Source organism: Crinia signifera, chromosome 1, assembly GCF_055691185.1.
Source record: "Crinia signifera chromosome 1, ASM5569118v1, whole genome shotgun sequence".
In the NCBI taxonomy this organism is placed as follows: Eukaryota; Metazoa; Chordata; class Amphibia; order Anura; family Myobatrachidae; genus Crinia; species Crinia signifera.
The window spans coordinates 240,005,910-240,150,088 of NC_139217.1; the positions used below are offsets into that span (position 1 = coordinate 240,005,910).

The 144,179-nt window shown below is 41.6% G+C and overlaps 1 protein-coding gene across 4 annotated transcripts; it reads right to left on the bottom strand.

Moving 5' to 3' along the window:
• Nucleotides 1-13,695: 13,695 nt before the first annotated feature.
• Nucleotides 13,696-120,674, bottom strand: CRLF1 (cytokine receptor like factor 1). Of its 4 annotated transcripts, none has more exons than XM_083158264.1 (8): nucleotides 120,302-120,672; nucleotides 68,540-68,818; nucleotides 55,916-56,045; nucleotides 54,085-54,254; nucleotides 39,792-39,949; nucleotides 39,369-39,537; nucleotides 35,507-35,689; nucleotides 13,696-14,145 (listed from the first exon to the last, which is right to left on the bottom strand). In XM_083158264.1, the coding sequence occupies exons 1-8, from the start codon at nucleotides 120,354-120,356 to the stop codon at nucleotides 14,132-14,134; spliced, it is 1,158 nt and encodes a 385-aa protein (XP_083014390.1). In that variant the 5' UTR covers nucleotides 120,357-120,672; the 3' UTR covers nucleotides 13,696-14,131. The 4 variants fall into 4 exon arrangements, with proteins under 4 accessions (XP_083014390.1, XP_083014387.1, XP_083014388.1 ...); XM_083158261.1 differs by having other exon boundaries at nucleotides 13,698-14,108; nucleotides 120,302-120,674; XM_083158262.1 differs by having other exon boundaries at nucleotides 13,698-14,108; nucleotides 35,511-35,689; nucleotides 120,302-120,673.
• Between the last annotated feature and the right edge of the window lie 23,505 nt (nucleotides 120,675-144,179).

Here is a 144,179-nt window from a genome sequence, read left to right on the forward strand (position 1 = left end):
AGGAGGGGAGAAAGGTGAGCACCCTGTAGTTGGGAGGGAGATGAGTACCCAGCAGCTGACATGCAGGAAGGAAGGAGGGGGGAAATGAGCATCCCGTGGTAGGTGAGCTCAGGGAAATGTGGGTGGTAGGTGGCACTCAACAGATGAAAAATAAAAGCCAACCCCATGTACATCAGCACATGTCTCCCCCCCCCCTTCCCTATTATCTGCTGCTCCCATCTCCAATATGTTCACACTGTGCCCTGAGCTGTCTCTTACCTTCTCCTCCAAGAGAGAACATGGGCTGGACGTGCTACACAGCTAGCTTGAGTCTGGACTCGGAGCCGCAGGGTGCAGCTACTGCAGGTGGTCGGTGTGCAGCTCCCACTTGGCTATTATATTATGGCTGATTACACTGATTCTGCGCATGTGCAGAAGCTACTGTTTGAGCCCTAGAGAGGAACAGATTGCTGCAATGGTGGCTTCTGTGATCAGACCTTGGTACGTGGAAGCCACCACCGCCGCCACAGCAATGTTATTAAGGGCAATAAAGGAGGACACTTTTCGAGGGAAGGTTGGGCAACTTATTGACATCCCAGTGTCATCCTCTGCTCCATCCATCTGCTCCTTCCCTCACACATTCTGGTTCTCCTTTACACCACCTTCTCTGCTCCTTTCCTGACATTAGATCCACATTCACTCCTTCACAACCCTGCTGATTTCCTCCCTCAATTTCCTCCTTCCCTCACACTCTGGCCCCTCCTCTTCTCCATCACTCTTCATCCATACTTTGTATACTTCTCTCCTTCATCACCCTGTGAGAGATTCACATCCCAGGCTCATTCTCCCCTTCCCTCAGGCTCCAGTCCTTCCGCTCCTCCCACACCTTGCACTTTAACTCACATGCCAGCCAATCCTCTGCCCCATCATTCTGCCCCTTTACTCACAAACATGAGCAAATGCAAGATTTTTGAAGTGGAGCTTCTAAATGTTTGATTTTAGAGCAATTGTCTCCTCCCCATGAAGTATGCATAGCTAGCATGTAACAAGCTATAGTCTGCTAAAAACAAAGTGCAGTTTATGGAATACAGTACTTCAAACATACTGTACGCAGGCCTGCATGTAAGTCACTTACCAGATTCTTACACACACACACACACACACACATACCATACTTGGAAGGAAAATCTGCTGCCACTGAGCATTTGCAGCAGCTCCATTCCTACTCTGCATGTAGTGGCTGATGGACAGGCTGTGTGGGAAGGGTTTCTTAAAGCAATAAGTAAACTCCCCCCTACATTTGCCTATGCACACCTTGGCCTTATCCTCTCCTCCAGCAACCTGCTCCTTTCCTCACACACCAGCTCCTACTCTCCTCATTACCATCACTGCTCTGTAAATGTCATGAAGAGCAGGCCTGTAATATTACAGCCACTCCTCACATCACATAAATGCTGCCTGACACTGATGCATTGATTGGCCACAGGGACAACTGATCCAATCAGTGGCTGGAGACAAGCTAACATGTCCCTGGTGTCTCCTCTTTAATCTGCCACTAGACTAGGGAGAGAGGGGTTTGGCCCAGCAGAAAGAACCCTGTTCTCCCAGTGGCCCAATATGTCGCTGATTGTCCCTTTCAATAACTGAAATACCTTACCTTGACCTATTAGTCTCTCCTATTTTTAAAAGTTTTCCAAAAAATAAAAACATTTTATTATTAAAGCTTACTCTGCTCCCTCATATACTACCAATGTTCCCTCCCAAAATTGATCAGTTTGTGAAATCAGAACTACTAGAAAGAGAACACAGCCCCAAAGACTCCAAATATGGTGTTTTTATGTCTGCATGGATCCTGCATGCCAAATACAGTTTTCACGCTACAGTGACAGTGTTGCTCCCTGGCCCTCCCTAGGATGTTGCACTGCTCGCTCATCCCTAGCTAGGTCCTAGGCCCACCCTAGAATTCTATGAACAATTATTAAAGACATTTAAGCTGTGGGTAATGGCTAGACAATGTAACTATCTACCCACAGCTACAGACTGGAATTGAATGATAATATGGGTGTGTTGTAACTCCAATGGTTCTTTCATCTTTCATGTAGCCCAATGTGATGTCACTGGAGATTGTCCATATGAAGAATTTCCACTAGAAAGTCGATAGGAAAATTTAATAACAGTGATTGGATGGCTGCCAGGTCCTAATTAACATAAACAATACATTTACACTGAGCTCTGTGATCATTCAAATTTCTTTTAGAGTATCAAGCCTTGGGGAACTGGCCACTACCCAAGGAGTCAAAGTTGAGTGTTTGTAGTTTGCAGGGGCCCAAAATAGAGAACCTTTTGTTAAGTCATTTGGAAGTGCCATTAGACTCTATAAAATGCATTAGAGAATCTCTTCTTTACCTTTTATACAACTGTACATACTGTAATTAGATCACCTATATAGAATATAATTTTCCCAGTATGCCAATCCACTGATTATACTGGTTTAGTTCAAATATGATTCTCAAAATTAGTCAATTTATTTTTAATGAAAATATTACACATAATATAGAGTACAATGTAATCATATTATCATGTCACAAGGGAAAATCAGGGTTTGTATTTACCCTCTATTACTTATATGTTACATATGACTAAACAGTGTTTTAAATATAAGCTAAGAACAGTAGTAGTAGTGGTGAGTGGATCTGCACAAACTGGAGTTGTGTGTTAATTTAGTCAAAAGGATGTGAAATAGCCAATATATTTGACTACTTGTGAGTAAATTCTGGTAGTCATTGATTGGCAGTGCCCCCAAATATTCAGTAAATTGAGCTGAATATATAAGGGCTGGTTTGTAAAGACGCAAACAGAGAAGCAAATGTGCTTTCTGGGCACGCTCTTGGAAAATAAACAATTTTAGATGTATTGTATTGGTGAATCAGTTTAAAACGTAACTTTTATTAGACTTATCATGCTAAAAGGAAAATTACACTCTTAATCTTATTCAATTAGTGTTCAATGTAATAGACAATAATGAATTCATAAGATTATATATTATTTGTTTGCCGGGTGCAGCCTTGCACCCGGCAAACAAATTTGCAGCCTTGCATGTCCCCCAGACCCACCCGCCAATTGCGGGTCCGCCTGCCCCCTCGCACGCCAGGTCCGTTCGCACTGGCAGCAAATGGATGTTTAACATAGACATCCATTTGCAGGCTATGAGAAAACACCCACATCATTCGATGGTCGCTGACCATCGAATGATGTGGTGAGTGCACACATATCTAAACTGACTCTCAGGTTACCTTAGATATGCATGCAAATTTGCCAGGAAATGGGCAGGCAGCTGACATCCAGTGATGTCAGCTGCCCACCCCCGGCACCCAAGTCATGGGCCAATTACCATGGAATGCCCATCGTTTTCATGGAAACGCCCATGAAACATTGGGCGTACCCATGGGTGCGACTATCTGCCGCTGCCTCACGCCTCCCGCCCACCACCCTCAGTCTTGGGTACGTGCACCCGGCAAACAGTCTCTTTGCCATGGCCACATGCATCCTGCGTATGCTCATGCGCAGAAATGCGCAAATGCACAACATTGGTCCCGATTTAAAATGTGTGTAACTGCTGCTGTATCCACAGATAAAATGCTACATCACAGTGTTTTTCAGGAAAATACTGTTATGTAACATTTTGTATGCATATAGTTTAGATATGAGAATAGAATGACTCTATGAAGGAACACAGTGGTCTCCGAACACTTTTTATTAATCACACTTTTCTTACTGCATATTTCACACCTTCTTTTTGTTCTTGTTTTTAGTATTAGAATTGACAATTGTTTTTAAATTATATCAATAAACGTTATATCTTATGCATTACAATACTCACCTCTGTTCATTTTTTAATTGCAGTCATAAAGTGCATCAGGAAAGTATTCACAGCTATTCACTTTATCCATATTTTGTTATGTTACAGCCTTATTCCCAAATTTAATACATTTTTGCGAATTTATAGAAAAAAAAATTAACAAATGGGTATGGTTCATTTGGTTAAAACTATTAAGTTCAACATACATTGGGTCGACCACTGAAGGTCGACTGGCCTTAGGTCGACACCTGAAAAAGGTCAACATGCCTAAGGCCCACATAGTCAAAAAGTCGACAGTGGGAAGGTTGACAGTCAAAATGTCAAGATGAGCTAACGACCATATACCCGAGAAATCACATGTACTTAAGTATTCACAGCCTTTGCTCAATACTTTGTTGATGCATCTTGGCAACATTTACAGCCTCAAGTCATTTAAATATGATGCCACAAGCTTGGCACACCTATCTTTGGGCAGTTTTGCCGATTCCTCTTTGCAGCACCTCTCAAGCTCCATCTGTTTGGATGGGAAGTGTCAGTGCACAGCCATTTTCAAATCTTTCCAGAGATGTTCAAGTTTGGGCTCTGGCCGGGCTACTCATTTACAGAGTTGTCCTGAAGCCACTCCTTTGATATAATGGCTGTGTACTGTACTTAGGGTCATTGTCCTGCTAAAAGATGACCCATCACCCCAGTCTGAGGTCAAGGAGCAGGTTTTCTCAGTACATTGCTGCATTCATCTTTCCCTCTATGCTGACTAGTCTCCCAGTTCTTGCTGCTAAAAAATATCTCCACAGCATGATGCTGCCACCACCATGCTTCACTGTAGGGTTGGTATTGGCCTGATGATGAGCGATGCCTGATGATGAGCCTACTTTCCTCCAAATATGACACCTGGAATTCACGCCAAAGAGCTCAATCTTTGTCTCATCAGACCACAGAATTTGTTATCTCATTGTCCTAGAGTGCATTTTAGCAAGCTTCAGGCAGGCTGCCATGTGCTTTTTACTAAGGAGCAGCTTCCATCTGGCCACTCTACCATACAGGCCTGAGTGGTGGATTGCTGCAAAGGAATGATGTCACTCTGAAACAGTGACCCTCAGGTTCTTGGTCACCTCCCTAACAAGGGCCCATTTCTCCTGTTGCTCAGTTTAGTTGGCCCACCAGCTCTAGGAAGAGTCCTGGTGTTCCAAAATTCTTACATTTGTGGATGAGGGAGGCCACTGTGCTTATTGGGACCTTCAAAGCAGCAGATATTTTTCTGTACCCTTCTCCAGATTTGTGCCTCGAGACAATCCTGTCTCTGAGGTCTACAGACAATTCCTTTTACTTCATGCTTGGTTTGTGTTCTGACATGCACTATGAAGGGTGGGACCTTATAAAGACAGGTGTGCAAAATCATGCCCAATCAACTGAATTTACTACAGGTGGACGTCAATTAGGCTGTAGGAACAACTCAAGCATGATCAGTGGAAACAGGATGTACCTGAGCTTAATTTTGAGCATCATGGCAAAGGATGTAATTACTTCTGTACATGTGATTTCTTAGCTTATTTATTTTTAAGAAATAAAATCTCCCAAAACTTTTTTTTTACTTAGACATAATGGGGTATTGTGTGTAGAATTTTGGAATAGAGCTGTAACATAACAAAATGTGGACAAAGTTAAGCGCTGTTATTTCTTTCCACATGCATTGTAGGTAGTAGGTGGCACATCTAATAGGCACTAAAGTGCGTAAAAAGTAACAGATTGACAGTAGAGTCTCTCTTACACTAGGGTGACCTCTCAGAGGGGAGAAGTCACCCGCAATACCCCTTTAAGCAACCCAGGACCTTCCCTGCTGAGAAGGATTGCATGTGATATATCATATGTGGTTCTTTAGCATATGATATAACACATGCTATCCCAGCCAAGCCTGCCTGGTGATTGCATCTGCAGCTGGTGCAACTCACAGGCTCCAGTGCGATGTGCACAGGACTGCACATTGCATCGGACCTGCTTTCAATCACATGCAATTTGACCGCTTTTCATATTATTGATCGCCACAATCACCTGAAAGTGCCCAAATCACATGTAAAGTGCCTAATGTATGGCCACCTTAAGTTATATGGCATAATTAACCTTAGTGCACTTTCCCTGTATACACAGTGAGAAACTAAAAGAAAATATTACCAATATAAAACTACACATAACAACTGCCTGTCTTCCTCAGCTACATTCATTAGTACTGTATAGACAATATGCTCTGGTATGTAGTGACCACTGCTTTCTAGTATATTATTTTGTTGATCTTTTAACAGTCATCAGGGGGTCACACTTTCTAGACATTTGGTTATGTTTTGCATATATTATAAGTATTTTAGTTTTAAAGGAATCTGGTTGCTCTATAATGTGGCTCCTTGCTGGTTAATCGTAGACCCAATTTAGGGTAACGGTGGTGTGGGGTGCGGTGCTCCTGGACTGGATGGGCTGGGTGGCTTTAGTGCGGCATGCCCTTACATTCTATTAACACTTTTCCCTCACTAACACTATCTCTATCCTATTTTAATTACATTCATTTATCTCTCTCTTTTTATATAGCTTCGGCTTCCTATCACTTATTATTAACACTTAGTATATCACTGGCATGCCGCACTGGGCTTCCCAGCTTATGATGGTTTTTTGGGGTGCCGCACCCTGCACCTAGATATAGCGCTAGGGACCCCCAATATACAGAGAAGACTTGACGCGGCTTGGGGGCATAGCATACACCTGCGCAGGTATATGTAACCAATATCTCTGAATTCTATTTATCATGTAGTGTTCTAGATTGGTTACTAGCATTGCTCAGTGTGCTGAGGGAAAAAATGTCTTGTTTTACTTACCCAGTATTTAACCCCTCCCTCATGCACCTGGGAAATGCTACTGAACTAATTGAGCATCTACCACTATCTGTATGTATGTTGTTAGAGGCAGAAGGGAGCCCATATTAGGAGGAGATGTGGGTCCTGATATGCCACATGGAGTAGTCTGGGGTTTCTCCAAGGTAGGTAGCTCTTAGTTTGGATATATCAAGTAAGGAGCCATTATCATGTGGCTCCTTGCTGGTTAATCGTAGACCCAATTTAGGGTAACGGTGGTGTGGGGTGCGGTGCTCCTGGACTGGTTGAGCTGGGTGGCTTTAGTGCGGCATGCCCTTACATTCTATTAACACTTTTCCCTCACTAACACTATCTCTATCCTATTTTAATTACATTCATTTATCTCTCTCTTTTTATATAGCTTCGGCTTCCTATCACTAATTATTAACACTTAGTATATCACTGGCATGCCGCACTGGGCTTCCCAGTTTATGATGGTTTTTTAAGGTGCCGCACCCTGCACCTAGATATAGCGCTAGGGACCCCCAATATACAGAGAAGCCTTGACGCGGCTTGGGGGCATAGCATACACCTGTGCAGGTATATGTAACCAATATCTCTGAATTCTGTTATCATGTAGTGTTCTAGATTGGTTACTAGCATTGCTCAGTGTGCTGAGGAAAAAAATTTCTTGTTTTACTTACCCAGTATTTAACCCCTCCCTCATGCACCTGGGAAATGCTACTGAACTAATTGAGCATCTACCACTATCTGTATGTATGTTGTTAGAGGCAGAAGGGAGCCCATATTAGGAAGAGATGTGGGTCCTAATATGCCACATGGAGTAGTCTGGGGTTGCTCCAAGGTAGGTAGCTCTTAGTTTGGATATATCAAGTTAGGAGCCATTATCATGTGGCTCCTTGCTGGTTAATCGTAGACCCAATTTAGGGTAACGGTGGTGTGGGGTGCGGTGCTCCTGGACTGGATGGGCTGGGTGGCTTTAGTGCGGCATGCCCTTACATTCTATTAACACTTTTCCCTCACTAACACTATCTCTATCCTATTTTAATTACATTCATTTATCTCTCTCTTTTTATATAGCTTCGGCTTCCTATCACTAATTATTAACACTTAGTATATCACTGGCATGCCGCACTGGGCTTCCCAGCTTATGATGGTTTTTTGGGGTGCCGCACCCTGCACCTAGATATAGCGCTAGGGACCCCCAATATACAGAGAAGCCTTGACGCGGCTTGGGGGCATAGCATACACCTGCGCAGGTATATGTAACCAATATCTCTGAATTCTGTTATCATGTAGTGTTCTAGATTGGTTACTAGCATTGCTCAGTGTGCTGAGGGAAAAAATTTCTTGTTTTACTTACCCAGTATTTAACCCCTCCCTCATGCACCTGGGAAATGCTACTGAACTAATTGAGCATCTACCACTATCTGTATGTATGCTGTTAGAGGCAGAAGGGAGCCCATATTAGGAAGAGATGTGGGTCCTGATATGCCACATGGAGTAGTCTGGGGTTGCTCCAAGGTAGGTAGCTCTTAGTTTGGATATATCAAGTAAGGAGCCATTATCATGTGGCTCCTTGCTGGTTAATCGTAGACCCAATTTAGGGTAACGGTGGTGTGGGGTGCGGTGCTCCTGGACTGGATGGGCTGGGTGGCTTTAGTGCGGCATGCCCTTACATTCTATTAACACTTTTCCCTCACTAACACTATCTCTATCCTATTTTAATTACATTCATTTATCTCTCTCTTTTTATATAGCTTCGGCTTCCTATCACTAATTATTAACACTTAGTATATCACTGGCATGCAGCACTGGGCTTCCCAGCTTATGATGGTTTTTTGGGGTGCCGCACCCTGCACCTAGATATAGCGCTAGGGACCCCCAATATACAGAGAAGCCTTGACGCGGCTTGGGGGCATAGCATACACCTGCGCAGGTATATGTAACCAATATCTCTGAATTCTGTTATCATGTAGTGTTCTAGATTGGTTACTAGCATTGCTCAGTGTGCTGAGGGAAAAAAATTCTGTTTTACTTACCCAGTATTTAACCCCTCCCTCATGCACCTGGGAAATGCTACTGAACTAATTGAGCATCTACCACTATCTGTATGTATGTTGTTAGAGGCAGAAGGGAGCCCATATTAGGAGGAGATGTGGGTCCTGATATGCCACATGGAGTAGTCTGGGGTTGCTCCAAGGTAGGTAGCTCTTAGTTTGGATATATCAAGTTAGGAGCCATTATCATGTGGCTCCTTGCTGGTTAATCGTAGACCCAATTTAGGGTAACGGTGGTGTGGGGTGCGGTGCTCCTGGACTGGATGGGCTGGGTGGCTTTAGTGTGGCATGCCCTTACATTCTATTAACACTTTTCCCTCACTAACACTATCTCTATCCTATTTTAATTACATTCATTTATCTCTCTCTTTTTATATAGCTTCGGCTTCCTATCACTTATTATTAACACTTAGTATATCACTGGCATGCCGCACTGGGCTTCCCAGCTTATGATGGTTTTTTGGGGTGCCGCACCCTGCACCTAGATATAGCGCTAGGGACCCCCAATATACAGAGAAGCCTTGACGCGGCTTGGGGGCATAGCATACACCTGCGCAGGTATATGTAGCCAATATCTCTGAATTCTGTTATCATGTAGTGTTCTAGATTGGTTACTAGCATTGCTCAGTGTGCTGAGGGAAAAAAATGTCTTGTTTTACTTAACCAGTATTTAACCCCTCCCTCATGCACCTGGGAAATGCTACTGAACTAATTGAGCATCTACCACTATCTGTATGTATGTTGTTAGAGGCAGAAGGGAGCCCATATTAGGAGGAGATGTGGGTCTTGATATGCCACATGGAGTAGTCTGGGGTTTCTCCAAGGTAGGTAGCTCTTAGTTTGGATATATCAAGTAAGGAGCCATTATCATGTGGCTCCTTGCTGGTTAATCAAAGACCCAATTTAGGGTAACGGTGGTGTGGGGTGCGGTGCTCCTGGACTGGATGGGCTGGGTGGCTTTAGTGCGGCATGCCCTTACATTCTATTAACACTTTTCCCTCACTAACACTATCTCTATCCTATTTTAATTACATTCATTTATCTCTCTCTTTTTATATAGCTTCGGCTTCCTATCACTAATTATTAACACTTAGTATATCACTGGCATGCCGCACTGGGCTTCCCAGCTTATGATGGTTTTTTGGGGTGCCGCACCCTGCACCTAGATATAGCGCTAGGGACCCCCAATATACAGAGAAGTCTTGACGCGGCTTGGGGGCATAGCATACACCTGCGCAGGTATATGTAACCAATATCTCTGAATTCTGTTATCATGTAGTGTTCTAGATTGGTTACTAGCATTGCTCAGTGTGCTGAGGGAAAAAATTTATTGTTTTACTTACCCAGTATTTAACCCCTCCCTCATGCACCTGGGAAATGCTACTGAACTAATTGAGCATCTACCACTATCTGTATGTATGTTGTTAGAGGCAGAAGGGAGCCCATATTAGGAGGAGATGTGGGTCCTGATATGCCACATGGAGTAGTCTGGGGTTGCTCCAAGGTAGGTAGCTCTTAGTTTGGATATATCAAGTAAGGAGCCATTATCATGTGGCTCCTTGCTGGTTAATCGTAGACCCAATTTAGGGTAACGGTGGTGTGGGGTGCGGTGCTCCTGGACTGGATGGGCTGGGTGGCTTTAGTGCGGCATGCCCTTACATTCTATTAACACTTTTCCCTCACTAACACTATCTCTATCCTATTATAATTACATTCATTTATCTCTCTCTTTTTATATAGCTTCGGCTTCCTATCACTAATTATTAACACTTAGTATATCACTGGCATGCCGCACTGGGCTTCCCAGCTTATGATGGTTTTTTGGGGTGCCGCACCCTGCACCTAGATATAGCGCTAGGGACCCCCAATATACAGAGAAGCCTTGACGCGGCTTGGGGGCATAGCATACACCTGCGCAGGTATATGTAACCAATATCTCTGAATTCTGTTATCATGTAGTGTTCTAGATTGGTTACTAGCATTGCTCAGTGTGCTGAGGGAAAAAATTTCTTGTTTTACTTACCCAGTATTTAACCCCTCCCTCATGCACCTGGGAAATGCTACTGAACTAATTGAGCATCTACCACTATCTGTATGTATGTTGTTAGAGGCAGAAGGGAGCCCATATTAGGAAGAGATGTGGGTCCTGATATGCCACATGGAGTAGTCTGGGGTTGCTCCAAGGTAGGTAGCTCTTAGTTTGGATATATCAAGTTAGGAGCCATTATCATGTGGCTCCTTGCTGGTTAATCGTAGACCCAATTTAGGGTAACGGTGGTGTGGGGTGCGGTGCTCCTGGACTGGATGGGCTGGGTGGCTTTAGTGCGGCATGCCCTTACATTCTATTAACACTTTTCCCTCACTAACACTATCTCTATCCTATTTTAATTACATTCATTTATCTCTCTCTTTTTATATAGCTTCGGCTTCCTATCACTAATTATTAACAATTAGTATATCACTGGCATGCCGCACTGGGCTTCCCAGCTTATGATGGTTTTTTGGGGTGCCGCACCCTGCACCTAGGTATAGCGCTAGGGACCCCCAATATACAGAGAAGCCTTGACGCGGCTTGGGGGCATAGCATACACCTGCGCAGGTATATGTAACCAATATCTCTGAATTCTATTATCATGTAGTGTTCTAGATTGGTTACTAGCATTGCTCAGTGTGCTGAGGGAAAAAATGTCTTGTTTTACTTACCCAGTATTTAACCCCTCCCTCATGCACCTGGGAAATGCTACTGAACTAATTGAGCATCTACCACTATCTGTATGTATGTTGTTAGAGGCAGAAGGGAGCCCATATTAGGAGGAGATGTGGGTCCTGATATGCCACATGGAGTAGTCTGGGGTTGCTCCAAGGTAGGTAGCTCTTAGTTTGGATATATCAAGTAAGGAGCCATTATCATGTGGCTCCTTGCTGGTTAATCGTAGACCCAATTTAGGGTAACGGTGGTGTGGGGTGCGGTGCTCCTGGACTGGATGGGCTGGGTGGCTTTAGTGCGGCATGCCCTTACATTCTATTAACACTTTTCCCTCACTAACACTATCTCTATCCTATTTTAATTACATTCATTTATCTCTCTCTTTTTATATAGCTTCGGCTTCCTATAACTAATTATTAACACTTAGTATATCACTGGCATGCCGCACTGGGCTTCCCAGCTTATGATGGTTTTTTGGGGTGCCGCACCCTGCACCTAGATATAGCGCTAGGGACCCCCAATATACAGAGAAACCTTGACGCGGCTTGGGGGCATAGCATACACCTGCGCAGGTATATGTAGCCAATATCTCTGAATTCTGTTATCATGTAGTGTTCTAGATTGGTTACTAGCATTGCTCAGTGTGCTGAGGGAAAAAATGTCTTGTTTTACTTACCCAGTATTTAACCCCTCCCTCATGCACCTGGGAAATGCTACTGAACTAATTGAGCATCTACCACTATCTGTATGTATGTTGTTAGAGGCAGAAGGGAGCCCATATTAGGAGGAGATGTGGGTCTTGATATGCCACATGGAGTAGTCTGGGGTTTCTCCAAGGTAGGTAGCTCTTAGTTTGGATATATCAAGTAAGGAGCCATTATCATGTGGCTCCTTGCTGGTTAATCAAAGACCCAATTTAGGGTAACGGTGGTGTGGGGTGCGGTGCTCCTGGACTGGATGGGCTGGGTGGCTTTAGTGCGGCATGCCCTTACATTCTATTAACACTTTTCCCTCACTAACACTATCTCTATCCTATTTTAATTACATTCATTTATCTCTCTCTTTTTATATAGCTTCGGCTTCCTATCACTAATTATTAACACTTAGTATATCACTGGCATGCCGCACTGGGCTTCCCAGCTTATGATGTTTTTTTGGGGTGCCGCACCCTGCACCTAGATATAGCGCTAGGGACCCCCAATATACAGAGAAACCTTGACGCGGCTTGGGGGCATAGCATACACCTGCGCAGGTATATGTAACCAATATCTCTGAATTCTATTATCATGTAGTGTTCTAGATTGGTTACTAGCATTGCTCAGTGTGCTGAGGGAAAAAATGTCTTGTTTTACTTACCCAGTATTTAACCCCTCCCTCATGCACCTGGGAAATGCTACTGAACTAATTGAGCATCTACCACTATCTGTATGTATGCTCTATAATTATACCCTGATGTCATTTATGCGTTGTACATGGCAAATATAAATAATTATAAATAGTTATTTACGCTTATCCCCTTATATTCGAGTTAATGAAAAAGGGAATGTATTTACCTTTAAATAGATGCCCAATGCAAGCATAGCTGCAAGGGACCTGGTGACTCCCTCTTGCCATGCATTTCACGCTGCATGGCATACTGGGTCTAGATGCGTGAAGACACATTTGTAAAAATACAAGCATACCTCCAAACTGTCCCTATTTTTTGCAGAACTGCCTGTTTTTGGAGGGTACCATGTCCCACCCGGGGCTGGCAGTGTCCGGCACTGGGGGGGGGGGGGGGCAGCGGGGAATAGATACTGTGTCTATTCACTGCAGAGAGGGGATGGGGGCATGGCCAGAAGCTCTCACAGCGCTGGTGTTTTGTCTCCATTTTCTGGTTAATCATGGCTAATCATATAGGAATCTGTCATCCAGGCTTAGCTAACAGCATAGCTAGCAGTTTAGTGGGCGCTGCTTGAGCTGTATCAGTTGTGTTGCTGCTGCTACTAGCTAATCAATTCAAAAAGTAGTATCCCATGGCTAGCAGGAAGAGGTGGCTGGTGTAATAGGACATGTTATTACACAGCAGCTGGCAACCAATCCAAGCATAACCGTGCAGCACGGCACTCCAATAGCAGCTGATGTATTTTAATGTTCGAATGCAATTTCAGTGCTTATTGATCAAACTGTCAAATGCAAAACATATAACTTAGTCATATTTCTACACAATAATCATTTTTAGAGAAAATATTATTTTAATTCATAAAAAAATCATAATAATCTAGCTGATATCAAGAACAACAAAACATGACATTAACACATCCAAAAAGATTACTTCTGTGAGCATTACAAACATAGTCAATATACACACTTAAATAAGAGAAAAAAATAGACTTCCAAATGAAAGCATTGAAAACATATAGTTCTGAAAAACAAAAGTCTTTTTGGTCACCTTCAAACCATGGTTTCTGGAGTGGAATGTGACGTACATTGAAATGAAAACATGTAACTTCATCTCTGGTGGAGTCTCTTTCTTTGGAACAACAAATCTCGCCTTCCGCATCTCACAGGTTGAGCTTAAAAGTCTTCATCAGGGCGATGCTCAAGTTTCCCTGCAGCTTTGCGTAAAGTCCTCAGCTCCGCTTCCTTTGCGTCCTCCTGCCCGGCTAAAATAAGATGCTATAACTTATCACCTGGTAGAACCTGAAAGCATAGAAAACATCTTCAAGGTACTTTTTCAATTTAAACACAGCACCTCATACTGGTGTTATGGTGGAGGTCATTTATTGACAGCAGTCATCTGCTGAATCTAAATGGTCAGTTCTGTTATGTTGTAAGATATCAGGGTAAGCTGTAACTTGCTAAAGAGATGCTTCCTGTTTCTAAAATATTGTTTTAGCATTCACCACAGTTTTAGCATTCCCTTATAGCAAAACTGCGGCAAGGCATGCTGGGACTTATAGTTTCTCAACAGCTGGAGAGCCACCGGTTGGCCAGTCCTTTTTTAAGGTGTACTAACCCATAGATTATGTGCAAAAGAACAGAACACTACTGTCACTTTCAGCAAATGGAGAGTCTTCCTACTGACATGGACTTTTCATTGCAGCTCCTAAGTTTTTGAGGAAAAATCCATCCTCTGGGGCATAGGGTATGGGCTTTAGATTCAACTGCGAATTTAATCAGTCAGCTCCTTCTATTGGTGCAAATGTGGTATGTTAACCCTGTACCTAATTTAATTTCCCCCCATACAGTGTTAATTATTGAAGTGTAATGGAGAACTAAAGGTGGATCCAATGTGCATGTACTGTTCCCAATGTAACAGTGGAGGGTTTCTTCTTCTTTCTTCAAGCTTTTACTTGAGATAGGTGAAACAAAATCCCTGTTAAACTGGCACAAGCTTTGTGCTAAGGGGGCTAGCTGTAAAGCCGCCGATGAGCCAATTACCCCTGATAAGTGATCTTGGGTAATTAGATATCCCCCATAGACTTTAAATGCACTCATAATGCATCGGTAACAATGTAGGCAGGTAGTAAATACTTGGATACTGTTGGCTGGATTTAAATGAGTTTTACACCATACTTTATATTGAAACTGCAAGCATTAACAGAACTAGAAAAAAGTTGGTCATGTCCTATAGTTGCAAAACCATTACTCTAGCAGATAATAGATAGGATCGGACTGGTTGCTATGGGCAACATCCCATCTTCAATAGAACTTCCATCTTATTCTATTTACCCCTAAAAACCGAAGTAGCAGAGCTATACAACATATTGACAACAGAGAACATCCTCACAAAATTAAAGTAATTTTTTCTTCCCTATCAATCCAAGTAGTAGCATTTCATTATATGACAATTTAGCAGGTCTGATTTGATTCATTAAAAAAACAATGCTACACAAAACATAAAAGACTGTTACTATTATCCCAGAGATCTATTTCCTGCCAAATCTTGATTTCTGTATGTGATTCTCATAGAGATGCCTAAATAAGCCAATGTGGGCCAGCTGTGACTTCCATTCCTGGCACTTGTTTTTTATACTCCTCCAATAGTTTCTCCCTATTGCCCTATAAATACAACTGTGACTTTGTATCTCCACCTGATTCCTGCTCTAAAAGCTTCATGGTATCTAAATTACAGCGAAAATGGAGTAACATTACTTTTAATTGTGGGACAAGCCAAAAGGCGTCACTTGTCCTATGAGTCTTTTGAAACAGATGGAATATTCCAATGTGTGACCACATCTCCCTCCTTGGGATTTGTCCGTGAATGCATTCCACTGTTTTTAAAGAGAAATTAGAGCTAAATGCATATTGATCTCATATAGGACACAGTTGTAACATTTACACGCTAAATACATTTGTAAAATCTTTCATACTGTATGTCTCAGGATTGAATTGGGATTGAATCGCTCGGCGCCATGTACACATTCAATTTAGACTATAAAGTACAGATCTGTACTATATAGTCTTGCTTGCACAGTCTATTTTTCTATTCGATGTCAATGCCACGGGGGGGCGTGCATCGGGATTGAATCGGGACTGAATGCGTTCAATTTAGATTTCGCTTATACTGTATAAGCAAAATAGAATAGAAAAATAGAGATGAAGATTCGGTACTTATGTAATATCTGGGCTCCCGTTTTTCTTATGAGACCGTGTCCGCTCGCTACGCTTCAGGCACGGTGGCTCGCTGCGCTCGCCACACTATATAAAATCAACTCCATACGTAGTTGGATAGTAGGGGTATGAAAAAATGGGGTGCATTTAACATGGGAGCCCAGATGATACATAAGTACCAAAGATTCTAAACTTGTAGCAAAGAATAACAGGAGCTGATGATTGCACATTGGTAGCAATTAGAGATGTGCAGGCTCTGATTTACTCTGATTTCAAAGCAGGATCTTATTGGCTATCAACTGTCAACAACTGTCGAGTGATTTGGGATAGCCAATAAGCTCCTGCTTTGAAATCAGAGTAAATCAGTAAATCAGAGCCTGCACATCTCTAGTAGCAATCAGTCATAGGCAGGTATTCAATGCTCTGGCGAGCGCAAGGTAGCGAATCCTGTTTTGGATTCGCTGTGCGCTCGCCAGCAAATATCGCTGATCTTGAATTCGTGTGGCTTCCCCAGCCCACACTATTCAATGCGTCAGGGGCTCGCTGCCCCTGACTTCGAATACAGGCGAATGGTAGTGGGGAATGGTAGTGGCGATTCCCCCCCCCCCACCCCCCCCACCCCCAGCGCGCACAGCCCGCAGCAGCAGTCCTCCAGCTCCGGCAGCCCCAGCGCTGACATCACCGTGCTGTGGCTGCCGGAGCTAAAGGCCTGCTGCTGCTGCGTCCCTGTGGGGGCTCCCGGTATGAGTGAGGGGGGCAGGCGGCAGGCGGACGAATCCCTGAGGCGAATCCCCCTTTCCTCCCCCCCCCCGCACAGCCTGCAGCAGCAGTCCTCCGGCAGCCCCAGCGCTGACATCAAGAGGTCTGCTACTGCTGGAGCCGCATATCTCTCCCCCCTCCCGTCCCCTCTCCTCCCTCCCCTCACCTCACCCCCAGCAGAAGGGCAGGGTGCTGCTGGGTGCTGCTGGGTGCTGCTGGGGTCGGAGCCGCTGCACTCACTGGTCCCGATCGTGCCTATGTAATGATCGGGACCAGTGTGCAGTGAATATATGAATATTAATGAGCGGCTCCGGCTCCCGGCCCCCTGCTGGCGAATGTGTAAAAAAATATATATATATTGTTTAAAAAAATAAAAATAAATTGAAAATATATTCATGTGCTGCAAGTATATGAATAAAAATAGCATGCCCTTTCATAGAAAAAATATTCTGATTTTTTAACACCAAAAAAATAAATAAAAACGCTTTAATTTAAAAGAACACATTACAGTTCACCTAAAAAAGATGACGAATGCTAAACGGAGACTCATGGCGAATTTCAATGGAGAATGCAGCACTCGAATTGAGCATTGAATACACTGTCGGCGAATTCCACTGAAAACCCCATTGAAAATCACAGGCGAATTGTGGAGAATCATTTTCGGCGAATCGGCAGACATTCGTGGTTCATTTATGGCGAATTGCCTCCATAGAATATGGCGAATTGTTTTTTCTAACAGAAAATTCGCCATTCAACCAGGGAATTGCCAGATTCACTGAAAAAAACGGCGAATCTGAGGCATTGAATACTGGCCTTAGAGCTGAGGATTGTACTGTTCATTGGTTGGAGCAGCTGGGAGGATTACACAAGTTTGTGAATTCATATGTTATTAATCATAGGTTGATAAGATTAAGAACCTATTAGAACGAGCTATACTTTAGTTTGTTAACTTATGTTGAAAAATCAAAAGATGCGCATCTACAGATTTTTTTACAGTGTCACGTATGGGACATTTCATGGAATGGACCATGAATATTATTTTTTATATAAGTTTTATTATAAATATAGTATTGCTTATATGTGATTGCTTTACTCAGTTGCAGGACTACTGCTGAGAGGTGCGGCCTACAAAAACTATACATCCTGCAACAACATGTTATGCAATTTCCTGTGATCTACTAAAAACAGGACATCACAGTGAATTTACAGGAGCACACACGTGTGTGGAAGAGCTGAGTTTTGAGTGGCAGGAGGATGATCTTCAGCACTGAGGCCCTTATTCTGATCGGTGCGGCCGGATCCGATTATGCGGCCAGGACCGTGCGTGCGAAACCCCGCCTTCCATACGGTTCGCCAACTCTGTCCGTACGCGGTAAGAAGCTGGCCGAACGGACCGCACGTGTATTTTTCACGGAATACGCCTCCTCCATCTAAGGGAACCTCCCCCATCATTCGATGGTCGCAGACCATCGAATGCAGGACCGAGTGCTCCACCAGCTCCCGCAACCTCAGACCACACGGACATTTTTCCGTGCAAAAGCAGGGATCTGGGCGGGCAGCTGACATCCGGCGATGTCATATGTCCGCCCCCTACACGTGCCTCACGGCTGCATTACCATACGTACACCCAGCGTTTGCATGGGAACGCCCATGAAACGCGGGGCGTATGCATATGGTAATGAGCCCAAATAGCCCTTCACGCCCCTTTCCACCCCCTGTTCGGAGTGTTTACATATCATGCGGGATTTGGCCGTACGCCCCGCTCGCACATGTGCAGAGACGCCTCTGCACATGCCCAGACACAAAACATTGGCGGGCCGAACGCACGCGGATATATCCGCACCGACCAGAATAAGGGCCTGAGCTACAATTCTCGATAAAAAATGTTTATATGGGGCCAGTGCTGTATTGTTCCACCCTAAAAAAAAACTCAGGCAGAGAATAATTATAATATAGATGTTATATAGTTTGCTATTATTATTTAATTAAACCTATTTAATTGATTCACTTTTTTTTCCCTTTGGTACCTGTATATTATATGGATGCCACCTTAAAAATACTTCTGTTTTTTTTCTAACTGAGACTATTCCCGCCCTTTCTCGGCTGCAATCTCGCTTACTACAAGTAAGGCAAGGCAGGAACCCACATATGCGCAATACAGATCCAAACATCAAAACATACAACCATGTGAACTGCAGGTGGGGCAGATGTAACATGTGCAGAGAGAGTTACATTTGGGTGGGGTGTGTTGAAACTGAAATCTAAATAGCAGTGTAAAAATAATGCAGCCAGTATTTACCCTGCACAGAAACAAAATAACCCACACAAATCTAACTCTCTCTGCACATGTTACATCTGCCCCACCTGCAGTTCACATGGTTTTGCCCATTTGGAGAACAAGTTTGTACTGTGATCAGATCTGAATAAGGACCTAAGCATCGTAGCCACCTCCTAGTCAACATCTAGGCACTCCCAATACATTCCAGTGTAGAGTCAGTGCTGCTAAAACAGTGTGCAAATATTGGGCAAAGTCACTGTATGACTTTTTAATCATTTAGGGGCTAATTCATGTTTGTAAGGAATTGCACAGCCACAAGGAAACGGCTGTGCAATTCCATGCCATTGAAATTCTAATGCAGCATCAGGCATCTATATGCAATAGATGCCTGCTGTTTGCACTAGCCAAGTGCTATGTCTGAGGATGCAGCCTAAAATCACCATCACAACCATTGATCCCAATTTCCAATGGCTTTAGATACTGGCAAGTGTTTACTCATGCTGGATGTGGGTTATAGACACCTGATTCCCATCACGCCTTCAAAACTGCGACAACACATTCTCGCTTTGATGAACGGTTCAGAACGGGGATGGATACTGTGCCATATCAGACATGCTGCGCCATGTCAGACATACTGTAGGAGCGGCATTGAAATAGCCGTTCTGTACATGTCTTGCATCTGACACAATTGGCACAGTACGCATCAATCAAAATTTAACTTTAGCCTAGATATGACACTGGACTGGACACAAACTATGTCATCCACAATAACACTTACAGACAACAACTTGATTTGTCCGTTCTTATGAAACCTAATGATAATAAACAGGAAATATTATTTACTTATATGTAGAGACAGGATTATATGCATTTGCATATTTGCATATGCATTTGCATATTTTGCCCATTCTCACTGGTTATTGCATATTTTACCTAAAATCTAGTGATGTGCATATTTTAGGCCCTTTCCCCTTTCCACCCACGAGTCACAGCACTGCTTTGCCCTGCTGCTGCTGGCCAGGTAGTGGTAGAGTGTGCAGGCTGGGGCAATATGTGCGCGGTGTGGGGAACCTTGGATGTACGCTATGTCTGACACTGCTTTAGGCTGCAAATCCATGTTGATAAAAGTCAGTCGGGTGGATGCCATTATGAAGCTCCTGAACCTTTGCCTGCCCCTGGCCTGGGACTTTACATCAAGAGACAGACTTCTGCAGCAGAGGAGGCAGGCAGAAGGGTTGTGACATCACGCGGCGTGGAGGAATTGCCATGTCACAGTGAGTATGCGGCGCAAGGAGGAAGCCTTCCACTGTGCCGCCCTTACACGCTATGCTGACATTTGATCCATCGGCGCTGGAGATGAGGGTCCGTGTAGTTGATGCCAGAAGAGCCTAGGAGGCTGCAGTCTGCTGTAGACGCCAGGAAGAAAAAAAATCCTGTGTACAGCACTAAACATCTGCAGGTGCTGTGGGCCTATTTTTGAAGTTTATTTGCAACTAATTGTATGCTGATTTTTAAATAAATAAGTTAAAAATTACTTTTTTATTATTTAATGTAGCATATTTTAACACTTTTCATGCATATTTTAAGTATTTTTCATGCATATTTGCATGCATATTTCAAGCTTTTTATGTTGCATATAATCCTGTCTCTACTTATATGTTTTACACTTTTTCTGCAATTATTCTCATTAAGACAGTATATATTTTGCATCCAGTGTTTGAATGACTACTGTGCTGAAACAGAGGTTGATATTATCCAGCACACAATAAGTCCTGCTTCATTATTTTCCTTTGTTCCCAGACTCGTACTTTCTTCTCAGCCATCTGTGTCTTACAGTACTTCCCACTGGTGTCATCTTTTCCCCATGTCCCTCTCTCTCCTACCACTCAATACATTTAGCAGTAAGTTTCCGGGTGGTGTTAAATAAGTGTGACATTGTAGGTAAATTAGCCAAGTGAAATGAAACATGCCATTAATCACAGGAAATAATTGTCCTTGGAGTCCTCTGAAAAGTATCAAGTATTCTTAAATAATGTACTAATGTTCTGAGAGTTTAACGCTGGAAAAAGCAGAATACAGAAAACACTTGATGCTGTTATACAGGTTTTACTTACTTAATTACAACTTAGTTCTGGGACTACTTTATTTCAATTGTAACTGTCATCTGCAACTATACTTTTCAGAAATGCTTATTTGAAAAATATAGGTTCACTGAACTCTGTTACAACATTTAATATGACATCACGAGAGACATATAAACACGTTAGAGATTGAGCAGGGAAAGGCTTGTAAAATAGTGTATACATTTTTTAGTTCAGCAAAGTACATAAAAAGGTGCATTAAACAGTGAAGGAAGTGGAACAGGAGAAAATATTTATTCCATGGAGGGGAATGTTATAACTTCTGCTTAAAAGTAATAGATGGGTAAAACATCTAACTGGTTCTCATTGCACATCTTGGGCCGAATTCAGCATGGATCGTTGGTCGAGAAAAAGCAGTTGCTGTGATCAAATAATTGCTGGGTTGGAGAAGAGAGAAAAAGTACTCTCTGTTTGTTGGGGGCACTCTTTTAAGTTGCCAGAAAGAAAAATATTATTTACAATAAAATGTAACTTTTATTAAATTATGTTTAAAATATCAACGTGGACATTCAGACAAACAACACATAAAATGGATTAATCAAAAATCGTTTGCGATTATTATAGAATAAATATGCAAATATATTGGTCAATCCCTCTCTGTCGACCCTAGGGATATATGTATTTAGTATAGCTATGCATACATGGGTCTCAGAAGGGATGAAGAACTGGTGTTCAAGACTACAGATAGGGAACCAATGTAATCATGTTTTATTGCCTGGATAGGGGTTCCTGATTCCATCTGTTAAGGTAAAAAATGTGAGCTAACGAAATATCTTCTTATTTTACCTATACCAGGAAAGAGTTGTCCTTACCTGGTGCAGTCCGGACACATTTAAATCGCTGTGTGCAATAAATGCTGTATGCATCGGTTAATATACCAAAATAAGCCCTGATTGGGATGGATTTTAGTCTGAGTCCATCCTCATTGGTCTGAAACTGCCAATCATCAATTGCGCATATGGTATGGAAAATAAACGGGAGGGTAATGGAAAAAGTAGGGAGTGGATATGCCATGGCTAGGAAATGAGATGCAGCGGTAACCGCAGGGAGTGTATGATATTAAATTGTAGACACTTATAGCGGTAAAGAACACAGCTGCTGCTGACTATCTCGACTGTCCTGGTCCCCTGAGAGTCAGTGAGCATTCTGCGTTGTCCTATCTGTATGGAAAGAGTGTCAGAAAATAAATAGCTGGAGCATCTGCTGTCTCCTATGGTGGGTCAGATACCCAAACAGACGTCAATTTGATGTCTATTTGGGGGGTGCAGGGTTAATACTGTCTATACACCAGGAGATACCCAAATAGACGTCAATTTGATGTCTATTTGGGGGGTGCAGGGTTAATACTGTCTAAACACCAGGGTAGGGATACGGTGCTGGAAATAGTATAGAGACATCTTACTATTTGCTGGTTGGTGTGCTCAGGCACCTGGAGGGCGGCAGTTCGACCCTCACCCCTAGCATGTGCATATAGCTGGCGGCATCGGCGTCCCTGAAGTGCTGGAGCGGGCAGGTGCTGGAGCGGGCAGGGGTGTCTGTGCCGCGGGGGTACCTGCTGCGCTGTCTCTGTGTATAAAGCTGCTGCTGGCGGCGGCGGGGTCCCTGCAGTGAATAGAGAATAACTAGCGCTATGCGGCGGCGCTTCTGGGTTTGAAAACACTTGCCTCACGCTGATTGGCTGAGATTCAGCCTATCAGCGTGCGGCAAGTGTTTTCAAAATCAGAAGCGCTTCCCGCGCCGTCGCATAGCGCTAGTTATTCTCTATTCACTGCAGGGACCCCGCCGCCGCCACCAGCAGCAGCTTTATACACAGTGACAGCGCCGTAGGTACCCCCGCGGCATGGACACCCCTGCCCGCTCCAGCACTGCAGGGACGCCGACACCGCCAGTTTTATAATACAGGTACCACCCCCCGGGCACCGGGGCACCCCCACCCTGACTCGCCTGGGGCGCTCCGGTGCTTTGCACCGGCCCTGGGTGTGCTGCCCAAATAGTTGCTGCCCAGAAACAAAGAATAAAAGCCTATTACAGAAATTATGAATGCATCCCAAAGTGTGATGCATACGAGATCCATTCACAAAGACCAGTCAAAGGCTTCCATAAACCTGCTAAAGCAACAGGCTGGAAGTGGTCGTCACTGATGTCAAAGACTCACTGGCAAAAATACCTTGGCACCTGCGCTTTGACAAACACACCAACAAAATGCCAGGTTTCCTATGCCTTAAACTCTGGCATCCTGTCAAACGAAATGCAATTGCATTGAAGTAGAATAATTTGCTAATTGCACATGCGCAATATGGGGCTGATTCTATTTGACTCAGTAAGCTGCGAGGATCACAGCTTACTGAGTACCAGAGAACCCGCCTCGTCTCGCTGCCCTGATGAAAATAGCCCCTCCCCCCAGCATGTACCGGATACACAAGAAGTATGGACCAGATACCATACCACCTCCTTCCTGCATTTGTGATTGCCAAAAACAGCGATCTCGGCACAGCCCTTTTCGTCACCAATCCCTAACCCCCGGGCCTCCCCATGAACACCTCTGTCTGTCAATCAGACAGACCGTGGAGTACCTACATATGTGGCAATCCCCACGGAGGCTTGGGGGAGTGGAGCCAGTGGGGTCTGTGGTGGGTGCCGCTGGCTGAACTGACAGATGAACTAGCCAGCAGTGAGCGCTGAGCTGGTCCTGCCCTGTACATATCTAATGAGTTGGAACCCAGTGCAGTGCATATTAAATGAGCGGGTCCCCGCCCAGTGCATATGTAATGAGTGGGCCCCGTTCTTAAATTCCTCGGAATTTAAGAACAACCTCACAAAGGACGTAATATACATATTTGTTTAGGATTTGAATTTGTCAATGTATAAGTGTGTATTCCCAATTAGGCGCGCTGGTGCCACTGTTTATTGATCTTGTATTCCATTGTTATGATAGTGGGTGATTATCACAGGCTTTCAGTTGCACCTGTTTTGAAGCGCAGAAACACGCTACTATTTTTCTGAGCAATCTCTAATAGCCTCACAAGAAACTCCAGAGGCACCAGAATTGTGGGGCCCTAGGGCAGCTCCCCAGTAAGCCCATGCATTAAGATGGTACTGGCGTCAGTGTGATAGAGTGCAGGCTGCAGGTTGAGGGTGTGCGCCAGTGTGATAGAGTGCAGGGTGAGGGAACGGATCTGTGTGATAGAACGCAGACCACAGGGTGAGGGAGCACATCTGTGTGATAGAGCACAGGCCGTACATTGAGGGAGTGCGTCAGTGTAATATAGCGCAGGCCGTAGTGTGAGGGAGTGCATCAATGTGAAAGAGTACAGGCTGCAGGTTGAAGGATCGCTTTAGTGTGATAGAGGCCTCAGACAGGGGAAACTATGAGGAGGGAATATCCCGCCCCTCTTGACAAACCACACCCTGAACAGACTCCGCCTCCATTAAGGCTGCTCGCAGAAATTTCCAGGGGTGGTTTGTATCCCAATCCTCACCTGATGGCAGAGCATTCTTATGGAGAAAACACAAACAAAATGTGCTCTGTTTGGAAGCAGTAAAGAAGAAGCAGACAGAATAACTATATTTTACCTTATTAGGTGATGCTTTGACAGCTATAAAACTAGAACTTGCTATATCGTCACAATATAAATGGAGGTACACAATTACATGCATTCCTCTGTTTCCAAATGTGTCTACTAAAGAGAAATTTAAAACTGGGGGAGGGCAGTTATTCCTTCACATTCCTCACCAAACCATGTTTTCTTACCGACTTCGTGGGATGGCACCTTTAACCACTGAATAGGACATTATATAAATAAGAATTATTGTGTAACTGCTTAACATCCCAGTAACTCAACTCTTTACAGTCTTATAAAAGCACGTATATTATGGGGTATTCATCTCTGAGAAAGCCTCATGGGTTTATAGGCAGCAATTAGGGCATGGTATGTATCAGAAATCTGAAAGCAAAATATACAAGACATTTTTAAAAGGTGAAATAGCTCTCCCACAACCATAAACGGCACTTCTCACCAGCAATAACCGAGTGAATTTGGCATAACATCAGGTTCCCACAGCAACAAACATAGGTACATGCGTTGGCTTTGTAAATATGACATTTTATTTCACATAATAAAAATATATGGAGTTTTAGGTTTTATTCAGAGTGAGCATGTCCCAAAACAGTCACCAAAGCATTGCATTCCAAAACTCTATCCCATTAAGCTAAGCTGGTTTAAAAATAAGCAATAAAGAATTACAATTACGATGACTATGTGAAACCCTGACTGGTTGTCTACTAGCAACACAAAATTACTTCTGACTGAATGCGGGTATTGTACTCTCAGATCTGAGTATGTCATTTTTGTATTTACTATTGTAGAACATATTTAAGTGAGGCAAGGATGAATAGACTGGATAAAGTGATATAAAATGGGCAGATTTCATTACCCTTGGTGTTTATAGTGCGGATAAAGAATCTATTCAAGCCTACTTCTATTCTATTATTATTCATTTTCCCCACAAGGTAAATCTGCAGTTAATCATCAATAACCTATGGGTTACCCCGGGATTCATGAAGTTCTAGAAGGTGCAGATAATGCAGATATTTCCTCACTGTTCCAAGGCTATAGGGAACAATACTCGTTAAGTGCACCCATTGTGGTTTGATGTGTGGTATCAGCACTCGGTTGGATAGCTCAGGGCTGCGCAATTAGCTGCAGGAAAATCTAATTAATTTGGTCCCTATACAGGGCCTGATTAAAGCAGGGGCAAAAGGGGTCAGTACCCCTGGACCCCCTCTAGCTAGGGACCACCTGTGGTTGGCATGATTTAAAAAAATAAAGGTTTTGTGCATGGAGGGGGGTAGTGCTGCAGCTTCACCTACTATCTACCAATGTGACAATGATTAATTGTGCTGAGCATCGGGAGCCAAGGCACACTGACTGCACAAGTGTGCAGTGCATTACTGGGAGTTGAATTAGTCCCATGACACTTTGCACAAGAGGGCAGAGGCTGAGAGGTTTGTACTGAGCTCTGATTGGTGGAGTTCATTACATGCTTCTCAGGCCCATGGAGGACAGCAGCAGCCTAGTCATGGGAGGGTTTTTAATCAGAGGCAGACTGTAAGGTCTCGTACAGTACATTATTGTTTTGTCCTGACGACGGGGGAAACCCCGAAACGTAGACTACCAGGCAATAAAATTGTCCTACGTTCACCTGCTTCTTCAGTCCCTGAGTGCCCTTCTTCTACTAACTCTGTCTACACGGGCTGTGAGGCCCCTTGAATGGCACCAGGGCAAGTTACCTCCCTGGACTCATCCTAATTCCTGGGTGCCGGATCCTTCTTTGGATATATATATATATATATATATATATATCACCACCCAATAGTGTTATAAGGCGCCCTCAATTATGGGGTTATTCCTGTCTTCCCTTTAACCAATTTGTACACAATAGAAGTTTTCATTTATACATAAAACATTTATTGATACAAGCAGAAAAAATAAATAAAACAAACTTTTCGCAGTTATTCTTGTATTTTTTAAAAAGTTATCCTTTATTTGTGGATGTTATCTAGTGCCGGACGCGTTTCATCTCCTCAAGAAACTTCATCAGGGGTATGCCAATAATTTTGTAATAATCTAAAAAGTGCAATACCATAACAAGGAAAGATGTTATTACATATTTACATTTCACAATTCACCATAATAATTTATATAATAAAAGTAGATAAGAAAATAGTATAATTAAATGGATGATTACGGATCAGATGGACAGAAACATTTTGTTTATGGGAATGGTTGATTCTGAAAACTATTATTTTATTTTCTTACTTGTATAGACAAGAATATTCATAAACAAAAAGAAAAAAGAAATTCCTAAAAAATTATCTTTCCTGATCCCCTTTCCGTCTGTCCATCTGATCCGTAATCATCCATTCAATTATACTATTTTCTTATCTACTTTTATTATATTATTTATTATGGTGAATTGTGAAATGTAAATATGTAATAATGTCTTTCCTTGTTATGGTATTGTACTTTTTAGATTATTACTAAATTATTGGCATACCCCTGATGAAGTCTCTTGAGGAGACGAAACGCGTTGGGCACTAGATCCATCCACAAATAAAGGATAACTTTTTAACAAAGACAAGAATAAATGCTAAAAGGTGTTTTATTTATTGTTTATGCTTGTATCAATAAATGTTAATTTATTTATATAACAAATGGTTAAATGGAAGACAGGAATAACCCTTTTGTAAAGCAATTGAGGGCGCCTTATAACACTATTGGGTGGTGATTGTGTTTGGAGTGGTCTTAGTAGTAGAAGACCTAGTGTTACTGGCGACCAAAAAAAGTTTATACTTAGCGCAATTCTAGAGATTTTGTTTGGTATATATATATATATATATATATATATATATATATATATATATATATATATATATATATACAGTGTATATATCCCCCCTGCAGTTACCCATTGACCAATTTTATATTGCCTTTACTCTGTGTCTTGACAGTGTAATATTCTCTATGCAGTTTGTGGCCAGTTATGACAAGTGCAAGGGGCTCCCTGTCTAAAGTGCCCCGGGCCCCCCGAAGGCTTAATATGGCACTGTCCCTAGATGTCACATTTTGTGTCACGTTATGAACTGTAACCAACTATATTTATATATTTATACTTGGTTTCTTATGCAGCACAGCAAATTATCTTGCACTTTACAATAGGGGACAGTGATACAACACACTGGGTATTTAAAGACTGTCAAAAGATATGAGGACTCGCAAGCTTACAAGCTATAGGTAAATACATTAGTACACAAGGTTAGATATTCTTTATTGCATAAAGTCTATCAGAATGCAAATATTCCTTGTGTGCTGTATGATATGGTGACCCAGTAGTTTGCCAGGGGTCATGGAAATGTAAAAAAGAATATGTGTGGCTTGTACAGGGTATTGCAGAGCCCCATACCCTGAAAAAGTAGCAGCTGATTGAACAGGCATGGTTGGACAGATTTGATAAGACAGTTGGATGAACTGTATAAAGCCTTCTAGGCTTGGGCAGTACGGATGGTGTTATGGTTAGCATTATTGCCTCACAGCACTGAGGTCATGGGTTCGATTCGCACCATGGCCCTAACTGTTCAGAGTTTGTATATTCTCCACATGTTTCCTCCCACAATCCAAAAATTTACTGGTAGGTTCATTGACCTCCAACCAAATTAACCATAGAATATCTGTGTGTGTGTGTACAGGTGGTAGGGAATATAGATTGGGGTCACAGACTGATGTGAATGTTCAAATATTCTCTGTAAAGCACTACGGAATATGTGTGCACTATATATAACTGGTAATGGTCATAATAATAATAATAACAATTAAGAAGTACAAAATTGTATAAAAATGATATAAAATAAAAAAAAGATAAAAGCTGTACGTTTGTGATGGGCAACTTTTTCATTTGTAAATTTATACTATTATGCAATAATTACAGTATTTATCTAAGAAATGTAAATGTCTTGGGTGGTGATAGATAAATGGTGCATAAATTGGGTGATGGTTATGTATGGGTATTGAGCCAAGATTCTCAAAGAATAGGGATAAGGGTAAATGCTTACGGGATGAGGGACACAAATGTGTTAGCTTACCCAAGGCTGTGACAGCAGTTATTGTTAATGAACTGTGAGATGAGTTGCACAGTATATATTTATTGAAGAGAAAATGTGAAAAAAATGGCAAGTAAAATAAATACTAGATGTGAGATTTAATAGGATGAGAGATTAAGAAAGTGAGAGATTTGGTGAGAAATCTCCAGTTTTTTTAAAGCGGCAATCCCTTACACTGCAAAACCAGTTTGATTTTGATGTGCAAATGATTGCGCTTTAAAAAAAACTGGAGATTTCTTACCAAATCTCTCACTTTCTGAATCTCTCATCCTATGAAATCTCATCCTAGATGTCTGAGCGAGATGTGGTTAATATTTCTGATATATAAGATATATTGTGATTTTGCTTTTATTATTAGTGTCATTAGTGACTTTACTGTATGTGTCATGGCTATTATACTGTACTTTGGGCCTTATTTTGCGTTCACTTGAGGGAGCGATGTTTTCGTACTGCACATGTGCATAAGCTGGGTGCGAGCGAGCCTACCAGTGGTTCGTACAGTACCTACCTGTGTGTGCTGGGGGCGTGGGGCAGCGGCGACTGACTCTCATGGGAACACCCAGCATTTCTTGGGTGTTCCCATGAAACCGCTGGGCGTTCCCATGGAGATTTGGCAGTGATGCGGCTGCCGTGGTCGACACCAGATGTCAGTTGCCCGCCCTCCTCCCGTACAGGGAACACACAAAGCTAAGACACTAGAGAATGTCTTAGTTTTGCATGCACCATTGAATGATTTGGCCCCCACACCCAAGGCTGCAAATGGATGTTTATGCCAAACATCCATTCACAGCCGTGCAGGGAACTTGGCGAGCGAGGGGGGTGGACGGCTGTGTGAGTGGCGGGTGGCAGTTAATCCACATGCAATGCTGCAAAATTCCCAGCGTTGCGTGTGGACCAAAATAAGGTCTTTTATGTATATGTATTACTGTTTTTTGCCATTGTCAGGTTTTTCTAAACATGCGCACAGTCTGCAGTGTGCATGTGTGAGCCATCCATACAAGTACGGCCAGCGTAGTCTCGCAGGGTGATTGACACCCTGTGGCCATTTGGGAGTAGTAATGCAGCATTTTCTGGGAGTGTTGGGAGGGAGGGCCGCTTCTCCCCACGACCTTTGCAGCGCTGAGTGAGTTTAGACTTACTAGATGCTGCGAACAGAGGGGAAAACCATTAGATGGTGAGTGATTTCAAATGGATTTCCCCTCATGTGCACAGCTGCGAGCGCATTAGCAGCCGTGCACATGGGTTGGATTTCTCTCATGCAGGGTGGCAGAGAACTTGCAACCCAGTCAGCAGGTCTGACTTGGGCCCTTAGTTCTCTTCTGTCAGTAGTGACAGAGGTCTGTACCATATTATTAGCACCCAAATTTGGCACTTCTGTGCCCCCTATACAGGGAGGCATTCAAGAGCTTGGCTCCGATAGGGCGATGGCAATACCCTACAGTAGCCTGTGGGCTTCTTATTTTCATTTATTTTGTCTCGATCTCTGGCAGCTCCCAGTGAATCATACATTAGCTGATGGACGCATATAGGTATTGGCTGCGGGGGAACCAAACATGGAGGAAGAGCGACAGTGTTACAATTCCTGCTCTTTGCCAGGATGGGCTTTTATTGGAATAACTGGATACATTTCCATGAACATTTTCACTTTGCAATTCAGTGCCAATTATACTTATCACATCTGTATTAAAAATTCAGATTGTAATAAATATGTGCCTTGAACCCATTCTTCAGTAATTTCCTAGCATAATGCCAAATAACAAAACTTGCCACAAACTACTGCAACCACTTATACTGTACATATGCTTTCATTTTTTAATTGCTTAAGGGGTTATTCATAATTGCGCATTGATTTGCCTAAAAAAACTTTGTATATGAATTAAACAATACATATTGTAGGTACAGTTGACTGACACATATAACATTTATGCTTTTGTTTTAATGAACCAGAAATGTATTTACAAAAAATACCTGTGTGAGACTATAAAAAGAATTACTTTAATGCCTAAAAGTGCTAATTTTCTGCAGCTGTCTACACTATTATATTATATTTTAATGCAAATTGACTTTATTTTGAAGTACATTTGAAATCTATGACATCACAAATGGTGCACACAGATTACCAGCTGGGACACATACAGTAGGGTGATAGAGAACCTTGACCTCTCTGACATATTTCCAAGTACTGGCCAATAAAAAAAAAACCTCTTTCTTCTATTTTTGGAATTGAAACACAAATTGTCCTGACACCATGGATGTTTAAGATCACATTCACCCAAGCTCCAAATTCAACCGGATGCAGCTAGAGGACAACCACTCCACACGCACTCATCTGTACTACATACCATAGCAGTGTATAGGGCCGTCTGACAGCTTCTGCACACCGCGTGCTTTCTGTATTTATGTAGTTGCTGGCTAAGCAATGCAATCAGAAACACTGGTGTAATATAGTGTTGGGCCAAAGGCTGAGTATTTCTTCTGTTGTGCAGACATACAGTATATATCCTAATAAGCTTCTAACTCATTAACACACCTTGCTGGGTTTTTTTAACTAGCATCATCAGTATTATATAAGTAAATCTTTACACATAGTCATCAACATTTGCCGTCTTGTCAAAACCATGTTTATGACTGAAAGGGGAGAAATTTGAACTTTTGGAAAGATTTAGAGTTGTGAGGTGGGTGTATGCCAGCTCAACTTTAAATAGTCCTCTCTAATAAAGAATCTCAGCATGTGAAAAGTAAGAACTCGGTTTCATGATACAGTATATTGGGATCCCTGCAGCACTGCAGACATCCATATAGGTAAATGTAGTTCGTAAAGCTATGATGTTACATTGTACCCCATAAATAACCCTCAATCTAATCATTTGAAGCCAATTAGCTACTCCAAGTATCAAATTTCTCAGCTTTGGATAAAACGTTTTGCCGCTTGTGGGCTATAGAAATTATTTCCCATGAAGCATCACTGAAAAATTTCTGTCATCAAATGCCCACATAAAATATGAACAAATAATGAAATTCAAGTGTAAACAGAGCAGCACAAACAGAAACAAAAGGAAAAAGACAGAACTTTACTTCATTTACCACCAATACTCCCACTAGTTATTTAAAGTGTGAATTGCCACTGGGAAGAAACTCTCCCTAAAGTGTCTAGTTCTACAAAAAATTAAATGGTATCTCCTTTTTGATGGTAATAGGGAGAACAACTCGGGTGCATGGGATCCATTAAAATACTTTTCACATTTGACAGGAGATGATTTCCGTATACATGCTGGATGCTTGGTAAAGCAACCCCAATTATTTTACTTGCCATTGAAACAACTCTCTGAAGAGATTTATACCCGGCAGCAGAGCAGGAACCAAACCCTACTAGAACACCATAGGTGAGAACACTTTCAATAATACAAGAGTAAAACCTCACCAGAGTTCCCTTGCACATACCAGATGAATGTCATTTCCTCAAGAAAAACATACGCTGGTGAGCCTTCTTTATAGTAATGTTTGTGTGCATACTCCATATTTTGACATGTTTATGCCCAACAAGCCATTGCGGTGTCAGTGGTGGTTATTGCTACATCACTGCCTTGTATGGATACAGTATAAGGTTATTTTACTGTACTGTACCAATATTTGTAGTTATACTGTATAAACAGCCCTTCACATCTTCATGTTATGAGCACTTCCATCTATTCACAATTGAAATTGTAGATTGTGGGATGAGGGATGTGTAAGCATGGCAAAAGGGTACTTGCTAAAAACTAATGGCTAAAGGAACTTTCATGCCCAGGGGAAGGAGCAAGGCCAGTTGCCTCACAGTGCTACTATCCACGCCACCACCTGTTGCTTCTAATAACGAGGTGGTGAGGGAAGCTGAGCAAACCACTCTGTCCCAAGAAGGCCTGCAAAGGTTTATTTGGGCTCCCTTCCTTGACCTTGCTCATCCCCCTGTGCCTGTCAAGTGACAGGTCATTCTCCCATTAGGAAATAAACTTAACCATGGCAAAAGCACAATATGGCTGTGTTAACGATAAGACTGTGTTACCGATTATATGAAGAGTAATAAAGATGCATATGTGCCTATCAAGAGATAACAAAACCTGTGGATGCGAAAACCCGAACCAAGTTATGAAAAACTGATGATGATGATGATGATGATGATGATGATGATGATAATGATGGTGGCAACAAAAGTCTCTGTGGTTGGCTGATTGAGTCTGTAACTCTACTACTGCCTAAAGCTGCCCAAATAAACATAAAAACATCCTATACTTTTAGACTTTTTTGACAATCTCATAACTTGATTACAAGCTGGCCCACATTTGTTTGTTAGAGGGAAAGGCATCAGATGTCTGTATATTAAATTGCATTTAATGTATTCTTTCATTTTGGTGCTATGTCTATATGCAGTTATCTTTTAAATGTGTAAAGTAATGTACCCTTTACTGATTACATTCTCCATAAACTAATAATGTGTCATGCCATAGCACAGGCATATATACTATTGAGGTTCCCTTCTGTAACACAAGCAGATATTGATGAATCTTTGAAATTCTGAAGGGCCAAAGGAGTGCATGCAAGAAGTCACCAAGTCTACCCCTTTCCCATTCACCATAACAACCACCCCGGCTCAGGAGAAGGGGCTGCAGTACCGTTCAAATTCAAATAGGGGAACCACACTAACTACCATTCCAAAGTGACTTACTTGCAGTTGGTGCTTCTCCCCTATTGAAATTTTGAACATACAGAAGTGCTGGATTGGGCAGCAGGGAGGCGAGAGCAGGGGTGGAGGGCCAGGAGGAGACTCTAGGCTACACTAGGCTGAATGCACACAGTCTTACCCAGCTGGACAAGCTCCTCCAGGCTTGGATCCTCAGGCTGCTGTAAGCCACTATGAGTAATATGGGGGCAGAGGCAACGCCATGATTAGGGGGTTGCAGCCCGCATTCAGTTGTGTCACCCCTCAGTGCCACTACACCTACCGACATAGCATCCATACACACCCACAGACAGCATCCACTCACCTCCACTGGCCGCATATGTGCATTCACACAACCCGGCTACTGTGTCCACACCCTAACACCCCCTTCCACCCACTGATGTCTGCACTTGCACACTACAAACCCCCAACCCCACTGCTGACTGCACCCGCACACCCCCGTACCACCACCATTATGCTTGTCTATTTTCAGGAGTTAAGTATTCCACTCTCCTACCTACTGACACTGCCAGCTGAAGTGGAAGTGGCCCAAGCAGTAAGTCCTACTCGGGACATTCGACCTTATTCCGATCCTTTTAGTCCTCCGTGCATTTGCAATTTAAAAGTAATTAGAAGCCTTACTGTGGGGCACACTTTTTTTATGTCTATGGGGGTGGAGGTGCATTTTTAACTAATCACATTGGGAGAAAAATTGCCAAGAAGTTAACCTGCTCGTTATACCAAAATGCCAAACTTGGGATGACTTAATTAGGCTGTGGGACCTGTGCATATGATTTTGTAATTTTAAAGTATAATTTGAATTTTGTTATATTTATATCACTACTATTGTCATTACATTCAGTGATATACAGAAATTATTATTTACATAATAAGATGAGGACAAAAACATTACTAAGGTTTCCAAGTGATGTGATATGGGAAGAGGTCCATGGAGGGGGTGGTGGTGGGGGTGACACCATGAGATACTACACCTGGTGACACCAACCCTAGTGATGCCTCTGCTTCAGGTACTCTTCTGTGTTACCATGAATAGTAAAACAACCCATGCAAATGTTTCCAAATTGTAATAGATATTATAGTTTATCATATTGAATCCTTCTAAAATAAGTAGTTGTTAACCTCTATAAACAGTTGGTGAAAATTGTAATTTGATAACACAGTATATAGGGCCTGATTACTATACGGCTGTGCATGCGCAGAGTTCACATTGCGCAAAGTGAACTCTGCACATGCCCAGCAATTTTCAAATAAATATCTGTACGCATACGAGTTGCCGTTGGACTTTATAGGAAAGTGTTTAGTGCAAAAGCATGGTGTTTTCTAAGTGTGTTTGTCAAAACGCAAGCTTAAGCAAGCCATGGTGTTTTTGTGTGGGTCACTGATGTCAGCGATGACCACTTCCAGCTTGTGGGCCAGATGCACTAAGCTTCAAAAGTGATAAAATGGAGAGTGATAAACAACCAACTAATCATGCTCTACCTGAAACATTTCAAACACTGTCTGTGACACGACAGGTAGGAGCTGATTGGCTGGTTGTTTATTACTCTCCATTTTATCACTTTTGAAGCTTAGTGCATCTGGCCCTGTGTCTTTAGCTGATTAGTGGAAGCCTTAGACTTACTCAGATGGAAAATACTCCTTGATGTTGGCGACTTTTTGATCACAGGCAGCTGCTTTTTCTCAACTTAGCGATAAATGCTAAATTAGGCCAGTGGTTCTTTACCATATTATGTACTCATACATCAAATATAAATGTTTCTTTAATTATATTTAAATATAAGTGCATTTGGCCTTGCTATCACTATGTGATATTATAAATGACTTCCACCATGACTCCTAACCAGTATAACGTTGGGAGTAGTATGAAAGGTACAGAACAATAAAGTGTACCTTACCTACCTGGTTCCGCGTTTTGTGTGATTTCTGCAGCCACACCCGCCACTGGTCATAGAGCTTGATGCTAAGGTTAGAGCAGCCATACGCATGTTTCTTCACCCAGCCGAAGAACTGCTTCAACTCCCGTCGCAGTGTGGAATTCTGCTCCCCACTCTTTGGATCACATACACCTGTGACCCTCTCTAAACAGCAAACAAACATAACATTACTATTGAAACATATTCTATCGCTGCAATTCTTTACCAAACTGTTCACATAAGAGATCACCTACAGTACTTAAAGGTATCTTCACATTTACATGGCTTTAATTTACGTATTCTCATGCAACCTTTTTTGCCATGTTTTTCTGGCTTTGTTCTGTGCAATTAAGTGATGTATCTATAAAATGAGAGGATGTTTTATTGTTGCCAAGGGAAACAACCAGGTTGGACTGGCTATCTGCTGATGGCCTGATGGTCTATTCTGCCCTAAATGTGTGACCATGCAGTTCTGTTAGTCCATGTGGCTTACGGAAACACACTGCTCAGCCACCCCTACAGAGAAACAGGGCTGTGCTGCAGGGTCAAGTGGCAAGCGCCATGTGAGCCATGAGCATGCCCCCTTGTTTAGAGGCACAGTCCATTCCTACATATGATACAACACAGCTTTGTTGTGCTCTTTGCGGTGGATGCCGTGGTAGCTAGCAGACGGTTCTGTGCTGTGTAGAAGAACAATGAAATCCTTAACCTGATGCTAATGGAGCAGCAGAAATTACACAAAAGAAAATTAGTTATGATCATCTGAAAAAAAAATCTATGCTATAATTCATGTAGCTGAGGTACAGTCTAAGGTCAAGTATCTAAAGTAGGTTCAAAAGCAGAAGTTACAGAAGGAATCACCAGAGATACTGGAGGAACTATAAAAATACATATAACTCTTTCCAGAGATTTGAAAACTCCAATATTTGCTTCAGTTAGGACCAAAATGGACATTTTTATCTTCATCTGTTAAATCCCCAAGCTCACAGGTGATATTAACCTCTATTTTCTTAAGTGCTCCCATTGAAATATATGTCATTTGTATACGGATTCGAATAAAAATTTCTAAATATGTTTCACCATGTCTATTTGTTTTATTTGTGTTCAAAAACATTGTTTTTATAATTATGTCATCAACTAAATGTGAAGCATACCTAATAAAGATAGATAGATATCCACATTTTTATTTTTTTAAATAACTTGTCGCAGGACTTAGCAGAGCTGTTTTCTTCAAATCCTGTTTATATCCAGGATTATAAAAACCGGAAAATAATAACATGGAGATCAGTTAATAAATAAGAAACAGAGGACTGTTGAAATCTGCTGGCACCAGATAAGGTATAAAAACAAGAGGTATTTCCCCACTGGGAAATAATTTTGAAAACTGGCTTTTTCGCAAGAACACCAGGTGTCGGAGCATAGTTAAGACATTCCTGACAAGGATAAAGAGCAGTCTGTAGACTATTAAGTGTACAGCCAACTCTGAAACACCCTGTGTGCTCCAAATATCATCAGTGCTTGACAGTAAGGAAGATAAAATTATGCCATAAGACTAAAGTCAATGTTATTGTCAATGTGAAGACAGCTAGGCGGTAATCTAGCCACTAAAAAATGAGGAAAAACATAGGTCAAGACAATTGTGAAATTAAACATTACGCTGTTGGTTCAGTGTGACTGAGCTATGTTTAAAAATCACGTCCAAATCAGTCTTTCCACTAGATCAATGGGAAAATAATAAATGTGTGTGTGCCATTGACAAAATCTGTTTTCAATAGATCTTCCCAGAATGCTGAGAAAGAACCTGTTTGCCAATAATATTACCCTTTAATACTCAATGATAATGGTGGGATTTTGTTCAAATATTTTTAGTTTGATCTACAAAACAATAACTGGTAAAGCTTCCCAAGTGGCTTAGCAAGGGAAGCTAATGCACTTCTAGTTGCCACTGGCTGTGCATAAAATCTGATCTCATGTTCTGTAAGTGGAACGGAGACTGACATTCCTTTTATGGGAAGTAAAACCCGGCAACAAACAGTCTGGAATAATGGTCTGTGACAACTATTCCTGTAAAATATTGAAATCATTTCCACGAAAGGCATGTTAACATGCAGTTAAATTGTCTTTTTTTGCTTTTTTTATATATGGAAAGACATGCAATAAAATGTAAATAGTAGCAGCAGCCAGTAATTGACAAAAATAAGATAACAATTAAAATGTATTGTAGACGGAGCATTAAAAAATGATTTCCCTGTCTACAGTATGTGTAACTTCCAATAACATTTTAGTTGCACTTTAGATATGATTTTTTTTAAATATAAATTTTTTGAAGGTAAAAATATCTATAAGGAAAAAATATATATACATATTTTTTTAACTTCTATTTTATATGCTGAAAGTACATTGTTGCTAGAGACAGCTTCTATGAGGGATGCCCAATAAATAGGAGGCATTAATGTTATACCATTTGAAAAGATTATATTGTGATTTGCACTCTATAATGTTATAAAGCTATTTTATTCTTACACTTCTGTCTTGCTTTGCTAATGAGAAAAGAGTAAGAGTGGTATTCAAACCGGATCCCGACTGTTGGAACATCCCGACAGTAGGATATCCGGGCCGTTTTCGCTCAGGTCAATAGTTATTTGACAGGCAGAATTTAATGTTTTACCTATCGAAAAGTGGGTGTGTTGGCCAAAACGGCTGTGGATTGTCGAAAAACATCCGTGAATTTGTCAATCCACATCCGTTTCCAACAAAACAGGTCAGACTGGTTTAAAAGTCAGATCTGTTTTGTCCAATTCTGCCTTCAATGCTTTTGGAAACGGCAGTATTGAATAGGCGCCGGGTGCTATTTCCCCTGTTGGAAATAGGGCCCAGGTTTGAAAGGCGCTCCTATGTGTGGTTTGTTAATGTCAAGAAATTACCCTATATGAAAACAATATAGAACGCTTCTAAAAATGTGGTAAATTTTCTTAGAAAAGAATGGAAAAATGCAAGTACTAAAAAAAAGAGTAATACATGGTATAACAATGCATACTTGATCCATACAAGATAATGCTAAGAGCAATTTCAGGTTCCAGACTTTTATAAATTAATTCCGTATTTGTGTGTCATGAAACAATACACACATTAAGCAATACTCGTATATTTGTCACATGATGGTTGCATAAGCCTGTCGGGATTTTTTACACAAATATTGTAACATATTGGGTATTTAATAAAGGTTGATTTAATTGATTTTGATCAATTTCAGATTGATTAAAATTTTGCTTAATTGATGCTGAGCTTCCAGGGCAATTTACTAGCATTTAAAAGGAGTATTAGAATAAATGACCTGTTAATGTGTGTTTTAACCCTGAAAACCCCAAAAATTATTAAGATAGATTGTGTTTAATTTGAAACTGATAGAAATCTATTAACTTCAACCTTTGTTCATCTCTATTGAAGTTTTCCATTGCATTACCATGCCATGTATGAAATGTTCTAGCTTTGAGATGCATTTTCGGGAAAGGTTTTTGTAACTTCTTTTTCACAAATTATTTGACTATGTAACTATAAGATAAGTCTTATTGCTATAAATGTAAGACCCATGAATGTGGAATCATAACTTCACTTCAGGAATGTAATGTGTACTGTATATAAAGGGTTACCAGAATTATCAGAGATTATTAATAGGCTTATAAAATTATTGCCATATTCTCATAAAACAGATACTAACAATAGAGCAGCCTAGATGGTCCTGTAGGCTATTTATAGTTATAGTATGTTCTGATTTCTTTGTAAAAGGTAAAGAGTTGCCAATTACAATGCTACAACAATTAAATCCTTATAGAATTGGACTAACCACTCCTTGGAGTAGATGCCGCAGTTGGGTTGCTCCAGTCACTCCAGATGCCTGCTTTTTTAGATCCATAGATCCCAAATGGGTTACATCGAACCTGAACAAAGTAGACAGTTCCTGGTTTCAATCCAGCAAGTCGACAGGAAGTCTGGTTACCCACGTCATCAACTACCTGTGAAGTACAAATGCAATGTTCTGGGTAGTTTGTAACACACCTAACTATAAAGTATACATTATCTTTTATTTGATTATTTTTATGTTTATAACTGAAAAAAAGGGCAAATGGCACCCTAATCATTGGAATAATAGCTTCAGAATTGTGCTACTTTTGTTATGTAGCAAAAATATATGGTTGTGAAATAATACATTCCTAACCAATCAAAGCACTGTACAGTATATGCATTATTGTATGTATGGCATATGCACCTTCCATTCTGTACTGTCTTCTACTCTATATCGGATCTGGTATTTGGCTTGAAACAGAAAGTCTTTCAAAGCAGGAGGGGAGCTCCAGCGGACACTCAGTTGATCCTCCAAGTCCCCAACTCGACTCACATGGACATCGGAAGGAGGGTCTGTTGTAACTGCAAAAATGAGCAAGACAATATTAGAGGTTTACTTTAACAGCATACTTTACAAACAACACACTCACAGCAATCACATTTCTTTGTACCTAAAGAGCTTCTATAATGAAAGATATGAAAATTACAATGATTTGACCGTCTACATATTGTTATATCCTCCCCTATTCCCAGAATGGATACACAAGGGAAAAGGTAGAGCTAATGAATGAAATAGTAATAATAAAAAGGTGAATGGGAGCTATCTTGGTCTGGTCTTCGCCCACTGTTGTGATAATTCTGATTTCTCCAAATCACCATTTCCCTCCTATGACCACTACCTGCTCTCTTTATACTTATCACTCTATGTTTCTTCATCTCTACCTCCCTAGGATAACATCACTAAGCTTAAAATTGAGGCTACCTCCTAACGCTACCACTTCACTATTATACGTGTTCAACAAGTTTCTCTTCCCAATTCTCTCGCTCTCATGCACTGAAATAGCCACATTCCTATAAAATGACTCCCTTACTTCTGCTCTTTACTCAATGACTTCACTGACCACTAATTCACCAGATATCTACAAAACTGCTCACGTACTGCTAAACGACAGTGGAGGAGATCATACTCTAAGGCAGACTTCCTCCATTACAAACTTACTGTATGCTCTCATCCTGCCCTTTCCCTGGCTAAACAGTGATACTTCAAGAATCTCATCTTTGAGCCCCCAACACTTCTTTGCCACTGTCAGCTCCCTTATTAGCCCACCCCACCTCATCTTACCTCCTCATTTTCTGCTATTGGCGTTGACATTTACTTTACATCCAAAATTGACTCCATACGTCCACCACATCCCTTCAGATCATCAGCAACCAGCCTTACCACCCATCCCCATACCTCTTACCAACTCTGGCATCTTTCTGCCATGTATCTGTTGAGAAAGTTTTGGCCCTCATCTGTTCCTCCCGACCCCTCTACCTCCCCACTGCTACAGTACCACTCTGCTTCTACCTGATTCCAACTTTCCAACCGCCTTCCTCTCTTTCATCAGGCACTGTCCCTTCTGTCATAAAGCATGTAATCATCTAGCCTATTCTTAAAAAAACTTACTCTTAATCCAAACAGTCTCTCCAACTACTGGTCCATATTTCTGCTCCCTTTTGCATCTAAACTCTTTAAGCATATTGTCTACAAACGCCTTTCTGTATTTTTTTTCATCCCACTTACTGCTGACCCCATTTCAGTCTGGCTTCCTCTCCATTGAAACTGCCCCAACGAAACTGACAAAATGACCTCCAAAATGCTGCTAAGTCCAAGAGCCACTATCTTGTTTTCTTGTTTGTTTGCTTGTTTTCCATAATCTTTCTGTTACATTTGAAACTCCTTAACTGCTTCGAGCACAGTGCCTCGCTGCTCTCGACACACTATTTTATTTTCCCACCACGCCCTAGTGTATGATAGGACATGAAATACCGCCTGTCGGCACATGTCAGCTCAAAAAAACAGTAAATAAAATGTTGACCTTTCGACCTGTCGACCTAACCCATGTTGACCTAACGATGTGTCGACCTAAAACCATGTCGACATTGACACCTGTCAACCTTCACTCATCTTGACATAGACACCTGTCGCCCTTGCCACCTGTCGACCCAATGGTGTCGACCTAATGACTGTCGACCTAAGTGGTGTCGACAATACGACCATATCCCCTCAAATCTACCTTTACCCCACTCTCCACACTCGTATCTTCAACTGTTTTACTGCTACCTCTTCTTGGATGTCCAAGCATTTTCTTAAATTGAAAATGTCCAAGATTGAGCTCATCATCTTCTTACCTTTCTACAAAACCACAATTGAATTATGTATTGATGGTGCTACTATCCTTCCAAATGCGCTGTCTTAGAATAATCTGTAACTCTTCTCTTATCTACTCTCTAGTGATATCCAGACTCGACTACCATAAAATCCTCCTATCTGGCATTCCAGAAAAACACCTCTACAATCCAGTACTGCCACCGACTCGCAAAACATACTGTTTCCACCTTCTCTTTTTTAAAAGCCCTTAACTGGCTTCACTTCCCTTTCAGCATCCAATTCAAGCTTCTCACAATCACTCACAAAGCCCTCACCACTCTTCTTCCATTTACATTTATAACCATATCTCCCTTTTCACTAATGCATGCTGCCTACCCTGTCTGAATTAATTACTTCCTCCCACTCCTCCCTTAAGATTTTGCATACGCTGCTCTCTTTCACTCTTTCTTTAAGTTCCTACAAAACTTCAAATTAATTTTGAAGATCCGCTTCTTCACCAAACCCAGCCTAACCCATTGGTCCACGCTGTCTACCCCATATATGTCACCTCTGTCTGTATGCCTCTCCCCTTCAGACTGTAAGCTCTCAAAAGTAGGGCCCTCCTCCCTTATGTGATGTCCCTTCACTTATTTTAACTATCTTCTCCTTACTTAGATGGCACCAATTCCTTAAGATTTCCCTGATACTAATTTCAGTGTTGTTTTCGGATGCAGATATGTTTATATTATACCATGTACTTGTCCTATGTTGTCTGTAAGTCATTTGTTTCATATTTTGCCTATTTGTTTATGTACAGTACTCTGTAATTGGGTGCTGTGTATCTGTCACAAACCGCAGCAGATCTTACCATCTGAGACATCGGTCGTTACCTTCCCGATGGTCTGTGTTGCGTGGGAGGTCCGTTGCATGCCTGGCATCAGGTGTATGGGCGCCGCCATGACACCTGTGGTCAGCTGACTGCACTGACCAATTCCTCTAACCAGCAGCCTGACTCCTGAACCACACACCTGTGTCAGAATCAAGGTGTGTGCACTCATTCCCAGTCTTGATTAGTGCTGCGGCTTGCAGCCAATCATCAGCAGGCAAGGGGGATATAGTTCAGGCCTGAGGCCTGACTTCCTTGCCTTGAACAATTGCTTACCTGTTCCTCGTGTCAGAGAAGTTCCAAGGCTCCGAGATCTCCAGGCTCCCCTGTGTCTCTTTTCTCCAGTGTGCATCTGCAATACTTACCTGGTTCTCACCATCTCCAGAAGACTCCTGTGATTCCATCCCTGCAGTTGAGTAGCCGGTGTTCATTACAAACATCGTTTGGCTTTTCAGCATTCAGTGACTTTTCCACCTGGTCCTGTAAACTGCCGACAGGCTCTGTCGACTCCGGGGTTGACTACTCCCTGCTGCGCATATAGTGACTACACCATCTACGTCCTATACTTCCAGCAAGTACCCTGGGGCTCTCCCTCACCCGTCAACACCACGGTTGACACTACAAGTCGACACCTCCTGCAGTTCTCAGATTGCACAGCTACCTGTATCTCTTCAGTGCGATATCCCTAGCGGGCCTGTGTCCAGAGGACCAGGGCAGGGGGCCGCGACCTGCCTGTCAGACGCAGCGAAGTCCAAAGTTCCTTGCGGGACTCCCTGGTGAATACCGCTGGCAGGTTAGACTCCGCGCCCCTGTTCCTGGTCTCCGTCAACACTCTGGTTCACTGTGCTCTGCACCCCAGTGCATGTCCATACTTAAAGCACCAGCGTTCTGCTATCCAGCGCCCTCCACTGGCCCACCACGGTCACAACCGGGAACACAGAAAGCCCCAGTGCTGACAGTTTGTTCAAGGCCGATGGACTCGGTTCAAGACCCCAGTGTGGGACCAGCGGTCATCCAGAATGTTACCGCTCGGATAGAGACTCAAGAGGTCACTCAGCAGCGTGTGATAAAGTTCCTCCAAGAAGTATCCAATCGATTGGACACATTGCAGCAATCATTGCCGACTCCTGTGTCAACTGTTCAGGGGAACATTTCACAGCCTGCTTTTTCTTCTCGTCTTCAGCTACCAGTCCCTAACAAATATGATGGCGATCCAAAAAATTGCAGAGGGTTTATTAACCAGTGCCAGATCCAGTTCGAACTCTTGCCGCACAATTTCCCCACCGCCAGAATTAAGATCGCATACATTGTTTCATTGCTCACTGGCGCCGCCCTCAACTGGGTATCACCTCTGTGGGAGAGATCTGACCCTCTATTGTCAGATTACGACAAGTTCATTCAGACTTTTCGCCGTATATTCGATACACCAGGGCGTTCTATTTCAGCATCCACAGATATACTACGGGTCAAACAAGGATCCCGGTCCATGGGACAATATGTGATCCAGTTCCAGACTCTGGCATCTGAATTGAAGTGGAATAATGAAGCCCTGACAGCTGCGTTTTGGTTGGGAGTGTCTGATTGCATTAAAGACGAATTGGCAACCCGCGATCTTCCTGAATCCTTGGAAGACTTAGTTTCATTGTGTGTTAAGATTGATCTCCGCCTCAGAGAAAGAGGTCAGGAGAGAAAAAAGAAGTTAATTCCCAAGTTTACTCCCCGAGTACGTTCGGAGTCCCCAGTGCGTGAAGAACCAATGCAAATAGGTAGATCACGCTTAACTCCTGAGGAACGTTCCCGTCGGCAGCGCAATAAACTGTGTCTCTACTGTGCTGCTCCCAGTCACTTCATCAATGAGTGCCCCGAGCGGTCGGGAAACTCCAAAGCCTAACCTGTAACGGAGGAGTCAGGTTAGGTCGTGTCTCAAAGTCTCCTCCCTGTACCGACTTCGTCCTTCCAGTCTCCCTGGAGACCCCTGCTGGACCCAGATCAAGCTCCGCCCTGGTCGACTCCGGGTCAGCTGGTAATTTCATATCTCAACACCTTGTCACCAAGTTGCAAGTCCCAGTGGTGTCGTTACACCCTCATCTCTCTGTCACCGCAGTGGATGGCAGCAAGATTCCTGGCGGTGATGTTCATTTCCGTACCAAGCCTGTCCACCTGAAAGTGGGTACCCTGCATCAGGAACTGATTGAATTCCTTGTCATTCCCAAGGCGTCCTATGACATAGTGCTGGGCCTTCCGTGGTTGAAGCTTCACAACCCCAGCATCAATTGGTCGCTCCTGCAATTGGAACAATGGAGTCCCCATTGTCACCAGTACTGTATCAGTCCTGTCTTACCCATGCGCTCTGCCAATGCTACGTCCCTTCCCGGCCTGCCGGAGGTCTACAAAGATTTTAAGGATGTCTTCTGTGAACAGTCTGCCGACACACTGCCGCCCCACCGCAAGTGGGACTGTGCCATTGATCTTCTCCCAGGGAAGACCCCTCCTAAGGGGCGAACTTATCCGTTGTCGTTTCCTGAGACTCAAGCTATGTCTGCTTACATTCAGGAGAATTTACAAAAAGGGTTCATCCGTCCTTCAAAGTCTCCTGCTGGCGCAGGCTTCTTCTTCGTGAAGAAAAAAGATGGTGGTCTCCGGCCATGTATTGACTACAGGGGCTTGAATACCATCACAGTAAAAAACAGCTATCCCCTCCCGCTCATCACTGAGTTATTCGATCGGGTAAAGGGCGCCACGGTCTTTACCAAATTAGACCTCCGTGGAGCGTACAATCTGATACGAATCCGAGAAGGGGATGAGTGGAAGACGGCGTTTAATACAAGAGATGGCCACTACGAGTATTTAGTGATGCCCTTCGGTCTCTGCAATGCCCCAGCGGTCTTTCAACAATTCGTGAATGAGATCTTCCGAGACATGTTGTATGTGTGTCTAGTGGTCTACCTAGACGACATCTTAATCTTCTCCAAGGACCTACATTCCCATCGTTCCCAAGTTAAAGAGGTACTCACCCGTCTCCGACGAAATCAGCTCTATGGCAAAATCTCCAAGTGCACGTTCGAGGTACCCTCAGTCCCTTTCTTGGGGTACATAATTTCTGGCTCCAAGTTGAGCATGGATCCAGAGAAGTTGGAAGCCATAACTGGGTGGTCGCAACCCACTACGCTAAAAGCTGTACAGCGTTTTATTGGTTTCGCCAACTATTATCGAAAATTCATTCGAGGTTTCTCCACTCTGATCGCTCCAATCACTGCGCTCACCCGAAAGGGAGCCAATCCGTCCATCTGGCCTACTGAGGCTACATCTGCATTCCAGCTCTTGAAACAGTCCTTCATTTCCGCACCCATCTTGTCACAACCTGATATGGACCGACCATTCATCCTAGAGGTGGATGCCTCCAACATCGGTGTAGGTGCGGTACTGTCCCAGATGTTGGAGGATGGAAAACAGCACCCCTGTGGTTTCTTTTCCCGCAAGTTTCTGCCTGCCGAAAGAAATTATTCCATAGGTGATCAAGAGTTACTCGCTATAAAATTAGCTCTTGAGGAATGGAGATATCTTTTGGAAGGAGCTAAATTCCCAGTGACAATATTCACCGATCACAAGAACTTGTTGTATCTTCAATCTGCACAGTGCATAAATCCTCGTCAGGCCCGGTGGTCCTTATTCTTTTCCAGATTTTCCTTCAAGATTCTGTACCGTCCCGGTACCCAAAACGTTAAGGCGGATGCCTTATCTCGCTCCATGGAGCAAGATCCACCAGAGCCAGAGCATCATCCCATCATCGATCCCATCGCTTTTGCTCCTACGCAAGTTACTCCGGTACCTCCTCCTGGCAAAACCTTTGTACCCCCCGAGCTCCGCGAAAGACTGCTGTCCTGGGCTCATAAGTCATTATTCTCTGGACATCCTGGGGTACAGAGTACCCTTGAAATTCTTCAACGATCCTACTGGTGGCCACAAATCAGGAAAGAGGTCAAAGAATTTGTGGCATCATGTCCTGTCTGTGCACAACATAAGACACCTCGTCAGAGTCCTGCCGGCAAGCTCCATCCTTTGTCCATCCCGACGCGTCCGTGGACGCACATCTCCATGGACTTCATTTCCGAGTTACCCAAGTCCCAAGATTACAACACCATTTGGGTAGTGGTTGACCGATTCTCGAAAATGGCCCGGTTCATACCACTCTACGGGTTACCCTCTGCTCCCAGTCTGGCACAACTCTTTGTACAACATATTCTCAAGAGTCATGGCCTGCCAACGGAGATTGTCTCTGACCGGGGGGTGCAGTTTGTGGCACGCTTCTGGAGAGCATTATCATCTGCACTTCAAATAAAATTGAAGTTTTCATCAGCCTACCATCCGCAGTCTAACGGCCAGACTGAGAGAGTCAACCAAGACTTAGAAACTTTTCTGCGCCTGTACGTCTCATCTTCCCAGGATGATTGGGCCAAACTGCTTCCATGGGCAGAGTTCGCTCACAATTTCAGGTACCATTCTTCTACAGGTCATTCTCCTTTCTATGTCGTCTACGGCCAACATCCCAGGCCACCCAGTTTTGAGAACCTGCCAGTAACCGAAGTTCCAGCAGCCAATGCAGCCCTGAAACATTTTTCACAGATTTGGAGAGAAGTACATTCCAACCTGAAAAAAGCCTCTGTTCGTTATAAATTCTTCGCGGATCGTAAGAGACGTTCAATTCCTGAGATACGTCCTGGCGACAGAGTGTGGCTCTCCACAAAAAATCTTCGATTAAAGGTACCATCCATGAAATTTGCGCCCAGATTCATCGGCCCATACGTTATCCAGCAAAGACTCAATTCTGTGGCCTACAAATTAAAGTTGCCCAAGTCCCTACGTATTCCCAATTCCTTTCACGTCTCCCTGCTGCGTCCCCTGGTTGTAAACCGGTTCCAAACATCTTCTCCAGTGTTACCCAAGGTCCGGACTAGACGAGGAGTGGAGTTTGAAGTGGATAAAATCGTAGACTCCCGTCATAGATACGGACGCCTCCAGTATCTCATTGACTGGAAGGGATATGGTCCTGAGGAGAGGAGTTGGACCAATGCGGAAGATGTTCACGCCCCTCGATTGAGGGAGAAATTCCACAGGGAGAATCCTTCCAAGCCCAAAGGGTGTTCGGTGCCCACCCTAAAAGGAGGGGGTACTGTCACAAACCGCAGCAGATCTTACCATCTGAGACATCGGTCGTTACCTTCCCGATGGTCTGTGTTGCGTGGGAGGTCCGTTGCATGCCTGGCATCAGGTGTATGGGCGCCGCCATGACACCTGTGGTCAGCTGACTGCACTGACCAATTCCTCTAACCAGCAGCCTGACTCCTGAACCACACACCTGTGTCAGAATCAAGGTGTGTGCACTCATTCCCAGTCTTGATTAGTGCTGCGGCTTGCAGCCAATCATCAGCAGGCAAGGGGGATATAGTTCAGGCCTGAGGCCTGACTTCCTTGCCTTGAACAATTGCTTACCTGTTCCTCGTGTCAGAGAAGTTCCAAGGCTCCGAGATCTCCAGGCTCCCCTGTGTCTCTTTTCTCCAGTGTGCATCTGCAATACTTACCTGGTTCTCACCATCTCCAGAAGACTCCTGTGATTCCATCCCTGCAGTTGAGTAGCCGGTGTTCATTACAAACATCGTTTGGCTTTTCAGCATTCAGTGACTTTTCCACCTGGTCCTGTAAACTGCCGACAGGCTCTGTCGACTCCGGGGTTGACTACTCCCTGCTGCGCATATAGTGACTACACCATCTACGTCCTATACTTCCAGCAAGTACCCTGGGGCTCTCCCTCACCCGTCAACACCACGGTTGACACTACAAGTCGACACCTCCTGCAGTTCTCAGATTGCACAGCTACCTGTATCTCTTCAGTGCGATATCCCTAGCGGGCCTGTGTCCAGAGGACCAGGGCAGGGGGCCGCGACCTGCCTGTCAGACGCAGCGAAGTCCAAAGTTCCTTGCGGGACTCCCTGGTGAATACCGCTGGCAGGTTAGACTCCGCGCCCCTGTTCCTGGTCTCCGTCAACACTCTGGTTCACTGTGCTCTGCACCCCAGTGCATGTCCATACTTAAAGCACCAGCGTTCTGCTATCCAGCGCCCTCCACTGGCCCACCACGGTCACAACCGGGAACACAGAAAGCCCCAGTGCTGACAGTATCTCTTGTGGCACATATAAAAGAGGAGAGCAATATTAATTATATGAAGGAGCTCTTATCCTAAGTAAATACAAAAATAGCTAAAATTTAGCAATACCTGTAATGTATTTCTATTTGACTGAACTATGCAGATATTTGCAAAAGCAACAAGCCCCATCAGTAAGTAATGGAGAGAAAAGACAATACAGTAACTATACCAATTGTCATCCCATTCACTACCAAACTAAGGGCCTAATTCAGACCTGTCTGCTAGGCTGTGGGTACTCTTTTCTATACTTCTCTTTACTTAAATTAAATGAAAGCATTATTTTGCAAACATAATTTTTCTACAAAAACACATTTGAAAATCCATTGACATTAAAGCTTAAACTAATGCATTAGACATTCTACACTTCTTGTTCCTCCTAGTCTAATGGGAGGTTGATTGTAGTGCATATTTCTGTTTCTATGGAAGTTCTGCCAGTGCCACAGGATGATATATTTTACTACTCCTGCATGCTGGGACTTGGAGAACTACAAGTCCAAGCATGCGGGGCATTATTGGGTCTGCTTAGATTTGTAGCTCTTGTGAATACTGGTGAGAATAAATTAGAAAAAAAAGATACAAAGACATAGAGAAGTAAAACTTTTTTTATACACACACTCACCTACCCCCATACTCACCCATGATCCTCCAAAGGAACGGCTCCTCTCCCCGTTCCATCATGGGATCATGGTACAATGAGTATGTGTGCATGTGTGTTTGTGTGTTCATTAAAGTTTTACTTTTCTTTGTGTTTGTGTCTTTTTTGTACATTGTTTTCACAGTAGAACTACAAGAACTAACTGACCATTTAATGCCCCACATGTTGGGACTTGTAGTTCGACTGTGAAAAACAATGTATTTAAAAAAAAAAATTACACTACAAGAAAAAGCCCAACACCCAAAGCCCAGGGGTCTCGGAGACAGCCCCGGGCTTGAGCCCTTGAAGAGTGAAGCCTGGGAGGCCCCTTTGTTGGGGAAGTCCCTACTCCCCCAGGAACCCCATCCGGGTCTGACCAGCCACGGTATTCATAGTTCAGCAGGGGTACCTTGTATAAAATGTGTCCCCCGGCTGTGGCATGACACCGCTGGCTGTTGGAACCTGGTACTGGTTCCAAAATACGGGGGACCCCCAGTCTTTTTGACCCAATATTTTTGGAACCAGGAGCAGTTCAAGATCCCAGTGCTGGTTTCCTAAATACGGGGATCCCCACGATTTCCTCCCCCCCGTATTCTGGAAACCAGGATGGGCTCAATGAGCCCAGGGCTGGCTATGCTCTGGGAGGACCCGATGCCGTTCTTTTTTTACAGAATAATGCACAGATCTCACTGATCTGTGCATGGTTCTGTCAAACTCTCCAGGCTGGACATGGTTCTATTTGATTTGCGATTTTCAGTAATTTTAAGGGTGCAGTTTGACAATTTGCACCCTATTACATTTGCAATTTTGGTGCTTTATAAGAGAAAACATCTGGATGTGATTTTGAAAGTGCATTTTTTTTAGACAGGTCAAAACATGCAAATTGTACTGCATTACTACATGTGCGATTTTCTGTAAACGTGCGATTTTGTCTTTTCTATACCTAAAAAAATCACACCCTATTACATTTCGCGCCCAGCCTCTAAAGTTTGCTGGTTTCGTAACCTCTGTTTAAATATATAGAACATCATTATAAGATACACATCTATAACATAATACAATTAACTTCCTCATGTCAAAATCTTAGCAGCAAGCTTTTGTACACAGTTCTCCTCCCTCTTATGTTAACCAGTCTAAAAGCCAGATGCACTAACCTTCAAAGTGATAAAATGGAGAGTGATAAACAACCAACCAATCAGCTCCTGCCTGACATTTTCCAAACACAGTCTGTAACATGCAGATAGGAGCTACAAACAGTGCCGAATTTCCCATTAGGCACGTGAGGCACGTGCCTAGGGGCGGCTCATGTTTGGGGGCGGCACTTGGATGCATGTGATAGTACTGTCAGCCTGAAATGTACCAGTAACTGCAAAATATCCACTGCACTGTACCATATTCCATCTTGAATAGAGTGTAAATGAATAGGACATGCAGATATTGCCCCTGTAAGTTGTCCTACTTAGTAAATATGTATACATAATAAGAGAATATGTTACAGTTGTTGGCTTTTTTATTATTATATTAAATTGGCAATCGTTAAATGAGGGCTTATAACTAATCAATAAAAATAATACAATTAGGCAGGGGGGCGGCCATTAATGTTGTGCCTACGGGCGCCCTCACCCCTAAATCCGCCCCTGGCTTCAAAGTAATAACAGTTGTACACATTTGAGAAAAAATCTGCTTTGGGAGCAAATCTGAATTAGAAATTTACTAAAATGGTGGTTCTATTTCAGATTAGATGTTGCTATGGGCAACCAATCAGATACTATCTATTATCTTCTAAAAGGTGATAAAGATAAAAGAGGTACTTGTGTAGTTTCATGGCAGCAGTTACATAGTTAGCGTAGCGTCCCTGTCAGAATCAGCGTAGTGTTCCTGCGGCCAGCGTAGTCAGCGTCCCTGTCAGATTCAGCATAGTGTTCCCACCCATTTGCAGCTAGCCGGAGCTTATGTAGTTGGCATAGACAGTCAGTCGTCCCAGTCAGTATCAGCGTCGTGTTCCCGCCTGTTCGTGGCCAGCTGGAGCTTAAGTAGTTAGCGTGGTCAGTCAGCGTTATGCAGTTAGCAGAGTCAGTCAGCGCTTTGTGTGGGAACCATTGACCATTTTAACCTGCCTTACATGACAGGTGTGAAAGTGTTCCTGAAACACCCCCACTATCCACGCCAGCCCGAAGCGTGGCGAGGGGACGCAGTGCGCATCCTCCTAACCTGTTCATACCCCCACTATCCACATCTGACAATGTAGTGTAGCCTGTGAAACTACACAAGTACCAAATAAGATTCTGATTGGTTGCACATAGCAATATTCCATGTGAAATAGAACTCCCATCTTAGTAAATTTCCCCCTGAGTCTAATTAAGACTTAATCGCAAAGCAGATTTTTTTCTCAAATGGATACAACAATGTGCACTGCAGGTGGGGTAAATGTAACTTGTGAAGAAAGAGAGATATTTGTGGGGGTTATTTTGTTTCTGTGCAGGGTAAATACTGTCAACTTTATTTTTACACTGCAATTTAGATTTCAGTTTGAACACACCCCACATAAATCTAATTCTGTCCGAATAAGGTTATTTGCGGCGACAGTATCTACATGAAGTATTTCAGTCTAGGACTCTCACAAACACGACTGCGTACACTTATTTTTTTAGTCACATGAGTCCTGTCAGTATTATCTCACATCCCTCTTTAATTTAACCATGGAGCCCATGGCCAACATCATACATAATTATATTCCTGTCTTGTTTTAAGATGTAAAATACACTGATTTATTTTGCTGAGCAAAAAGCCACACGTTTGGCTACCCTTGAGATTATCTTTTTTGGCTCCATTTCAGGTCTAAAGATAAATTGCTATTAATATCTACTTTCCTTGGAGATCCTGGCGTGAACCTCTGTCACCACAACTTTCCTTCAGGATTTCAGTGCTTTAAAGCAACAATTTTGCTCATTCTTAACCAGCTATTTTTACATATTTAATTCTCCACTCTTCTTCTGCCATGAGCTCTATTAATCTCTATGCAACACTGGAGTTATTCTCCTTAGAGGATTGGTTACATCTTATTTCCTTAACAACAAAGTAACTCAGTATCTTTAACTTCCCTTTCCCAGTTGTAAACAGATTTGCAGTTCATTTTATACCAGAAAATATTACACAAAGAATATAGGGCCTTATTCTAGTTCACTCTTTCTGACAAAATCCTTCTTAGATGGACAAAACAATTTACACTGCAGGGGGTCAGATGTAAAATGTGCACATGGTTTTGTCCATCTAAGAAGGATTTTGTCAGACAACAGAGGGGGAGATTCTCTAAGAATCTCCGCCCCCCTTCGCCGCCCATCGCATATTTAATTATCGCATATGCTGTAACATATGCGATAATTAAGGCAAAGGACAGCTCTTGCGTTAAGAGCTGTCCTTTGCGGTGAGAGTCGCCGGGTCCCAGCAGGTCCCGGCGGCTCTCCCCTCCCTCCCACACCCAGAGCTGCTGCTGCTGCGGCGGGCTCTCCTCCTCCCTGCACCCGGAAGAGGATCAGTGCAGGGAGGAGGTCACAGGTCCGGGCAGCACTGCGCTGTGCTGCCCGGACACAGGTGAGGGGGCGATGCGGGGCGGTGGGGGGTCGGCGCGGGGCGGCGGAGGGTTGCGTTAGAAGCCCATTGGCTTCTATGGGGCATCGCCAGATTTTTCTGGCGATGCCCCCCGCCGCGATAACCCGGCGGGGGATGCTTAAAGCATCCCAAAATGCGGTAAAAACCCAGATAACGGGGTTTTTACCGCATTTTTAGCTTAGAGAATCTCCCCCATTGTGAACTAGAATAAGGCCCAGTGAGTGAGGCATAGGATGGATGTATAATGCATTGCATATTGTATGAGCTACATCCCAACACATCACTAATAGCATGTGTAGTGGCATTTATTATTGTGAATATAAAAGCAAAGGACAGCTCTTCCAATGATTGTTGCCCTTTAACATATAAGGACTCCAGGTTTATGATCCTTTAGTTCCCTCTCTGGGGAGTTCTGCGGAAAGAAGCCCATAGGTTATTAAATGCAATGCTATTTAGAGATCGCATTGGCTACCTGATTTAAGTTCAGCTTTCCAGAGCTTGATACATATGGGGATTCTCTGAGTTTTGACCAGATCTTGCTGTTATTACGTCTTGCGCTTATACAGCAATTTTACAAACATCACAAATAAATGGATTTCAACACGCAGCGCTACAGACATTTGATACTGTAAATATATGTCCTGCAATATACAGGTAAAATAGTGGATGTTTTTTTTTTTTTTGCTTTTTAATAGATGTAAATTTGCTTATAGATTGAACTATTTACCTAAATTAGTTATGATTTAATAGAAAACATGGGAAACAGCCATTACTCCCACTGGTATGCTTTTGCCACAGACAGCTAACATTTGCTTTAGCTAATGATAGCAGGATCACAGAGTATAGCACATACATTATATACAGAAGCAATTATTTTCAAAGCATCTTGCATAGCAAACACCATTTCACTCTTTCCGATGTGAAACTCAATGAACATGTTGTTTTGATATTCAAATAAAAGATCGTGAATCAATATTTTTTGCTTTACTAATTATTTTCACAGACAATAATCATGTGCTTTATTGTATCTTACCCACATCAAGAATGTCCAGGGTTATTATGTCAGAGGTTGTGGATCCCAATCTGTTTGAAGCCTCTACCCAAATTTCATAGGGTGTAAAAAGGGCCAGATCCTTGGGGATGTGGCAGGAATACTGCCCCATGGTATGATATTCTACACATGTATTGTCTCTGCCATACCACCTGAAAAATATTCAAGTCATCTATTACTTCTTATTCATTTGCTGATTGTACATTTTTATTTATTTCATTCTAAAAATACCATTTTCTATATACAGATGTGTTCTCATATATCTCATATACCTAGCATCTTTGTAACATTCAGGGAAAGTGTAATGTAAAATATTGTGTTGAAACCAGGTTAAACCACAAGGTTGAAGAAGCAGTGTCTCCGGAAGATTTATAATACATTCCATCCTCTGGGGTGAATTTTATTTGAGTATAGGGTTTCTAGGTTTGTCTTCTTAATGTGTTACATCAGTGCCTGTTTATTGTTACCAGTCCCTCTTGCTTTTTGGAAACCTGTTTATCCCAACCCTTGTTGATTATGTTGATGTTTTCTTGTTGTGGAAGAAGGAATATGAGTTAATAGGTTATATGTTTTAGCTGGACGCACTATTCTTAATTTGATTTTAGGACAATGGGCCTTATTCTAGTTCACTCTTTCTGACAAAATCCTTCTTAGATGGACAAAACCATGTGCACTGCATGGAGGGCAGATGTAAAATGTGCAGAGAGAATTAGATTTGGGTGAGTTATTTTGTTTCTGTGCAGGGTAAATACTGCTTGATTTTTACACTGCAATATAGATCTCACTTTGAAGTAAAACCCCACCCAAATCTAATTCTCTCTGCACAAGTAACATCTGCCCCGCCTGCAGTGCACATGGTTTTGTCCATTTGAGAAGGAATTTGTCAGAAAGAGTGAACTAGAATAAGGCCCAATGTTCCAAAGCTTCCTTACTGAATAAAACACAGCCCGTCTATACATACTTTTCTGGAGACGAGAATACTAATTCTTCACATCAATGCATGTTTTTGTTGGTTATGTTACTAAATACTAATCCTGTTCTCTTGCATCATCTTTAGATTATATTTAAAACTATTTCAATTTACTTTACGTCTTGGAGGTGAAGTGAGGATATTAACCACAAAGGAGTGAAATGCCTGCTGTGGTCTGACCCGGGTAGAATAGTAAATATTTCAGTAAATACTGTTTTAGTCACAATGGTGCTACATATAAAGCTGGTCACAGTATACCAGAGACGGTAGGTTGCAACTTTTGAATAAAGGAATTAGTACAACCCATTTACAAAGTTTCAGCAGATTCAGAATATTGGAACATGGTGGAACATGAATGTAAACTATAAAGAAGTGTATCTGAGATCTGATTCAGAGAGTTACACAAAGGAAAGGGTGTGGTATAGCACCCCGACAGTCGGGATCCCGACAATTATTAGCCCGACGTCGGGATCCCGATTGCCCAGACTCTGACAGCGGGGGAGCGCAACGAAGCCCCTTGCGGGCTCGCTACACTTGCCACTCTGCGGGCACAGGGGCCCGCTACGCTCGCCACCTATTCTATTCTCCCTCTATGCGGGTTGTGAATCCCCACAAGGGAGAATAGCCTCTGGCCATCAGGACCCCGAGTGTTGGGGTTTTAACACTCAGGATTTTGACGTTGGTGTAATGACTGTCGGAATCCCAACTGTCTGTGAGCCAACCGGCACCCAAAAGGAAAAGGGTCACTATAGAAATTGTGTGGCTTTCTCTAGTATGAACATTACCACCTGGTCAGTGTTTTTCACTTTAAAAAATATGCTGATTTTATATTCAGTAATATACCTGAGTTTGTACTTCAAAGTGTAGTTAGTGTGTAGGTAGGTCTCCCCTTCGCTCCCAGGAACCCACTTGCAGGTTAAGTCTTTCATGTTCTTTGACCAGCATGTAATATTGGTTGGTTTTTCTGGTGGCACTAAATCATAGGGAGAAAAAGTGCAACATGTTAGAAAGCAAAACTTATTTTCAGAAAAACTTTATAATTCTGATTTCAAGACATATTACTCCCATTTGCCTTATTATTTTAACTAGAATATGCAAGCATTTGTGAGGCAATCAAATGCAGCTGTCTCTAAAGCAGACTGTAAAACAATACAATATAGGAGATTAACGTGAACTGAACATGTTACTTGTATCAATAAGTGGCCTCTGTATTCACATATGTGTTACCGCAGTTATTAACATTTCATTTTGCAGCGGATATTTCCAGTTTTGTGCTTCCCATGCATTGTCACTCACCAAGTGAATCCCGTAGGGCCAGCAGTAGTGATAACTGCTCTCCCTGCGGTTTGTGACATTTTGGAGGAGTTTTTCATATTTGTGAAAGACTTCTAAGGGGAATCTGACACTTTGAATGCATACAGTCAGTGGCATCACAATGAATGTTATTACACACAAAGAGTTTAATAAAAGTGTGGTTGGAACTTAAAAAAAAGTTTTACAAACTTTATGCATACACACATCATCTGCCACTGACAATGTTATTAATGGAAAGTGTATACTGCAATTTTTATGATTGCACAGAATTCTGCCTGTCTTTTTGTGATCCAAAACAATTGGCCTAGTCTGCCTAATGATTGCTTAAGGCAATTGAATGTTTTTCTGTGGAACAAAATCTGCTTTTAATGGAGTCTGAAATGTCTATATTGCCAGTATCTAGACAAAGCCAACTTGAGACTTGCTTTAACTTATACTAAACTAAATGGTGAAATTCCCGTCCCTGCTCAATTAAAATAGGCCTTTATGGTTAAGAGAAATGCAGAAAAACAACTTAATGGAAAATGCTTAAACGGCTTTCACATCGCAAAATGCAGTCTCGTTGGGACTTTGAAACGGTTCAGTCCCAGCACAACCCTGCACTTTGGGACGTTCACATCCCCTCAGCGAATTGCCATTATTGCCGGTTCTCTGACATCATCCAGGGGCACGGCAGGGAGGCAGCGCATCATCGAGGGCGGGGAAGGAGGCAGCACTTAGAGCTGGCGCTGCTCCAAGCGCTGCCTCCTCCATAGTGTGAACGGGAAATGGGTCGCTCAACCGTTTAACCCGTTCACATCGCACAGCAACACGGCAAAGAACCGATAAGAACTCTGCTTTTTTACCGGTTCTAATTGCCGTGTTGCTACCTGTTAGTGGGACCCTGTAACCCATTCCACATTACACTTGTACCCAGTAATTAGTTGCGATGTGAAAGTGGTATTAGAGAGGTCAATGTTTTTTCAATGTACAGAGGGGGCAATTCAGACCTGATCAGTCAGGTCCAAATTCACTACCCCGGTTGGTTGTGGGGGTTTGCGTATGTTTGAACCTCCAGAGCAGGAGGGTCTGGCTCAATGGTGGGCAGGAAGGGGGCAAGCAGGGGACCACACAGCATTTGTATGGGCAAGTACGCAGGCATGTCCATTTCAGCCATCTCCGTCCAGGATATAAGTAAGCATAGAATTACTTTTATGCACAAAGGGAGGAAAAATCATTAGATGTGAGCGGCTATCGAATCATTTTTCCTCCATGCGCCTGCATAAATGTGGATGTATAAGCGTACACATCCACTAGCATGGTTCTGTTGGGATTCGCTCGGCGAGGGTGCATTCACCGGGGCAGCGTTTACCGGCTCGAATCAGGCCGAAAGTTCAGTAACTTACTAAAATGTCATGAATTGCCACAAACATTTTTCTGCAGGAAGTGGGTAATTAATAAATTAGACTTCAATTACATTATTTTCTTTGAACAATTTAAGGTGTTCTGTTGACCATCATCAATATGATTATTTAATTATCATAATATTACATTAACAAGGATTATAGTTGACTATGCTAAACTGAATTGTCAGTCAATTAATGGAGAGTTGAGCAATGGTGATGTCACTTCAAGTGATACAGGTTGAGTCTTTCATATCCAAAATGCTTGGGACCAGGGGGTACATTTACAAAAGGTTGATTTTGGTAAATTTTGGGCTTTCATGGCTAATACACACATTTACTAATGTTTAAAAATTTATATAAAATTAATCTGTTAGTGTGTTTTAACCCTGAAAGCCCAACATCGATTAAAGATGAATTTTAATCAATCAATAAAAATCAATTAAAAAAACTAACAAAAATGATATTTAGTAAAGGTACCCCCAGATTTTGGAATATTTTAGATATTTGGAATTTTGGATATGGGAGACAGAGCCGTAACTACATGTGCCAGCAGTGCCTTGCCCACAGCGCATCTGCGCTACTGGGACACACCCAGCGAGGGGGTTTCTGCGGCAAGGGTGGCTTGTTTTCGGTGAGGATCACCGTAAACAAGTCAGCTCGCTAGAAAAACCAGGTCGCTAGAAAAACTGATTGAGGTGAAAAAAAGTGCAGGGGGGTTAGTTGAATACTGACCCGTGAGCTGTGACGGCGAGCTATCGGCACTGCTCGCCGTCACAGCTCGCCAAAGTGGTTTGTATATACACTTTGCAGAACAAGGAAGCGCAGAAAAGGTGCTGTCCCTGCTCTGCATCTTACATGGCTGCTGCAGTCGACTTGGCAGGGGAGGGGGCAGAGCTACATGGCTTCCTGATGGGGCAGAGCTACACAAGAACCCAGCAGGGGCAGAGCTATGCGGGACTTGAAAGGGGGTGGTGCTTATGGGACAGGCTACAAGACAAAAAGGGGAGTGGACATAACATTTCCATGGAACCAAGTAAAGGGGGGTCTGGACTGCACACCCTATTTTTACACATAAGAGGTTCTATCATGCAGAGGCTGATAAAAAAATATAATGTATAGTAAATCATGACACCAACCAGATAGGGCAAGCTCCCACTAGCCACATGGAACCTGATCAGTGGGATGTGTTTACAAGCAGCATGTCAACAATTTGCCAAGCACCAGGGCTAATTTTGGTCACAAAATTTATTAAATAATGGCAGTTTTTCTATAATCTTCACCAAGATAGCCCCTGGTAAAAATCCAAAGAAATCTATTGTCAAGCACTAAAAAAGCCACAACTTGTTGGAAAATCTGAGTCCATCAACCTAGGAAACAATGTTATTTTAAGCAAGTTTATTTTGCTAAAATAAAATAAAACACATCTGACATACAGACACATTCCTCAGAATGAAATAATCTAACATATTACGTATGGATGTGTGATGAAAGGTTTTCTTGTGTCCTGTGGTTTTTCTAATGGTTGTAGAACGAGTTTTAATCTCCTGTCATACCATTCTGACAACATGGTATTTCTGCACGGTATATAGTTTGATATGTGGATAAAGATAGTTGTACACAGCAAGAGGTGATTTCACACTACCCCATGTCCTCATAGAAGGGTTCATTACTTGTACAGAATTACAATATATCAATAAATATATCTGAAATGTGATTAGGGCTATTCCCCAGACAGTGAAAGCAGTGGAGATTGAGATCTGTAAGCTGTTTCATATTTGTTCTAAAATGTTTCCAAAGGTTAACTACTTAGTTCATGGGTCCTCAAACTGCGGCCCTCCAGATGTTGTGAAACTACAAATCCCAGCATGCCTTGCCACAGTTTTGCTATAAGGGAGTGTTAAAATTGTGGCAAGGCATGCTGGGATTTGTAGTTTCACAACATCTGGAGGGCCGCAGTTTGAGGACCCATGACTTAGTTGTTCAACTACTTGTAATAGATAGATAGATAGATATATAGATAGATAGATAGATAGATAGATAGAGAGAGACAGAGAGAGAGAGAGAGAGATAAGGTGCGTACTCACGGGGCGATATATCGCCGAGCGATATATCGCTCAGTGATATATTGATGAGCAATATATCGCTCAGTGTCTCGTTTTCATCAGAGACCAGAGTTGGTCGCTGATGAAAGGGAACCTCTGCCGGGGGAGCCGCAGAGGGAATCCGCTGGGAAGCCGCAGAGGGAATCCGCTTGCCGGTGCACACTCCAATCTCTGGCAATATGGTTGCTCAGCAACCATATTGCCAACAATTTTTGCCCGTATGTACACAGTTATAGATAGAGAGATATATAGATAGATAGATAGATAGATAGATAGATAGATAGAAGAGAGATTAGAACAAGAAGATAGATTTTGAATGAGTAAAAAAATCAGCACATAGTTTAAATATGTTCGTTAAGTCATTTACACAGACTTCAAGGATAATGGCTAAATATGTCATCTTGGTGCACATGTGAAAGGGCTCTATGTTTCCTGATGTTTTACATTATGTACTCAAGAAGCAGGGTATGTGCGTGAAAGTGTTTTGTGTGCTCTCACATTGTGTACTTTTATCCCCCCAGGGCTAGATTATATGTAATTTGGCACACAAAGGTATTATGTCAGAAAACAGATTCCTGGAATATACAATTGGTACGTGACCTTTGTACAATTACTATTATTACTATTTTTACAACTACAGTATAGCATCTATTCATATTTGCATAATACTATCTGACAAATGGCATGTGAGTAGATCGTACTATTTTATTATGTTAGGAGTGGGGTGGTACAGATAACAATGTTAAATATATATGTATATACTGTATATGTATGCCACACTATTTTGTAAAAGCTACCAGACCTGGTGTTTATTAATACTGGTAATTATACGGCCACTGGTACATGCATGCAATTATGTTGAATTGTAATTGTTTATAATGCCTGAACCTGCAGTAAAGTGTTGAAAATTAAGCTGGTACTATCCCCTGTTGATTGTATAGGGTTGCCTAGGTAACATAATTAACATATTGTGGAAGTGCATGCACTGCCTGGATCACACTTCTGTTATCACCATGTCATGAGGAAACCAAATAAACATTTGTTGTTATTTTTCTATTTAGAATTTTTCTAAATATTTTATATCTGTTATTTATTTTCTAAATAAAAAGTTAAACCACTTAGTGGAAACAAAAGCACAATCCACATATATCACAGATGAAGCTGAAAGAACTCACTTGGCTTTTTCTACAAGATTTCATTGCTAAATCATGTCAATAGGTAATCTTCTATCATTGCAATAAGCACTGAATGAAAACATCCCTGCATGTTGTATACCAGCTTATAGTTGATAGTACTTAATTACATGATATAAAATCTGTGTAATTGTATTACAGGTCGAGTATCCCGTATCCGAGTATCCGTTATCCGAATTATTCCGAAATACGGACATTCCAGAAAGTGAAAAAAATTTTTTTTTTTGCTAAAAACTCACTGGGGACATTTGTAACAGCATCACTGGGGACATGATATGTAACTGGCACTATATATGTGCAAGACAATGATTGCTTGGCATTCAAATTCAGTGCTGAGATAGTACACACATTTTGTTTCACGTTTTGAAACCTTGTTTTTTGAACAATTAAAATATATTTGTGTGTATTTTATGTGGTAATAAAATATATTTGTGTGTATATTATGTGTTTATACAGCATACATGCAAGATACTTCAAAATACATCATTGAAATATTAAAATATTCCGAAATACGGAATAATCCGTTATCCAAAATTCTCCTGGTCCCGAGCATTTTGGATACGGGATACTCTACCTGTACCTATTTGCAGGCATGCGCAGAGCCATGAAGAGGGGTGTGCATAACACACACACACCAGGGTTGCCTACCTGACCCTCTCCATGAGGGAGAAAATGCTCTGTTCCTGGACATCCCTGGTAATGTATGATTGCCATCATCTGTGGGGAGCTGGGTAATTGATAAGAAAGGTGTCTCACCACAGGTGATGGCAATCATACATTACCAGGGAAGTCCAGCAACAGAGCATTTTCTCCCTGAAGGAGAGGGTCGGGTAGGCAATCTGGACACACACACACACCTCCAGGAGATTGTAAATCATCAATGTGTTTGTAAAAACTGTTTTCTAATACCCCTTTCACATCGCACTTTTAAAACGGTAAATTGCCGATTTTTTTTTTCATTTTAAAACGTTTAAGCCTGCACTGTGAATGCACCAGAGCCGATTTACCGTTTAAAGTTAACTGGTATTTCGAACCGTGTAAAAAGCAGAGTCCTACACGTTTCCTTGCCGTTTTTTGAGCAATGTGAATGTGTACAATGTGTCTGAAACGGTATTTCAGGCAAACAACACAAGCTACAGAGCAGTGATAGGCTGTCCCCTTTAAAATGACAGGCAATGTTGACACTCTGGCTTGAAACGTGTTCGGGTTGAAACGGTTTGACTGCTATGTTGAATGAGACTTACCCGGTATTTAAAACGGTAATCTGCGGCAATGTTAAGGCTCTGACCCGTTTTAATTACCGTTTTAAAATACCGGTTTTTAAAACGTGTCGGCGATGTGAAAGGGGTATAAAAGTGTTCTGGTAGCCATAGTAAAAAAAAATCAACAAACACTTCACCATGCCTTTGGTGATATCTGCAGTAGTGTGAATGAGTGCTGCTTGGGGAGTGTGGTACCCTGGACCTTCCAACCTTCATCTAACTCTGCTTTCATATCACATTATCACTCTTCAATGCTTTGTACATCTGCCCCATAGTCTGTTGCATGCCCAACTATCCAAACACATTGATTATCAGAAAAATCCTCAATCCTAATTAGTTACAATAATGGATGTTCTGTAGGCCTATGGATTTTCAAGCAGTCTTTTGATGCACAAATGGATTGAACTCGGTACAAATCAGAATGATGCAGATTGTGAGCGGGTCATAAGACGATTGTGTAACACGCTCACGATCTGGGGAACTCACGAGCCGCTCACAATCTGCATCCAATCCGGGCCGGATCCGATTGCGACCCGTACCCATTTGAATGGTCATTTACAGATCCTACCTGCTGTAGGTAGGATATGAGACCCGCGGGGCCATGCAACGAATCGAGACCGGCTCAGAAATTATATGAAATGGCCCAAAACATGCCCAATTTACATACAATTGGTCGAGATTATATCTAAATTGGGTAATTTTGGGCCAAATCGTTGTGGTGTGTACCGTACATTAAGCTGGCCAAACATCAGAAAGACCTGCTCACAATCATGATTGTGTTCAATCTTCCCTTCAACTCCCTGGCAGAGTTGGTGGTTTTTGGACACACAATGTACTCACAATTTGCACACAATGGGCGGGATGTACTAACGGGAAAATGCGGTAAAACACCCGTTTTACCGCATTTTCCTATGTATCAATACCCGTCCGCCCCGTTTTCGCAAGGGAGGGTATCGCCACCCTCTGGGTGGCGATACCCTATAGAAGCCTATGGGCTTCTTTCGCCGCCCGCCGTCCGACGTCCGCGCGCCCACCCCCTCCCATCCTCCTGTGATCATCTCCTTCCCCTGGTGTCACAGCCGGCAGGACATCCGGCTTCAGGGGGGAGGAGGAGACACAGGAGGACGCTGGCAGCCGCCGGGAGGTGACGGAGACCCCCGCAGCCAACATCACAGGTATCCGTTACCGCAGCCCCATGCTGGCCACATATGTTAGTACATATGCGGTAGCATCGCGGCGGCTGCCGTGCGAAGGGCGGAGATGTATGTTGATACATCCCGCCCAATCTGTGGTACAATGCATACAACCAAGGGGTTCAGTGGTCACTGGCAGGGGTTAATGTCGTGCTGCAGGTCAGACGTGCTGCTGTTTAGGTTCATACAGTTGATAGTGAGACGGCCGTCGTATGCAGCAGCTGGATCGTATGATGGATTGTGTGCACATCGTGTGCACAAAAATCACCTATTCATGAGTCTGGGACTGCAGGGGAGTTGAAGAGAAATCTTGACACAATCATGATTGTGAGCAGGTTACACTGGTGTTGATTGGTTCCCACAAATTTAATCATAGAATGTGTGTGCGTGTGGATGTGGTAGGGAATATAGATTGTACGATCCACTGGGACAGGGACTGTGTGCGATATACAAATAACTGTAAAGGTGCCCATACATGTACCAATTACCCGGTACTTTTTGTGCTAAATTAGCATCGCATGCACAACGATGCTATTTTAGCACAAAAAGTACTGGGTAATTGGTACGTGTATGGGCACCTTTAATAAATAAATAAATAATACTGTATATTCAGTTTTAGGTAGAGATGTATAAAAGGGTGTAGAGCAATCATCTTCTATGGGGCCCAGCCGCTTGGGAGGCCCAAGGCCCAAGCAGGCATCCCTGCAATTATTTGAATTATTTGAATTTTCGTTCTTCTTTTTTCTTTTTGTTTTAATTAGCAGTGTGGCCTTTCTATTTCTCAATAGTGAGGGATGTAGGAAGTGAAATGTAGACAGGGCCAGCCGCATAGGGCACCATGATAGAGGGCGCTGAAGCTGCCATCTCCATTTGCCCCACTCTGCAAGTGACAGCCTGCCTCCTCCCTTCTCTATTGTGTGGAGAGAGAAGGACAGATGCAGTACTGTATATAGTTAAGCCGGGGGGGGGGGGGGGGGGGGGGGATACTAGACCTAGAAGTGGTACTTCTACTTCACCCATCCTGCGCTTGTAATGTCTTGCTCTCAAGATCCTTAACTGTGTGTGCTTGTGACACCCAACCCATGCAAGTGACAGCCTGCCTCCCCCTCACTAACTTGTGCATAACTGTCTCCTCCCCTTGTAGTGTCTCTCCTGCTTGCTCCCTCTCACTCTCTCTCTCTCTCTGACATTCTCTCTCCCAGGCACTTTCTCTCCTTCTCTCTTTGAGACTGTCTCTTTCTCTCCCTCTCTTTCTCATTCTCCTGGACATTGTCTTTTTCTCTCTCTCCCTGACACTGTCTCTCTCTCCCATTCTCTCTCCTTTTCTCTATCCCTGACTCACTCTCTCTCTCCCTAACAGTCTACTTCTCTCACTGACAATGTCTACCTCTCTCTTTCGCTCTCTCCCTGGCACTGTCTACCTCTCTTTTACACACTCTTTCTTCCTGACACTCTTTCTCCCCCTCTCTCCCTAACACACTCTTATATCTTTTTCTCTAAATGACACTGCCTCTCTCTCTCTCTCTCTCTCTCTCTCTCTCTCTCTCTCTCTCTCTCTCTTTCTCTGGCACTATATCTCTCTATTGCTCTCCCTGACATTGTGTCTCTCCTTCTTGCTACCCTCTCTCTCTCTCTCTTGCACTCTCTCTATCTGTCTATCTCTCCCTCGCTTTTTCTCTCTCCCTTCCTGACATTCTCTCACTCATTCTCTGACACTCTCTATCTCCTTCTGTCTCCCTGATTCTCTCTTTCTTCTCCTTTTCATCTTTCTTTATGTCTCCCTAACACTCTCTCTCTCTCTCTCTCACACCTCTCTTTCTCATTCCCTCTTTTTCCGGGAAACTTGCTTTCTATCCCCTTGCGAGAGGCCCTATCAAGACTTTGCTATGGGGCCTGCGATATCAATCCTTTTATATCCGTCCTGTCCATTATAGACTTACCACATTATTGCAGCCACTGTCTTTGAGTTTTCAAAATCTGATCATATTAATGTATGGTTACTTATGCCAATATTCTATAAATAAATATAATAATAATAATGATTGGGAAAATGATACTACTAATAAAGTATAATAATAAAAAATAATAATAATTGGAAAAAATAGGATTGGCGTGTGTGTGTGAGGGGGGCTAACACCCATGAAATTGTTATGACAAGTGTAACATGGAGACCCTGGCTGGTGGTTTTTGGACACCCTAAGCCCTGCTTTAGAGCAGCTGCAACACTTTCTCTTATACTTGTTTGCAAAAAGAAATATTTCCCATTCTGTAACATTTATGTTTATTTTACAAGTGGTTGGTAATGGAAACTCTACTACAATAAATAATTAAACCCAATAATCCAGACATCTCTTACTAACTGACTGTAATAGCTCCTTTGAAATGAATTAAACAAAGATAACTTAAATTGTCTCCTCTCACTGCATAATTGCTGGGTGAATCGTCTCATGTCAGGATATCAAATATATTAACTTCAATACAGACAAGTACAATTTTAGGATCAATGTCTAGTTCATATGAATATAGTATGATATGGTTGACTTGGCATTAATAGACAAATGGCACGTCTTTCCCTGTTATGTTTCCATCTGCCTGTCACTGTAATAACTCTATATTAAACTAGGCAGTTCCTTTTCTTGACGATTAAGTAATTAAATACATTTTAAATACAAAAACAAAATCTCTTAATTTTTATTCATACGGCTCTAGTCTCATCGAACCTTCAAGGTGATAATTCTATATTATATATATATACTGTATATAGCGTGGCTAAGCAGTGGCACTCCTCAGGCTTGTTACAGGTTAAAATTCCTTCATTATCGCCGGGGCGATAATAAAGGAATCTTAACCTGTAACAAGCCTGAGGAGTGCCACTGCTTAGCCACGCTATACAGATCCCGCCAGGGATATTCAGGGGGCACCCCAGCAAGGTATCAGTTTGGAGAGAGGAGTGCCGGACATCTATATATATATATATATATATATATATATATATATATACGGTATATATATACGGTCAAAGGAGGTACTCAGTCTCAGACAGCCTCAAAAGCTGAAATCACGCCGTCTCCACGCTCAGTCTCGATCTCTGTCTCCAGACAATCACACAAGGTGACGTTACTGCGTCCACCGTATACCTTGCGTGACGCCCAACGCATTTCGACAGAGGTCTTCATCAGGGACAAAGACCTCTGTCGAAACACATTGGGCGTGGCTTATACGGTGGATGCAGTAACGTCACCTTGTGTGATTGTCTGGAGACGGAGATCGAGGCGGAGCTTGGAGACCGGCGTGATTTCAGCGTGAGAGGCTGTCTGAGACCGAGTACCTCCTTTGACCGTGTCCTGTGAACTCGTCCATTCCTACATCACATTACAAGCTTGGCAAGCTGTTATACCCTAACCCACATGTATGTGAGCATATATTGTCAGTAAAGGAACTGTGTTTTATCTTGCTCATTGTGCGCTTTTCCTTTCTTTGCATACAATTCTACGCTGGACCCTGGTTGAGTCCTGGAGAATAGCTGCACAGATGAGGCAGGGGAGACCCGACGTTCAAACAGGCTGTCGTCACCAAGCCCGCGCTAACGCGTTTCGTATTCGTCAGAAGTTCCTATACGAAACGCGTTAGAGCGGGGCTTGGTGACGACAGCCTGTTTGAACGCCGGGTCTCCCCTGCCTCATCTGTTCCTGCTAGGACTCTCAGAACGCCGTGTCCCACTTTGTGTGAGCCCGACGGGATACCGATCGTGTCCGCAGCGCCCCGAAGGTGGTAGGAGAACAGCCTGGTCTTTGTTATTATACACCTTGTGGTACCCAGCCCACACCTGTTTTATTTCTGGTACGAGTCCACCTTAACTGTACTGGAGCATTCTGTTTTATGCTTATTAAAATATATCAGTTTTACACTATGGAGCGCTCCTCTGTCATTATGTTTCTACAGATTGTTGTTTGATTCCTTGGGTCCTGGAATCTTGCGGAGTGAGCTGCAGTCCGGATTGGGACTTAGTGTACCTTTTAAAGGGTTGGACATAACCTTGTGCTAGCTGGCTGTGAGGACCGCAAATTAGCGCTGGATTGCTACACCTGTGCACCTTTCCAAATATATAGGTACTTGTTTAGTTTCACGGCGATAGCGTCTCAGTCGCGGCAGTGTCTATGTCCCAGATGTATCAAGCTTTGACCAGTGATAAACAGCCAGCCAACCAGCTTAACTACCATGTTACAGGCTGGGTTTGAAAAATGACAGATAGGAACTGATTGGCTGGTTATTTATCACTCCTCACTTTATCACTTTTTGGGGGTCATTCTGGTTGACACGCAAAGTCAACTAAACACTGCACGCTGCCTGCACGAATGCCTGCCTGTCCCCCCTTGCACTGGGAATATCGCGCACGCATGGGAATGGATGTTTTGCATAAACATCCATTTGCAGCCTTGTGTGTGGGGACAAAATCATTTGATGGTCAAGGACCATCAAATGATTACTTAAATGCTCGCAAATCTAGTCAATCTATGGTGATTCAGATTTGCAGTAGCCACATGGCGGGCAACAAGGCGGGCAACTGACAATCGGGGATGTCAGCTTCCCCCCCCCCCCCCCCCCCCCGACACCCGCTGGGTGTTCCCATGGGCTCGACCCATGCACGCCGCCTCATGCCCCCTTCCCATACTGCTCTGTGCGAGCAAGCCAGCGACTACAAAAATCGCAGCGTCTGTTCGCAAACAGAGCCTGCACAGTAGCAAAACATCATGTTCGCACGGAGGACCGAATAAACCAGAATACCTCCTTAGAGTACTGCCCTTTTTTTCCACAGAGAAAAAGAAGCGTAGCATTAATAAGGCCCCCACAATGCTTATCCCCGGAAACTATCTGGTTACAATAGCGCAAGCTTCTTTTAAAAGGACTTAGTTTCAAAAGCTGTGTCCTGGGATATAAAGAAGCCTAGAATATTATCGTGTGACATCCATCTAGTTTACCATGCCTGTGTTTTCTAAGCCTGAGAATCAAAGACATACATCCAACATATAGACACGAGCCCGCCAGGATTCTCCCGTCTCTGCTGTGACACACCAGGTTATCTCCTGACTGCTGCTTGGATCCATTCAGGTTGTTCAAGACCACACTCAAGGCTGTGCCGTTCAGAATCTTATACAGCTCTGCCGGGAGCCTTCTCCCATTAAGGGTCCAGAAAAGGTCCTCTGCTTTCAGGTTTAAGTCAGAGTCCACTAAGCAAGCTGCTGTTAGTGATGATCCTATCATTAGGGTTGGGTCTTGTGGGGTTATTACAGCTGGATCTGTAGAAAAAACGTGAATAAACACATTACAAAACTGTGTGAAGATGTGTTAGGGGGTTTTTCAGAGGATTTAGGAAAGCATGCACAGATTTCAACAGTTTTAGCAGAGTGGGGATCCTCTTGGTTTCGCAACAGCTTCCAATGGCATGCTTTTTGTATGGCTCTGACACAATTTATAGTGCATAGTAACCAAGAACAAAGGTATTTCTAATGTCTCTTGTCATAATGAAAATGCTGAATTTCTGGAGTAAAGACCATACTCATTAATGAAATGTGATATTATTTAGTGCAGTATTTTGCGGTACGTTTTGTTAACCTGCTTATTTTAGTTACAGAACGCAAAGCCTCAAACTATATAATAATGTTGTATATACCATAACAGATCACAATTATAGGGGAAAAGGAGGGGTGCTAATATTTCTTCGCAGTGCGTAATTGCGGCTTAAGAAATATGCTGCACATGTCTGTTTTCCATATTTTATTTTGGTTAGCACTTACAAATCTGTGTTTTACAATTATTGGCAGCTGCTAGGACACAGATGTGGTGGTTTTCATACTTAAACACTGTACTATTTGATTTAAGGTTGACAAATTCAAAAACACATTGCTGTTTCTATCAAAATGCATAGGATATTGCCAATGACGGAACCATATCACAAAGTATCTCAGGGAGGGCTTTGCCCAGAAAGTTCAATGCTATGAAAGATATTGAGAATATACTGTAAAAGAAAATTTTCATCCATATTTATAAATCCAGTACTGAAAAGAACTACAGTAACAACCCCATTTTACAGGTGACTCTTACATAGCCATAGAAATGATGATATCTCTCAGTGAATGATATAAGATGTAGATGCCAGTCTGCTACATAAATTCTAAAGGCTGCCATACATCTACAGATCGATTGTCAGATTGGGCTGGTTGGAACAAAAACCTGGTAATGGATGAGAGTAAATGACAGTTGACCATTTGCTTTGAAATGCTGGAAAACTGCCAAAAACTGTCATTCATCCATTACCAGGTTTTTGTTCCAACCAGCCCAATCCAGTGGTGCAAGTAGAATTTTTTTCTCGGTGGTACTAATAGCCTCCACCAAAAATGGGCGTGGCCATGTGTCATGAGGGGGCGTGGTCACACAAAGCTAGAGAAATGACTAAATGACAATAGTGGCTTGGCATCAGGAGACAAGGAATGAGAAACAGGGAATGTCAGGGGGTGGGTTGGCTCTTGCTTGGAGGAGTGACGGGCAGCTTGTGCTTACAATTGTGGAGCCTGCTCTTCATGCTGTCGTAGCTGCTGATGCCTGTTGGTGTGACAGGCTAAATCAACAGTAGCCGATAGCTGCATATAGCACCACTCATAACGCTTGGTGGGCGGGCTGCGGATGCATTATATTTAAACTTAAAATAAAAATAGAAATGACAGTGGGTCAGTGGGTAAGTGGTACTGCGTACCTACAACATATTTCTTACAGGTACTCCGTACCACCCCGTACCACCTTACTTGCAACACTGGCCCAATCTGACAATCGATCTGTAGATGTCTGGCCACCTTTACACAATTCATAATGCAGTATTCAATTGGTTTTTTTGCTAGCAGCCACTAGAGGGCGCCTAAGAGAGTTTTTCAATTGTAGCTCCATTCGCTTCTGGCATTTCAGCTCACACCCCCTGGGGTCATTAGTTTGGTCGGGTTTAGCCGCTATAAGAACGATTATTGAATCCCCCAAAATCCCATCATTTTAGACATGAAAGCAGGTGTGATATATCAGTTGAATACAGCCCATAATTAATACAATGTGATTATAGATATTTATGTTGTGATCACAGTAATATTATACCGCAGTGAAAGCACTAGCAGACTGGTAGACGAAAGAGTAGCTGCATTTTATTGAAAATTAAACATTTCCAACTGTCTCCAGCTACTCACAAGCACAGTTCCTTAGTTTGGACTAGGGAATGCAGGAATGTGGTTCAAATGTGGTTATATTGTGGTTTATTATGCAAATTGAGTATAAAATACAGAATACAAGCAAATGATTTACACTATGTTCTTAAAGTTCTATCAGAGCAATGTCAACAAATGTGTATTAACAGCTACAGTACTTAACCCAAACTCAGTTCACCATGTGTGCGGCAATGTTTCTTTCATAGCCTACTTCCTAACCTATTTAGTGATGTGATGCAGCTGCCAAATCAGATGTCACACCATTATTCAAATATTTCTGAAAAATACACCAGAATCATGAAGGATTCCTGTATAAACATGTTCAAAACCAAATTGAATTAAAGGTAATTTGTTTCCTTTACCAGTAAAATGTATTTCACATTTAACCCTTATTTATTTTTTTCAGATTATGTTAAGGTTTTCTATTTCCATAAACTCTTGTGACATATCCAGTCTGAGTTCACAACACACAGTGGGGCCTATGCAGGGTTGGAAGTACTGTACAGTAAGTGAATAAAAATAAACTTTCTTACATAAGATAAACCTCTGCATATGCAGAATCTACAGCTGTTCAACCTCACCATTATTGGACATGTGCACCTCCCTATGGCAGAGAGTGGTATCACTATTTGCATGTGGACAGCACCGGGTATCACCATCTGAGGAGGATACACCAGAATGCCAGCTCCTCGTCAGTGACTGGGAGCCAAGTACTTCACTGGGACATTATCACACCCCCAGAGCTATGAAACCAGGAAAATACAACGTTCACTGTCTATGAGGCTACCGTATTACCCTTTTTGGCCACCGGGTCTGTTTAGGGAACAGGGTGACATGGCTCCTAACAGGTATAATTGTGAATATTTGAAGTTTTGCATGGGCTGTAATTGCATGAACATGCAGTTACAGTACTGACCTTTGTCTATGTGAGAACGATTCTTCCCACCTCAGTATTCAGTCATAACTATTGATGCACCAAATGTGCTTAAGAATCTGTACAGATGGAGCCTTCTTCAACTAGCCTTCTCTGGAGAGCTACGGTGAGCCACAGCTCTGGCTTACTTAATCCTATTAAAGGCTAGATGAGGATCTATCTGTCTGCTGAATTAGTACAAGATTAACTGCACTATTGAACGTAAGTCCATCCTTGCAATAGCATACCTCCCAACTTTTATTCAATGTGAAGCAAATCCTTGCACCTCGGAGGCATGGTGCTTGAAACAATGGATGGAGTCTTGAGCTGAGGGGTGCATCATATTGTGAAGGGGGTGTGGCCAAGCATCACAATCCCTGTCATCGTCATTTTGGGGGTGTTCCCTGAGTAGCACTGAATAGATGTAAAGCAGCTGTGATTACAAGCTCCCCCAAGCTGTCCCCCGCCTGCCCTCAGAGCACTGCGACCAGAAGGTGGGACAGTGGGACGTGATGTAAGGTATGCAAAAGCCCCAATATAACCAATATACTTTGTTGCATTTATACATTTACCTTTTTTTTTTTAAATCTGTCAACTTCTTCAATATACAAAGTTTGTACTGAGTGTTGATGTTGAACAAACCTGATGACATCAAATCTATTTCTGCATATCTAACATCAGTAATGTGAACAAGACTACTGTGATTTATAAAAGTAATCTATTTTATGATAGAATTTAAACTAATAATCTGCATCAACTAATAATCATAGCTCATAAATTGGGTGCAAATCTGGCTCTGATACTTGCCAGGGACTCCTCAGCCATTTACCGGACCGCACGTCCCTGATCAGTATCAACTAATAATCAACTAATTATGAAGTGATTGCGCACATTTGAAAGTGTTCCATTCTTATCCTGTACAAACCTTCTTTTCTAGAGTAAATGGTCTTTTTTTAAATAAATAAATGATCAGTGACACAAATAATCCATACAAAGGCCAATTTTTACTAAGATCTATTTCAGATGGGATGTTGCTAAGGGAAATCAATGAGATACTATCTATTATCTTTTAGAAGCTGCTAAATAAATTAGTAGATCCTGATTGGTTGCCCATAGCAACATCCCATGTGAAAATGAAAATCTGATCTTAATGCATTTTCTCCAAACTATTGGATAAACAATGAGCTCTCATATGAATGATGTACATGACCCCTTTCACAAGTGTTGTCCAGTAAAATAAGTCTGTATTGTTGTGAATGTAGATACAATGCATGGATAAAGTAGCTATACCACACAGATGTGTGATTGTGTTGTGCACTGCATTGTATCACCCATAACAGTGGGCATTTGTAGTAGTGCTATACACCCATTGGCAATTTTTTTTGCATTTTTATGTATTGTACAATAAATTGTTATTGAGTACATCCAGTGCGCCCAGGGTCCTTTTTACATAATTCTGATATCAACTATCACATAGTAATAAGCTTTACTATGTGAAAGGAGTATTAGTAAAGCTTAAGCTAACTGTCTTACTCATACCCAGCCCTCAAATGCCTCAGGCCAAATGTCATTCTGGCATCCTCTTTACAAGTGAAAATCTTTCATTTGTATTTGTTTTCAAAGTGAAACTCCAGTAGGCAATACACTATAAGCAGAGCTGCTGAAATGAAGATATTTATAGAATTTAACAGAATGTCTTGATTTTCTCTTAGTAAATATATGACTAGAAATATAAATGCATGCATGAAAACACACAGAATCTTACACAACAGAGATGTAGATAGTGGATTAACTGTGCTTCTTAATTAGTATCAGCATGGAAGAATTATCACAAAATAGGTATAATTAAATAACATATTTAATATAAACAATTATACAGACATAATGACCGGTCATATAATGATTAAATTCACATAAATAGACTATAGACTAGTATATATATGAATATAATCTATTCATGCCCCCACAGTGGCGAAAACGAGGGTGTGGCCTCGCAAGAGCATAGTGAATAAAGGCCATGCCCTTAAGATGTTTGGTGCGCCTTCGGTGTGTGACAGCATCCCTCCTCGTACCTCCTCAATGTTGGTGGTATGCCTAAACCTACTGAATTAGTGATAAGACAATGCTTATAATAAGATATGTTTATTTAGCTATATTGGTTAAAAACCCTATAGAAATATGTCCCAATAAAAACGTGGCGGTCCCGAGAAAAACGGGACAGTTGGGAGGTATGAAATAGTGTGCTCAGTGTAATGAGGCACAGTGCCTAAAGCATGTCGAGCGCAGCGGTGCACTTTTTTAGTGTCCATGTCGCCTGTGCCGACATTTGGGTAAAAAAGGGAAAACCCTATGTCGATCTCTTGACTGTCAACCTAACCCCATGTCGACCTTCAGTCATGTCTTTCTTCATGCATGTCGACCTAGTGGTGTTGACCTAATTCTTGTCGACCTATTATAGCTGTCTATCCATGAAACATACCAATGCATTGCTAACAGGCTCCAAATTCGTTTTTTAAATCAAGTTACTGTATTGTTCTACAATGTCGTATTGATTAAACAGGTTTTATTTCTATCTCTCTTATCCTTGTTTTGTATTTTTTACTTCTAAAAGTAGGGTTTCATTGCCATTGTTCTTATTTACCTTGAATCAATTTTCTTTTATACAAAGGTCCATATAGCTCTCTAAATATTCTGTATTATTTAGTAGTTTAGTCTGCCATCTGTTGGTGTTACAAAATGCTTGCATCCTCTAAAAACTTTTTTCATAAAACAATAACTATAGTTGTATTGACACATGAAATCAATATCCCTTTTATCCACTTTCTCTTTAGTCTGTAAGAAATATAGCTTAGCACATCATGTACGTAGGACTTTTCTCTAAAGGTTATGTCAGACAAGAGTGTTTGGAGCGCTCACTGCATCTCACATGGCCCTTGATGTGAAACAACAGAACAATGCACAGGTATTGGGGAAAAAATATTGTTAGTATTATTTCTGTTAGCTTTTGAGGCTCCATATTGCTCCACAGCACCAGGCAGTGTGAAAAGCAGAACATACATAATACAGGAACATACAAGGCAAACAATATAAATGCAGATTTGAAAACAAAGTGTAGAGAGTGCCTCGCTCATGAACAAGCCTTCAAAATTTGTAAAATGGCATATCAGGGACAAAAAGAACATTGCTCAGAGTGCAGACCCCCCCCCTCCTCCGCCCCCCAAAAACCCTGTGATGTCATGACATTATGTCCATAGGGCAGCCCAGACAGCTCTATAGGCAGCAGAGTATGTGGCCGGATCATTCCTTGGATTCTACGATTGGCTCTGCAGCAGTGTTACTGGCTGCAAGGTGCGATTCCAGGCACACTACAAGCCAATAGCATGTTCTGTGATGCAGCAATGGCACCACCCCTAGAGCCCTATGTTCAGGTCGAAAACACCACTTACACATTCCTAGTTATGCCCTTAGAGGGTGCTGTATTGCAGGTACTATAGATGTAGTAGAGTGAGCAGCGGCGATCCTTCCTGGATAGACACACGGTGCAGCAGTATGTTTAGTCCATGCAGTGAAGCCACATGCCAGAAAAAGAGGACAAGTCCTTATTGGTTAGGGCCTCGTGGCCGGGGTCTGTGAGATGCATGCTGCCTCCAAAGACTGAGGGGTAGATTTATTAAGCTATGTGAAGTGATAAACTGTCTGGTTTTTATCACCGGCCAATCATCTCCTACCTCTCATTTTTCAAACTAAGCCTGTAACTTCACAGGTAGGAGCTGATTGGCCAGTGATAAAAACCAGACAGTTTATCACTTCACCAAGCTTAATAAATCTACCCTGATTTGACTGCAACTTAATGTTACAGTGCAGTACCTTTGCCAGGTGACACCTAGGTGCAGCCTGCACCCACCTAGTGATGACACTGAAAGTTAAGCTGGGCATATACTAGGGCAACTTCTACTAGGGGAGAAGCCATCTGCGATCCCCCCTTGTGCTGCTCGGCACCATGCCAGGTGGCAGAATCGCATCATATGCAGTCCTTTTGCATATGATATATCGCATGCAATCCTAGCCAAACCTGCTTGGCTTGACAGCAATCAGCCAGATCTGTTCTGCTGGCAGTGCAACTCAAAGGATCCAGGGCGGGATGTATTAAAATACATCGCCGCCCTTCGCGCCCCCCCCGCCGCGATGCCGCCGCATATGTACTAACATATGCGGCTGGCATCGCGATGCGGTGACGGAGGCCCCCCGCGATACCTGTACTGTGGTCTGCGGGGGGTCTCCGTCACCTCCCTGCCGGCTTCTGCAGTTTTCACGCCGGGGACAGCTAAGCAAGCTGTCCCCGGCGCTTCCTCCTCCCCCTGCAGCCGGAAGGACGTCCGGCTGCGTTGCTAGGGGGAGGAAGGGCTTACCTTCCGGGGTCCAGGAGGACCTGCAAGAAGGTAAGCCCAAGGGAGGGGGGAAAGGGGGGGTCGGCGAGGCGGCGGGTTGCGGCGACGCGGCGGGCGGCGAAAAGAAGCCCATAGGCTTCTATAGGGTATCGCCACCCAAAGGTGGCGATACCCTGCCCTGCGAAACGGCTGCGAACGGGTTTTAGTACATAGGAAAATGCGGTAAAACGGGGGTTTTACCGCATTTTCCCTTTAGTACATCTCGCCCCCAGTGTGATGCACACAGGACCCGCATCGCAACAAACCTGCTGTCAAGTACATGTGATTTGGATGCTTTTTATACAATTGATTGCTATAATAGCATATATATCACCCTAGTGTATGGGCACCTTAAGCATAAATACATAAATGTGTTTTTAGAGAGTGTTAAAGATTTGAAGGCTGTGGGAGACTCTGCTTGCTGATGGACCGCTATTGGTCATTCAGAGGCTGGGGCTAGACAAGCAGCTCCAGACTGGTTCTGCACGCAGGTGGTAGCGAGAGGTGGTTACTAAAGAAGACACAAATGTGTAGGTCAGGGGTAGATCTCCGATTGTATGAGGAAGTGCAATTCCACATGAGATTTGAGATATATCTAGTGATATTACCTGCTGTGTTCAGAAATGTAACATTGTCATCCACGGGTTAGTGCCTAACTTGAAAATTATGCATGTAGAATTGTTTGTTGATTTGCCGCATGTTGCAGAGGTTTCTCCTGATGCAGTTTTAGAACATTTTCAAAATAAAATACTGCTTGCTGGTTTTTACATTCCGGTGAAATATACTGTTGAATATAGACTGACAGAACATGACAAAGTGACTAAGTTATATTTTCATCAATAAAGTAGGTCTCCGTTCAGATCCTACCCAAGTAGACTCCACACAGGAATCTTTCTCTCTATTTACAAAGTCAAATGCAGTTAAACGCTTCAGACAGCTTGATTTTACAAGACAAGGTCACAGCTAGGAATAAAATAGTCATGTCAAGAAATGTCCCTATATGGAGAGTAATTTCATTTGGCAGGAATACTAAGTGTCCTTCAAATATAAGGTATCTGCATATTACGCCTTCCACATGTTTATTTTCTTATGCTGATTTTAGATCACCCTTTCACTTCCAGAGACCTCAGAATTAATAGTGCTCTTAAGAAAAGTGGGATTTCTGATTATTTTTAAAGGAGAAAAAAATTGTAGCCTACATCATACTTGGTGCCTAATTCAGACTTGATCGCAAAACACATTTATCTTCCAATAGGCAAAACCATGTTGCACTGCAGATGGGGCAATGTAAAGTGTGCAGAGAGAGTTATTTTGTTTCTCTGCACATTTTACACTGTTATTTTGTTTACACTGCAATTTAGATTTCAGTTTCAACACACCTTACCCAAAAAAAGGCTGCAATAATGAAGCATTTGGAAAGTATGTGCTGCACATACTTTTTGAACTAGATCGCATTGCATTGCCTTGCAAAATGTATGCAATGCCATCTAGTCCAAAATGCATACAATAATTGTGCTGTATATGGGCACCTATAGTTTCCAAAATGTTCTTTTTTGTTTCATTGTTTGCTAAAAACCTACCGGGGACATCCGTAGCACGCACTACTGGGGACATCTGTAGCACGCACTACTGGGGACATGATATGTAATTGGCACTTAATATGTGCAAATAAATGATTATTTAGCATTCACATTCAGTGCCTGAGATAGTACCCAAACTTTATTTCATGTTATGAAACCTTGTTTCATACACATATAAATTTACTTGTGTGTATATCATGTTTTTGATGTGCTTATACAACATAAATGCAAGATACCTCATTGAAATATAAAAATATTCCAAAATACAGAATAATCTGTTATCCAAAATGCTTCTGGTACAAGCATTTTGGATAAGGGATACTTAACCTGTACAATAATATGGGTATCATATAACATCTTATTCTGGCCTTATGTAAATTACTGCCAATCACATTTGGCTTTGAAATTGAAAGAAAGGGTTGTCAGGTCAACTACTTAAAACCAGAAACACATGACATACATATCATGAATGCTACATACTTGCACTTGCCATTATGCAATGATTCTTTAAGGTCAGTGTTTTTTTGGCTATGTTTGAGAGCTCTGGTCAGAGACCTTTAACAACTGTTCCAGAATTAGCAGTTCCTCACTGCTATGGTTAACCATTCACAAGGTGCTGAGTTTGGGTAAGCAGAATTTAGCTTACTGCAGACAATTAGAATATCCTCATCTTGCCACTAGGTGGTGCACAATAGATCTATCTTGACATAAATTTAGGAATAGGACATATAATTGTTGCAATTTCAGCTTCTGCATTTCCAAAGATTTGTGCTGAACAGCTTGGGGATATTCTACTGATATTTTCACATTTATGTATGGTGAATGGATTCACAATCAGTTACACTTAATATATCATTGCATCCCCAATGCATAGTCAGCGTAGCGTCCCCGTCAGGTAGCGTAGTCACCTTACTGTCCCCGGAAGCCTCAGCTCTGTCCCTGGCAAGCCTAGTGTGCGCCTCTCGCACAGCGCCGCTAACTGCAGCTATGCTATGGACAACCAATCAGATTCTAACTATTATCTTCTAGAATGTGCTAAATAAATAAGTAAATTCTGATTGGTTGCTATGGGCAACATCCCATCTTAATCGAACTCCCATCTTAGTAAATGTCCGCCTGACTCTTTCCACAATAGTGCTCAGCTTGTATTGGACACTGACCATTTACATTCCACTACCTGTCTTTCCTACTGAGTCACATCCACATATATCTTCCAGACAAGCAGACTGATATAGACACCAGTTCTCAATTCTCAATTTCAACCGTATCTTGGTGGTATGGAATCACAGTGGCTCCATTCCTTCTGCTCGCTCATAAAAACATCCATTTGTTTATTTGTTATAATACCTGTGATACCTTATAAAAAGTTTTGAGTTGCCAAACTAGTTTTCACAATATATTGAATATTTATTATTAAAGAGGATGTACAATCGGCTACACTCCAATATGAATAACTAACACCATATCAAGTTAGTAGGAGAATATCTAGTATGCTCCAGTGCCGGATTTCCCATTATGCACATGAGGCACATGCCTAGGGGTGGCACCTGCTGCTGGGACAACTTCCTCTCCTGCATGATACAAGGATGTAGGCAGCTGGAATGGGTCAATGCATAAGTCCTAAATGCAGTGTGGGGTTCTCACTAAAGGAGGGAAAGGTTTATTATATTGTATACTACAGGGAGGAGGAGGCCCATCATACTCTAAACTATAAGGAGGCACATGCTCAGTTATGGGGGGGGGGGGGGGCATAAAGATAAAACATTATTTAGTCATTTATTTATAATTGTGGGGGGGGGGGGAGGCTAATGTTGTGACTAGGGGCAGCCAGCCTCCTAAATCCACCTATGGTATGCTCCTTATTTACGATTATAAAGAATTGAGATTCAAACATATACTGGAGACTTTGAGGATACACAGAATAAGAAACGGAACTTTATTAGAACATAACAAACAATCACAATAGTTAATTCTATTAATCTGAAAGATCTCATACAAGCACTGGCATCCTCATATCAGCATTTTAATATCACTTTCTCACACTTTAATCACTTTCCTTTCGTTTAAAATACTTCGTAGTTTTTAGCAATGTATTAAAGTATTAATAAAAGTACATTTTTGACAGATTAAATTAAGGAGCCTCCTTTTCTGAAATTCCTACCTACAGTACACAATGGTTGGCATCCTCTACATAACTATTTCAAGATAACAGTATACATTTCTGGACCCATGTTATACATCTCAATGGCACCATTTATAGTAAATAGTAATAACCAAAACAAGATGTAATGTACAACGTAATTGTGCAATTATACTATGACATATATAATACATGGATTGTCATACATACCTGCTTGTCTTAGTAAAGTGCTTTCTTTAAAGACACAAAAAGGTTCAACAATGAGACCTACATTTTTCAGTAATGTTACTACAACATCCTCTGTTATACTTTAAAAAACTATACATGCTAACATGGGAAAGTGACTTTATACAGTATATCTCTTATATCATAAAACCACTAACCAATTAAGTTGTAGAATATTGTGTATTTACAGTACTGTATGTTCTAAATATAGAAGTCTAATATTTGGGATCCCTGTTTTACGTACAATTCTACCTCCACACCAGTTCCTGGGATTTGTGGGTTGGCTGAGTTATTGTTATATCCTTTCTTAACATAGGTCTGATATTACCTGTAACATCAGTTTCTTCTTTAGGTCTGGGCTATTTGTCTCAGTGACTTCCTTACACTGACCCCTCAGTTTATGTTGCAAGCTGTTACAGCCTTATTACAGGTTCAGTTTTTTGTGGGTTGTACTTTCCCCTTATGTTAGAGTTTAAGTGCTCCTGCTTCGGGGAATGGTCGCTCCTTCACCTTATTCCTTCTTTCTTATTTGAAAATGTAGAAGCAATTTTGTTTGTTTGTTCATGTATAGGACTGTTTTCCTTTTGTTCATCTCTTTTTGGTGCTTGTTTCTTTATGCATGTATTTTATCTTATGTCTCACAAGAGAAAACATTGTTTTAAAATATGGTAAATAATATACATCATCAACTTTGTAGTTACTTTATAAAACAGTAATTTAGAATGTGTGTGTTCACCTCCCTGATTAGAGATAAACACATACATTTCTGAAAACTGGTACACACAGGGCCGGCTGTACCATTAGGCAGCTTTAGGCAGCTGCCTAGGGTGCCAGGTTCTGGGGGGAGGGGTCGCCACCAAGTCTGCCTATCATTACATTTAAGGATGTCTATGAGAAAGACATCTTTGTTACACTTAATGTAGTTGGTGGCTGTGGTACTTCTAAGATCCCACCTCCACAGAGGCAGATTTCTCACATTTCTGAGGCACGGGCCTAGGGGCAGCACCTATCACAGGGTGGCAGGCTGCCTGTGACCTGGCTGAGCGGGCAGCATTGAGTTATGAAGTGGCCAATCAGGAGCAGGTTGCTGCTGCCCTATCAGAATTCACGTTCCCTCCGGGCATCAGGAAGTGTGAGCAGTCAGCAGCACTGATGAATGTGCCTCTGCTGCGCCGCCTGTGTAAGCAGGGACGGATATGGGGGAGGCAAAGGATGTGATCGCCCTCCCCCTAGAAGAAGACTTCTGGTTTCCACCGGAAGATTGGTCCACTGGTTTGTCTGCAGGCGGTGGAGAGGCGAGAGCAGGGCTGTGCGCAGCCTGGTAATTCTGGGCTGCGCTCACCGGATCAGGCTGCAGCAGATGAGTGCAGGCTGGGCTGTGGTAGTGGCTCGTGCCTACTCTAGCAGGCAAGCAGGGAGACAAGACACACTTTCCACCGCTGTCCCATCCCTTGCTGTAGCGTAATCTGCTCTGCTGCGGCATATGGTGCCTCTGCCCAAAGGGACTCAGGGGGAAGAGGGGGCCTGGGGTTAATATGTTGTGCCTGGGGGGTTAATATGTTGTGCCTAGGGGCTGCCTGACCCCTACATCTGGCCCTGCACCTCCACATTTTCACTTGAGAAGCTGAAAAGTGGGTATTGGTGGCAGTGTGAGGTTAGGGGGCAGTAGGTTGAAGTTTTACATGGGTTCTAAGAAGCCTTACACCGGAGCTGGGTACACAAGAGAAAGTTCTGATTGGTTGCTATAAGCAACAGTACATTATACCAGTGCACAAATTATCCCAAACTGGTTATCAACTTGCTAGTTATGTGGGCTGGGCATATGATAGGTCAGCCCATCCCTTCCACTGACAACTGCAAACTATATTTACCCTGTGCCAGAAGTGCACTCCTGTTTTATTCTCTGCTGCTATTATATAGATAACAAACTGCCCAAGTGTTGTGATCTTAGAGGCTTCACTGCATATGCCTCTCAGAAGGAAGTATACAGATGGAGCCAGCCTCAGCCAGCCTGCCAGTGCGACATATCCATAGCGCTGGCGTAGGCTTGCAGGGGCGTGGCCAACGGACAGGAATGCGCAAGCGTCACGCGAGTCCCATTGCCGAGTATGGTGATGTGCAAGCACCTCATGCACACGTGCCCCGTTCCAGTGGATGGGCCCGGGGCAGTGGAGGATGGCGAGGGATGGTGACTGCCGATCAGATCGCCAGGAGCCACTGTAATGAGAGTGGATCCATCTGTAGATTAACTGGTAATGGGACTGGGAAGGGCAGAGAACAAACAGCAAATATGGTTTACAAAAGATTATATTGTTCAATAATACTCAGCAATGCTGGGAATTATTATACACAGGTGGCAATATTACATAATGAGCTAGTGCATTGTAAAATTCAAAGGGTCTGAATTAAGTTAGCCTATAAGTGGAATGGATTCAGACCTTTATGACCTGTATTCATTATAATACCCTTTTTCAACTTTAGAATAGTCTGCCCTCAGGCAGTAATTAATACATCCTCTTCCTTGAAGTATTCATCCATATGTCTGTCAAGGTTCAACATCAGTTACCATCTCAAGACATCTCAAAACCTTTAATGGATTGTAAAATATACATGGCCCCTCTTCTGTGAAGGATTTCATTCAGCTAATACTAGTCCTCATCTCACCACAGCCTGACTGATGCTGTTATATTAACATGTCAATGAGACAGTTCACTTGAGAAGTAAAACACTTTAACCTACCCAGCCTGCAGCATAATTGTCTCAATTCAACTGCAATTAGTTTTGTAACCAATGTGTTATTAACCCTGACACTATGAGAGCTAGTGTCACATGGACAGCTGAAATAACTCAGCTTTCTCTGAGTAAGTATAGCAGCAGAGCTGTTTAATATTAAATCACATTTTGAGAAACTTTATTCTTAAGCTATTAAAATATGGACCAGCCATGCTGTAAAATGCTTCTAATATCCAATATAACTTTACAAAATGGAGCATAAAATGGTCTGGGCCCATTTGATAGATAGTAAGCAGGGGTGTATCCGGGTGATGATGTCTAGATTGACAATCACATGGTCAACCACTAATGGTCAAACAGGTCTCGGTAGATGTTTTAAAATAGACGGCAGCATCTAGGTTTCTCATGATTTTCTTTATTTTAACTGACTTGTTCATACCTTAACATCCCAGTGGACATAATAGAGAATAAAATAGTATGCCGAGTGCAGCAAGGCACCATGCCCGAAGCGAGGGGACACGGTACACTTATATGGCTTCCATGTCCCCGTATGTCAACATACAGATGGAGCCGTCCTCAAACTATTTTGCTCTGGGACCCTATCAGACAATAAAAATGATTACAGGACCCCAGCAAGTTGATGCAGAAGGCCATCACATGACGTGTGTAGTCAGCAGACAGCACATACATGGCAGCATTGTGGAGGCACAAAATGATGGGAGGAGTCTAAAATAACAGACAACTTAACAGATCTTTCAGACTCTTTGAATCACTGACTGAGATTTAAAAAGTTATCAGCATGAAGGTAAGCAACATGGAGTCACAACCTCATGCTGAGAAGGTTGGGACCCACTTTGGGGTCAGGACCCACAGTTTGAGAACCACTGATCTAGACGCTACTCACCATTATAAGATGTCTGACTAGACACGTTCTACCATTAGTGGTCGACCTAGATATTGTCAATCCGCTATGCCATTAACATGCAGAGGATTGCAGTCGTGTACTATATATGTATCATAATGGAATGGAAGACATTATTTTCCATGACGCCTCTAATGAAGAATGTCCAGATAGAGACAGATGATCTACAGTGTTCTGGAGCACAGCTTAGAAAAGCACGGTTGCATCATCAAGCCATTGGCTGTCACTTTCATAACGGAGTCACTCAAATAACCATTCATTTACATCTAATTTAATGCGCGTTACAAAAAGCTGAAACATTAATACATTACTGTAACAAATAACACATTTGAACAATAAAATAGAAACATACCATGCAGTATACACATAAAACTGTCTGTTAAGCAACAACTTTTGGCCCTGCACTTATACATGTGTCCATATTTCTTCATGAAAGCCTTATTTATTTCTGCATGTATCCAGTTACCTCTACTCTTTAATGCACAATGGTAGAACAAAACAACAATATGAAGTATGGCAGCACTAAATGAAAATCTGTTGGCAAGCCTGTTGCTACTTGTGTGCCAAACCTCATGTGTCTGCACCTCATAAGAATTAGTGGTGTTCAGAATAGGTGAGCTATAATATATCCAGGCCCCATAGCCAGATTTGGGGAAGAACCCAGCAAATCCAGTCTTTGAGCGAGTGGTACAAATTTCAGCCGACACTTTCAGGTCACGTCAGTGGTGGTAGCTCTGTCCTTGTTCTCTGCTACAGATTTTGGAACATAACACATCATGACTTTTCTTCATCAATTATATGCCTCTAATCATGAGTAGATCTAGACAGGCACTATGCCAGTTTGTGAACAGTTGCCAGGAACAGTCATTACGTTAGTAAAAGCTGATACCATCTTTTAGCTTAATTGTAGTCTACCAAAAGGCCAATTTCTGCATATGAGCAGCAATCATGGTTGCACTAATCAATTGAATTTGATGGCATAGAAATTATACAAGGGGGTGAAATTATTTACTTGTTCTGCATTTGGATCCAAACAATGGGCAAAATAACAGAACTTTTTATCTATTTGACGTATGTCAGTGTGTACCTCTGGCCGCTGTAATATTTGTACATGTGCTTCAATAAAAAAAAAAATGAAAACAATCATTTGTAATGGATTAAACATATTTGCGGTAGATTTATTAAAACTTCTAAAAATAGCAAGTCATGGTGTGGTCCATAGCAACCAATTACTCTATATATCGTTTTTCTGTTGCATAGTAGAATGTGAAATGCAGAATCTGATTGGTTGGTATAGGCAAGGCAACCACTTCAGTGGCTCTACCCCCACTTTTCTAACTGTAACACCAAGGGAGTGCGTATTATTGTGCAATAGCCACACAAAATATGATGAATAGCTCTTTTGATCAAATTTAAAGGATCATTTTTGTCAAGCAAAATCATTTTTGTCTATTACTCCCAGACATACAGATTTACTAATAACATAATTATTATAGAAGGTTGACATGGCGTAAGGTGACACATGAAATTGGTCGACATGGTTAAGTTCAACAGGGAAGGAAGGTCTACACAAGCATTAGGTCGACAATGGCTAGGTTGACAGTCAAAAGGTCGACATGAGTTTTTCAAGTTTTTTGTCCCAAATGTTGACATGGCCGACATGAACACCGTGAAAGTGTACCGTGGCCCCTCGCCATTGTATTCTCCCTCCACATCCTGATGGATGGTAGGGCAATAAATATCTCCAGTCAAAACATGTCGGCTCAAAAACAACTTGAAAAACTTACGACAACCTTTTGACGGTCAGCCTAGCCATTGTCAACATACAGTATTTCATGTGTTGACCTAAGCCATGTCGATCTTCAGTGGTCGACCTAATGCATGTCAACCTAATATGTATGGGCCTAACGATCGTATACCTTGTGGGTTTGGTCCCCTACTGTACATGCAGCACCATGGCAACGCACGTTCATTATTCAGACACTTATGCACGGCTGGAATTGTCTTGCTTTCAGCTTCCACTTCAAACTCTATTTTGTGTTACCTTCTTCATACAGTAGGTGAGATATAAATACTAGCTACACAACCGCGCTACAAATAACTTGGTAATAACATCACAGAGGAGAGGCAGATACTCTCTCTCTCTCTCTCTCTCTCTCTCTCTCTCTATATATATATATATATATATATATATATATTTGCTGTTATGCTGTTTACAAAGGATGTATTATTTATGGCACACAGACCTTCCCACCAGCAAGACTACATTTTGAAAATAGGAAGAAAAGTTCTTGTGGTATTTACAAAAGGTCGTACAAAGACAGGGGGTCAGATGCACTAAGCTTTAAAAGTGATAAAATGGAGAGTGATTAAACAACCAACCAATCAGATCTCGACAGTCTGTGATATGGCAGTTTAAATGCTGATTGGCCCAGGGTCTGCAAGCATGAGTGAAGCAGCACTTCTCATAAGAGGAAACTACTAAAATACTAAGCCTCATCCCTGACAAAGCTTCAGGACCTTTTTGGCATGAAACATGTTACCAATATCAGTATTATATATGAGCTCTATTATATTGAAAATACTTTTGACACATTTCAAGAGAATGTGGTGAATCAAAAAATATGTATATTGGTATAAAATCCATGGAACACTTTATTGTAATAATATATAGAGAACATTCTAGTGAGCCAAAAACTATTCTAGTGACTAGAGAGGACTAAAATTTTTTATTTGTTTATTTGGTTCACCATTGCAAGAAAGGCATCTTACTTGGAATTTATATTTTTTCATTGCTATTATTAGGGCTGGTATAGCGATCACCAATTCATTCAGCTGCGTGCTTGTGATAGGAAACTTTGGATAAACTTTCTTAATAAAGGTGAAATGCAGTGAACATTTTAGGGAACAGCTTCTCAAATGTTGCTACAGTAATCTGTACTAGTGATCCATATGCATACCCTCCAACTGTACCGAATTTGCCTGTACAGTACCATTTTTTAACAGTCTGTACCGGCAAATATATATTGTACCGAATGTACCGGTTTTCTTCCCTTGCAGTGCACATAATTTGTTCTCCTCCTGGCTCCCGCCGGGCTCTGCTTGGTGTCAGCCTGGTGCACCGGCTCTCCCCTCATCCGTTCCCAAGAGTGATTGCGGGCCATTCCCGTGCGTCATGATGTCACACGCTGGCACCGTGCACCCTGCGCACTCAGAGGAAAGGCAGTTGTCTCAGCCCTCAGTCTCCGCATGCACATTAAGAAAGTTATGGGCGCAAATCTGCCTGAGGATTGAGTAGGGTGTGGTGGCCAGCGGCATGCGTGATGGGGGGATCTCATTGGAGGAGCCTGCCTGAAGCACATCAGACTCAAACACTCACTACACTGCAGCAAGTAGGTGGCTGCACTTTGATTAATATTATTTTAAATCTCCTCACTTGACTTATTTACTGTGTTCCATCATGTGACATGTGCACCTGCTGCAGCTCGTGTCACATGATGGCTTGCTGGCATACTAATAAGTATATCCCCATAGGGGTGTAGTAGTTGGTGCACAGAACACATTTGGAAAGGGGATGTGGTTACACCTCTTTTGCCAGTGACCACGCCCCCTTCCTGAATGTATATCGATTTCTTAATTTCAAATGTTGGACGGTATGCTTATGCAATATACAGGAGACCCAAAGGTTGCTATGCATAACCTAAAGATTTGATGTACAGTATATGCAGAAACCCAAATTGTGGTAGCTATCATAGAAGCTTTACATTGCAGACCTCTATGTTGGAGATGGCACTATAAGGAAGACCCAGGTGTCTAAAATCAGTATACGTAAGGTTGCATCTATCAAATAATCATAGACACAAAGAATAAAATACAAATAAGATATTAATCCAGATATATTGACACTGAGTATATGGTGTCACGGGATGGAGTAGAGGAGAAATGTTTTCTGAGTTTTCAGATGAACTATCCCTCTCCCTGATCCCTCCCAGCATGCCCTGTGGCTCTGTGCATGTGCAGAGAGATTCCTTGACCACAGTGATGGGAGCGCATTGCAAAAGGTAGCTCTTATAGGAACAGCTATCTTTGTATTACTAATGTCATCTTTTATTGCATATGGGATTAATATGAATGCAATGTGTGTCAGGATGCACCTACGGAGTTCACTGCCTCCTGCCCTTTAGTTCTTTCCACTTTACTTCTCTTCAAGGCTTAGTACATCTGCCCCTAAATCAAGATTGATAACTGGCCAGTAAACAATCCATGGCTTAACAGTCATCTCCAAATATCTCATGTCTTGATAGTGGCACTCCATGCAGTGGCAGTTGTAGAGGCGGGGCTGCAGTTCAAATAGGGGATCCACACTAACTGCCAGTGAGTCCTGGCTGTCGGTGCCTGGCAGTGTTTGGGAGCCACCCTATTTGAATTTTGGACTGTGCTGCAGTTCCACCTCTGGAGCCACCACTAATTACATGTTTACTAGGAGAACTACAACTTTAACACTATGCAGCCTACACCTTTTACTATTTGTGAAGGCCATTCATTCATTGCCAAGTTTTAAGGGAGAGTAAGGCAACACAGGCATATGAACCCCTTTGCATGGATGGAAAGATGGCCCAGGTGATGACACTGGCTCTTGTGTACAGAACTAAAGGTGCCCATACATGTACCAATTACCCGGTACTTTTTGTGCTAAAATAGCATTGTTGTGCATGCACAACGATGCTCTTTTTAGCACAAAAAGTACCGGGTAATTGGTACGTGTATGGGAACCTTAATGTGTAGCCCAGAGTAGCATAAAAACAAAAAAATTAAAATACATAAGATACTTGTGTAGTTTCACGGCGCCACTGCGCGCACAGTCTGTTTCAGAAACTTGGCAGCCTGCCAGAGTCTCTGTTTAACTGTGCATGTGCCACTCTAGCTGTTATCCTAGCTGTTCTCAGCGCTACGTTACCAGCGTAGCGTGTGCGCATGCCACTCTAGCTGTTCTCATTGCAGCGCTACGCTATCAGCGTAGCGTAATGTACACGCTACAATTGAGACGCTTTAGCGTCTGAATCCCGAGTCCTTGCAAGCCGCTAAGACGGGGGTTATCTGGATTCAGATGCTAATGCGTCTGAATTTGGTAGGGTGTAGGGGTACATAGGGGTGCACTGTGCAAAACACTCCTAAACCTGTTCACAATGACACTAGTCGACATAACAGCTGTCGACCTTGTTAATTCCACTATCCACGTCAACCCGAAGCATAGCGAGTGGCGGCGATACGCGTCCTACGACCTTTTCATACCCCCACTATCCACGTCGGCGTGGAGTTGACAATAGAAAGTGTGGCGAGCGCAGCGAGCCACCGAGCCCGAAGCGTGGTGAGCGCAGCGAGCCCCGCGAGGGGACGCGGATACCTGTGTCCACGGCCACTCACCTCGCTGCGCTCGCCACACTGTGGATAGTGGGGGTATGAAAAGGTCGTAGGACGCGTATCGCCGCCACTCGCCGCCACTCGCCATGCTTCGGGTTGACGTGGATAGTGGAATTAACAAGGTCGACAGCTGTTATGTCGACTAGTGTCATTGTGAACAGGTTTAGGAGTGTTTTGCACAGTGCACCCCTATGTACCCCTACACCCTACCAAATTCAGACGCATTAGCATCTGAATCCAGATAACCCCCGTCTTAGCGGCTTGCAAGGACTCGGGATTCAGACGCTAAAGCGTCTCAATTGTAGCGTGTACATTATGCTACGCTGATAGCATAGCGCTGCAATGAGAACAGCTAGAGTGGCATGCGCACATGCTACGCTGGTAATGTAGCGCTGAGAACAGCTAGGATAACAGCTAGAGCGGCACGCGCACAGAGTCTGGCAAGCTGTCAAGTTTCTAACAGACTGTGCGTGCGGTGGCGCCGTGAAACTACACAAGTACCATACATAATTTTAAAAGTATTGTAAGTTGTAACTGCTTATGTAAGTAATATGTTTAAGACTATAGTTTTAATTCCATGAAACCATGTATATTTAGGAAACATACTGAGGATTAGTGTTATACAGAATCTCCACAATACCAAGCATAAGACAAGATATCCAAACCTGCTGAAATAGGAGAATAGGAGAAAATCATAAAAAAAATGTTAAAATCTGCCCTTACCTCATATACTGTAGTAAATGCACAAGTGTAACCATTAGCGCTGTATTAATGTATAACATTGCGCTAGAATCAAATGCTTTAGAGTTCAAATAAAATATTGGCCATGGATTTTATTGTGTAGTGGCGTAATTTCCGTTTTGCTCCTACATAAGGAAGCTTTCGCATTTCTGCGTGCTGTAACTCTACTTATTGTGGCTTTCACACTGATGTTTTTCATGTGTGTTTTCATGTGTTAAACATTTCCATCTACTAATTTCACACTAAGTGCAAAAGTGATGACATAGGATGGTGAGTTTATGTACTACTGCTGACTGGAAGAAGTGGGGGTTAAAAGACATTGCTATATAAATATATGAACACTACAGGACAAAAAAAAACTTTACTCTATCTGCAGTTATCAGCGTCCCTTGCGTCATAACCAAAAGTACTGCAAATAAGACCAAAGGATAGACGTGTCATTGAGCACCACACATAAATTTTTTTTATATATATATAATATTGTAGCACTTAATTTCAATCAGATGTGAAAACATTCATGTTTAATTGTATTGTGTGCAAACAATGTCAACTTTACCTCTCAGCATATCAAACTAGTGTGCCCGTATGGACATACAGTACAATATAAACCCCAGTTGATTGTATAATCACACTTGGGTTGGGGAAATAAACACGGTTCAATTTGATGTGCCACCAAACATGGAATAGTAAAATAAAGGAAGCATATGATGGAAATTCTGACACTTGTATTTGTCAGAATGATTTTTGTTAAAAAGAGAATCTGCAAATCTTCTATACAGTATATGCAACCCCTACTGTAAGTTGTATGGATACTAGAAGTCAGTCAGGCGTTCTGTGGCCAACAGGCTGCAGGACAGTTGTTTTTTTTACAGGCCATAGAACTCTGATGGGACTTTAAATATCATAATGATTGATATTATTTTTTACAGTATGGTGCCTTATTTCCTGTCATACCTAAACACTGAAGTGATGACATCAGAAATCATTGTTTATTCTGATATTATTTACAGAAATGTCTACAGTGGAATAAAAGAGCCTGGAGAAACAACTCGGTAACAGAGCGACAGTGTGACCTGTTCCAGACACGCACACTAAACTTGCTTAGAAACCCTGGGAAGTATAACTGCAGTTATGCCTGTCTGGGGTTTGGGCGGTACTGCAGTAGTGCTACTGGCTGCAGAGGGCTGTCCCAGGTTTTCTGCAGTGCATATGCTATGCAGGTGCTGTGGGACAGGGATGGTGATGCCCCCAGGGTCCTTCATCCTTTGCGAGGGCACCAATGGCACATTCCTAGTTATGTCTCCGGTTACAAAGTTTAACCAATTTAATGGATCAATTCCGTATACTGTTTGTCTTCTTTAGATGTTCTGAATGACAATGATGATTATTAGGATGATCTGATAGGCCTTATGTATTGTTGCAACTTTGAAGAAGCAGTGATTGGACACAGTAGACCAATGAGGGTACTTTTTATTGGATGGTATTTTAATGATCATGTTATATTCAAATTAATCAAACATGACAAGATATGCATAAGGTAAAGTATTGTATATACTGAGAACAAAACCATAGCATGTAAAGGAGTACCTCATAGTAAACCTTTGTTATTGTTGAATCTCATTTCTCTGACATGAAAGCACTGTATAGATGCCTTTATTTTGCCTTCACTGGGCTTTTAGCATAACATACTGTAGTAATTTGAAGTTGATTAGAGTGGCTTAAATGTGCTCAGGCTAAACATAATTAAATAGGGCACCCAGAGACCAAAATGAGTACAACCATGTGGGTCGCTACAGAAATAAAAATAAAACAGCATTTCTCAATCTTATTTATTAAAAAGAAATGTTTAAATCACTCAGCCTCTCTGGCAGTTGCTTAGAAAATGCAGTAGAATGATGGTATAGTATCTTGTATTATTCTCCCCCAGTGCCTGCTGCTGTGTGTACTGTGCATATTGTAGGAAATATGCTGTTATTAGATTTGCATACTATAGTCTATCCGTGTTCTACCAGAATAAACAAATATGTTTTTTATGGTAAAAGTACTTTTAATGATGCATATACTGTAGTAGGTGCTTCCTGAGACTAACTACTCAACTTGCAAAATGATTAACAAATACTGTTATATTATTATTTTATTATGTATTTTTATTTTTATGCTGTCTTATATGAACAAAGTAACTGCTACATCATCTTGAACCAGTATATTGGTGATACATTTGAAATTATGGTTGATACGGTACAAAAGTGAAACAAACAATTATTTCATTTGTATGTTCTTTCATCTTCACATTCAGAAGATTTAAAAAGTATGAGCTAGTCTCCACCATAAAGGCTATCGTCTACTTCCAACGCATAGGAGATGGATGGAGGCCAGCAGAAAGCTCTAGTTGATGTGAAGAGCACCATTTTTCTCTGGCACACAGAAGCCACGTCACACTGCTTTAGCAGGGAAGGGGTTACAATTGTACCAAGTAGAGTGGAACAAATGTAAGCCAGATCCTAACCAAGAACTTCTGTGTACAAAGGACTCCAAGGTTGATTTGAGCAATATAAACACTAGACAGACTTCCATGTGTACAGCACAGTTCTTTTTTCCTGGGATCTCTGTGGCAGTGTAAAATGTGAACAAGTTGAATGTTAAAGTGGAAGTATAATAGAGACATCAAGCTTCAAAGGATTAAATCACAGATATTTGCTATGCTTGATGCAGATCATAGCCTTCAGTATAATTGAAAACTGAAATTCTATTCGTATATGTCTTTATCAGGCACATTACCACTTTGTAAAAAATAATAATAAATAAATACAGACATTAGAATCCAAAAATATACTGTTTCAAAATTGTACCCTTTATACCCTACCAGGGCTGGATTAAGAGCCTAATGGGCCTGGAGCTGAAAATGTTCAAGGACCTATTATGAGAAGTGGAGGAGGTGAGGCTAATGCCATGTACTGTATAACAATTGCTTAAATGTGTAATTAGAAATACAATTTGAATGCTTGTGATTTATGGCCAACCATGTGGTCAGCTGGTGTCTGTCTAGTGATCATCATACTGTCATGATGATAGGCCACTTTTAATGCGGGGGCCGGAGCTGCCGCTCCCTCTGCCCCATCATAATCTGGCCCTACTCTTCCCTTTTTTCTTTCGGCAATTCATAATTGCCATTTAGAAATTTCAACAACAACTTTTAATGATAAAAGTTTAAATGATAAGACGTTCAGCCAATGTCTTTCTGCAATAATTTTAATGGTAAAGATCATACTGAAAAATATATCACAGAGCTTACAATTAAAAAAAAAAAAAGATGAATTACTTATTATTCTTACACCATTCTAAGTATATTCATGGATACGTTTTATCTATTCCTATATTAACTTTCCTAATTCTCAACTGAAAGGCAAACCTTGCTAATACACTGCATATTATTAATTATTATTATTATTATTATTATTACTATTATTATTATCATCATCTTAAATGTATGCATCAATGTTCTGAGTAAATACATTATTCATATCAATCATATATTTGATTTACCAAAAATATACTGATTCAAGGCACAATCAAGACCTCCAACATAGAATCAATGATGCAAGTCATAGGCTTGCGAGCAGGGCCCTCCTACCTTTTGACTGTCTGTAAATACCCTATTTGTTGTATCACTGTCTCCTTTTGTAAAATGCAACGGAATATTCTGCGCTATATAAGAAACTGTTAATAAATAGGCCAAACTAATGTTAGGTAATGACTTTAAACAAAGGCACAGTACAGTGCCAAATTGCCATGAATCAAAATGTCATTTAAGCAAGAGGAATATTTGTAAAGTCATCATGGCACTGGTAAGTACTGTTTTTCTGGTAAGATAAGCCCGTGGTTACAGGACATATAAGGAGCATGAGACTGTGGTAAGGTTGAAGTAGAAAAGCATATTTTCCTTGTTAGGTAATGGGTAGACTTTAGCTGACTGTCACATATTCTTTTGTATCAAGCAAAATTCAAACAGATTGGGTAAGTATAGCACGGGGTTTTAAATAAAGAGAACAATTTCATCTCTATTTTACACGTACAGTGTTACATCATATGTCAGCACATCTTATGTTATAATGTAATACATTTTTGTTTGTTCTTCCCATGTTTTATAGGAGACCCAGAACCAACGCACACACAAGTTTTCAGCACACACTATTTGCATATGTCTCAATCTTCATGGGCACCATTATTTGAGGACAATGAAAGTGTCTAATTATAATTTGTCTCCTGTTAAAAAGATAATTGGCAACCTACTGTTAGCAGGGAAAATATTTAGAGTTGAAACCAGACCCTATTCTTTACAGCGTGGGGAGGAATCTTAGCAAAATATACAAACAGTGAAATACCCTTTAAAAGGGATCAAATGTGTGTTGTGCATCTGGAATCCTGTTGAAATCTGCCAGCAAGTGTTACAAATAGTCACAAATCAACACAAGATCTACTTGTTTTTTTTTTCACTACATGAATTATGTTTCGACAGACTAAAATATTACACAGCAGAGATAAAAGACTGAGTCACAGCCGGGCTTCCTATGTACATATTACTTTCCTGTAGCTCTAGGGCTGACATTTTTTATATGTCTCTTTCTCCATCTCCCTTGTTCCACAATTTCTTTTTTATTAACGTGCTGCCTGCAGCATTTAATCATTGTTGAGTCCTCACTTAGCATCAGATATCAAATCTCACTAGACTGGAGTTAACACCTTGGACATTTATTTATCAAACATCAAAGAGGGGAGTCTTTGGAAGAAATCATTAGATATTGCTGGCGCTGCTAAATCCAATATATTTGTCTGTACTATAAAATGATAATCGGACATAAATATTTTTAAAAATGATTCCAATACGTGAGAAACGAAAAAGGATCTGACAAATAAATCTAAATAGAGATCTGTCATTTATTTAGGGGAAAAAGGGACAGTACTATATGTGGAGCATTTCACATAGGATTAGAAGTCCCACTGCTTGCTAAGATATTACAGGTATTCTCGATATTGTGCACTGATCAACTGTGTTTGGACAATATAGAGAAGTGGGTCAAATATAAAACAAAAAACAATTAAGAAATACAAATGTATATATATATATATATATATATATATATATATATATACACTTTTTTTGTGTTACATTAAACACAAGAGGGTGCCAAATGAATGCAAGCCTTGATATATAATTTAAATTGTATTCTTTTTGGTTCAAATTCAGATTTATTTAGCTACTGTTTAATATATTAGATATAAAGTTACTGACTTGAAGATCACCCTTGATTGCGTAAACAAAGGTTATGTTAGTTTACATTTAAATAATCAACAGACCTATTTTTTAGTAGCATCAGCTATCCATAATTCAGTATATGCGTATGTATAACTACGGTATGCAGTCATTTACTTTACATTTAAAATAAATTGTAGAAATTCCATTGGTTATTATGTATACTGTACACTTTAATTGCTCCTGCCAGATGCGTTATCATGGCACCAGAACTTATACTTTATTTTGTTTCATTTAAAACAGTTCATAATTTTACAAATGACGATTAGGATGAGTATTCTTATAGAATACATAATGATAATGATCAAAGACGTGAAAATATTTTACGTGCTACATTTTCAATGTTTTAACTTTGAACTTATAGTACATTAAATAATATAATTTTACATAACGATGTGCTTCCTGTTCACAGTAACACCTACTCATACTAACATTCTGCTTGCACTAATATACATTGATGAAGGTACTAAAAACTGTCACACAAATAATGTTATCACCTTTATAACTAGATAATATGTGTAAATAAAATCTTTTGCCACATACATGCAATGTCTCCTTAAAACAGCTTATATACTTTAACAGGCTCACTTTTTTTAGTAGTGAAAATAAAGTTTTACAAAACTAAGTGCAAAATAGTTTTTAGAAAAGCTCTGTAATATGTAAAGGTTGAGTCTCCTATACCCAAAATGCCGGCATTCAAAATCCAACATTTATAGTGACATCTTTGCTTTCTGATGGCTCAATGTACACAAATTTAATTTCATGCTCAAAATTATTTCAAAATTGTATGAAATAACCATCAGGCTGTGTGTATAAAACATAAATACATTTTGTTTTTAGACTTAGGTCCCATCCACAAGATACCTTATTACAGTACAGAATGCAGATATCTCAAAATACGGAAAATCTGAAATCCAAAAAACTTCTGGTCCCAATACAGTATATGGGAGATGGAAGGCTCAACCTGTAATTGAAACTAATGACTGTCTAAATTTTAACTACTTTATCATTTAAAGTAGGGTTTATCAGAAATTCAGCTACAGTATTAGTTTTATAATAAAAATAATCTCTGCATAGAAGCACACATAAGTTTTGTTTTAAAAAAGATAAAAGATTATTTATAGAATGATTTAGCATTAAATTGAGTGGACATAGAACAGCAAATATGGGTCGAGGAATTGTTCACTTCCAAAAAATACAGTATTCAGTCTCACACATTATTTAATCATTTTTCAGTGCGTACTATAACAAAAATATGTAAGCCAAAAATAAGTATAAACATACAGTAAATATATGTGGTAACTGTAATGATATACTGTATTTAGTGTTTATTTCATTTTATGAAGCCATAATTAGAGGTGTGCCACCTGTGCAGTCACCCAGACACAAGGCTGTGGGGTGGCACAGTTGCTGCCCTGCTTATACCATGCACAACTGTTTTACCCAGTGTGACTGTAGATGCACCGTGCTGCAAGTAAGGCTGTATAGCATGTCCTTAGGATATGCCCCTCAGCCACCTTCCTGAAGGTTCCCCAGAAGCGTAATGTGTGTCTTAAATGGAAACTACTGATGAAGAAAGGAATTTAGGTGTTACTATTTCAGGGGACTTAAATGCAGGTAGGAAATGTAACAAAGCAATGAAGAAGGCAAGTCAGATGCTTGGTTGCATAGGTAGAGATATCAGCAGTAGAAATAAAGAAGTAATAATGCCACTGTATAGGTCATTGGCATGACCTCATCTAGGGTACTGTGTTCAGTTCTGGAGGCCATATGTCCAGAAGGATATAAATACATTTTGAGACTGTACAACGAAGGGCAACAAAAATGGTGCATGGCCTACCTCACAAAACGTACCAGGAAAGACTAAAAGATCTTAATATGTATACTTTAGAGCAGAGAAGGGAAAGGGGGGACATGACAGAAACTTTCAAATATATTAAGGGTTTTAACAAGGTACAGGTGGGAGACATTCTTCACTGGAAGAGGAGCAGCCGAACACAAGGACATGCACTGAAACTAGAGGGACAAAGATTCAGGGAAAAATTACTTCACAGAAAGGGTAGTGGATAAGTGGAATAACCTCCCATCAGAGGTGGTAAAGGAAAATACAGTAGAACAATCTAAACATGCTTGGGATAGGCATATTGCTATCCTTACAAAGAAATAAGGATCAAATATGGTTTGAGGAAACATGATTAAAAATGGGGAAGACTAGATGGGCCAAGTGGTTCTTATCTGCTGTCAAATTCTATGTTTAAGGCCAGATGTACTAAGCTTGAAAAGTGAAAGAATGGAGAGTGATAAACAACCAGTAAATCAGCTCCTAACTGCCATGCTACAGGCTGGGTTTGAAAAATGACAGGTAGGAGCTGATTGGGTGGTGGTTTATCACTCACTTTTTTTCACTCTTCAGGGCTTTGTAAATCTCACCCATGATAACATCACCTGTGTCAGTGTTAGGGGGCTTGGTTGCCAGACCAGGGCTCACAGTCACAGTCAGTATTCTTCAGTCTGTATCAGGGAAACACCGGAAAGTCTGTTTTGCGGTGCACAAGAGAAGAAGAAAATATAAAATTTAACTTTTATTAATTCGTTTATTTAAAAACTATTTGTGAAAATATAAAATCAAACATACAACAAAAATCACACAGGACTTTCTAAAAAGGAAATTAATTTCCTAACGTAGTGGGGGTAGGCACGTAGGGTTTTATTATAATCTACGATCTGCAAGATCTATAAGATTGTGGTGTGTACTGAATCACAGAATAATTGTTGCAGTACCCAATCAGTATTTGGCAGTGTGCATCAATAAAGGGGAACCATGTCCCTTATTTAGCCAAATCGCCTAAGTAAGAATATATTGAGAGGAGACCGCTGCCCACACCTGGTCTCCTCCCAATATATTCTTACTTAGGCGATGTGGCTAAATTAGGGACATGGTTCCCCTTTATTGATGCACACTGCCAAGTACTGATTGGGTACTGCAACAATTATACTGTGATTCGGTACACACCACAATCTTATAGATCCTGCAGATCGTAGATTATAATAAAACCCTACATGCCTACCCCCGCTACATTAGGAAATTAATTTCCTTTTTAGAAAGTCCTGTGTGATTTTTGTTGTATGTTTGATTTTATATTTTCGCAAATAATTTTTAAATAAACTAATTACTAAAAGTTAAATTTTATATTTTCTTCTTCTCTTGTGCACCGCAAAACAGACTTTCTGTTGTTTCCCTGATACTACCTTCCTACTGTCTGGAGGTAGCACACCTCATCCCATGTGTAATACAATTACAATATTGATGAAGAGGTAATCAGACTGTATTAAGTAGAATTCCTGTGCGATCGATCACCCTTCTGCTTCTAGTATTCTTCAGTCTGCCTTACCACTGCCTATTATGTTTTACAGTATGCTGCAATAACATTATTATATTTAAGTGTCATTCTGTTATGTTCAACCTTTTGGTAAGGAATATGTACAGTATTTTGCACCTGTCATGCTTTTCATCACACGTCTTTTTATTTTGCTTTTGGCTATATTTATATGTTGACTGATACTATGGAACTGTGTGTAATACAACAGTGAAATCAGAAAGTATGTCCAAAGATACACAGTGCATGTTGGATATAACAGGGGATAATATGGCAGCAACTGTCATCTTAAATAAAAAAAAGAGTCCCCTATATGCTTGGCGCTGTACTTTGCACAGCTAGTATTGTATACATTTTAGTTTTTCGATGCTTATTAATACCCACTTAATGTTTATGGTAACATTCCAGGGTTACAGTAACAGTAACTACTTAAGGTATAAGGAAAAATTATATATATATATATATATATATATATAGTATTTGTTTTAACCTATGTAATGCACATAAAAGAGTGAACACTGCCAAAAGAAAACCCTAAATGTTCCATAGACATGGCAATGGAATGCAAAGCTAAATTTAAATTCCCCAAATCATGAAGGGGCTAAAGCCATATATCACGGCTAATGCAATAACAATGACTGAAAAATAAACATTAGGATGCAGCACTTACATTTTCCCCTATGTCAGACATTATTTTAAATTTATATTAATTACTACTACTTGATGAGTAAGTAATTGCACTTTTCCGTAATAAAATGGTTTATTCATATGGATTGCTATGGCGGTGGTCCTTGTGTCTTTGCAGAGAGTTGAGTTGTGGGTTTCACATGCAGCTATATCACATAAACATACACTGAAGCTATAGCATTATTGAACATGCCTTAACAATAAACAGACGGGTAGAACGGAAGAATTAAAAATCAATTTATTATGACACACTTTATGTTTTGCAGCAAAAGATCAATTTATCAACGCTGCCCTCTCTGCTGCAATGATTGCCTGACCGATTATCCATGAAGTCTAGCACATATTTTCTTTTTTACACTCAACAGTGTTGTTTTCCTTGTGGAGTAGACAACTGCATTAAGTTTGGGTGTCATTAAAAAATAGCAAGTCTTGCCTGTTGCAGAGCCTGATTTACCATTATGAAGAGTGTGACTTACATCAATAATTGAGCAGTTGTGCTTATTGTAAGAGGTTCCTACCTACACACAAATAAAGATCACATTCAGATAGTTTCTGTTCCGGTTCCATGTACAGTACAATGTGTTTGACCATAGCCAAACAAACAAACCTATAGTACTATAACATTTTCGCTAATACTCATTTATTTCAGCGATTAAATCATTGTACAGCTTGCTTATCTTTTTAATCATTCTACTGCTCACTTATTTATTACATTTAGGGAGTTATTCTGGTTCATTCACTCGGATGCGAATTTGCATCCTTGAGCGTGAACCAGATTCCGCCTTGGGAATGGTGGTACACCAGACCACCATTCACAAGGCGTGTACGTTCGCAATGTCTGCGTATGGATGTTTTACATAAAGATCCTTTCGCATGCCAGTGGGATTATCCCACATGTTTCGATGGTCGCCTTGATCTGACTGCATCTTCTGCAGACGCTGAATCCTGGGCTAAACACAGATTGCACACAGTGGAAAAATCCTTCGATAGCGCGATCCATTTAATTTTTTCAAGCTGTGCTAAGCAATTTCCAGGCTTGCACAGAACAGGCTTTCACTCTGGCTGGGCGGCATATTTCTGATCGCTGGGATCTGCAATTTACCATAGAAGCGATCAGGTCTGAATAATCCCCTGTTGTGTATTGATCTTTCAGATTATCTCTACTTTACTCTTTTTTATTTCAAGTCTATTCTATCAAGTTGTGGCCTGTAAATCACATTACTGTACCAGAAAATTAATTATTTATGTTGGTATTTCTGCAGAACAAATAATGCATATGATATGATGTAATAAAGGGGAAAACTGCATATATATATATATATATATATATATATATATATATATATATTATATATATATATATGTTTAAATTAAGTTTATTTGTATTAGTATTTGTCTTTAATCATGTTTAATATGAAACATGCAACTATCTGGACATTATTCGGGCAGTATGGACGGTGTAATGGTTAGCATTACTGCCTCACAGACTGAGGTCATGGGTTCGATTCCAACCAACTCCTAACAGTGCGGAGTTTGTATATTCTCCCCGTACTTGCTTGGGTTTTCCCCCGGGTACTCTGGTTTCCTCCCACAATCCATAAATATACTGGTAGGCTAATTGGGGCATAACAAATTAACCCTAGAATGTCTGTGTGTGCATGTACATGTGGTAAGGAATATAGATTGTAAGCTCCACTGGGGCAGGGACTGATGTGATTGTTCAAATATTCTCTGTAAAGCGCTGCGGAATATGTGTGCACTATATAAGAAACTGTTAATAAATAAATAAATAAAATGATTCTCTCTTGTGTAAATGACACTTCAGTGTAGTATTAATAACAAATAGGGTAATGAGTAATGGTGTGTACACACGGTCGACAGCCGTGCTATTTGATCCCAATCGAATCGCACAGCAAGCCAAAAAACCTGCATGTAATTTTGACTATATAGTACAGATCTGTACTATATAGTCACTATAGCCCTGTCTATCTGGCTTTCATTTGGGCTGTATGGGACCGTGCATTGGGATCACATCGGGATCGAATGGTTAAAAAACATGTGCGATCACCATGCGATTTATTTACGATCCCGATGCAATTTTGACTATATAGTCAAAATTGTAGACTAAATTGTACCGTATGTACAGACCATAACTCTGTGAGGCAGTGAGGTAACACTGCCAAGAAATGTGTTTACGCTATTATGTGGTGTATGCACTTTCATTATTTTTAATACATGCTTGGTGCAAGTGGACATGAGTTTTTCATGTTTTTTTTTTCTTTTTAAAAAGGTGGTTTTTCATTCTCTACTATCCAAGTGGGTTTAGAGTGAGAATATAATAGTGTGCCGAACATAAAGAGGCACCGTGCCCATAGCATGGCAAGCAAATCGAGCCATGCGAGGGGACGAAGTACACTATGCAAGGGGATGCGGTACACTTATACAGTATCCATATCGACTTAAGTCTCAAAAAATCCTGAAACCGCATGACGACCTTTTTCATGTAAACCTTTTCCATGTCGACATAATGCTTGTGTCAACCTAATGACCATGCCATCCTAATGCATGTCAACATATTTCATGTGTCGACCTAGTGACTGTTGACCTATAGTGGTTGACATAATGACTGTTGGCCTAAGTTCTGTTGGCCCTATGACCTATACCCTTCGATATACTGTATGTCTGACTCAAGAAATGCATGGAAATACACTGTATTTACATATGTGCTTATTCTTCCAATGTATACTCTAAGCAAATATGCTTCTACCTCTAACTGAACCTCTTTATGTGTTTGGCTGTGTACCTAGCACTGCACCCATCTGAAGAAGGTATTGTAACACAAATTGTACTACGTCATAAAATGTGGAGTTATAGCCGTTTCTAAACCCATGCCATGCTTTGAATGAAAGCTATTAGCAGACTATATAGGTGGAACTGGCATGGAATATATCCCAAGACTTGAGTGAATTTGTGAACTGCTATTGTGCCCTGCTGCCTGGGGATTTTAAAGTTACAGTGGTACTCTTTACTTAGAAGGGCGCCCACGATTTTGATCGTGGGCATCGTTAGTAAAAAATCTCGGGCATCTCGGGGATTGAATGCACTAAAAAATCAGGTGCGATCAACCAACGAGATGCCCGAGATTTCCCATAGGGAACAATGTTAAATGTCTCAATTGACCCAATTTTCCTGTTCAATGCCTCAATTGACCCGATTTTTCCATAGGAAACAATGTTAAATGGGCCACAGAGGCCAAATAGGCACCCTGAAGTGTATAATGGCCACCTGAATTGTTAACGCCACCCCACGATCAACGTCAACCCGATGCGTGGCGAGCGCAGCGAGCCCGCGAGGGGCGGCGGTACGCGTCCTACGACCTTTTCATACCCCCACTATCCACGTCGGCGTGGAGTTGAGAATAGAAAGTGTGGCGAGCGCAGCGAGCCACCGAGCCCGAAGCGTGGCGAGCGCAGCGAGCCCCGCGAGGGTACGCGGACAGCTGTGAAGCCCGCGAGGGGACGCGGATACCTGTGAAGGTATCCGCGTCCCCTCGCGGGGCTCGCTGCGCTCGCCACGCTTCGGGCTCGGTGGCTCGCTGCGCTCGCCACACTTTCTATTCTCAACTCCACGCCGACGTGGATAGTGGGGGTATGAAAAGGTCGTAGGACGCGTAACGCCGCCCCTCGCGGGCTCGCTGCGCTCGCCACGCTTCGGGTTGACGTTGATCGTGGGGTGGCGTTAACAATTCGGGTGGCCATTATTCACTTCAGGGTGCCTATTTGGCCTCTGTGGCCCATTTAACATTGTTTCCTATGGAAAAATTGGGTCAATTGAGGCATTGAACAGGAAAATCGGGTCAATTGAGACATTTAACATTGTTCCCTATGGGAAATCTCGGGCATCTCGTCGGTTGATCGCACCCGATTTTTTAGTGCATTCAATCCCCGAGATGCCCGAGATGGGCGCCCTTCTAAGTAAAGAGTACCGTTACAGTAAATAAGTGTCATCATTATTAGCAAAGGACTTACAGTAGGGGTAAATAATGGTAATGTTCTGTTTATTGTCTCTACACTTGCTGCCAGCATTGACCAGGTGGCAGGCTCGGGGATGTTCGGGGCGACATGGGGGACTCGGGCGGCTGTACTCCTGAGCACTCCAGAGCACCCCGAACTTGCCTGAGCGGGGCCTGCCGCCAACGCCTGCTGCTCACTGCTGTGAATGGTGGCGAGTGCAGTGGAAGGGGAGCCCCAGCGTTAGATCGCCTGGGTGGGGAGTCTGGACAGGCTGGGGGAGGGGGAAGCGACAGGGGGGAGGGTTCCCCTAGAAGTCTTTTTTTTAACTTACATTTGCATGATAACCATTTCTGTAAAGTGCTGCGGAATTTGTGTGCGCTATATTAGAAACTGTTAATAAATAAATACCAATGGTATGCCTGGAAATTTCCGGGCATACCACCAAAGTGGTTAATGGCCTATAGTCCAGACCACGGCATTATTTTATCTACCCTGCGGGAAAAATTTCCAAATAAAATGGCTTTTACCAAGCAAGTCCATGATCTGTCCAATAAACATAGGCACAAAATCCACAAATCTAACGATTTCACAATGAATCTTGCCATCCATTTTCCCTGTAATGTGCCATTCAGACCATTGCATTCTAATGAAATGCATTTTTTTGCTTGTATTCCACAAAATGACAAATGTAAGCTTGTATGAAACCTTAATGTGCTGACACCTATATACAGCACATTGTGGTAGTAATAAGGTTCCTCACCATTATACATCCTACTGCTTGGCAGCACTGACAGAGTTAATAACAGCCACATGTCTTTAAACACCAGGACGTGTTAAACAAGCTTACTTTGTATGGGACATTGCTAAAGTAAAACAAACATATTTCCTAATAAGACAGAGGGACAAAGTAATGTTATGTTATTTAATGAGCAAGAACAGATTGCTTCACCATGTGGACCTGTTTATGAGATTACAGTATAGTGAAGGGAACAGCTAATGATCAACTAATTTATTCTTAAGTGCCAGGAAACAAGGAAACATTGGTTTCAGAGATGACGGTGTAGTGACTTCTGTGCTTTGAAAGGTGGGAAGTATCGTGCATCCCACACATCTGTCATTAATAGGACACATTATAGCCAGAACACCTACATGGATTGATTGCAATCACATGGACCTACAGTATTACAGTATATGCAAGTAAGGGAGCTGGCAGAGAACTATGGGGCAGATGTATTAAGCCTTAACAAGAGATAAATGCAAGGGTGGTAAAGAATGATAAATGCCCAGCCAATCAGCTCCCAACTGCCGTTTATCAACATGGCAGTTGGGGGGTGATTGGCTGGTCCTTTATCTCTCTTTATTACCCTCACATTTATCTCTTGTTAAGGCTAAATACATCTGCCCCTCTGATGAAAACAGTGGTAGATCAACAGATATACCAAAAAAAGAAAGAGACCAATTGAAGCTAGAAATGCAATTACTGGATGTCATATACAGTAAAGGGGAAAACGAGATCTCCTATACTAGCTAATAGTGCTAACACAATATACAGTATAGAAATGATAAAATGTGATCAAAAAATTCGTTTTTTTTTACATTTCCAGTAGAAAATGTCACCTACATATACCCATGTGACAAAAAAAATTGTGTGGGGGGGGGGGGGGGTTTAACTAAAAGCAAAACTGCCACCGAAGTTTGGAAACTCCACACTACACATTACTGTTCCTGATTTTATACAAATAAAGGATAGAAGTGATTGTGGTAGGTGAGATAGCTCAAGGAGCATGAGGAAGATCAATACATGTTTTGTGGGTGCATTATGTAATAATACATATTATGGAAACATTAATAAGAGCATTATTATTTAATGAAATATTAATTGATTGCTAATGACATAAACATATGTTTCCATAATGGGGCATCAGTTATTAAAATATGATATGGCCACCATTTTATCAGATAACTCATAATTTAACTCCTTCGATGCATTGGCATGTTCTCACCACTGCTACCTTTAGAGGAAATGCTACAGTACATCGTAAAAACCTCGCACGGTAGTTTGCAGAAAGTGGTGCAATAGTAAATAACACATACATTATTAAAATAAAGTACAAATAGCTGGAAAAGAAATTATTTCATACCATTCTGAATGGCTGCTGGTCTCCTAATAAGGAATGGGTGCCATACGGGGTCCCGACAGTTGGGATCCCAACAGTCATTTACCCGACGTCGGGATCCCGACTGTTAAAACACAGACAGATGGGTTCCCGACGGCCACCAGCTATTCTCACTCGTGGGGGTCCACGACCGCCATAAAGGGAGAATAGAATAGGTGGCAAGTGTAGCGAGCCCCCGTGCTCGCAGCATGGCGAGCACAGCGAGCCCGCAAGGTGCTTTGTTGCACTCGCCATGCTGTCTGAGTCCGGCAAGTCAGGATCCCAACATCGGGCTAATGACTGTCTGGATCCCGACTGTCGGAATTCTATACCACACCCTAAGGAATAATATCCCACTTGTATCAGATAACATGGGGTAAAGGTACCAGAACTAGTACATAATACTTTAATACACTTAAGTATCTGTTTATATGGTCATGACAGGTGATCATCAGACAATAAGTAATAAGAGCTTTCCCTTGTTTGAAAAAAGGGAATCAGAAATGTGAAATGTACTGCGGTGCCCACAGATTTTACAAAAGGGAAGCAGAAATTGTTTTGCATATTAATTATTTAGAGAGGTTTGTTCAGTAATCATGATTGAGCCATTATGAAATAAAGAGGAGAGTCACACCTTTCAAACAAAGATGTAAGGGGAAATTTACTAAGATGGAGTTTAATTTCAGTAGAAATGGTACTATGGGCAGCCAATCAGATACTATCTATTATCGTCTAGAAGATACTAAATAAATAAGTAGATTCTGATTGGTTGCCCATAGCAACATCTCTTGTGAAATAGAACTCCCATCTTAGTAAATGTCCCCAGTTTTTTTAAGCTATGTGGGGGATTGTTAATATAGTTCTAAAAGACATACCACAACCACCACCCATTCTGATTATATGTAGACAATCATTTTGATGAAGACTCACCTTTTTTATTCTGGAGCAAGAAAGGGGGTGACATCTTGTCCCATTCATTGCTAAAGCCTGACCTATCTACTTCAATCTATGTTTTGCTTCCCAATCAAAAATCAGCAGACATTATTTAAAATGAATCTTTCTTATATATGACTCCCCTTTTTAAAATAAGGGTTTTCATTTATCATAAACATGCATTTGTTTTAGTAGTAGTAGTAGTAGGAGTAGTAATAATAATAGTAATAAATAATAATAATTTATAGGACATAAAAAAAAAATCCACAGCCCAATACTAAGTGCATACTCTGACACAATGGCAACATAACAAAATATAAAGTTCTAAAAACTCACAGTTCAGTTACGTCACTAAGGGAATGTGGGAGTTTGGGCTGCAATCCGAGTGTCACGCGCCAAGAGGTAACGCCACAAAGTGCCAGCCCCTTCTCAGTGGCGGGAGTCAGGTGCTGCACTGTAACATTATGTGCAGAACCCAGGTTTTCCCAGAAATTAGGGTGTGCTTCGTGAAGCTACCTCTTCCAGAAGGGCCACCCAATTAGGGAAGCCAATCCCGGGGCATTTTTTCAATCCCGGGATTCGGGATTGAAAAATGCTCAATCCCGGGATTCCCGGGATCCCGGGATTGGCTTTCCTAATTAAAAGACTGCCCCACAAACTTACATTTGATGGTTGCCGGGTTGCCGGTTGTGGGGGGACGGGTCGTCCATGCCGCTGGTGTGCTGGCTTCGCGCTGGCTGTGGGCGCTTGGGCTGGGCGAGCTGGCTGGCTGGGTGGGTGCTTGGGCTGGGCGGGTGGGTGCTTGGGCTGGGCGGGTGGGTGGGCGCGCTGTCCGGCACGGCATTACAATGCCGGGCGCGTCCTCTGCCTGCGCAGCGTGACCCCTGATCTCACGCTGAGAGGTCACGCTGCACACAGTGCTGCCGGGAGAAGTCGGGCAGCGTCTGAGCGATGCTCAGACGCTGCCCGGCATTAGACTGCGCGCATGCGCAGTCTAATCCCGAAATCCCGGGATTGGAAACTCCAATCCCGGGATTGAAATCCCGGCGTTTTGGGGGCCAAATCCCGGGATCCCGCCGATCCCGATCCCGGGATTGGCCACCCTACACCCAATTCATGAAGCCCCACCACCCCCTTTCACTCTACTTACCAAATGCATGCATATAGGTGACTCTTCTTCGCATCAGGTGTCACAGAGTTAAGTGATGCTTTTGCTACCGACCGATACAATGCAGAACATAGGAGGAAACCTGTCATAAATATCACCATGCCTACAAAAGCAATGCTAGCTGAGCAACACAGTATGGTTCTGCTGTTGTCAAGGGGGAAGCTATAATGGTATAATAAGTAAGGAGGCAGTAAGGAAAGGAAGAGAACATGAGGAAAGAGCTTACAATCTATAAAGGATTTGTTATTCTGGATCTCCTAATGCAGCACTACAATAAAACACTGATCATTGTGGGTGGCTATCTATGAGCTTTTTTCTTAACTGTTAACTGCAGAGTGAGTGTGATTCACCCTTTGCTGTTTTGGCGACATGCCACACTCAACAAAGGGTTATAGATGTTACTTTTAAACTTTTACATGACTAAAGAAATTGGTATACATGATAAAACTTCATTAATAAATATAAGAAACAAAAGATAAGTCATAATCTTTAATAACCATTATAATAATTGCAAGTATCAGAATCATCTCCCGTACAATATATTATTCTTTTGGGTCAACACAACCAAAAATCACATAAAAATAAAAAACAGCACAGCTTAATAACTACCGTAAGTATATCACAACAGATGATATTTACAGGTACCCTGACATGATGATTCTACTTTCCTCCTCTGGTTTTTACTATTACTGGCAGAAATGTTTCTGTATCAGTCTGGGTTATCACTTGTATTTCTGGGGCTATAAGGAGCCATAGGCACTTCCTTGTTAGGGCCATGTGTGGACGCTATCCCAGTAACATGAAATAGATAGTATTCATAGAAATGTATATATTCTGTTATGTTATTCTACAGGGATAGCAGAGGGATAGCACACGTGTACAGCACAAGACTTCTAAAGAACATTAGCATAGAATCTTTCTGAGTAAATGGTTAATATGCGAGTGGCCTTCGAGTAAGGGCAGGTGGTGGTCACACATTTAGAATGGTGAGGCAGCATTCTCCACATGCCTCCCAGCCTGCAGACAGACAGTTCTGATTGGTGGATGGCTGGAGCTATCCACCAATCAGAGTGCTGACAGCCATTAACTATATTGAAAGCATGTGGAGACACCGCGCAGGACCAGAGAAGGAGCATGTTAGAATTTTTTATTATTGGTTACCATGAATGGGTCTGCAGGGACGGGATGCAGTTTAAATCCCGGCGGTCGGGATCCCGGCGTTCAGAATTCCGACGCCGGAATCCCGACAGTTTCTCCCTCCGTGGGTGTCCACGACACCCCTGGAGGGAGAATAAATTAGCGTGCCGAGCGTAGCGAGGCACTGGGCCCGCTGCGTGCCGGGCGCAGCGAGCCCGCAAGGGGGGGCGATCCACGTCCCCCCCTTGTCGGGATTTCGGCGGTCTGGATTCCGGCGTCGGGATTTTGAACGCTGGGATCCCAACCGCCGGGATTTCATACTGAATCCGCAGGGACATTGTTTTGCCTAGTACCCTCAGTGCTGTTAAGACAATTCTGAATCTCTCTAATCCTATGAAATTATGATTTTTGGTCAATGTCGCCCAGTGGGTCCGATTCAGAATTGTGGATGGACCTTGCAGTTTTTCACACTGTACGGAGGGATGTGTGGCCATTCCCACAACTTGCGGTGCAAATCCAAATGAGCAGAAGTATCACTGCCACAGTAGCACCATTCTCCAGCATTTGTGGTGTCTATAACAGCACCTTCCTGCTTCTCTAGGAAAAGCCAAGCTACCTGCATTCCCAGCATGCTTGACTGACATCACATGGCTGTACATGCTCTGTAGCAGGTCATGTGCAGCATCTTCAGGTTATGCACATCTTAGACAAATATTTTTGTAGCATCAAGTAGCACCAAGTAACAATTAATTAACCTCATACCTACTTTTTTTTCACTCCTCTCCAGGAGAAGCCAGTAGAGGAGACTCTGATGGGAGAGGGCTGATGTGAGAGAGCAGACTCTGACATCAGTGAGCCCCGCCCAATTCTTACAAAATGCTCTGATTCATGAGTCTGCAGTGAGGGGGCTAAAATGGTGCAAAATGATGTGATTCATTTTCTTTTTGGGCCAACCCCTCCTAGAGATGCCGTGATTGCTGATATTTGTCTCTCCATTCTGCTCACGACACTGGGATGCCGGCAGGATGTCGGGGATCTGCCTTCTTTTCCAAAAGAGCAGGGAACTCCCAGAAAATCATGTGTCTCCTGTAACTTCTGGGAGAGCCTGCGAGTGTGTATAACCTCAAAGAAACTAATTATGCCCATTAGCCTAAAATGAAGATAATGTATTCTAACCATAGACTTTCTTTGAGTACCAAAATTAAGTTATATCAAAAGGTAATTTAAAAAAAAATTGGGGGAGAGGTATATTACAGTCCATGTGTAATTATTGCCCTTAGACAACAAGTTAAGAAATTATAAATCCTTTGACATGCACAATGTTCTGGATTGTAATAAAAAGTGGCACATGTTATAGAAATACCAATATGAAGTCACAGAACACAGAAAGTATCCAATCTTTATTCATATACAGTAACTATATACTGTAGTACATGGCAGAGTATAATAAGCAGAGCCTAATGCACATTGTGAGATTGTTTTGCCTCTATTGTGCCACCTGTTGGTCAGAAGTGATACTTCCAAAGCCAGTACATACTGTATACTATACAATTACCATAGAATATTGTTGGTTAAAAAGGCATCATTGTAAATAACAAAACTAAAATTATTTCTTTTTAAGACTATCCCTATATACACTAGATGATGAAGAGTGAGAGACTAAATTACAATATGCATAATTCAATTTACTGCACTTTAATTAAAAAAATCCCTCTGTCAATCAGACATCTATCAATAAAAAACTTTGTCTTATGGGGGTGATTCAGGATTACTCAGTAAAAACCTAGTTCGTTGTGGGTCTGGGCATGCGTATCATCGAAAATACGCATTTACAGACCCGCTGTGCACACGCCTTTGGTGAGTATTACACTCGCCTTAGTGTAATCACAGAGTGGGGTGTGCAGGGGGCTGTCAGATGGGAATGCCCAGCGTTTCCTGGGTGTGCCCACAAAAACGGTGGATGCCTAAGTGTCCCCATGAGAACGCAGGTGTGTCGATGCCTGCACAAGGTGGGAGGCTGGCATCACATGATGTCAGCACCCACCCCAAATTCGTCCATGCCCGAGTCAAATAAAAATCAGTCTGCATTGACTTTTATTTTCGAACGGGTAAAAAAATAATTTGATCGTCTGTGACCATCGAATTATTTTTCGCCTGTTCATCTACATGAGAATGGATGTGTAAGTGCACATAGCCATTCGCATGCAGGCGCGGACAATCACACAGAGTCGGGGGGGGGGGGTGTGCGTTAGTTTACCCACTCACTAAGCAGCGTAAGAATGCTACTTAGCAAGCGGGTCTGAATCAGGCCCTATGTGCTTTCATTAATGCCATAAATTCAGTGTTTTCTAATGAAAACCAATCATATCATCATATATACAGTGTATTCCAGTACTAGATCCTACAGTAGGGGGATGCAGGTTTCACTGCTAGCAGGAAGATTACATCTTATTGTGTATTATTTTCCTGGCTTAGTGACGCATATCTATTCTTGGATTATGGATCTATACCTTTGATATATGAATATACCACAATCTGTAAATAGGACATACTGTATATCACATCTGCACCTATGGGACCTCTGTTTAATCTTGTTGTAGCCAGTACTGACCCAAAAATCCAGGAAGGTAAAATTTCATTTTTGTTTAACTTTGGTTTCCCCACTACCTCAGGAAATGGGGTCTCAAAGCGCAAATTAACCACACACAGAATGAGGGTCAGAGAGTAGGTGGTATGGGGCAATAGTTTTAATTAATTAAGAGTTCATGCCAGTCTATCTTTTCCAGGCACCATTGGATCCCTGCTGGGTGATAGTGTCAAGTACATGTGCATGACACAAAAGCCTGTCTCCGGCAGTGTTATGGGGAGGATGCAGTTGAGGATAGGGACATTGCTGGATCTCACCATAGAAGTAAGTAATGGTAATACCAGTGGTATATTCATTAATATCACTGTGATATTAAATGAAATATGCTGCTAGGGTTGAGACTCATTTTTAAAAGGTAGACTAAAGTATATCAGGTACATGGATACCGAATAATTCTCATCTAAGTGCTGAGCTGTGTGATTTTCCTGACAAATGATAAATGTGTGTGCGTGTACATGTGGTAGGGAATATAGATTGTAAGCTCCACTGGGGCAGGGACTGATGTGAATGTTCAAATATTCTCTGTAAAGCGCTGCGGAATATGTGTGCGCTATATAAGACACTGTTAATAAATAATAAATAAATACGGCAGTAATACAGATCTGCCATCATGGCCTCTTGAGGTGATCACTGGCATAGGCAAGGTAGAGGGTTATGCAGGGGCAGGAGGATGCTTGTAGCTGATCTCAGTAGTATTTGGGTGTAATTGTGTAATATGGGCAACAGCAACGTAATAATTACTGTTGCCAGCAATGCCTCATGCAGGATGAGTTTACCACTGGAATTAGTGGAAGGGGGCACACGGGGAGAAGGAGGTAGCTGCCAGCTGATGTCAGTATATTAGGCTTTAATAGTGCAACATGGGGACAATCACAGATGCCAGCACTGCCTCCTTCATGGTGAGATGACTCCTGGCATTGGGGGATATATAGGGTACTAGCTCTGAATGGTATTGGGGTATAACACGTGGGGGGGGGGGGGTGGAGAAGAGTGCTGGCTGAGGATTTCATTATAGACAGTGTATATAGACCCCTTTTATTGCTGTAATACTACTCTCCTGTCCTCCTCCTACTCCCCTCATGGCTATCTCGCTACCCACAGTACAGCTGCCACCAAAAGGCACACACTCGGAGCACTACTACGTACTAACTAACATAGAAACTTAGAATTTGATGTCAGATAAGAACCACTTGGCCAATGTAGTCTGCCCATTAAAACTCACACACACAAACACACACTAACATACTAGGGTTTATTTTTTGTTGGGAGCCAATTAACCTACCAGTATAGTTTTAGGTTGTGAGAGGAAACCAGAGTACCGAGAGGAAACCCATGCAAGTACAGGGAGAATATACAAACTCCACACAGTTAGGGCCAAGGTTGGGAAACTAACGTCAATGATGTTAGGTAGTAATGCTAAACATTCCACCTTCCATACAATTTAGTTGTTTTTGAGTGCGAGGAGTACTGTAAGTATTATCTGCCTGAACTAATGATATAGCTACAGTCTGTGCTGTATGAGATGGCCAATACTTCCCATGAACTCACAGTTTGGGGTGGCCTATTTGAATACAGAATTTAGGTCTTACATCTATCACATTTGTACTGGAATAGGCACATTTCAAATTTCAGATGAAACAATGGGAATCCGGGAGATTTATTAAACTTTGTGGGAAGAGTTGGCAAGTATGCATCAAATAGCGCTAATCTCCTTATTGCCCGTGGTGTACTCTGAAAGCAATGCCGAAGATTGCCTTGGTGCAAAAATCATCACAATTATGTTCCAAGTTGCCCAAAAATGTACAAATCTACCACAACCGCCAAAATCACGCACACATGCACACTAACAAATACTTCTTATGTGGGCCAAAACTATTGCAATGTGACCAGCGCTTGTTTATGTTGGCTACTTGGCCTTAATTGTTTATAGCAAGAGACATTTACTTGAATATAGCACATATAAAAATGGGTCCATTTCCTGCAATTTTTACTTCCATAGTTTTCTGGATTTTTATACATACTGTATACGGTAATGATAAAAATCACCTTTTATTTATCACTTCTCAATATTGCTATAACAGCTAATAATCAAGATCTTCCATGCTCCATATTGATTTTGTCCACCCCAATTCAGACCTGTTTGGCCCATCTAAAGTGCAAGCTACATACATGGTTTAGTCCTAAAATGTTGAACCTAAGTACACATGAAGTGCGTATAATATATATGAAGTTTCAATACCTTCATTTGTACATCTCCATGAAAAGGCGACACATCGTATACAAACTCTAGCAAACATTATTCTAGCAATACCAATATCGATATTAGTTTGCTGGAAACCCATTTTGACTGTTGCTAATATTATTTTGTAATACAATTTTTTTAAAGGAAACTTAATTACTCTCTACTTCCAAAAGTCTAATACCAGTATCACTTGAAAAATGGTCAAGGAACTAAGGCCCCAACACATCATTTACCTATCCACACACATCATATGGGCGCACTGGTAACAGCCTGTACTACTGTAGGTACAAATAAAAGTTTAGAAGCAGGCGAACATCTGCATGATCTCTTACAGTACTGTATATCTGTGTTCCAGTCAAGGCACTACGCTACTAAAGCAATAGGCACCAGTTACTGCTGTGATCTGATATTTAAGTTAGCACTCATTACATAACATATATGTACAAAATAGCCTAGCATGTAAGTAACAAACAATAGGCTATACACATATACAACTGTTAGAAAGCCACTTTTGATATAGAACGTATTACAGGACAAGGCTTAGCAGGCCCAGCGGATAACTAGTAAATGTCAATTTGAGGTGGTTGAAAACATTGACTTCATTTTTTATTTCTCATACTCTCACTAAAAAGACTACATTACTTGGATGAATAATGAACAATGCATATATATAAACATAAAGCATAGGCGCCCAAATACTGACATACAGTAATTGTCCTTGTATATGCTCATATACTGTATAATCATGTCCAGAGGAAACTGTAGGCAAAATTTTACTAAAACGATAATGCATATTTGCATGATGTGAAAGAAATTGATTTCTTGTCTTATCTTAAGGTGCCCAAACACGTTACAATTATTGTATACAATATTGTATACAATATCGCATCTCATCGCATCTCGGTTTTGCGATGAGATGAGATCAGATCTAGTACAAAAAGTATGTGCTGCACATACTTTTTGTACTAGATCTAATCTCATCGCAAAACCGAGATGCGGTGAGATGCGATATTGTATACAATATTGTATACAATAATTGTAACGTGTATGGGCACCTTAAAGGTAAAAGATACAACAACTATAACGTGTAAGTGATACACCAAATTACATAATAGTAATAGTGCCACTTGCATAAATCACTGACTGGAGTCTGTAGTGAGAGAATAAATATCCAGGTTGATAATACTACATGTACTGTATTAGTTGTCATGCCTAGCAAGATTGCAATACTGGTGGTCAGTAATACATACTTGTATTCAGCCTTATTGAGGCTATGTGTAACAGTGGTAGTAGAATGGGTATAACTCACATTCTTTAAGCTGTGTTTCCAATTCCATTATCTTTTTTCCCTCAAGATATTAGAGAAGATTTTATTTGTGTTTATTCATACTGTATTAAGGTTTACTGTACGTCTGGATACTATGTTTAGATCGGTTACAAGGTGCTTTGTAGCATAATATTGTACAGTTTAAAGATTCTGAATGAATATTATGAGATAACAGACGTCTAATAACTTAATTATTTATGAAAATTCTAAGTTTGAAATGTAAAATACATATTTAAGTAAATTTGGAGGATTAAGATTACATATTCAAGTCACAATGGATCTGTCCAACTAGATATACCTCTTTTTTCGCGTTGAAAAATGTCTTACAGTACTAATAATTTTTTCCATGCATAAAGATTAAATTGCACGCTTCTGACATATATTTATAACACTATATGAAGCTGCTTTTTACTACACTGAACTATATTTGATATTACTTACACACAACTTTGCACATTTACTACTCAAAATTTAGATAATTTGTATTATAAACACATTTACTATAAGTGTAGCAAGGATTTACAGTATTGACATTTTGAGATTGCAATACATGCTTTATTATCAAATGAAAAAAATATGTACCATGTGTAATTACATATCTAACTGGGGCATGTCAATTTGTATATTTTTGTTATTATTCCATAACATTGAACTTGATTAACATATGGTAAGAATAAGAAATTAAGAAATCTTATGTAAAAGCTTTCAGGTAATTGATCAGAGAAATGATTTTCAAGTACAGTAGATATATTTTTTTGTGCCTAATCAATCAATTAAGGTAGAAAACAAGGTACAATGTTATCATTATCCATCACCCTGATGTAGGACGGATGCAGGATGTACTGTGTCTCTTAGATATAGCAGAAATACCACCATGGAACACACCTGTGCCTAACAGAATGGTTTATTTGCTCTTTTATTCTTAGAAGCATTTTTCAGGTTAACTTGTCAAAAGACTAGCATGTCACTGTAAAGATAAGAAAACTGTATATGACAATACCTTTCTATATTTATAGCTAAGCTGCAGTATACAATATATAATAAATGTTGAATATCTTTCTTCAATATGTAATAGAAATGGCTCATTCCAGTAAAAAAAATTTACTAAAAGTCACTAGCCATAATGATAGCAGTATAAAATCAGTAACCAACTATAGTACAACTTTAACCTATGCTTGCATATACAGCTTTATCCTCATAACAAAGTGTGCTTTTAAATATGCATAAGCGTGTGTATTAAAAAAATATATGCATCACAAGCTACTGTATGTACATACGCGATAATGTGTAAATATTTCCACACCAGGTAAATGTGCATCTGACAAGGCAATGTTTTATATATATATATATATATATATATATATATATATATATATATATATATATATATATATATATATATATACATACATACATACATACATATACACACACACTTTCATAAAAAGTAGAATTTGGAACTTTCCAGTGTTTAACAATGCAGCGCATATACCTGCAGCTTTATATGTGTGCCTAAACTCATTCTTGCATTATCCGCACATATTTCTAAGAGCAGAATTTTGGCTAGAGCAGTGATTTTGATGAACAAGTGAAAGGGCTCTCAGTGTGGAGGGTCACCCTACCGTCAGTTACAGTATATTAATCTGATTAACCCTCTGGAACAACAGTCTAGTTACGCCTGAGTAATTCTCTAGGGAATGCTCACTGTATAGCGTGTAAGGAAGTAATGTAACCATACAGATATAGTTGTTCACAGAGATTTGGGAATAATCATAGCATAAACTGGAAGTTTAGAGATTAAAATTTAAAACAACTATAGGAAAACATTGTGATTTTTACTCTCTCTCTCACACACACACACACACACACACACACACACACATATAGCAATACACACACACACACACACACACACACACACACCCTAACATTTAACGTCAGGAATTAATTTAAAAAACTTCCTGCCCTGTAGATCATTCTTTTACCTGTAATCAATGGAAATCTTATATCTCGGGGGCTTTTTTTTATTCTTATTTGTCTCATCTAACAGCCAATAGACCATAATAAATAACATACGATTTCAAATCCCATCTGGTGTTGCTTTGGACCACAAAAGAATATATACCCTTAATTTGGAAAAAGCACCATACTTCTGTTTGGGATTTTTGATATTGAGAACACTGTTGCTGGTTTTCTAATGATGAAACAAAGTCATTTAAAAACAGGGAGATGGTTTTAACAAGCACAAGATGTTTTTAACACGTACAATGCATCGTGACCCCAGGTCTTTGTTGTTAAACTGATTTTTATTACAATTTTTGGTCACTGAATGGCACAGAACAGGCCACTTGTTAAAGCAAAAAGGAACATTGTTCCAGCAATCTATCCACACAGTCAGTAGAACAGTTGAGCTGAAAATTAAATTAAAGTCTTTTACGGCATTCGTTAACACAAAGGTGCTGGCCAAAACCCTTAGCATGGTCAGACAAAACCGGTGGCTAAAATTTAAAACATAAGGCTACTTACATTATTAAATTTCCTTTACTCTATCATGTTAATGCACACAGGGCTTTCTGACTCACTAGCGGCCTTGTCTCTAGGCCAATAACATGCAAATATATTGCTTATGAATTCATACAGCTACGTAAATTGCTTAATTAGGGTTAACTTGTGAAATTCCACTTTTCCCCTGTTCCAGTGTCCCCGCCTATGTGAAAAAAGTGGAAATTAGAGAAAAAAAGAACAGATTGAAAGGCCAAGAAGGTATGCAGGACGGTAGGAACGCTTCACTTATGGGCTTACAGTTTAGAAGCGGAAATATTGTTTTGAATTAGCCATGAGTGGTAATTCTGCTAAACTCAACTAACATTTTTTTTCCAATTGGTAAGAGTATATCTAAATTTACCGTCACTGATTTCATGGTATGGTACACTTAGGGAGAAATTCTGAAAAATGTACTTTTACTGTACTTGCCACTAGCATTAGCAGATACTAATAATCTATATGGTTTTGTCGTATTTTATAGTGCCTTCAAAATGTTAATAAATGCCATGCGCCATTTTGTGACCAAATTGTGATCACTGTATTGTAAGCACTGAGCATGGCAACATTATTCAAATGCAGAGTACATTTTTTAAAAAATGTAATTGAGAACAAAAAATTGGTTTTCATTAAACATTGACTTACTGCCCCAGACTTCATTTAGCAATTAAAAATTACCCAATTTGATTAGAAGTCAATATCTTTATATTACAACTTGTGAAATAGATCACATACATTTTCCCATCGGAAATATTTAGCTGGAACCTATAGTTAGATGTCTACTACACAGTGACGCACCCTCATGCACAAACACACACACATGCACACACATTTTATTTAAATATCAGATTTTACACATATACAGTACTGTACACAGTATGTGTACTCATATACTGTATAAAGTACATATTTGAAGATTAATTTGCACACAGTCATGTGTATGCAGTATGTATTGCACACATATTAGAATGTACTAACAATGCTAATAGTACATTATATGAGGTTGTGTTGTACAAGATGATGCCTAATGTAGCATAAAATGACTTTTTTTTTCACAGATTTGGCTTAATATACAGCATTGCTGCATAATGTGGTACAATGCTGATATAGTGCTGCTTTGCCTTTACTTGTAAATATCTTACATATTTTTGCACAGATCCAGACCCTCTAGCTCTGGCGTGTTAATGGTAACAATATGATAACTCTACCAAGCATTATCATTTCTTAAAGGCAAACTGAACCACTTCATACACTGTTCCAAGCTATGCATCTTCTGTTTTAGGAATGGTTACTAAAACATAAGGCAGAAAATGTAACAAATGCATAAATAGCCAAGACATCAGTAGAATACAATAATAGCAAGCGTAGAGAGAAGCATTTTTTGGGGCACTGGACAAAAAAGTTGAGCGTGAAGGTAGACACAATGACTTCTGTAATGCCATGTTAAGGGCTTCTATATAGGCTGATAGATAAGTTTGGCTTTGACAATGTTTCAATAAATACAACATTCAAATCAATGCCACACTCTTCCAGATTCCAGACCACATTCCCACATACTGTAACAGCACAGTATATAGGACAAACCGCATTCCTGCATATGAACATTAACATATATTAATGCAAATATGCAAACTGTTACCCCACACCTATGATTTGCAGATGACAGAACACATATGCACATCCAACTTTCACGTGAAACATACATACTAATGTCAACCACACAGATGTCCTGGAGTTATAGGCGATGTGTACAGGCGTTCTAAGAACCCACTAGATGTCAATCGCTTTCTAAGGAAGAGTGAGGAATTAATGAATGATTTAGGGTACTCGGCATTACTGAGAATAGGTACCAGACTCCTGAGCAGCCCTGCATCCAATCATCTGTGTCCAGCTGCTACTTTTACGTTCCTCAATGATTCGCAATTAATATACTCCTGCAGGCAACACATTTACAGCTTTACCACTTGTACTGAGAATCTCAAAAACTTTAAATTTTCAGCTTTACTTCAAGCAAAACAAATCAGGAATTTACAACAAAAAAAAAACACTTTTGTTTTCCTGCAAATATTTCAAGACCCCTATTGCATCTTCAGAGCATATAGATGTCAGTTGGGAAATTATTATTGTAAACAGAACAAACTGCATTACTTGTGTTTGTACACGTGATCTCGCGTTTCTTAACTAAAGAGCAAAATTCGCAGCTTTGTATATTTTCACTATCCTTTAAAACAATAATTCCAGCGAGCAATTTAAAGGCACGACGGAAACATGCCAATCCTCAAGCAGAACGATTTATGTGTACGTACCTTTTCAATTTAACAAGGTCTGTTCCACAACTGCAATCTCTTCATATGTTCTAGGCTTTACTTAGCAGCTGAAAGCAGTATCACTACTGTTTATATTTACAGTCCTGTATCCGGTGCTTTCATCTCTATCTCTTATTTTATGATAGGAGAATGTCAGTTTATTAACCTTTTTTATTTGTAAGCCATTAAAACAGTTTTTCTGATTTGTTTCAAAATAGAAATTAAGTTTAAATGACAATGACATATACATTTAGTAAAAGTGGAAAAAAAATTGCAATTTGCTAAGCAAAGAAAAAAATAAAATATAGGTATATATGTAAGGAAACTGAAATTACTTATAGAAACATTCCTTCAAACCCACAAGATATTTTCTAACTTATCACAGAGTAGTGCACATAGTTATTATTAATCCCACCTTTACAAACACAAATTATACATAATATATATGTATTTGTTTGCCAGGCTTATTGCAGACCTAAGTTTATGGTAGAGTCACATTATTCTCCTATTTTGACAGTGTCACCACTTTCAAACTACTGCTAAACCTGTACATGCATTACCTATAACAAAGATAAGGAATACTACTTACGAGTCAAGGACTTCACAATTAATATGCATATCCATAGGAGCACTAAAGAGATCATATTTCAAGGCTTTTTAAATCCACTTGAACACTTTGAAAAAAAAAAAATTTCCACCTTGAATCTTGTAAATTCCAGAAGACTTTTTTCTGTTGATATGTACTGCTGTAGGGAAATCGCTTGTCTATGTGGTCTTATAATATAGAATTATTTTAATATGTGCAGCAGGAATAAGTGAAGCATGCATAAAGAGAGCAGACAGCTTGCAGGTTAAGGAAAACCCTTTTGCAAGTCTGAGCAACTGAGTACTGACAAGCTAAATATGCCTGTAGCCCCATTCATTTCCCCGCCCACATGGGTTGCCAAAATTACCAAGCCCTACATAGCTGGAGAAGGGATTCTTTACTATTCCTCCGCTGCCCCCTTTTTGTCATTCCCCCCTCTTTTTACTCTTTACGTCTGCTGACATTTCCTGATTTTTTTTTTTCACTCATGCTTCGTAAAAAAAGCTTCAGATGTGAGTCACGGTTAAGAATTGTCTGAGTCGTTAAATGAGGTCATTTAGAACATCCCGGTTCCTGCCAAGGTTTAATTTGTGTCGTCATTAGAATATTAAATTAGTGATGGTATAAGTGTGCCAGAGCAGATATCAGCAGTTTTCAAAAGACAAAAAGCTAATACCCAAATTGTTTTATGTGTACTATGCCATGCTATAAGTACAGTGTGTATACTGTATGATGTGATACTGTACATCATCTTTTGCCATATTTGCCAAGGCAGTATGGGTCATTTTCTAAAAAGGTTGGTCGAGGCTTACCTTGTTTGTGTTTTTAATTTAAGTTTAAAAGCTAAATGCAATATCTTGCCGGAAACCAGGATGGTTTTGCCTTATAAATGATAGCCGCTTTAAAAATAGGGCATTCTGACACAAAGCGCAGCAACTTTGGCTTTTCACAGGCTATAATATTTAGCCAAAAATCTTTGACTTATTGTGCAATAAATAATGCAACATTCTATTGCAAATAGAAGACAATTTTTTTATTACACGAAAGGTCACCTTTACCTCTAAACCATTTAGATGACTATTCCATGTAGAATATTCCATGTCTGTTGTTACCCAGTTTGTTTTATCACTGTCTACTATTGTAAAGCGCAACGGAATCTGCTGCGCTATATAAGAAACTGTAAATAAATAAATAAAGTTATTATAATGTGTATGACCATTGTGAAGAGGCATTTAGGTGTGGGACAAAGGGGTACATTTACTAAAGCTTCTAAAAATTAAAAGAGGCGATATCGCTCAAGCAACAAATTAGATTATGTTTATCATTGCTCAACCGCATCCTAGAAAATGATAGACAGAATCTGATTGGTTGCTATAGGCAAAATCAAGTTTTCAATAAAAGTAACATCTTTCTCAAAATCTACTAGAACACATTTCATAATGACTCCTTTACTTAACACTGCAACAAGCATTACTCTTCTCATGTTTGGGGTAATTCTAGTTGACTTGGTAAGCTGCAAAGCTTGCCTCTTACTGAGTCCTTGTGACTCTGCCCACCACCTCGGCGATTGCACACCCCTCCCCAATTCCATTTCCCCTCGCAACCATGCGAGGGGGTGTGTCACGAAGACACATCCCCTCACATGTGCCCGCAGCAGAAGAAATCATTCGATAGTCACAGATCATCAAATGATTTCTCCTTCCTTCGCAAATATAAGTTAGTGGAGACTGACTTATAAGTGTGGACAGCGGGAAGGAGACAAGGCATCAGCCGCCAGCCCCCGGCACACATCGTTCCACCTGCAATCCCATGGGAATGCCAAGCGTTTTCATAGGGACGCCCATAAAATCCTGGGCGTTCCCATGAGCGACTCCCAAGCACACTGCCACATCTGTGCAAACTGTCCCGCAACACTGTAAATCGCAGCGGCCATTCACAGTCGGGGTTTGCACCTGCGCAGAGATGCACATGCGCAAACCCGACCATCAGGACAGGGGCCCAATTCAGTTCACAGACTTGGTACTCATACAATATCTACAGTACATAGCAGAGACAAACATTTCCATAGTTTTCATTCTGTTATTCTGGACTTTCACAACACCAGGTATCTTAACACAATCTTTCAAGATGACAAAAAAATATTGTTTTGTCGAAGAAAAGGCCACCTCTGCCTGTGATCCATTTGTCTGTCTTACAGACTGCATCTACTGTATATAAGAAAATCGACTGATTATAAAAATGATGTCATCACAATGACATTTAGGGGGAAATTTACTAAGATGTGAAATACACTTCACAGGTCTTGTTGCTATGGGCAACCAATCAGATCCTGTCTACTATCTTCTAGAGGGTGAAAAAGAAATAAGAAGTAGCTTCTGATTGGGTGCCCATAGCAACATGACCTGTGAAGTGTATTTCACATCTTAGTAAATTTCCCCCTTAATGACCAGTGATATGAAATATCAGTTCTCCCACTTGTGTAAATGATGATACTTCCACATTTCGGTCATAACACTACAGCCTCTAAACACTTTTGTTGCTTACCATTCTTATTTTATCAAATCACCTCATAATGAAAACAACATCACTCCTGAAAATCATTCTAAGCAACATGACAACCAAAAACAGATAACACTGTAGAAGAAAGAAAAAAAGCACACAGAAATAAAAAGAACACATACAGATAAGAAACAAACTGTATAAAAAAACAAGGACATCCGGTTCAGTAGGGTGTGGTATTTACAGCAGGTCGACAAAGTCTGGGTCAACATCAAAAGGTCAACAGACACAAGAAAAAGATTGACACAGAAAAGATTGACACAGAAAAGGTCACCATGATTTTTTCACTTTTTTTGGTGTTTACAGATGTGTCCACATACATCTTGGCTATTTTTCTCATTTTGGCACAACATTCAAAACACGGCTTAGCTGTTTTTCCAAATGTAGCAAGTGGATGCCTTTTGCAGAGTCCAGAGGAGTGCTAAACTGGACCATACATGGCACAATAAAGAAAGATTTATGTGGACACTTCTGTATATTGACACCGGAGCATGCATTCTCTTACATATCTCGCTTCGCTTGCCATGCTTCTGGCCCGATGCCTCACTACACTACACTATATTGGGTACTTGTGAGTTATCTGGACGCCCGATTTTTTGATTGTATGCCTTAAGTTAAGGCATACAATCAGATGCGATGCGATGCGATATCGCATCGCATCGCATCGCATCGCATGCGACCATCGGATGCGATGACCCGATTTTTCCATAGGAATCAATGTTAAAATGATTCCTATGGAAAAAGGGGTCCTTTTCATACCCCTACTATCCAAGTGGGCATGGAGTTGGATATAAACCTGTGGCGAGCGTAGCGAGCCACCGAGCCCGAAGCGTGGCGAGCGAAGCGAGCCCCGCGAGGGGACGGTATTCCGTGTCCCCTCGCGGGGCTCGCTACGCTCGCCACGCTTCGGGCTCGGTGGCTCGCTACGCTCGCCACAGGTTTATATCCAACTCCATGCCCACTTGGATAGTAGGGGTATGAAAAGGACCCCTTTTTCCCATTGAATTCCATGTTAAAATGGACTCAGTCCATTTTAACATTGATTCCTATGGAAAAATCGGGTCATCGCATCGCATCGCATCGCATCGCATCCGATGGTCGCATGCGATGCGATGCGATGTGCCCGATCCGACCCGATTTTGAAATCGGGCGTCCGGATAACTCACATGTACCCTATATTGTTTTCAGTCGGAGTCCAAAATATGATAAATATCGTGAAAAACTGATGTTGCCCATTGCCATGTCTACCGGTTGTGTTTGTATTCCTTTTGACCATAATAACCATATGTATGTCAACCATGTGTTGCAGAACTATTGACTGTCGATCTAGACATTGTCTGTCAGTCAGCCAGATAATGGTTTAATACAGTAAAGATAAAAAATAAAAAGGTAAAGTAAAGGATAATCTATGAATAAAATGTATTGCTGATGAAAGCAAAGTCACCAAATTAGTGTGCACACATGCACAGTGCACCTAACAGGCAAGTGCACATTTACCACTGATATTTATTACAAAAATAATCCACACACTCTGATCACTCCACAACCAGTTGCTCCTGTCCTCAAACAAATAAAAAAAAATATTTCAAAAGTCCTAATGTATGTTAAATTTGAAAACACAATTTGTGTATTGTAGATCTGTCATTCACATGTCAAAGCAGTAACATACATGCCACAGTCAGTGTCTGAAAACAGACCAATAGAGATGGAGGTATAGAAGTCTAGAAACAAATATAGACCTACAGTACAAAGACACAGACAGAGTAACAGGAGAGTGAGAGAGTGAAAAAGAGCAAGACAGAGGCGACAGAAGAAGCAAAAGAGAAACAAAGTAGGTGAAGGAAAATGTTTAGAGAAAGAAGATTTTTTTTTTTCAGAAAAGGAAAGAAACAGAGGAAAGAGGAGAAAGAGTGGTAGTGCACATGCAGGGTACCTGCTAAACCTATGCCCCCCCCCCCCCCCTAAATTACCTATCTTAGCTTATTTTCTGAGATGGAAACAGTCTCAGTCTATCTCTGTGAGTACCTGAGATATGTACAGTATACCTTCAGTAACATTAATTGATATTTAAAACTCATATTTCCCAGAATGCCATACCCAGGACCTGAACTCATCATCACATACAACTATCACAACTATTTCCTCTTGCACATGACTGCCAGCAGAAATTGTGTTGCACAGTATTAGCAAAATAGGCAGCCACCCTGCCACGCCCCACCTCCCCCATCACCTTATCCCTACTTATACACAATGAAATGAAAAAAACATGTTGTATCCCAATTGCACACTGAGTGAGAAAATAACTACATAATAATCAGATAATACAGAGATCTTGGTTGCATATATCTGCAGATATAGGTCTAAGCCCCCAGACCGTACGTCAAGGCATCTTTGTCTCTGGGGGTCCCTAATACTGGGTATGGGTCTGGGGTGTGAAATGAGCCAACTGTTCAGTCACTTTCAGGGGTTTAAGGCTTTTACTACTTGTGACATGGGCCTGATGCCCAGGGTAACTTTAGTTACCAGGGTAACTTTAGTTACACAAGCACAGTGCTCCAACAACCAGCAGTGTACACATTTCACACGAGGTCCCCCAGCCAAAGCATTATCACCCTGGCTGGTCAAACCTGAATAGGGTCTCTGGTCTCTGGTTCCCCACCCAGGCATCACCCATCAAGGGCTGAAGCCCTGGGCTGTCCCCGGCACCCCTGCGCTGTGAGTGCTGGTCTGAAAGTAGTTGGAAAAAAATAGAAAAATAAAACGACTATTGGGTTGTGCTGTGGAACTACAAGAAAGTAATTAAGTGTTATTTATATAGCACACCTTCTCCAACAGGACTCAAGGTGCTTTACAGACATTAAAAATGATGTGCGTTACATAATACAGAGGATGTTGGTAGTACAGTAACAGACAAATCACAGACAAAAGAAACCCTTGAGCACACAGTAAGCATAATACTATTGTAAAGCGCAATGGAATCTGCTGTGCTATATAAGAAACTGTAAATAAATAAAAATAAATAAATAATGCAGGTTTGGTACAGGCATTTTGGATAATAACTTCCATGGGTTGTGTGCTCCACCCTGACAAGGTACCAGGTGAGGCAGCCATACTCATAACCTCATCCTGCCCCCCTTTCACTCCTCTCCGGGCTTCTCCCGGACGGGACTGAAGAAATACGCTGTTGCCACACATTGCACAAACAAAACAAAAAAGTAACTCATGCACATACACACATGTCTAGATACATCTCTTTATGGGCCTAATACACTTTGGATTAATAAAAGTCACTAACTGTGACTTTTATGTATTTTTTTATTCTGTATACATATTTACTAAGTAGGACAGTTTACAGGGGCAGTATCTGCATGTCCAGTGGCATAACTACTGTAAGGCAGCCCCAGATGCCGCTTGGGGGAGCAAGCAGCAGTGGGGTCTGTGTGTGCGCCAGCACCCACTCGATGCACTGACATGCTGCTGCCTGCCGCTGCCCACTGGATGAGCGCCGGAGGCGAGTCATCCACAGCACGGGTGCGGCCAGGGCAGAGACGACAAATCCCCCTACTGATTCAATTAACTGTACACAGAGCCGGCTATTGGCTACTGTGTACAGGATGGGTGGGCAGATGGGCGTGCTAGGGCGGCCTGGGATGTGTCGGAGTCAAGGGAAACATCAGTGTCTGCTGGCCTCTCTTCCTCTATCCTGCTTCAGCTTTTCCGTTCAAACACTGGGGAAACACGCTGGAGAGGAGCCCGGGGGGCGCCACAAACTTTTTGGCAGGGGGGAGCAAAATTTATAGTTACGCCACTGTGCATGTCCTATCCATATATACACTCTATTCAAATGGAATATGGTACAGCACAGTGAATATTTTGTAGTTACTGGTACATATCAGGCTGACAGTACTATCACTAGCATCTAAGTGCCGCCCCCAAACATGTGGCGCCCTAGGTACGTGCCCTGCGGTAAGTTTGGCTCTGGGTTGCATGTGCCCTCCCTGCATGGTCTGGACGCAGCTGTGTTGTCCTGACCCAGCCAAGAAAATGCCATGTGACCACCCCCCCCCCCCCCACACACACACACACACACACATGCAATTGTCTGTTCCCATCTGTTGCCAACCACCATTAGTACTTAAACTGCAGTCGCGCTTAAACTGCAGTCGCGGTATGACTGCAGTTTACAGGGTCACACGTGCACTGCAGTGGCGCAGATTACAGAAAATAGCTATCTGCGATTTTAGCCAATTTGCTGGGCTTGTTGGATTAGGCGCTATGTTAATATGTCAGTGTCCAGTTTTTGCATATGAATCTCACACTGGCCTAATATTGCTGCAAGAACTCTCCTGAGCAAAATCTATGGATTTATAATATCTCATTACATCTGACTTTACCAATCTACAAATCTTTAAATTCTCTTCAAATAATTACAGTATATCATTACTCTAGCTAGATACCTCCACAATGCAGCACCATATTCTCCCTATACAGCATGCCCTTGTAGGCAGACATTGACACTATTTAGGACTGCAGTATCATAACCTGCCATTTTTTTCATTTCGAGTTCCCCATACTAGAGGAAATCAGCCTAATAACAATGCAGTATTTAATAGTGTAAAGTCACACATACAACCAAATTGTCACAATGACAGTGAAACGTTTACAAGGTTAAAGCAACCTTGTAAATTCTCAAAGAGAAAAGTGAACAAATGACAGTAAATCCCTGGAGTGACCTAGCAAACACAGCAACAAAGTACTTCCCGAGTATCCTCTACAAAGCCACAAAAATTTAGACCAAAATTGGTGAAGTGGAAAGTTGTTGTTGTTGTTGTTGTTTTTTGCTGGCGTGACATTTCTTTTCAAAGCTAAATTAGCCTAAATCTAAAAATAATACATTTGGTAATCTAACTTCACTTTGCAACATTACCTGACTTCAAACATTGTTATCTGAGTTGAGAGAACAGCCTTCTTTAAGATCATTTGGCTATCAATCCTAATCACCTCACTGTTGGGGTTAAAGGTGATTCACAGAAAATAGCTTGAAATTACAAGCATCAGTTGCACTATATGTAATCATTATAAATGACTTTATGTAATACAGTGCATTTCTAGAAGTGGAGGTTCTTAGGCACTCCATCCATTAAGGTGTAGTATGAAAGTGCATAAAATAGCCTTACAATGGGTCAGCTAGGTCCTACATGTAAAATCACAGAAGACCATTTAGACACAGTACTTTATGGTGGATTGGAACTTTATGGAGATGATGCACAATTGAATGTAAGTCGGTCTTAGGGCCTAATTAAATTTGGCTCGCAAAAGCAAAAACTCAATCTAGTGGGAAAAACCATGTTCACCGCAGGTGGGGCAGATGTAAAATGTGCAGACAGAGTAACATTTGGGTGGGGTGTGTTCAAACTGAAATCTATATTGCAGTGTAAAAATAAAGCAGCCAGTATTTACCCTACAGAGGAACAAAATAATTCACCCAAATCTAACTCTCTCTGCACGTGTTACATCAGCCCCACCTGCAGTGCACATGGTTTTGTCCATTAAAGGAGTTTGCTTTTGCAAACTGACCTGAATCACCCCCTTAATTGTGTGCACAGACTAAATGCATATACTTACTTGCATATATGCTCATATACACCAGCCATACACTAGCTGTAATAAATCCAACTGAAAACAGTTATATCTTTGCATATTGACAACTAGGGGCAGCATGGATGGTGTAATGGTTAGCATTACTGCCTCACAGCACTGAGGTCATGGTTTCGATACCCACCATGGCTCTAACTGTGCAGAGTTTGTATATTCTCCCTGTGCTTGCGTGGGTTTCCTCCGGGTACTCCGGTTTCCTCCCACAATCCAAAAATATACTGGTAGGCTAATTGGCTCCCAACAAATTAACCCTAGAATGACTGTGTGTGCGTGTACATGTGGTAGGGAATATAGATTGTAAACTCCACTGGGGCAGGGACTGATGTGAATGTTCAACTATACTCTGTAAAGCGCTGCGGAATATGTATGCGCTATATAAGAAACTGTTAATAAATAAATAAACTAGACATGCCATTGTGCCGCCCTCACTATATGTGCTGCTGTGACAGCTTTTGCATGTTTTGTCATTGCATGACTTTATATAGCCCTTCCCATACTATAAGCATGCATCTGAATGAGCAAGGACTAGCATGTCTAATCTGAGTGTCTATAGATTCTGTAATAACACTTTGGGGTAGTCATACCTGTTCGCACAGGTCCAAATTTGTCCCTGTCCCCAGTGGTGGGGGCCTGCGCATGGGCAAACGCTATAATGCTCATGTGCAAACCCCCACAGCTAGCACCTTCGGCTAATTTTTCATTTGTCGGGGTGTTCGCTGCCTGATTGATAGACAGGAGGCGTTCCGGGGTGGGCACCAAGCGTTTCATAGGTGTGCCCAGAAAAGCGGTGGGCGCGCTCATAGAAACGCTTGGGGGACCCTAGCAAACACAGGCATGTCCCTGCCTGCTCTCGGCAGGTGGATAATTTCACGTGAAGTAAGTCCTGGCTTACTTTAATCTGCGAACAGAGGGGAAAAAATGATAGTGAGTAAGCGCACACATCCATTTGCAGCCCAGAGGGGAGGGGGGGCATGCATTTGAATATACATACCCAGGGGAATGCCCAGTGTTTTCATGTGGATGCCCATAACACATCCGCTCCCTGCCCTCCCCTCTCCCTTCCCACAGAGAACAGCCCGGCGTAACTCACCAAAACCATTCGCTGCTGGGGTTTGCAAAACTCAGAAATCCACATGTGCATACCCCGACCATCGGGGCTGGGGCTTAATTCGGATCGCGATCCTGAATCATAAACAGTCCGTATGTGTTTCTCTTTGATCTGTGCAACCAATTAATGTATGTTCTATACAGTATATTTTAAACCACTTAGTTTAAGGTCTCAGAGTAATGGCGTAAGGTGCAAGCTGAAATACATAGAATTTTTTTTTATATCAGTTGTTATTGGAATAATTCCATTTATTATTCTTTTTTTAACCTAATTTATCTAAATGTGTTTGCTGAGCATAGATTTTTCTGCTGAATCCCACTGTAAAATAAAAAAATATATTTGAAACAAACTGGTTTTGTAAATCTAAATGTGTTTATTATGTAACTGTGCAATCTGTGTAGTTTGTATGTTCTCCTCCTACAGTACTTGCCTACATTTTCTCAGAGTGCTCATACCTCCTCCCATACTGCTATGAAACCCAGACGCTTCTACTGGAGTACATTCTTGGTGAAGTATACTGGGGAGTGGGGATTTGTACTGTCCTAGAAAGGTCTGCCAAAATGAAGATGGCAATTCTTGCAATAGGAAGCATGCTCATCAGGCAGGAGCTGATTGGTCCTAATGCCTCCTCCCATGTCTTTAATCCTCATTGGAAACTGCAATCATCTAATAACGCTTTAAGACTGCAAATGCAGTGTCGCACTCTGACTTTTAAATGGTTCAGTCCCGGTGCGACCCTGCATTTGTGGTCTGTTCATATCACATCAGCGAACCGGCAATATTGCTAGTTCGCTGACGTCATCCGTGGACATGGCAGAGCGGTGGAGCGGTGGAGCGTCATCGGGGGCAGGGAAGGAGGCAGCGCTTAGAGTCGGTGCTGCTCCAAGCACTGCCTCCTCCATAGTGTGAACAAGAAATGGGTGACTCGACCCGATTGACCCATTCACACCACAAAGCAACATGGCAACAAAATGCTAAGAACCCTTCCTTTTTTACTGGTTAGTATTGCCATGTTGCTACCTGTTTGCAGGACCCGGTAACCCCTTTCACATCGCACCAATTACTGCGTCAAACCCGCAAGAAACTGGCATGAACCTGGTAATTAGATGCGATGTGAAAGGGGTATTAGCCCTGAATGCCCTGCAGAAATTGGACTGTCTTTTAAAATGTAAACATTGCCAATAGAGATTAAGGAACTTCACCATTGGCAAACATTGGGGCAGATGTCTTGAGCCTGGAGAAGAGATAAACTGGAGATAAAGTGGAGATAAGGTAAAAGAAGATAAAGCATTAGCCAATAAACTCCCGTCATTTTCAAACACAGTTCATTGGCTGGTGCTTTATCTCCTTTTACCTTATCTTTATGTCCAGTTTATCTCTTCTCCAGGCTCAATACATCGGCCCCAATGTGAGATAATATAAGAGAAGATGTGGTTCTATCCACGCAGTGCATATCCTATTACACATGTTTTGATCACCCATAGGTGTCTTATTTCCTAGTATGACTTATCTATAATGGTAATGGGTATGTGTGTGTAGTGAATGTTATTATGTACCAGGAGCACTGTAATGTAGCATACAGTAATTAAACTGTGTGAATTACGGACAGTACAATGTGGAATAATATGAACTGAGTTACAGTAAGCATGTGTGTGTGATATAATGTGAATTAGGGTACTACTATCACGTTAAAATGAATTAGGGCATTTCTATGGGAATATCATTAATTAGACCACCACTATGGGGTATACAATGTACAACCAACCTGAGAGGTTTCTCTGTAGAAACATTGGGCACACCTTAAAATGTTGCTATAGGGCAGGGGTTCCCAATCTTTTTTGATTCACGGCACCCTAGAGAATCAGAATTTTATTCACGGCACCCCTAGGTCCCAAAAAAATTAATTAGATTGGGTTTATATGCGATTCTTAGTGGCAGGTATGTAGTAAAGGGAAGTATTTGCTTCTGTTTGTACACATTCTATGACTGGCAGCCACCAGCACTGGTTTTGCTCATAAATAATTAACCATTAATAATTTGAGTTGGTCCTAGACCACCAAGCCGCGGCACCCCTGCATGTGTCCCGAGGCACCCCAGGGAGCCACGGCACACAGTTTGGGAACCACTGCTATAGGGACTACAACAGTCCAGCTATGCCTCTTCAAAATACATTAACCATTTCAATTTAATATAATTACAGTTATGCACTAGGATTACAATTGTTATGAATTAGAAATAGTTATAAAGTTTGAATTCGTTTTAATAATTGCAAGGATAACTTCTAGAATAAAATTTAAATGTTGTAAAAATAAAGCCCTTCATACCAAATACAAGTTAATCAACAGATTACTGTATTTATTCCTATATAAGAAATAAGGAATAGAAGGAATGAGGTGGAAATATTGAGGAGTCTGAGGATGACACAGACTTTGGGTGGCAGTATAACATTGGCTGTGATTCATTGTGAATAGTTTCTGTACTATTGTCTCTTCCCACGATGGGCTGACTGGAAATCACTTGTTATGAGCTGTTTATTAGACTTCAATACATTAGATTATGCCTTATTACAGTACACTGACCTTAAGCAAATGAATCATTTAAGAGGTCCTGCTACAGTGACATTTAAATAATAGGGTTAACATTTAATAGGGCTAAAGTTGCTTGAACAATATGAATGTTGGGATGATGTATTCATCACATAAGAGTGATCCAGGAAAAAGCCTCAACAGTCTGATGTATCTGTGAGGAGAATGAACGAAAATGTGTCAGGAATCACTAATCCCTTTGTACAGTTGGGCATCAGGTCTGTGGGGGCCCTGGACAATAAAAGTGATATAAGTGGTACACTGTGCCAGCTTGAGCGCCTTAGACACACTGCACCTGGATTACGCACACCGTAATGCCCATTACATATTATGCCACACACTGTAATGCCAAACACAAATTATGCCACACACTGTAATGGCCATTACATATTGGCCCTCATTCCAGTTGACTCGGTAAACTGGGAAGCTCACAGTTTACCGAGGCCCAGAGTGCCTGACCCATCGTTCTGCCGAATTGTCGCCCCACAATCCCCCCACTGTATGGGTGTGGTATAACACACCGACAGTCAGGATTCGGACAGTCATTAGCCCGACGTCAGAATCCCAACTGCTGGGACTCAGAAAGCGGGGTGAGCACAAGGAAGCCCCTTGCAGGCTCGCTGCGGGCAGAGTGGCTCGCTACTCTCGTTACTTATTTTCGTGGACCCCCATGAGGGAGAATAGCCGCTGGCAGTCTGTCTGCGTTTTAGCAGTTGGGATTCCGACGTCTGTGTAATGACTGTCGGAAACCTGACCGCAGGGTACCGGTCCGGTACCCTGCCGTATTTCCTCACAACCATGCGCGGGGATGTGTCACGAAGACACATGTTCCGCTGCTGGAGAAATAATTTCTCCAGAGCTCGCAAATACAGTATAAGTCAGTGGAGACTGACTTATGTTTGTGGGCTTCCAGCTGAAGACAGGGCGGGAGGCTGGCATCACGTGATGTCAGTCGCCCGCCCCCAAGCCCCTTGTCATGCTGCCATTTGCGTTGAAACACCCAGCGTTTGCATTGGAAAGCGTTCCCATGCCATTCCCCACATCTGGTCCTCCCCCTGTGCGAGCGCTATGCCGACAGTGCAGGTCGACTTGCACAGAAGTGGCGGTGACAGAGTGTCGGAATGCAGACAGCCAGCAAGGGTATCAGCAGAGGAGGTGAGCGCCAAGACAGAGGGTAGATGTCAGAGGTCTGTAGGACCGGGACAGCACAGGGAGCCAGGGTAGCTGAGATGGTGGTCGTGACATCTGACATACAAGAGTAAAGGCCCCCATACACTATGCGATTTTCGGCCGATTTCACCGATGTCGGCACTTTGGGCCGATAAATCGGGTGAAATCGGCCAAAAATCGGATGTGTTTGACATCTGATCTGATCTGATGCGCGGTCCCGTGCCCATCGGATCTGATCAGGTGGTCGGACCTGCAGAACATAAGATATATCTGCATCTGACCCATCATGGGCACATCGTGGGTGCTTTTGCACCCATGATGTATCAGATCCGATATATCATATGTTTGGACCCTCCTCCCACCCCCACGCGTACATCACCGGAAGCCGGAAGACAGAAGCCGCCGCAGCGTCTTGTCAGGCTGTCAGAGACGAGTCCACAAATGAAGGGAGCGCTGAATGCAGTGAGCGGCAAAAGAAGAAGTGCTGCGTCGCCTCTGTGCTGAGCTCCAGCAGTGTACGGCACCACCTGATTGCCTGCGCGGCTCTCTGTAAGAATTTAACACAGGAGTCCACAGAGAGCCGCACAGACACCTACGCTGCTGCAGCTCAGCCCGGAGGTGATAGAGCACTGCTTTTTATATAAATACAGTAGATATAGAGTTGATGGGCTAAGTAGTTCTTATCTGACATCAATTTCTATGTTTCTATGTCCTTGGGGAACTTTACAAACATTTGTGAGTTTATGGTGTGTAAGTTAATTGAAAAGGGGAAGATGTAGAGGGGATGAGTCTGACGCACAGGGAACATTTGTAAAGGAGGGATAAAAGCACAATCATTTAAAGTGTTAATTTAATTAGGAATTAAGATAGTTAATATAATTTGATTATTGAATCTTAATTCATCAATTCAAATCAAATTGAGATAATGAAAACAACAAATTGCAATTTACAGTTAGTTAATTCTTTTTAATAAAAACAAAAACCATAAATTTGATTTTTTTTTTCCCCTTGCAGAAGGAATCCTCTGCTTCTCTGTCTTTTGGCTAAAGTGTACATGTGCTGTACACAGCTATTGGGGGGTATTCATTTGATGCTGCAATTTTCACGATTTTTAGGTCAAAGTTTTCAGTAATTTTTCACCCATGCAATGGAATACACAGGCATAGAAATGTTCTGAAAAAATGGGACTAACGGCCCCCATACACTATGCGATTTTCAGCCGATTTCAGCCTATGTCGGCACTTTGGGACGATAAATCGGGTGATATCGGCCGAAAATCGCATCTGATCTGATCTGATGCACGGTCCCGTGCGCATCAGATCGGATCAGGGCGTCGGACCTGCTGAAGATAAGATATATCGGAATCTGGGCACATCTTGGGTGCTTAAAAGCACCCATGATGGGTCAGATCCGATATATCTATTGCGTAGCTCTAGACCCTCCTCCGCCTGACCCCCCCCCCGCGCAGCAGCCGCAGCACGTCACCGGAAGAAGCAGGGAGATGGGAGAGAGGAACCACCGCTGCTGCACTGTCCTGAGCTGAAAGTGAGTTGTTCTCTCTGTATATATTACACTGACATCAGGCTTGAGCTCCGGCGGAGTATGGCGCCTGATTGCTTATGCGGCCCTCCATAGACTGTGTTTACATTTTAATAACGCAGGAGTCCATGGAGAGCCACACAGGCAATCAGGCGCCGTACACCACCGGAGCTCAAGCCTGATGTCAGTGTACCGATGTTACCTGCACAGGAGTCCATGGACAGCCGCAGAAACCAATTAGGTATTGTGCTGCACTGGAGCGCAAGCCTGATTTCAGTGTACTGAGAGAACAACTCACTTTCGACTCATTGCAGCTGCGGTGGTTCCTCTCTCCCATCTGTAGCAGCAATTATTGCATACCCTCCAACATTTGAGGGGATGAATTCGGTACAGGGGGTGTGAACCACTGGAAAAGGGGGCATGGCCAATACTCCTTTCCAATTCATGTGGCCCAAACAGCTTACCCTCTACACCTTCGGGAGCCGGCTGTACCTGTCCGGGGTCTCCATGCTGGCCTGGCGGGAGCTGGGCAGTGGTGGGGGCGCGGAGGGTCAGGGCAGTTTCCTGGCAGCAGGTGCTGCTCCGGCTAAGCTGCCGCCTCCCCCTGCGGCCGCCGTTGGTTTGTCCGTGGCTCATCCCTTCCTCCGCCTCCCCGGATGCTCGGGATGTGGCTGGGCCACTTGTCACACGGGGGTTGGGGGGTGTTGGAGGCCTCTTTTCCTGCCGGCTTCCTGCTGGGGTTGGTGGGCGGGACACGCTGGTGTCCCCTTGTCGAGCTGTGGAGACCGGTGTGCACTGCTACAGCATATACAGAGAGCGCACAGTCAGTGACAGGTGAATTCGTATTTTAAAATACGGTAAAATTACGGTACATCCAATTTGCATCAGATAAATCACATGAGATTCATCTGATGCAAATTGGATGTAAAAAATGGCACATCATGTGTCAAATTGTATGTAGCCTTCCTGGGAAGCTGCCGGGGAAGTTCAAGGGAAATCAGATGCAATTTATAGGTCAGACAAATCTTTCTAGTGTATGGGGGCCTTAAGTCACCTTGGGTATAACAGGACTCAAAAGCTGTGAGTGTGATGGTCACTAAAACAGAAAATACAATATGTTAGAGCTGAATATTATGGGAAAAGAGTTGTCAACCATTTCCAAACTCAACTCAACAAATGGAGCTATAAAATGACAAAAGTACATAATTGATCCAATGAAAGTAAAGTTTGCCATTAGATACAGATATTTTGTGATGCACATGGATGACACACATGTATTTCATAAAAGAGAAATCTGTAGTAACAAAAAGGATTGCAGAATGCAAGAGACTTGAAGAAAGTCAAACAGGTCAGACTCAAAGCCCTGACATTTGAGAATGGTGGAAAATACTCAGCAAAGACATGGAACAATTTTTGGAAAATAAGGAATAAAGCTTTAATTGACCACTATTTATTATTGATTTATAATTTCTTATATAGCGGAGCATATTCCGTTGCACTTTACAATTGGACCATTGCCGATACTCCTGAGCAATTCGTACACTAATGGAGAAAGAAAGATCTGCATGATATGGTGGCCTCCATGGGCGGATTCAGGGTGGGGGCACCCGGGCATTTGCCCCCCTGTCATTTCTGACATAGCTAATTTTTTTTAAATGAGGACTGGGGCTTTCCAACGAGCCCAGCCCCGCATCGCTAGCGCCCCCCCCCCCCCCCCCCCCCCCCTGGAACCGGAGATACCTCCGGACAAAGCTGGAATTTTTTCTTCATAGGATAACATGGGACCCGCTAATTCTGACCCCCACCCAGTTCCGAAAGCTGCCATTTTCCCCCTGGCATCAGAGAAGCTTGTGGTTCATGATCTCATTCAAACCCAAATCAATGGGCCTTCAATCTGATACCAGGCTGGTCCATATGGGTCATTTGGTTCCAGAGATATTGCGGGTAAACTAATTTTTTTTATTTCTGAAATGTAATTTCATGGCTGTTCATGTTGTTTAAGGGCAGACTTCTCTGGAACCAAATGGCTCAATTTCACGGGACTAAAATCATTTGATGCCCACTCAAAAGTTCTTCAATATGATACTGGTTTCATGCAAATGGACCAGTTGGTTCTGAAAATATAGCCAGTTAAACGATATAGCCGGTTAAACGGGGGGTGGTTTTCTCTCCTCCTCACACCAGAAAATGCAGGGACTAGGCTGGTGTAAAAGGGGCCAACCTGGGAATGTCCCTGTATGATCCTGGGACCATTTTCCCAGGTAAGTCCCTGCTCTCTGCCCGGCTGTCAATGGCTGTCACTTCTGCCCCAGTTAGCGCAAACATGTACTCCCCCATGGCAATGAGCATGTATGCACATATGGCAATGAGCATGGAACCCCTGGCAATGAGCATGGAACCCTTGGCAATGAGCATGGAACCCTTGGCAATGAGCATGTAGGTAAGCAGCACTTATGTAGCATCATTTTTAATAGGTGCACACTAAATATAAATGCTAGACCTTTTAATATCATTGCTATATTGCATTTCTGAGGTTCTTAGCATAATGATGCCCATTATATTATATTATATAAGATCTGATCTTTCACAACCCAAATTGTTCTCTGAGGAAGCCTCTGAAGCAAACAGTAGGTGGGGAAACGCGTTAGAGCTACCTAAAGACTTTTTTCATCCTCTCCTCTGTATATTATATACATACAATTTCCTGCAAAAACACTTGGTGATGACTACGTGTCCACTCCAGATAAAGTTGCTACATTGAGAATATTTGGCTCCAGCAGCTGGAGGCTCTGAAGGCTACCATCTATTGAAATCATCTCCAAGATATTAGACTTTACTGTCTGACCAGACACCCAATTTACTGCATAAACAACCATCCAGTCAGCTATTAACATCTGCATGCAAACTACTAACACCTTCGTCATGTCAAAGAAGTGACACCTAGAATTGTCTACTGCTAACATCTGCTTACTATGGACTAATCTACTAACACTAAGTGATACTTGATATTAGGATTGGACAGATAACCAATAATTGGCAAATAATACTAAGCTTCCTATCTGCAGTGCTTGCCTTTTTGCCTTTTTGACTTGCAAGAAATATCTGTATGTTATGTCCATATATGAATTATATATAATTTTTTATTGCTATTTTATTACATTTTAAATTTAAATGTGGCCACATTATGTATGTTTAGTCCACTATTGGATCTGTTTTGTGATACTAAAGTAAATTAAATTGGTAACTTTTCCTTTTAATCTTACTCCAACTCAGCGCAGTTTGTTATTCCACAATTTCTGTCTTCTTTTTTTTTGGGAGCTTCTGAGCAATCCCACTCAAACAGCAGCAGAGATTGGAGTTTCAAATAATTATATATTATTGCCGTAGTCAGGATTTTATAGCGCTGGACTTACATTCATTGTTCTTATTGACAAACCTGTCCTCAAGATCTACCAACGGTGCATGTTTTCCAGGCAACCTGTGGATCTATAGTAGTAATTAATGCAGCATGTTTTAAAATGTGACAGTTAGTAATGACTACAGCTGTGCAGCAGCTACATAACCTGGAAAACGTGGACCGTTGGTAGATCTCTAGGACCGGTTTGGCCACCCCTGCTCTGAAGCTTAGGTACCGGTAGGTAGATGTACTGTAATTAAATTTTTTTTACAATGCTAGTGAAAATGGATTTAACCTCAGCTACGCTTGTGTCATCCCAGCCTATAGTTAATATGGCCCCAACTATATGAAGCCACTTTCATTTTTTGCTTTCCAGAGCCACTTTAAGTTCCCAATTAGAACCTGCTTGGGCTGACTCTGTCCCCTTGATCTTTAAGCAGAATGGTAAATTTTTTCCTTAATTTAATATGTGTCTAGTTACCCCGCTAGCATCAGTCTTCCCTTTCCACGTTGTGGCATATTTATCACATTCTGCAAATGTACTGTGGATGTGAACAATATTTATCACTCAGTTATGCAACATTAAATTTATAAAACTTTTTGCCAGGAGATTGACTCCGATAAGAGCCCATTCTGGCGAAAAGCTGGGTGCATTGTTATAGTGTAATAGTAGCTCACAGACTACTATAGGGTAATGCTATCTGTAGCTTGCATGAACTATTAATGCCAAATTCCAGAATGCAGTCCAAAATGAAATTAATGTGAGCTGCATTTTGGGGACTGTGGTGAATATCGAAGATATATGCTGTGATTCCTTCATAGTCATACTTGCCTACCTTTGTTCTTCCTCCCTGGGAGAAGCCCGGAGAGGACATGCAGATGGGCATCAAAGGGGTGGAAAAAGGCTACTTGTATCATTAGGCTTCCACACTGGGAAATTGTTGCAATTGGTTTCTATTTGGATATGGGTGGGGCCAAAATAATGTGTTTCCATAGAATAACATCTCTAGGCCCTGACACCTACTTAAAGACTTTGGGATTCCCTCATTTAACTCAGTGTCTACAAAAGGGTGTGAGGGAAACACCAGGGTGTGTGTGTGTGTGAGTGTGTGTGTGTGTGTGTGTGTGGGGGGGGGGGGGGGGGGTAACACGAAAATGGCAGCTTCTGTACAGTGACTGGTCCTGCAGTGTGACATTCTCCTGAAGCACCCAGCTATTGTCATAGGGGAGGAGCTTATAGTGCAGGCACTAGTCTCCAGGGGCAGGCCAGAATCTCTGGGAATGCTGGGCTTCCCATAGAGTGATGTCTTTGGGGATACTTATCAAAGCCATGCCCCCTTTAACTTAATCCATTCTCTCTTTTTGGTTGCACCTGTCAGAGTCGTGTAAGGGGGTTACAAAGTGCACACTGGGTGGCAACAGACTCTGCTAAAATTACCCATTCTGCCAACAGTATGCCCTCTCTTCTGGGGTGATGAAGGACTACCCAGAAAAACGAGGAGGATCCAGAAGAGTAGGCAAGTTTGTTCATAGTATATATGGGGCCTCTTTAATATTTGAAGTTAGCAGGCAAAAGTGCCTTTTTTCAGAGAATATTTCACAACTATTTAATGTTAAATTGGCCTCTAGGTACATCAAACCCACACAGTTAGTTAGCAATAATAATGTTTCTGTTATGCTTAAGGGTTTAATAGCGCTCTAAGGAAATCTCTTTTCACCTTCACTGTTATGATGAGGTGGCAAAAGGTGATTCCACAGAAAAATCTTAATTCTAGACCCATTTACTTGATTTGCCAGAAAAGCCCCTTCCTTTTAAATAAGTATGTTGTAGAAGCACAAAACTGCTGAGCTATTAACTTACTGTATATTGGACTTTTATAAGAAGGAGTCAACATGTCAAATACTAACATTACATGTTATACCGCTAATCTTTGGTGCTACTAACTACCATTCTTGCCAATATTTTATGGGACACATGTTTGGCAGTCTTCAGTACCAGCTGGGTGTGAGTGGCAGGTACTGTAACGCATGCAATTGCGCAGCAAGCACAAATGATTGCAGGATTTCCTTTGTTCAATGTTAAATGGGAAATATAGTTTTATCGTAATAGATTTCTTCAAAACCAAGGGAATAGATCTCAAACACTTGAAGATAAAACCTATGAATTTTGTAAGGGTAATTTATGATTTTACTATTTTTACTGTTCTGTCCAAGGAAATATAGAACTAGTATTAGTAACATTTTTCATTAACCACAGAATTCATTACTATGCTCTAGTAATTCCTTTACTGTATTTTCTTATTCCTACATCACCTTCTCAGCTGGCAGGCTGTCGTATAAAGAATTCCAGTCTAGTCCTTTATCTGTAGGTAGGACTAAATCTCTATGCAGAATAAAATGTAGGTTACACTGTTTTGGCAGCAATCTGCAGAAAGTTGTATTTCTGTTAAGTAATCCTAGCCCCAAGCACTAATGAAGATGCAGGGATGGGATTACCTTGCTGTAAACCCTTGGAACGTTGTTCATTATCATGTTTGACATTTTGACATATTATTCTTTAAACACCGATGTGTTTAAAAAAAAAAAGATAATTTAGAACTCCATCTGGGGCATGAGATGTTGTCCAAGTGAAAGCCTTCAAAAGCTGTACCAACCTATCCCAAAAAGAGATTACAAGGAGCTCAACAGAGATGCTATTGATTGAAATAACAGAGGGAGACAGAAGATTTTGCATGAGGGAGTATCAGAAAGCTGGGCTGGAAGAATGAAATTGTTGGAAGACTTAAGCTTTGTTAAGTAACAAGATAGTGCTGGTAAAATCCTTCTTCCTAATCTTGCTGCTCATTTTTCTTGTTGAAATCTGCCTGGATGTCACTTTCAGATTTTCTAGCAAGAGAAAGTTACTTTTTAATTTTTGTACCCCGCCAGATTGCATGCGAATTCACAGGCTAAGCGATAATGGATAGACTGCATATGCGCACAGCCCGTAGTACACAGGGCCATCCTGCGATAAAATCCGGATAATTTTTTTTCCGCTGGCCATTCAAAAGTTGATTGACAGGAAGCAGGCGTTTGTGGGTGGTAACTGGATGTTTTCTGGGAGTGTCAGGGAAAATGCAGGCATGCCAAGGCATCAACTCAGGCCCCAATCTGACTTTCTATCGCAGCCGCCGAGTAAGTCCTGGGCTATGCACAAACTGATTAATGCACTGACCCGGCTCATTAAATCAAAAGTCAGGGTTTAGGAATGATATCTAGTTTCAAGACGTCAGTAATCACATGCAAAAACACTGTGGAATCAGGGAAAAATATATGTGAATCATTACATAGTTTTTAGCACAGGGCCTGGTTTTGTATTGTGGTGCTTTCAATTATATTTCAGCAGCATTTTTTTGCTTGGGGTGGGACATAGTAACATGTTCTCTACCTAAATATATGTGGCTTTAATGTTTATTAACCTCACCCGCTTTTCATTGTTTTTGTCCATTTGTTCATTTTGCCTATTGCAGTGATAACAAGTCTGATGCTGTGCAATTACAGAACACTGCCATAGATGTTAAAGGATAATGGCACCGTTGCCGTGCAGCTTATGAAAACACTACTACAGACATGGTATTGAGCATTATGGGATACTGCTAAGTGCTACTAGAGAAAGTCATTTTACTACTTTGGCATCTATGGCTATGGGTGGACTTGGGCACTGCAGAGAGTACTCTATTAAAGAGCCAGGGAGATGAGATAGATAGATAGATAGACAGACAGACAGACAGACAGACAGACAGAAAGACAGACAGACAGACAGACAGATAGATAGATTTGACTTAGATTTATCTTCTGTTTATTCACTTTAAATCTTCGTTAATTGATAAAATAATCTTAACACTATTTCTGAATGCACTCTCAAAGTGCCTACACACCGGGTGACACTGCTGAGCATTAGGTCAGATCGCTCAGCAAGATCGCTCAGCACACAGCGATGTGTCAGCACTGTGAGCAACTAATTAATCGCCAGGCGACAACCCAGTCATGTGAACAGATCCCCCATTAATTACAAATACACCACAACACTGGTAAAAACCACACCCAGCATCCAACCAGAAGTACACAATCAACACATAAAGAAATAACACATGAAAAGAGCGGTGCTGATATTAACAATCCAGTTTAGCAATACCTATGTGTGATCCATTGCCAGGGCCAAAGGAGTTCATATTCCATGGCATGCCCCTGTTAGTTGCATGCCAAACAGACAAACTGAACCATCAGTTCCATGCCAGCCAATCACAGAGCTGCAACTTTCACTGACCAGCTGCTGGCAAATCGTCCAGATCTGCAGTCAGTGTGCTGGTGATGCAGGCTGCAGCTCTGCAGATCGGATCGGTAATAAATACCTTATTTGTGGTGGCTAGTCCTCTAAGAGATGGGGGCCATGGGGTACTTGACCCCAGTGCCCCCTCCACACACACCCTTTTTCTGTCCATGCCTGGTGGTGTATTCTTTTTTCAGCAAGCCTGGATTGGGTATTGTTAGATTCTTTAACCCCTTCCTGACACAGCCAGTTTTTGCCTTCCTGACAGAGCCTTTTTTTTCAAATCTGACATGTATCACTTAAGTGGGGATAACTTTTTTTTGCTTTTACTTATCCCAGTGATTTTGAGACTGTTTTCTCGTGACACATTGTACTTCAAATTAATGGTAAATTTGGGTCGATACAGTCTGTGTTTTTTTGTGAAAAATACCAAAATATCGTAAAAAAATGGAAAATTTAGCAATTTGCAAAGTGTTAAATTTTCTGCTTGTGAGACAAATAATCATACCACTCAAAATAGTTAATAACTAACATAGACCATATGTCTACTTTATGTTTCCATCATTATTTCAACTTCCTTTAAATTTTTTTGGACACTAGGAGGCTTACAATATCTATAGCAAATTCTCAAATTTTCAAGAAAATTTCAAACACTGATTTTTTTAGGGACCAGTTCAGTTCTGATGTGACTTTGAGGGACTTGTATGTGAGACACCCCCATAAATGATGCCATTTCAAAAACTGCACCCCTCACAGTATTCAAAACAGCATTTGGGAAGTTTGTTAACCCTTTAGGTGTTTCACAGGAATTAAAACAAAGTGTAGGTGAAATTTCAAAATTTCATTTTTTTTGCAGATTTGCAATTTTAATACATTTTTCTAAGGAACACAGTAGATTTTACTAGAGAAATGTGACTAAAAATTGATTCCCCCAATTCTTTTGTTTTCATAAATATCCTATATGTGGCCCTAGTGTGCACGTTGACCAAACCACAGGCTTCATAATAGAAGGAGCACCTACTTGATTTTGGAGCCTTCTTTTTATGAGATTATTTTTTAGGCACCATGTAGGTTTCTAGGCACCATAAGATGCTAAAATTTAGGAACCCCCCCACAAGTGACCCCATTTTGCAAACTACACCCCTCAGGGAATTCATCTAGGGGTATAGTGTACATTTCAAACCCCCAGGGGTTTCACCAATTGTGGTACAACTGGGCAGTGAAAATGAAAAATTACATTTTTTACACAAAAATGCAGTTCTGGCTCAAAATTTTTCATTTTCAGAAGGTATGAAGGAGAAAAAGCACCCCAAAATCTGTGCCCCAATTTCTCCCGAGTACGGCAATGCCTCACATGTGACCAAATAATACCATTTGGGTGCATGGCAGGACTCAGAAGGGAAGGAGTGATTTTTGGATTTTGCAGCTCAGATTCTGGTGGAATGTTGGTGGGTGCTATGTCGCATTAGCAAGACCCCCCAAGCACCAATACAGTGGAACCCCCCCACAAGTGACCCCATTTTGCAAACTACACCCCTCAGGGAATTTATCTAGGG

Bases quoted from the DNA above. Each gene is read 5' to 3' on its own strand.
- CRLF1 (XM_083158261.1), bottom strand. From the start codon at position 120,356: ATGATCTCTTTAGTGCTCCTATGGATATGCATATTAATTGTGAAGTCC. The intron at 54,255-55,915 runs GTATATTACTGA...AATATTTTTCAG, and splicing joins ACTTTGAAGTACAAACTCAG to GTGGTATGGCAGAGACAATA. The intron at 35,690-39,368 runs GTTAGTCCAATT...TTTGCTGTTTAG, and splicing joins GGCATCTACTCCAAGGAGTG to AGAGGGTCACAGGTGTATGT.